Genomic DNA, 122,040 nt, shown 5'->3' with positions numbered 1-122,040 from the left:
TAACCTTCCCTACTCCTATCACATCTGTAAGAACCAAAAAAAAAGAAGGAAAAGCTAACAGGCCTCCTGGAGGGCCTGCTCTGTGCCATACAGTAGGTGGGTACTATCTTTTAATTTTTATGTATTTATTTGTTGGTTGGTTGGTTTATAGAGAGAGTGTGTGTACTAGTTGGGGGAAGGGGGGAAAGGGAGAAGGAGGGATAGAATCTCAAGCAGGCTCCACACTCGGCACAGAGTCCAATGCAGGGCTGGATCCTCAACCAACTGACCCACCTGGGCATCCCTGGGTGTGTAGTATCTTCTGTAATGTGGTACATCTCTAATGAAAACGAGAAAGCCCCAGTACAAAGTCCACCCTCCTCATGGCTTACCCCTGCAAACAACAGAATGAGTTCCCATCCTTTTTTCTTTGAGAAGTGGAAGTGGGTTTGGGAAAACAGTGAGGTTCTGAGCATTGAGATGGGACCATGTGTAGATGGCATGGTAGGCGTGCATGCATGAGTACATGTGGGCTTGGGTGAATGTTGTGTGGCTCACCAGAGAACCCAACATGGACACCTTGGTGTTGCGCATGGCAGAGTTTCCAAGTGCTGTCACCAGAGTACTACGGTTGCTCAACCAACTGGAGTCTGAGCTGATATTACCACCCCTCTTGCATCACTTGAGCTTGGTCTGGTTCTCTTAGATTGCTGGCTTTCCACATCAGTGATCCACATTTCCACCTGCCACCCTAGGAGTGAGCCTATGTGGGGTTTTCACAGCCATGGACCCCAACACAAGCCATCAGCTACCTTGGCCCAGTGTTTCTGTGGTTCCTGAGATCCTGTGAATTCCATGCAGTGGGCGTCACTTCCTCTATTCTACAGAGAAGACATCAAGTGACCCTCCCAAGGCCACACAGCTAAGAAGCGACTAAACCTGGATTTGACATTTGATCTTTGTGACTTAAAAGCCCTTCCATGAAAAGAGGGCCCCATTTTCCCTGGGATGAGGATGGAGGCTCTCAGGGCGCCTGAGGATAATAAGAGACAGCTGCTTTGCCCACATCTGTCTGGTACATTTTTGTAGCGTGAGGAGCTCTCTTCTTCCATAACAACCACTCGAGGTTTTGGCTGCTAACCCCATCCTGCAGGACAACAGCAGTCTAGGCCAGGCAGCACCACATCCCCACACTCCACTCCAGCCTCTTTGTGTTAGTAAACCCTGGATCCCACTTCTTTCCTACTGGCTTCTTGTTTATTTTTCCAAAGAGCACAACAAGCACAATTGATTTTAGAATAAAAACCTCTGGCTTATGCACAGAGGCATTATTCAAAAAGGTTAAAAATGATGAGGAGGCATTATTTCCCATTAACCTTACTTTGTAACCTTGCAACTGAAATGCCACAAGACCGGGGTGTCCTCCCTTGATGGTGTCCCATGTAGGCAGCTGTTTCAGGTGAGCACTAGGCATGGCGGTGTTGGGGTGCCCTTGGATCAGAGCGGATACCAACCACAAAGGACAAGGGCTGGTAAGTCAGCAGAGTTGGAAGAGGCCTTCTGCACTGTCTGGTACAACTCCTTCCTTTGCTAGCTGGGGAGAAAGGGAGAAGGGAGGGTGATTCCACCCATAAATGGACAGAAACCTCAGAGATGTATAAGTCAGCATGAGCAGAAAGCTACATGGAAGTCTACAGAACATTTGGTCCTAAAAGGAAACTTGGCCTTCTCCCTGGGATGAAGCAAATATTTTCTGTATTAAAATGTTTTCATCAAGGGAATGAAGCTTGTGTTTTTCTCTTTCTAGTGAATGAGGTGATAGAAAGGCTGCCTGGGAAGACTTGGAAAATCAGCCATGGAAGAGCCACTAACCCTTCAGTTACTAAAAGACAGAGAGAAATTACCTGGGATCAGATGGACAAAGAGAGACTTTTGTGTTTAGAGGGTCTGAAAAGCATCTAAGGGAAGGGGATGGATTAGGTTCTAAGTCCTGGGGTGGGGGGTGGGGGGCACATGTCTACCTAACCCAATCCTGACCCAGCACAGCTGTGCAAATGGAAGGACATGTCCAGAGATGCCATCCCAGGATACAACTTACTCAGGCCTAGAATGTATATGAATGAGGGCCCATGGAGTCCCCAGAGATGAGATGCGGGGCTGGGAAGAATGACACCCAGTCATGTTTCAGGCAGTAATTATCCGCCCTAGCACAGCCTGTCTACCCTTGGTGAGCTCCAATGCTTGGTGAGCATTCTGTTGGTACTTATGGTGGCACACACTGATGTCTTTCTTGTATTAGCTCAAGCTGGTTTAGCACCTTCTTGTCTCTCCTTCTACAAGGCAGAGTTCATCTTATCGATACTCAGGGACCTACACACATACCATCTCCAGAGTCAGCAGGGAGCATCTGGAGCTTGCTCTAGTAGTTGGGCCATGGTCCTGCTTGGCCTAGACTTGTTGGGGGATGAAGGGGTAGGGAGGGCAGTTAAGAAGATCCAACAAATGTCTAGCAGGGAGGTTGGGATGATGCCAGGAAGGCTTAACTGGAAGCCAATGGATCTCCCAAGGTATCTTAGTAAATTTTACACCAGCAAACTCACCAAAGCATAAAGTGAGGAGTTCAGAAAATTAATTTGTTAACACACTAAGAATCAATCTGTCATTTGGCAACAACTGACATCAGCTGAGTTCTTCAAATGGATATACAAACTGGACTGTAATTTATTTTTTAAAAAATATTTATTTATTTATTTATTTATTTATTTATTTATTTATTTATGAGAGACAGAGAAAGACAGAGAGAGAGAGAGAGGCAGAGACATAGGCAGAGGGAGAAGCAGGCTCCCCACAAGGAGCCAGATGTGGGACTCAATCCTGGGACTCTGGGATCACTCCCTGAGCTGAAGGCAGACACTCAACCACTGAGCCACCCAGGCATACCTCGACTCTAATTTATTAATTCATGTTGAAAAACATGTCAACGTAATGGTCATGCAGAGTATGAATCTGGCTAACTAGGGTGATCGCTCCTGACTAAGCATTAGCCAGGATCGCTCCTTCCCCCTCAGCATTAAATAGGCTCAAGTCTCTCTCATCTGAAAAAGAACAACAGAAATTATCTAATACCCCCGCCCCAAACACTCCAGGCCTCACATCTTCACCAGCTTCTGCCTGTCTCTCTCCTCCTCTTCAGAAGCAAAGTTCCATAAAGAATTGTGCATTGTTATTACAGCAGTTTTCACTTCCCACTCACTTCTCAATCCACAGCAGTGATATTCAGGATACTTAATTACCAATATGGCCTGGAAAACTACCAACTAGCCTTTAGGGTTCTGGCAGGGTCCTTGAGACCCCCCTGTTGGTTGGGAGGGTTATTTTGTTACTAGACTGTGTGGAGGAGGCCAGGGAAAGAGCCAGTGGCCTGGGGTGGTGGGGGAGCATTTAAGGGGCTTGGGTAGTAGCTATTTACCAATCAATACATACATATTTCAATATTCTAGCAACCAGCATGACTGCATTATTGGGTATGGTGTGAATACCAGCCCTGCTCTGTCATTCCACACCATAGCTTCTGCTAAGGTCATCAATGACTTTCATGTTGCTCAATCTCTCCTCCCCTTACTTGGTCTCCCAACTATGTCTGTCACTCTCATCCATGTCCTTCTTCTAGAAACACTCCTTTCTCTTGTCTTGCATCCTGTCACACTTTCCTGGGTTTCTCTTACCGTTTTGGCAGCTCTTTCTCAAGCTCCTATTCTAGATCATCCCATGTCTCCTGGCTATTAAATGTGGTAAATCCTAAAGTCTCCATCATCAGCTCTATCCTCCTTCAAGGCTCTTCTTTCTCCCTCAGCAACTGTACCCATGCCCGTGTTTTTTATTTCAATTTATAAAATAATTAAGCCATGTTTTATATCACCTGCTAAGGACCTTCCTCACTTTAGTGTCTCAAAAGTACTTCAGGTCAAGATGTTAATGAAACAGATATCTGATAAAGCACTTGCATTTTAAATATGTATTTTAAAACTCTCAAAAGTTGATAGTAGAAAAACAAACCCCAGGCCCCTGGCTGGCTCAGTTGGTAGAACATTTAGCACTTGATCTGGGGTTGTGAGTTCAAGCCCCACACTGGACATAGAGATTACTTAAAAAAAATTTTTTTAATAGGCCAAAGATATGGAGAGACACTTTAAGAAGACATACTATAGTAAGGATTCTGGGTGGCTCAGTTGGTTAAGTGTCTGACTCTTGATTTCAGCTCAGGTCATGATCTCAGGGTGGTTAGATCGAGCCCCACATTGGGCTCCACACTCAACACAGAGTCTGCTTAAGATTCTCTCTCTCCCTCTTCCTCTGCTCCTCCCTCCTCACCGCCCCCCATGCATGCTCTCTCTCTCTCTCTCTCTCTCTCAAATAAATAAATAACTAAATAAATAAATAATTTTTAAAAACCTAGATAAACAGGTGGTGAATAAGCACATGAAAGGATGCTCACCATCATTAGTCATTAGGGAAATGCAACATTAAATCACTGCATACCTACTGAAATGGTTAAAACAAAAACAGTGCTGGCAACCATGCAGAGCAGCTGGAACTTTCATGAATTGCTAGTGGGAATGCAAAAGGGCATAGCCACTTTGGAAAACGGTTTTGCAGTTTCTTATAAAGTTAAACATATACTTACCATTGGACCCAGCAGCTCCCTTCTCTTTATTATCACTCTTTATTCAGGAGAAATAAAAACATATGTTTACACTGAAACCTATATGTGAACACTTATTGGGACTTTCAACATAATTGCCAAATATGGGAAACAACTCAAATGCCCTTCGACTGAATGTCATAAGCAAACATTCGTATCACAGAACAATACTTAGCTATAAAAAGGAGCACACAATTGCTACATGGAACAACAGGGATGCATTTCAAATGCATCATGCTAAGTGAAAGAAGCCAGACTCAAAAGGCTACATATTGTATGATTCCGTTTAAATGACATCTGGAAAAGACAAGCTATGGGAACAGAAAACAGGTCAGTGTTGTTGCCAAGAGGGAAAGGGGCTGGGGGAAGCTTTTTGGAATGATGGGAAACAGGACCAGCTACATAATTTGCAGGGCCCAGTGCAAAATGAAAATGCAGAGCCCTTGTTCAGAAATGATTAAGAAATTCAAGACAGTGAGAAGAAAGCATTAAGCCAAGCACAGCACCCTTCTAAACCCAGATCACATGCCCGTGAAGCCAGCCCTGGATGGAAATGTTCTACTTATCTATTGTGGTGGCTACACAGTGCTATGCATGTGTCAAAACTCACAGAACCATGACTTGAAAGGATGAATGTTACTGTATGTAAATTAAGCCTCAATAAACCTGAGTTAAAAAAAAAAAACCCAAACTGAATTTTGTCATGAGAAAGCCTCATGCTAATGTAGGCTGAGGTTCATCCTACTGAAGGACTGGTCTGTAATCTCCAAAATGCACCTGAGTGTTAGGGAAATACTGAGAGAATATTCCAGAGGGGAGAATGAAGCAGTATGGCATCCAAAGGCAATGTGTATTCATGGGTGGGATGTTGGGCCAAAAAGAGGAAAGACCTGGATGAGACAACTGGTGTAATGTGAACGGAGCTTTGGTTTCTTTCCTGGTGGTGGGAGTGAAGAGTGTCTTGACGGGGGGTGGATTTCAAGACAGTGGAACAGATGTGGTCAAGGCTGACTACTGGGGAGTCTGGGAGAAGGAGACGCAGGAGTTCTATGTCCTGTTCTTACAACTCTTCAAGTTTGATATTATTTCAAAATAATTTTTTTAAGTGCCTCAGAATCAATAGGTCCAACACCAGGCTCATGATCTCTCCCAAACCGCCACCCCTGAATTTTGTTCCTTCCAGTGTCCTTCTCACTTAAGAAATGGCCCTACCTACAGCGAGGGAAGTGAGCTGGAGTCTGGAAGGCTCCCCTGGGGCTCTTCTTCTCCTGTGGCTCCTGCTCACCTTCCAGCTTCTTCCCTCCTCTTCAGACCTTACCTGTAGCCAGACCGTCCTCTCCCTGCCCCAGCAGCAAATGCCACTTCCTTGGGAAAGACCCATAACTCTTGTGTTAGGCCAGGTCCTGTGCCATACCACCCCATGACACCCTGCCCTCTCTTTCCTTGCCGGGGGGCGGGGGGGAGGGATGGTGTTCACAAGCATGCAGGATCGACATTTATGTGCTAGGTTCTTCCATCAATGCTTGCCTCCATCAAGAGGCTGGGTCTGGTCCTGCCCATCACTGTTCCAGGCAGTGCTTCACACACGGAAGGAGCTCCATAAATATTTGCTGATGAATGTATGAGGGAGTGAATGAATCTTGGCATGCCTCTTTGGAGGGCCGAATTCTTTTTATTTATTTATTTATTTATTTATTTATTTTTAATTTTTATTTATTTATTTTTTTTGGAGGGCCGAATTCTCATCAGAGAACTACTCTGGTGGGCTTCAAGGCAGGGCCAAAGAGAGTGAGCTGGTTGTGAGATCAGAGAGCAGGATAGACTTCTGTAGGTTTGGTTTCCCAACCTTTGCCTCCTAAACTCTAGTTTTCTCTCTTTTAGGTGATCCTAACCCCCTCCTGAGGGATTCCCTTTGTAAGTGTGTTAATTTACCCAGCCCCTCTAATAGTTAACCTTGCCTTGTCCTGGGACCTCTCTTTTTCTTTCTTTCTTTTTTTTTTTTTTGCCTGTCATTCACATGTATATGTGTCTTTTGTAGGAGTTTAAGTCTTCCCAGCCAACTACATTTCCCTTCACTTATATATTATTTTAAGATTTTTATTTATTTATTCATGAGAGACACACACACAGAGAGGAAGAAACATAGGCAGAGGAAAAGGCGGGCTCCCTGGGAGGAGCCTAATGCAGGACTCAATCCCAGGACCCCAGGATCACAACCTGAGCAAAAAGCAGTTGCTCAACCTCTGAGCCACCCAGGCTTGCCTACATTTTCCTTTATCAACAAGTTCTCAGTGCCATGTCACAGGGTAAGACTTCAGATGGGAGCCCTTGCTCCAGCTCCCCCTTCCCTTCCGACACCCCCTCATTCTTATACCACAAGGGGCCTGGGGCCCTCCTGCCTCTGGGATCCAAGTCCTGCAAAGCCAGGCTCTATCCACAGCCCCATCACATGTCACTTCCCCAGGATACTCTCTGGGGTTGGAGGTATACACACCAGGGAATTCATCCTGGGGAAGTGGCCCAGGAGGTGAAGCCTGCACCAGCCCTGGAAGTAGACTCAGAGCATCCAGGCAGCGAGGTCAAGAAGAGAGTATGGGTTCCCCTTAGCACTCTGGGGAAGGGCATAACCACAAGAGGACCAGAGGGGGTCAGGGTTGGGACAGGAGCCTGGGCTGCCAGGTCTAAGGGCAGTCCTGCCATTGGCCACCCCTATCCACTCCCTACTGTGGCAGGTTGTGTTCTGGTCTATTTATTGAGAGGGCTGCCAGGGCATCCATTACTGAAGGTAAGAGGCACAGTGCTGAAACATACGTATCTCACTAATTGGTACTGAATGCCGAGGCTTGTTGGAATGAGCAATGAAATCTGGATACAAAGCATTTTTCTTTTTCCTTTTCTTTTTCTTTCTTTCTTTCTTTTTTTTTTTTAGATTTTATTTATTTATTTGTTTGAGAGAGAGAAAGAGCATGTGAGTGAGCAAGCAGGGGGGCAGGGAGGGGTGAAGGGGAAGAGGGAGGGGGACAAGCAGACTCCATGCTGAGCATGGAGCTGATGACAGGCTCAATCCTACAGCCCTGAGATCATGACCTGAGCCAAAATCAAGAGTTAGACACTTAACCGACTGAGCCACCCAGGTGTCCCTAAGAGCACTTTCAAAGGAAGATGCAAACGAATGTTAAAATCACAGGGGCCCAGTCTAACTCCCTTACTTTAAAGAAGAGTAAATTGAGATGCCTATGTGGCTCCATGAGTTGGAGGTCTGACTCTTGATTTCAGCTCAGGTCTTGATCTTAGAGCCCTGCATTTGGCTCCACATGCTGGGTGTGGAGCCTACTTAAAAAAGAAAGAGAGAGAGAGAATGAAAGAAGGAAAAAAAGAGAGAACCGTAAACTGAGCCCTACAAAGGCTCAGCAACTCTCCAAAGTTGAGCGTCTAAATGGCAACGCTAAGATTGGAACCCAAGGCCCAGAACATCCTTTGCCAGGCACCAAAGCACCTAATATCTTCCAATTTGTTCACTCAGGGGCAGCGTCATGCAAGGGTGAAATGTGGGGGCACCAGGTGCCAGGCTGCCTCTGGAGAGAGGGAGGACCTGCAGACGAATGACTGGATTGTGCTAAATTTGATGTTCTCATCTGTAAAATGGATGTGGTGTGAGTCCCGGATCCATCTGGTTGAAATGCTGGAAGGATTAAAATAAAACCCAGGCAAAGTAGGCAGCACTGTGTCTGGCATACAGAAAGCAGCTAGATAAATGTGAGTCACTGTTGTTTTTTATGTTGGTAAGGAGAATGATATTCACCAAATATTGCTGTATCCACAGGCTTTTGGGAATGAAGGGCTGAATGAGGATTGGGGTTGCTGTCACCACTCTTGGTGTGGGAAGAGTTCTGGAGGCTTCTGAATCTGCACTTCCAATTTCCTCCCGACCATCCTGCTCTGGCAGTTAATTTATACCATCTCTGATTTCTCTCCCATTAATCTCTCTCCCTCCCCTAATCAGGCTCTCAAACTAGATTCATCTGTTTTACCAGTCTTTTCAAAGAACAAGATTTGCTTTTATTTATACTTTCTAATATGCTTTCATTTTTATTTCATTAATCTCTGCTTTTATCTTTATTAAAATCACTTTCCTTTTTTTTTCTTTTTCTTTTTCTTTTTTTTTTTTTTTTTAGTTTATTCAATGCTCCTTCTCTAATTTCTTAAGATGATTACGGAGTACCACCCCCTTTGTCAGCAGAACCGGCCAGTGGGTCTTTCTTCATTACTAATGAAGGCATTTAAGGCTATAAATTTCCCTCTGAAAACAGCTTTCACTGTGTTTGTTAGATCCGGGGGCTTATACCCTTTGTAAAAAAAAAAAAAAAAAAAAGATGTCTGAACATAAGTAAACTTCAGTCCAGGACTACTAAAAGAGTAATCACAAATTCAAAGTTAATGAGATGTATGGCTCATGGGTTAATGCTTGACCGCCTGTCCTCAGAGCTAGTCTTCCTCTCCCTGCCAACCCCAGCCCGGCCCATGGGAGCCCAGACCTGTACCTTCCCCCCTTGAACATCCACCCAACCCCCTAACAACCTCCCTGCCTCCAGCTCCTTCTCCACAGGGTGGCTTCTGTGACCTTTCCGGTTCAAAAATGCCACCTCATTGTTCCTCTGCCTAAACCCCTTCAGTAATTTTCTCACTGCAGGATAGTTTTCGGCATGGCAGATGCAACCCCTTGTGTGAACCCCTGCCCATCTCTAGCCTTAACCAGGCTCGCTGTCAGCTCCATCCGCCCTTAGCCTCCATCTTCTGGCAGAATCACATGCCCACCTCACTTCAGAACTTCATCCTTGGGACATCTGGGTGGCTCAGTGGTTGAGCGTCTGCCTTTGGCTCAGGGTGCCTTTGGCTCCTGGGATCTGGGATCGAGTCCCACATCGGGCTCCTTGGAGGAAGCCTACTTCTCCCTCTGCCTGTGTCTCTGCCTCCCCACCCCCCCATACACCGTGTGTCTCATGAATAAATAAAATCTTAAAAAAAAAAAAAAGAACTTCATCCTTTTGCTCTGCAGTCTCCCTCAGCCTGCTGTGCCCACCACATCTCTCCTGCCAACCCTGTTCTGCAACCATGTCATCTGGAAGAAGCGCCAGTGGTCCAGGAAGTCTTTCCTGGCTCTCTCTCTGAGGCCTGGCAAAGCGCCACTGGGCTCACACAGCCACCTGGAATTTGCTCTCCCCTGTGTCTTACCACACTGCATTAAAATAATGTTTGCTTGTTTATCCATCACTTTACAGTGAGCCAAAGACAACACTCTCTGTAACCTGGGTCCCCAGCCCCTTGCTCAGTGCCAAATTTGACTGTGTCTGATCAGCATCCCTTGAGCCATTGGCCTTAGGGTTTCCCAGCTGGGTCTCTGGGAAACAAATATGGGCAGTTTGGAGAGTAGATGCTGTTCCCCTTCCTAACCTCAGGCGCTGTCTTTTCAACAGTGAAGGACAGCAGTGGTCCCCTCCAGACTCCACAAATCCCCAGGTTCTGGGCTCAATGACAAGCAGACTTGCTGGCCTTTCCATTGGGGCAGATGACATTGGTAAAGGGGTCTGGCAGCTATGCGGCATTTTCCATTTGGCAAGGACATTATATGATGCACCTCATTTAATCCCACAAGGTATTATTCCCCTTTTCCATGACAGGAAACTGAGGCTTACAGCAGTAGTTCTCAAAAACTGTAATAGGCACAAACCACCTGGGAATCTTGTTAAGATGCAAACTCTGGCTCAGTCAGTCTGAGCTTTGGCCTGAGAGTCTGAATTTCTAATAAGTTTCCAGGTGAGCTGACGGTGGGATCTATGGACCTCATTTTGAGTAGCTAGGGCTTAAAGAACTGAGTGGAGGCGACTCCCTTCCTGTCATCCAGCTTCTAGACCAACACTTTTCTTCAGAGATAGAAATGTTCTGTGATCTGCACTAATACAATGGCCACATATGACTCAGGTGACTGAGGACTTAATTTTTTTTATTTCATTTTAATTCATTTAAATGTAAGTAGCTGTGGCTAACTAGTGGTGGCTACCATACTGGGTCGGTGTAGTTCTAGACAAAGCTGAGGAGACAAAGGAGCTGGACAGCCCAGCCTTCCCCAACATAGTCTGGCGGGGGGGGGGGGGGGGACCATCAGTAGCTCACCTCTGGGAAGGCTCATGTCAGCTGGATTTCAGCCCAGATGCAGGAGCCACCCTGAGCTTCCAGTTGGCAGCTGGGGACATGGCAGGGGCTGAAACTGCCCTCTTGGATACTGGGAAGGGAAGAAATATACATTATAGCATGCTGTACCTACCTTCATAAAATAAGTTCCCTAGGTGGTACCTGGAGGAAGGGCGAGGAATGCAGTGGAGGTTATTGGCCACCGTGCCAGGCCAAGGCTAGGGGCAAGACTGGTACCAAACACTTGACTCTGTGCCAGGCACTCTTGCAAGCACAGCGCATATTGGTTCATTTTAATCTCCACAGCAACAAATTTCCCTCTATACAGATAAGGCACAGAGAGGTTAAGACACTTGTTTAAGCTCACATAGCTTGTGAGTGGCAGAGCTGGGGTTCAGAGTTCCGAAGTCTGGTTCCAGAGCCTTTGCTCTTGACTAGATGCTAAGACTGATTAGGAGGTGGTCAGTCTGGCTTGGGAATGATTGCATTAAGGAATGTCTATGACCTCTAGCATCCCAATGTAGAACCTTCGTCAGGGCTCCCGGACCCTTACACCATCTGCTCCAGTGAGAAGGCAGGTCCTGGTGAAGATCAGCTGCCAGAATTGAGACCATTATCAGCATCATCAGGGTAGGGAGCCCAAGAGCCCAAGCCAGGGGTCCTGGACAGGTCCTCTTCTCCCTCTCTTCCACTGCGCTGGCCCCAGCCCTTTTTCTGTCAGACAAGAGAGCACTCCAGCCACATCTGACTACCTAGAAGTTGCACAAAAGGTCCCAGGGGAGAAAGGCAGATGACTCGGTAAGGCAGTACCCATGGGGTAGAAGATTCCATTTCATACCCATAGGGCACCACAGGACAGAGGTCAGAGAGAGGCTTCCCCCCTGGCCTGACTTGGTTGTGAAGTTCTCAAAAGAACTCAGGCAGCTGCTGGCCCTTTAAATGGAGCCAGCTCCCACTGGGCACTCTTAAAGCTCACTTCATTCATGAATTAAGTCCCTGACATCCCATATCTGTATGATCAATATGTTTGTTTATTAGCAGCAGCTGCTGTGTTTTAGTGAAGGCGGTGGACCCCAGTGAGAGGGCTGCTTGGTAACCACAGATCAGGGCCTGGGACAGGGAGCAGGAAGGCCTCCCGCTGGCCGATGGGAGCTGGGGCTGGATAGGATTTCATGATAATGGTCCTTTAATTGAAATCACTGGTTCAGTAGGACCGTTGGGTAGGGAGCTGTGCTGATGCTCCTGGCTGAGGACCTCTTCAAGAGGTCCATTAACTGGTGGATGTGCTCCCAGCTGCTGGGCTAGAGGAGCAGCAGCAACATGGGGGTGTGGAGGGGTGGGGGGCGAGTCTGCACAGGCAGCCAGTCAGTATCAGCTGCTTTGGTCTTACAGAGGGGGTGGGACCCAGGGTAAGACCTGCCTACTTTGCCTCCCTGGCCTGGTCCCAAACCCGAGCTCAGCCTCATTATCCACCCCCTCCACTCAGAGTTCATTTCACCTCAGTGACTCAGGAACCTCACTCTCAGGCTGACTTATGCTTTTCCAGAAGAGGACTCATCATTTTCCACTTCTGATATCTGTTCTGTTGATGATTCAGGATCCCTGCTTCTTGTGCAATTGTGGTGATGGAGGTTCAGGGAACAATTTCCAAATCACTCCTTCATTGCTTCATTTATGTGCTTGGAAAATATTTAATGAGCAACTTCTATATGTCAAGAACAATGATAAGTTCTGGAAAGACAAAGATAAAAGAATACACTCTTGCCCTAGAGGGATTTAAAGTCTTGCATGGTAAAATCATGCAAATAATGGCAATATAAGAAATATACGTATATAAGTATATAAGTAGCTTTATTGGGAGAATGTGTGATGTACAGTGTGAGCACAGGAGATGGAACCTCTAAGTCAGGAAGATGGAAACCAGAAAGGTGGCAATTGATCTGAGGGAACCTTCCTAAGCTTTTAAGTCAGCAAATTTACAGGCCTAGAAGGCTCTTCCTTTTCTTCCAGATCCCCCATTCCAGTCTGGACTAGCAGGTCTCCTCTACACCCCATAATATGCACTGTGAACCACAGCTTGGCAGGCTATGCAGTGCTTCTCAACTGGGGGCAATTTGCCCTCAAGAGGCATTCAGCAATGTCTGGAAGCATGTGTGGTTTCACAACTAGGAGGGTGGGAAGGGGGTAAGTACCCCCAGCATCTAGTGGGTAGGTACTATAGTACACAGGATAGTATCCCACAACAAAGAATTACCTGGTCCAATATGTCAACAATGCCAAGGTTGAGAAACCCTGAGCTATGAAGATGTATTTATATTTGAGTCTGCGTGAGACATAAACACAAGCACTTTTATAATTTCTGCTTTCTCCATCCATCCATCCATCCATCCATCCATTTCCATACCTACTTCCAACATGCAAACAACCCTTCCAAAGGCTAGTCTTGCTGCCTATTGCACCATTGACATTGCTATCTTGATCTTTGGGATCTGATGTTGGTTACCATCTTCTATGACAAGACCCTGACTATTTCCGCTTCAACCCCCAAATCCTCTAAACTTGGGACTGCCCTCCTGAAAGTTGTTCCCACTAGGGAACATTTCACATTTCCCTAGCCATGCATTACCTCTGCTCCCACCCTTGCTCTCCTTCCTCCCCCTCATATTCAGCATGAAGTGTGGACATGTGGCTAAGAACACCACTCCCATGTCTGTCACCAGAATCCCATTCTTTCAAAGATCTTGCTTCAGCCCTATAATTTGTTTGGGTATGGACACAGGTGATCTTAGCACATAGAAAAATGTCAGGTGAATAGGTGTCCCCAAATTATCACATTTATCAGCACCTGACTTATCAGCACTTGACCCAATGATACGCCTACACCCCAAAATTTTGAGTCGCCTCTTATATCTATCTCATTAAAATGCCATGATGTCAAAGAGGCTGAGAGATCCCATCTTCCTGATTTTTTTTTTTCTGTACAGGATGCTCAACCGAGAATCCCAGGTAACCAACTCACTGTCCACTGACCAAATTCTAGGAGGTTATAGGAAAGGTCAACTGTTACCCTTAAACTTTCTAAACCAAAGATGACGAAGAGCCACCTGCAATAAATTGATGGTAGCTGCCTAGAACAATGTGTTGGGAAGGATTCTGGGGCAGTGGGAGGCCAAAGTGAGTCCTTTTGGAGGGGGTATTTGGAGTTCTCAGTCATTTCTTCCTCCACTCTTTAACGTAATTCAGCTTTGATCCCACAATTCACCTCTATTCAATGAGACAGCTGGCTCTAAGTCTCTGCTATTATAAAAATTCTAGAACCTTAACTATTTGAGGCCAAGTTTCAAGGAGAGTCAAAATTAATTAGCAATATTTTGTGTGCACAGAAGTGGGAGGAATAGAGGCCCCTGTATTAAATGTTTGCCATTCTGATACATTCTTCATGCTATTTTATTAGTGGGAGGGACTACAGTTTATGGTCAGTGTTTGGGTCTTCATGAGAGACCCAAACCAGTAGTGAGATTGATTATGTCTTAAATGAAGTTGACAATGCATTTCATTGATTTTCACCCATGAGCATGTACACAGGATCTGTTTGGTGATATAATTAGAAAATAAAACTGTGTTCAGTCTGCACATTTCAATGACCCACTCATTGGAGAGGCACCAAATCTATGACTTTGTTTCCCTGAATGTCAATATGTACATACTTTAGAATATCCCAATAATCAGGGATTTTGAAAGTCCCAGAGGATTAAATCACTTATCCAATGTTTGAATATACTTTCCAATAGTTCTGCCAAGTTGCCCTAGCTTTCATTTGATGAAATTCACAGATGAGGACTCACAGCCTTCTGCCCAGTACAGCCCATTTGGACTGGGCTCAACCAGAAACTCTGGCTGGTTAAACATCTTCCTTAAAAGGAACAAAATCTATAGACCTATACTTTCTATCATTTAGCCCACTTCTCCACCCTTGAGGACCCTCAGAATAATCCAGTCTTCTCAAACATTCCTTCCGCCATCTTATGATGAGATAGATCCTAGAGACTAGGGATCACCAACCTATAAGCCCAAGGGCCAAATCTGGCCCTCCATCTGTTTTTATAAAGTTTTGTTGAAACATGGCCACACCCTTTCATTTACGCATCATCTACAGATGCTTTCACACATCAACAGCAGAATCAAGTAGCTGTGACCCAGACCAGAAGACATGCAAAACCTAAAATATTTACTATCTGGCCCTTACAGAAATATTTGCCAACCCCGGATGTAGACTATAACTTCTTTAGCATGTGTGGAACAAACCAGCTCTTGCTAGAGATCATCATCCTAGGCAAGACTGTAAGTCTTTTCAATTTTACCCTCCTGATTATCCTCCTCTTAACAGCTTCCTTTAATTTATGTGCATTTTTAAAAAGAGCAGTCCCAGAACCATGCTCCTGCAGGGGCTGACCAAGGCTGGTATCCTTGATTTTTCTTAATAGCAAGCCTTCTTTCTGGAAGATTACATTTGCTTCTTCATGGTCAACAGTCACTGCTGCTTTACGAGCTGTCCCCTGTTGACAACAAAATCACACCACCATTACTAGCTAACATGTACTGAGCACTTGCTATAAACCAGGCCAGTGATAAGTATTTATTTTATATCATTGCTTTGATTGTTTCCATCCAGCTACCTTACAAGGGAGACTCTATCATTATCCCCATTTTATAAATGAAGAAATTGAGGTCTCGACAAAATTAAGTAAATAGCCAAGGTCACACATTCTCAAATGACAAAGCTAGACTTCAAACTCAGGTTCCACTGACTACCAAGCTCCTCTTATAAGAATGGCTCTCCCCTTCCCAGGGGCTGGGACTTTGTTGGGTGGCATTTGGCTGTGGTGCCCAGGAAAGTAAACCTTGACTTTAATTTGACAATTTAGCTCACTTGCATTCATTCATGCATTCAATCATTTATTCAAGGAATGGCCCATTGAGCAACTACACATGCCAGGCTTGTTTAAGGTGCTGGGAATGATAAAAACATATATCATAAGATGGTAAGTGCTATTAAAAAAATCAAGCAAGGAAGGACTAGTTTGCTGTAGTGAGCAGGATTACAAGGCTAAGGAGGGTGGTCAGAACAGCCTTGGTGTGCAGGGAACCTCTAGGTGGTGAAGGGTTGAACTGTGTGGGCATGTGAAGGAAGAGACTTCCAAACAGAGAAAGAGCAGTTGCAAAGACCCTGAGGCAGGAATGTAGCTAGCATAGTCCAGAAGTGGCAAAGAGACCAGGTGGCAGAAGCAGGGCCATGGGGATGGTAGTAAGAGGTAAAGTACAACAAGCTCAATGTTTAACTAACCCTCCCCCAATTGCATGTATTAAATCCTAATCCCCAATGTGATGGTACTTGCCTTCAGAAGGTGATTAGGTTATGAGGGGGAGCCCTTGTGAATGGGATGAGCGTCCTGATAAAAAAGACCCCAGAGTGGTACTTCATCCATTCCACTCCGTGAACACACAGACAGAGGACAGCCATCTATGAACCAGGAAATGAGTCCTCTCCAGACACCCAACCTGCCAATACCTCCACCTTGGGTTTTCCAAGCCCCCAGAATTGTGAGAAATAAATGTCTGTTGTTTTTATGACCCACGTAGACTATGATATTTTATTCTCACAGTGAGAGTGGACTGAGATAGTGAGAGAGGTAGGAAGGGACCAGAGCCCATGGAGCTTGAGGCTGCTGCAAAGCTTAAGGGCTGCATTTTGCAAGTTGAGAAGATAAGCCCCTGAAGGGATCTGAGCAGAGGCGGGACATCAGCTGGCTTATTGCTTTAAATGGCTCCCTCCTGCTGCTGGTTTACAATGGACTTTGGCAACAAGAGTGGAAGCAGACAGAGCCATCAGGAACCTACTGAAACACTCCAGAAAGCAGGTGGTCGTGGTGTGGCCTGGGCAGTGGAGGGGCATGGATGGGGGTCATCTCTGTAGATGTGGGGAGAGGCAGTGCCAATAGGAATTCCTCATGGATAAAGGATGTGGCATGTGAGAGGAAGAGGGGAATCAAGGATGCCATCCAAATGTCTGGCCTGAGCAGCTGGAAGGAAGGAGTTGCCTTTAACGGAAATGGGAGAAAGCTGCATGGGGGCATTTCTGGAGGGGGCAATCAGGAGTCAAGTCTGGAGACATTCAGTGTGGGATGCCCATTACACATCCAAGTGGGGGCGCTGAGTAACTCCCAGAAGTTCAGGGAGGATCTTCTGGTTCATTCAGCCCTTCATTTATTCACAGCTGTTCATTGAGTGTCTACTTCAGTTCAGCTAGTTGCAAAGGCATCAAAACGTTTCTGGAGGAAAAATACATTTGTACTTGTATTTAAATCAATACTAAATGGCACGTCCTACTATCCTAGACTGTTAACAGCTAATGCTCCTCCATTGGCAGCCCCAGCACACTCTCTACACACACATACACACACACACACGTGTGCACGCGCGTGCGAGCTGGTACACACACATACATACACAGGTGCACAGACCATAAAAGGATGGAGCCTCTGCATAGGAAATTTGGGGTGCAGGGTGGGGGGAAAGATGAGGTAGACACATCCTGGATGGAGGCAGAGAGAGCTCTCTTAGAGCTCACCGCTTCTGCCCTGCTGTGCTGGACACTCAGCTCCTGCAACTGAGAAGTGTCCTCACCCGCCTCCAGGTCCTTCTGCTCACTCATCTGGCCTGGCCACCTTCTCTAAGGGGAGTGGCTTATCTGGCACTGCTGTCCAAGGAAGCTGTGTGGCCTCCTTCCAGCACGGCAGGCAGGGAAGTTCCCTGTGGTCTCACATGATATCTTTCTTTTTTCTTTTCTTTTCTTTTCTTTTCCTTTTTTTTTTTTTTTTTTCCTTTACCCAGCTTAATTATGGCTTCTGGCAGAGAGGGCTCAGCTGGTGCAGAAATCGTACTCCAAACTCACTGGCACAAAGGTTCCAGCCAGACAGACCTGAGGAGGCTTTTCTCTTGGACTTAGGCTGGGAGATGGAGACTTTTTAATTAGAAGTTGTTATTAATGGAAAATGCTGCAAATTAAAACTAGGCCTCCTCCCTCTCCCTCCTTCCTTCCCCACTATATTTATCTCTGATCTCAATTAGAAAGTTCAGGGACTCTGCCGAATAGAATTTGTGGAGATGAAAGCTGCTGGAGACACCATGGGGAGGGGAAGACGTGGGAGCTGAACGTGGGAGTGGGAACTGAAGGGGAAGGGGTTAGCTGAGACTGGATGGGGTGAGGGGAAGGGGAGCATGAAGGTGAGAATTGGAGGGGAAGGGGTTAGCTGAGACTGGGTGGAAGGTAAGGGGTGAGGGGTGTGAAGGAGGAGCTCAGAGGTAGGAATTGGAGGGGAAAGGAGTTAGCTAAGACATGGTGGGTGGTAAAGAGTAGGGGTTGGGGGTGGGGGAGCATGGAGGTGGGAACAAGAGCCCTAGGGGGTTAGCTGGGATAGGGTGTGGGTGGGAGGGGGCAGCATAGGCGTGGGAATCAGAGAGGGGGTGGTTAGCTGGTTAGCTGAGTCAGGGCGGGGCCCTGGATTCCCCCCCACCCCACAGAAAGCTCCTCCCGCCCTCCAGAGTAGATCCTGGAACTGCCCCAGAAAAGGCCTCCTCAGCTTTTTCTGTCCCTAGCGCTGCTGACAAATATCTCCTCCACTTCTTGGCGAGGGAGTAACGAGTCACCAACACACCCATGAGACATCAGGGTGGCTTTGCTCTGGAGGGCTGTGTTCAGCAACAGTTGGTGACACCTTCAATTGGGGCTGGTTTATACATTTTCCAAAACTTTCAAATAGAAAATGGCCTGATTTTTTCCAAGTGCAAAGATAGCACATGATTGTTACTTTTAAAAATTCCAATATTACAGATAAGGTTAAAGTGGAAAAAACAAAATTATTTGAAATCTTGCCACCTAAAAGGATCTATACTGCTCATAGTTTTGGTGAACCTGCTTACTATCCATCTCTCTCTCATAATTCTGTATCTTGAGGAGAATGCTATGTAGTCCAAATGTCCTGAGGCAAGCATTTCCCTCCACAAAATATATTGTGAGATATCTCTCTATATCAATCAACATAAATCTATGTCATAATTTTTAATAGCTACCTGGCATTCCATTATGTGGGTGTACCATAATTTAATTAGGCCTGTCTTGGTGGCCATTTGGGTTGTTCTAGGGCCCATTCATACAAACAGCACTGTGCCTCCCCTGCTTCCACCACCACCTCCTTGCTTTTTTACACCATTTTCATAAACATGTTTTTTTTTTTTTTTATTGAGGTATAACTGACATAACATTAGTTTCAGGTGTGCAATATAATGATTTGGTATTTCTATACACTGCAAAATGATCATCAAAGTAAGTTCAGTTACTATCTGTCATCATACAAACAACAATTTTTGTTTGTTTGTTTTGGGATAAGAACTTCTAAGATTTACTCTGTTGATGACATTCAAAATATGCACTACAATATTGTTGGCTATAGGCACCATACTACTTCCCCATGACTTGGAATCTTGTCATTTTCAACAACAATGGACCTAGATGGTATGGTGATAAGTGAAATAAGTCAATCGCAGAAAGATAAATACCCTATGATATCACTTACAGCTGGTATTTTTAAGACAAAACAAACAAGCAAAACAAAAGGCATAGATACAGAGAACAGAATAGTGGTTTCTGGGGGGTGAGGAAAGAAGAGTGGGACTGAAATGGATGAAGGGAGTCAGGGAAGGGAAATTTGTAATTTCCAGTTAAAAATAAGAGCTGATCTGAGTCTGGCCCACACAGCTCCATCTTTCCATCCACAATGTCCACAACAGCCACAACTCGGGACTTCCCAGGGTCCAACAGCTCCACCTATGGGCTGGAAGACCCCAGAGCAATAGCATTTTCTCAGCTACCTCTCCTCAAAGTAGGAAACTCTAAGGGCAGGACCTCCAACCCCTAACATTCTGTCTAGTGGCCCAGAGCTGTAAAAAGTTGCATGATGAGAGGATTTAGAACAACAGGCAAACCTCCTCTCCTGGGTCAAACCCTTAGATGAACCTTCAAATGGGTAACAGCCCAAGCTCCACACATTCCATATGGCTGGCTATGATTATTCTACCCAACCATGAGATGCTATTTGGAAGCATGACCATGATAATCCAGTTTTACCAAAGGGGTGGGGGTGGGGTCTCAGAGCTGGCCAGCCCAGGATCAAATCCCCATCCTAGATGCAGAATAGAGGTCAACTGACTTGGCCTGAGTATCATTTTCTCCATCTCAAGATGATAGTAATGATCCCAACCTTGCAGGTAAGTTTGAGAATTAGAAGTAATGCGTTGAGATGCTCACCCCATGATCAGTGCAGTAGTAGCTTTAATTACTATTATTATTAGTGTTGGTTATAATAGCAAAATAACAAAGCATTAATAAAAAATTTCTCTCTAGCATGCCTTCTGCTTGGCTTACAGGCAATATGTACAAGACATGGGCCCTGACCTCAAAGCAGACACAGATCTATCTACAGGCAACTCTCTCACGAAGCAGGTCATTAGAGAGTCATATGGTAGCTGTGGAGAACAAGGGAAGTCTTTCTGGAGGAGGCAGCACAGAGGATAGAATGAAAGGAATATGCAGCACAGCACAATAAGGGAAATGTAGGAGTCAGGAAAGGAACCTAAAGGTCATGAGGTCCAGCCCTCTGTTCCCACATTTCAATTAGGACTTCTGTTTGCCCAACTGCAAGGATGAGACACAACCACACCTGGGATCTGCACTTGCCCTCTGCCAAAAGCTCAGCTTTGGAAAATGCTCATGCTCGAAGTTGAGAAAGCTCTAGCATAGGCTTTCTGAACTGTCAGGATGATTAAATGCAGACCTCTGTGGGGAAGAGAGATTGTGGAGTTATAAACACACTAAGCAACCGTGGTCTTGGGTGGTTTTGGTTGTTGTCTGCCAAAAGCAAGGGCCGGTACGGATGACCAGATGACCTCCTGCCTACGCCAGCCTTGTGCTCCACATTTTATGCACATGTTGTCCACCATCTGTGTTTCCAATCCAGGCTGAGGACCTCAGAGCACAACTATGACAGCCAGTATCGTGGTGCTGAGGGCAGAGAATGGGTGAGGTGGGGGTGTCCTCCCCATCCCACACCCCTGCCCCATTTCAGACTCCTACTGCCTCTTCTATAGGCTACTATAACAATCTCTGACTGGCTCCAACAGTCTTTGTCTTTCCACTTCAAATCTTTCCCCACACTACTGCCAGATTATCCTATTGCTGCTGCTCCGCAGCAGCAGCAAACCATCAGGGCTCCCCACCACCTGCACAATGAGGTTCACATTCATCAACCTGCAGGCAACACTCTCCATTATCTGACTCCAACTCTTCCCCCAGCTCGATCTCCTCTCCAGACACACAGAAAGGCCCCATGTCTCCCATACATGTCCATGGTTTCCCATCTTCCTGTCTTTGCTCAGATAGTACCCTCTCTTGGCCATTTCTCCCTCCAGATCTCTACATGTCCCAGTACTCCAAGGTGACACCTTTGCCAGTCAGCCATTTAGAAGTGATGCCTCTCTTCTCTGGCTTTTGTTTGTATCTTTCATATGGAAGTTAGCATAGCATTTTAAAGTTTCCATAATTATTAGTGACCCTAGAGTATGAACTTTGTAGACTCATCCTGGAAGTCAGCGACAATGGCATTCACATTTGTCTGAATACATAAATGACTACTAGCTGGTGGATGTTCAGGACACACTCCTGGGTCTTAGAAACCCTTTGACTCCCCAACTATGTGTCCTTACCTAAGTATCAATGCCTCAGTTTCCTCTTCTGTAGAATTGGACTTGTAAATACCTTCCCAAGGTGACTTATCCATCACAAAGCTAACAAATAGGATCCTACCCTCCATGACAAAATTGATGACTAAAGGTGCAACTACAAAGCAAACTCTAAGTAAGATGCATGGAATGGAAGAGGAAGAACTGAAATAGGGTTGTCTCTGTTCCTTTGCCAGGAATCTGAGCAAAGTTCACTGCCTTCCCAGAGTTGATGTTCTGGAAGGTGGGGCAGGGAACCACTGGAAGGCCAGAAGCTTCATTTTATCACCCTTCTGGAGATCCCTGTCTCCTTATACATCTCTCCAAAAGACACTGGACCTCCGCTCCACTACCAGAAGCCGCATCCTGGTGCCCTGGCTCTCCCTACACAGAGTCCTCCCCTTCCTCTCTCCCCAGGGTCCTGGGCCTCTCCTGCCCCCTGCTGGGGGACTGGGCTCTCCAGGCAACTACATCAAGGTGCTCACTCCCACGGAGCAGCCCAGACTCTCAAATTACCCCTGGTCTGTTAATTGCTCACTGCTATCTCTCCCTCTCTGTAGGAATATCATTGCCAGCAATTAGCACAAAGATCCTTTCTCACTCTAGTTAAGATCCCAAGCTGCAGTTAAATGCTCCCAGATCCCATTTAAATGATTTCAAATGCAATTCATTCTGGCTCATTAAATAATTCCAGGGCTGACTTTCGTTCTCTTACCACCTTAGAAATCTTTTTTCTAGAGAAGAAAAATAAATGGGGGGGTGGGGTTGATAACTGGGAGAACAGTCTGGTCTGGGAGAAGGAAGGAGAAGGTTTTCTGTTCTGGCCTCTCCAGAGGTTGTTTTGCATTTCACTCCCTCCCTCTGGCTCCCACCCCAGCTTCCCCTCCAGCTCTCTCCCTCCATCCCTTTCTCTAGGAAATGACTTCACCTGACAGCTATGGATTTAGAGCTTTTTTGCCAATTACTTATGCCCATTGAGAAAATAGGTTTTTAATGTCTGTCCTTGTTCCGCCCAGCCTGGCTACCTCACCGTGAAGTGAGCCCACAGCCCTCTCTCCCTGACCAGACTGCACTCACTGCCCAAGCTGTCCAGGCTATGGAGGATGGACTGGATGAGAGTGGCTGGAAGGAGTGGGGGGGGGGGGGTCACAGAAGCTCAGGTCATGAGAGGCAACACCCAAGCCGCCCAGGGTGGTCCAGCCCGCCCATGGGATCCACATCCCCGTGCAGCTTGACTTATCACTCATTCAATCATCATTCATTAATTCTTTATCAATTTCTAATATTTACTGAGCACTTACTATATGCCAGGTACCAGGAGGGCATTTTACATATGTTAATTTGCTAAATTGTCAAAACAACCCCCTAAAATAGATGCTTTTATTAAGGCAGTGTTATAAGTGTTATAGAGAGGGAAAATAAGGCTCCAGAGAAGTTGAATAAATCACCCAAAATCACACAGCTGGGAAATGCAAAAGTGAGGGATTGAATGCAGGCACTGTTGTTCCTAGCCAGGCCATGCCCTGTGCTTGAGTGACCTACCTGTGTGGGGAGCCAGCACACCTGGGGAGGCCCCTGCAGCCTGAGCTCCTTGCCCAGTCACAATTCACATAGTACTTGGGGAGATAAATCAACTCTTTCTCTGTAGCACAGGGCATGGTCTGGGGAGGGCTGTGATGAAGGTCTATGTGAAGTGCTGCGGGAACTTGGAGAACAGAGCCACCCATTCTGCCCATGGAGGTGGGCAGGCTGGGAAGGGACACTGGAAGAGGCAGCCTGTCATGCAGGTTTGAAGGCTGAGGAGGAAATCAGTGGAGAAAGGAGAAAGGGGAAAGGCATTCTCAGAGAGGAAAGAGTGTGAACAAAATGTTCGAGGCTCCGAAGGGCCTACAGTGATTCGGTAGCACCATCCCAGGCAAGCCACAAGCTGTGCATGGCTGGGAGTTTGTTGCATAAATGTTACTCTAGAGCAGTGGTCTCACCAACAGGTGATTCACTCTGCCGTCCCTCTCCAGTGGACTTTGGGCAATGTCTGGGGACATTTTTGATTGTCACAGCCAGATGGGGAAGCACTACTGGCCATTAGGTGTGTAAAAGCCAGGGATTCTGCTAACCTTTCTACAGTGTGCAGGAAGGCTTCCACAACAAGGAATCATTCGGCCCCCAAATCTTGACAGGACTGAGGCTGAGAAATCCATCCAGCAGGGTGAAAATGCTTCGGCACTCAGAACAAAGTAAAGTCAATCCTAGTTAAATAAATCAGAAAAGGGTTTGGGGAGATGGCTCCTTCTTAAAGATGGGCGGGATGGCCAGTGGGGATGCGGGTTAGGAGAACACACGAGCAGGACTTGGAAGGTGGAGAGCAAGGGGCACATTCAAGGAGCTGGCCAGCTTGGCTGGTACCAGGTTCACAATCAGCAGGCCAGACAAGAGGGCTAAGGGTTAGATCCTCAGGAGCCTGAAGGCAATTGCAAATGATTCAGTAAGGTGAGGGGGAGCCATGGAAGGGCTCTGAGCATCAGGAGACAGGATCGGAAATATGCTTTAATCCATCAGGCTCTAATTAATTAATCAGGCAGTGCAGGTAGAGGCTGGAGGTTGGGAGACCAGCTGGGAGCCGTTTCCATATCCCTGGCTGGAACTCTGCCAATCTGACCTTACAGAGTGACTGACCCACTGAAAAGAAAGGACTGTCCCATAAGACTCTGCAAGGAAGGAGAGGACTGGGCCTCCAGGGACCCAGAGACTGACCAGCTATATGGGAGGAGGAGAAAGGGGGAAGAGAGGAGGGTCTAGGGAGGAATCTCTACCTACAGTGCATGATGTAGGCCACAGAGCAGCAAGCATACTGAGGGAGCTTAGAGGAATGCCTCCCCCTGACCATCACCACCACCTCTGGGAGAAGGCTAGCAGGTGGACCACCACAGACAACTTGCTCAGCTGCAGACACAAGGGTGATACAAAGGGTGGACCCAGGAGGATGCAGCAGAGAGATCCACTTGGAAGGGTCTGAACAGCATCACCTTGGCAGAGAAAAACAAAGACCAAGCAACCAGTTCTACTTTTGACAGGGAAGGTAGCAGTGGCAACAGAGAACATTTATCAGGAGTTTACCCTGTGCCAGGCCTCAGCGCTAAACACAAAACACAAGACAGACAAGGCCGAGCCTCCTGTTACCCACCAAGCGATCCCTGGGAGATACAAGAACCAAGCTCCTATTAATTAATTTACAATTTAAATGTAATTTGATGTTTTAATTTGTTAAAACAAGCATGTATTACATTTGTAATTAAAAATATAAGGGCTTTGTTTAGAGGAAACCAAGATTTATGAACAAATATATTCATTACAGTATTTTCTAGAATGGCAGTGTATTTGCCACCAGTAATTCATCAAAGATACGTCAGGCATTGCGCTGGATGTTTTACATGAAAACAAACAACTGTTTTCTTTAAAAATAAATAAATAAATAAATAAAGGAGAGTTTACTTTTGCTGGACTAGCACACAGTAGCAGTTCAATAAAACATATTGAGTTAATTATTTTATCCACCCCAACTAGAATAGAAGGGCACCTGGCTGGGACTGGGCCTCAGGTATAAGGCAGAAACAGCAGATGTAATAAATCTGAGCACCATATCATGCTGGACTTGCTCCAAAGTGAGCAGGCCTGAGTGATGGGAAGTGGGAGGCAGAGTTGCCTCAGTCCATCCTGCCTCAGATCAAGTCCTGGAGCAAGGTGCTGAGTATGACAGGAGAGCAATGCTCTGGGGAGTCAGGGTGGTGAGGCAGAGACCCAGGAAAGACAGGACAGGTGAGAGCTTCTGTGAAGCCAGAAGAGCCTTCCTGAAGGAGCAACGTGGAACTCCTTGATTGCCATGAAACAAAGGACCTCTTGGTGTCGGTGGCATGCAATAACTAGCATAACTTTGTCACTCATGGGTCAGCGGGTCAGTTTAAGGGAGGTCTGCTCCACATGCCTCTCCTCTGCCTCTGGGGAGCAGAGAGCCAGCCAGACTTTTCTCAGGGCCATGCCTGAAGTGCAAGAGGGTGAGGCTGACTGCACAAGCTTTCCTAGCTCCTTCCCACCTCATGTCTGCTAGTATCCAACCAGTGAAGGCAAGCCAGATGGTTGAGTCCAAAGTCAAGGAGCATGGGAACTCTATTTGCCCTTTTTGGAAGAATTACAAGGCCTCATAGCAAAGGATATACTCGGTGACAGAGAAGTAAAGGCAACAATCAACCCCGTGGTCTTGGCCCAGAGCCCGTTTGCCATATACCACATTAGCTCAATATAGTGAACTAAGAGGAGCTCTTTGTGATGGATGAAGGCTCTCTGCCCTGAGATGCTGAATGGGAGTCACAGAAGAGAAGGGGTAGAAGGAGGACACTAGTCTATGATCTGGAAGCCTTGGGTCTTTTCGTTGTGCTTCGTGTTCAACCTCATTGAACACTGTACTCTGATTTTTCTTTTCCTTCAGGCTTTGGACATCATCCCTCCCCTAATGTCTCCTAGTCTTGATTCTACCCAAACGTCGCATCCACACCTGCCCACTTGGTCCCACAGGTCCCAAAACAAATCTGTGCCAGAGATCCAAGACAGAGCATATTGTCTCCTCTCATTGGTTCCCAAACTCACTGACATCATCATATTGCCCTATCTTCTACACACACTTCACAGAGCTGTGTCTGCCTTTCTTCTTGCTTTCCAATTATTTTTTTAAAGATTTTATTTATTTATTCATGAGAGACACAGATAGAGAGAGAATGGCAGAGACACAGACAGAGGAGAAGCAGGCTCCATGCAGGAAGCCTGATGTGGGACTCGATCCTGGGACTCCAGGATCATGCCCTGGGCCGAAGACAGGCGCCAAACCACTGAGCCACCCAGGGATCCCCGCTTTCCAATTATTTCTTAAATCCATACCATCCCCTCCATCCCAACTATCTTCAGTATGGTCCCCACCACCTCCTCCTTAAAATGCACCAAAAGTTCTCAATTGCTTTCAGGATAAAGACCAAAGTTCTTGGCCAGCTATAGAAGCTCATCCTGTGCTGATTCACACCCACAAATCCAGCCCCATCTCTCCCTAAAAGCACCATGGCCAATTACCTGCAGCTCCCAGAGCATATCACATACCCCCTCACCTCTTTTTTACATGGGCTGCTCCCTTAACTCTCCTTCCAAACCTTCTTTTTTCCTGGAAGACTGAGCTTTGCCATCACCTCCTCCAGTAAGCATTCCCAAATCCCATACTGGGTAAGGGTCACTTCTTCAAGCTCGCATAGAACCAAGGAGCTCTTCTGTCATAGTTCCAATGAGATTGTGTTGTCTACTGACTTATAAATATCACATGAACAGGGATATTGTATTTGCTTCCCAAAGGCCTTATAGCATATGATATAATGGCAGTTGCTCTATAAATGTTCGTTGAATGAATGAATGATTAAATAACAGATGAGTGGAGAAAATGTTGGTTGTGCCTCTTACCTAGCCTGTGATATTGGATAAATCTCGGATCTCCTATAGGTCTTAGTTTCTTCATGTGCAAAATGGAAACAGTAGTCTAAATATTAGTGGGTAGCAATGATTGGAAGTCCATTCACACAACTTGATAAAAAAAATGTTTATCAAGACTGCGTAATGACATGGAAAATGCATATTATGTGGGGGTTTTTTGAAAAATGCATATGACATTAAAGCAAAACGATCAGGATAGAAAAATAATTACTGTGATAACAACTGTATAAAAAGAACAACTGTGCACATGAACACGTTCTCACACACACAAAACTGAAAAGACATGTACCAACATTTGTCCTTGGGTAGTGTGCCTATGAGTGATTTCTCCTTCACTTTATATCCCCATGTTTTCCACATTTTCTTTAGAGAATGTGCATTATTTTTATGATGAAAATTAAACTTTATTACGAAAAGAAAAAAGAGAAGAGGTTTCTAAGAAAAGAACTCTGCATCCTCCTCACTTGGCAGTGTGTTGAATGCCTCCCGCACACTCAGGGATGAAACCTACATGTCCCTCCCAGGTCTTCTTACTCCTGTTCAGAATCATGTCCCCCCACTCCATCCTTCGCACTGTGCTCACAGGCAGTGCTGGGCACCCAGATGCATGCGTAAGGAAACCTATGAACACCATGCCTAGAATGAACTCTGTCCCTGGTCTTATGATGATGGGACAAAATGTAATGCAGTCTCAGTTACTTCCTCTGACCTGTGAATTCAGCACAGGGATGAACATATTTCTGAGCCTTGCTGTGTAAGAACACACTCCTGGAACCAGCTCTTGGGACTGTCCATATTCAAGGTCTCAACCTGTGCCCTTCCATCCCAGGAAGGGCAGTCTATTTCATCTTTTTTAGTGCCATAGAATTGCCAAGTCAGAGATATTGTCTAACCCACATTGGAGAGGCTTCTAGGAAACCCACATTCTCATCCACTGCTGTGGAAGCCAAAAATGGCACAATCTTCCTGTTGAGTCATTTGGCAAGATGTATTTGACCCTGATTTCTACTTCAGAGCATTCATTCAGGAATGAAGCAAGAGATAAAATTCAAAGGATGTTCATCAAACACTATTTATAATCTGGAAACACTGGAAACAATATAAATTCCAAAATAGGTATTGATTAGGTAAATTATGACAGAATCATTAAATGGGTTACCATGCAACCATATTAATATAACAAGGTAAGGAATTTACTAATTACATGGGAAATATTTGTGGAATACTGTTAAGAAGCAGATTATAGAATAGTCTATACATATAATCCCGTTTTGTGATATGTATAAATCTATCCTAAATGTATCTATAAGCATAGAGAAGAGACTGATAGGATAAACAAGAAACTGTTAGTGGTTATTTCTGAGTAGTAAAATTTCAAATGGCTTTTCTTCTTTTGGCTCATTTCTATTTTCTACATTTTCTGCAATTAGTTTGGATTCCTTTTGTAACATGGAAAAATATTTTAGAAGAGTTCTATTTTTAACAATCTTCCAATTCTCCTGAGCCATCTTATTTTCTAAGTCTTGGCTATGGATTTGGCCATCTTTCTTTAATTCTATTCAGTTCCACCTTCTTAAGGTCTCTGATTATGCCTAGCTTCATCCACTCTGAGATAGACTGGGAGCTTCCCAAAGATTCTAGTCATTTCTTCTTTTATCAACCAATTTCTGCCTATCAGTTCAAAGGCTCTAGTAGTAGGACCCGTGTGTGTTTCTCTCTGTCCACCAATAGATGAATTTAACAGTAAGGAAAGTCAAGAAAATGTCCGAGACTCAGCCTGTAGTTGAATGGAACTTCAAGTTGGATGGATTTCCCCATCCTGAGCTGCCATGTTGTCAGACAGTCTGTCCATTGTATGAGGCACCCACCCAAGGGGGCAAGTAGAAGCTGAAACTCAATCCTTGTTCTGCTCACTGAGCCACATACTCACCTGGCTTACTGTGTGCAAGGCTCTAAACGTAAGGAGAAGGGGGTCTTTTTAAAAAATTCAGAACGCAAATGCCATATGAGCTCACTCACATGTGGAATTTAAGAAACAAAACAAACAAGCAAAGAGAAAAAAAGAGAAAGACAAACCAATAACAGACCCTTAACTATAGAGAACTGACAGTCACCAGAGGGGAGGTGGTTTTGGAGAATAGGTCAAATAGGTGATAGGAATTAAGGAGTACACTTATCATGAGTAAAAAAGTAAAATAATAATAATAATAATAATAATAATAAATTTTTAAAGGAGAGAAAGCAAGTGCTCAAAATGGGAGGGGGACATATCAAAAAGATAGTCCTACTGGCTAGATCTGGCATAATGTAAGCATCAAATAATAATGGTAGTAACAGATTATCAGCCATTGACTAAAATAAGAATCCAAGTATAACTCCCAATATAAATGGGAACAAAATAATTAATTAATAAAAAAAATGTCAAAAAATTCTTGAGTGTAAGTGCAGGTCTCTCTAGGGGTCCATCTAGAAGTAATACTTGCATCTTGCCAGCAGTGCCTAAAAGTTTCCATTGCTTCACATCCTGTCAAAACTTATTTGTTGTGCTTTTAAAAGTTCTGCCAATTTGATGGGTGTGAAATCGTACCTTACATAAAGCATTTTCAAATGTTGTCTGGCACATAGGAAGGTCTCAATAAGGCTGAGTTTTAATTTTAATTAACATTTCCAAAATCAATATGGACATCAGTCACCTTTTCACTTGTTGATCGTTAAAGTTTCCTCTTTTGTGAAATTAAATTTTAAAACTCAAAAATTAAAAAAAAAAAAAAGAAATTCAGAAGGCTCCCATCTTCTTGCCAAGCATGACACCTGCAGGGCTGAGCCTCCTGGAGGGTATGCATTTCTCATTTGCACAAAAATACTGTGGGCTAGCAGTGGCTGTGTCCCCCAACACTGTCTGCATCAGGAAGCCAATGCTGACTTCCTCTGTCAGGCTTCTATCAAGATATTAGATCTCTTCCTCTCTCCTATCATCTGCTCAAATGCTTTCCAATTTATTTCTACCCTGAGTTCCTCTGTTCTCTCCTGGAGCAAGCAACAGCCTTGCATTTCACCCCATGGAGTGGCAGTGGGGTCCTGCCCCCCTGGGTTCTCAACCTTGGCTGCACTGTAGAATCCCTGAGGAAGATTTCTAAGTCCAGATACCTCAGCCCCATCTCAGCCCCATTAAATCAGAAGGCCTGGAGTGAGATCCAGCCAGAGTTGAGAAACACAGGAAGCAATGGAAACAACTTGATATTTAAAAAATAAATAAATAAAAATCCTGGATTTAGGGCTCAGTTCCTAGGCTTATCATCACAAGATCTTGGACAAGTTACTTTAATTTTTCTGGCTTTGTTCTCCAACTGTGGATCCACCAGATCAATGTTTTCCAGTCAAAATTATAAATGTGAACCGGTACACCCTATGAATGTCCTATCGCTGACCCCAGAATGAGAGAGCAAAAGAGAATCAGCCACTGTGACTAAGAAATAAGGATGTAGCTGGGGATGGAGAGAGGGTACAAGCATGAGGTGCTAAAACTCTGGCTCACCGGGCCATAAAATAGTGGCTGAGAATGATAAGCCTAGATGTCGCCTGAGATTCCTCTCATCCCTTACAATTGGTATTCTGTACATGTGTACGAAGCTGGCAGGAAGATAAAACTCTGCTTCCACATGGCTCAGGGGGGATTGTGAATTGCCTAAATATGACACCATTTATTTCTCCCAGATTCAGGTCATCAGGCTCAGAGAACTTGCTGTTACTGCCATTCCTTCCTTACGCCATCTCGAGTCCTCATTTCCCATGTACTGGGGAAAACCTTTTAGCTATTGCCAGTCAATTCCAACCAGCTGGTTCCACTGAGAGATCACCAAGAGAAATAAAGTCACCTGGCCAGAAAAGTTAAAAACCCTTCAAGGACTTGGTCAAATCTCTTCCCTTCCCCACTTCTTCAGTTCCTTCACAAAGACAAGCCACATGCAATTTTCCTCTACTCTGAGAAGCTATCCTGTATCAGGTGATATGATATTGTTGAAAGAATGCTGGCTGAAGCCCCAGAAGACTTGAAATCAAGACAGTGCACCACCACATCCTAATTGCCTGAAGAAGCATACCCTCCCTGAGCCTCAACTTCCTCATCTGTAAAATGGGGATGAAAATATCTATTATACTTTTCTCACAAGGTTTTGTGAGGATCGGGTGATAAATTACAATTGAAAGCAATTAATAAACTCCATTGTTTCAGCCAGGTTTCTTGTCAGGTCTGCCCAGCCTACATCCTCCCACCCTCAGATTCTGTACCTCACTGGTACCAACAGCATCCCCCCAACCATGCTCACTGGATGAGGGATGGCCACATGACCTAAGCTGGCCAGTGAGCCTTTTGTTGGTTCTACTGCAGAACAGTTCTCTGCTGGGAGCCATCTGGGAAGAGGCATTCCAAAGCACACAAGCAACACAGAGAGAAGGAGAACAAAAGATGTTTAAAGACAAATTTCCTATGATCTCACTGGAGCACCTGCATAAATGCATGTGTTATTTCATTCAACAACTTGTTATTATGTTCCTCCTGTATTCCATTTCTGGATGCTTGGCATTTGGTGGCGAACAAAAGAACGACCTTACCCTCCTGGAACTTGAATGCCAATGGGAACCCCAGGTAATAAACAAATACCAAGTAGATACATAGTCTAATGCCAAGTAATGATAAGTTATGAAGGAAAATTAAAGCAAGTTAAGTGGATGAACACTGAAGGGGAGATGATGTTGAGACAGAGTGACTGAATCCAGCTCTACTGATGGACATTCAAGCTCCATGAGTCAATAAAGCCTCATTGTGCTAAGCCAGCTTGAACTGGGTTGCCACGAAGTGTCCTCATGAATACAGCTTTACAAATTTAAGGATCAGTAATGATGCTGCTCATGATTATTACAATAGCAACACAAAAGCCTCTTGAGAGGGAACTTGATCACACCCTTGGAAATTCCTGTCTACCTGCACCCCGATGTTTCTAGCAGCCATGTCCACAATAGCCAAACTGTGGAAGGAGCCTCGGTGTCCATCGAAAGATGAATGGATAAAGAAGATGTGGTTTATGTGTACAATGTAATATTACTCAGCCATTAGAAACGACAAATACCCACCATTTGCTTCAACGTGGATGGAACTGGAGGGTATTATGCTGAGTGAAGTAAGTCAATCGGAGAAGGACAAACAGTGTATGTTCTCATTCATTTGGGGACTATGAATAATAGTGAAAGGGAATATAAGGGAAGGGAGAAGAAATGTGTGGGAAATATCAGAAAGGGAGACAGAACATAAAGACTCCTAACTCTGGGAAACGAACTAGGGGTGGTGGAAGGGGAGGAGGGCGGGGGGTGGGGGTGAATGGGTGATGGGCACTGAGGGGGACACTTGACAGGATGAGCACTGGGTGTTATTCTGTATGTTGGTAAATTGAACACCAATAAAAATTAATTTATTGAAAAAAAAAAGGAAATTCCTGTCTAAGATATTTTTGCCAATGGAACAACCCAAGGACAGGAAGTTATCAATAGATTTCCGAAAGTATTGTCTATGGAATTAAACACATACAAGGGTCATTCCCCTGGATTTACCCACTGCACCAGTTTACTTAAAAATCAGAAATTTAAACTTAAAAAATGTGTGTAGGTCAACTCTACTGTGATTTAAAGAACAATTTTAAAAACATATTTAGGAAATTGGAGACACTGATCATTGCAAACAAACTATGAGGTTGGTCACACCATGGCCAGTTGGCTATCAAAACATTTCCAGGACTCACATCTACCACTTACATGGATTTAAGGGAGATTCTAAGAGCATTAGGAATAATTCAGTTAAAGAGCATCCCCCCCAAAAAAAAATAAAAATAAAAAATAAATAAAAGAGCATCCCCAGCCAGTAACCTCAGTGAGGTGACTTCCTGCAGTTCTCATGGAGTAGAGGTTGATAGTTGCAAACCCTGACCTGGCACTACCAGTTGTCAAAGCAAGAATGCAAATACCCAATAATATCATCATTCCCACAAATGGTTTCTGACTTTGGGTCCTTCAATCTTAAATTCCTAACACTCAGGATGTTTTTAATGCTTTACGACACACCCCACACCCACTCAAACACACAGACACATACACACACAATCTTGGAATTCTGGTGTGATGATTAGTATTTAAGGGAAGCCCGAACATAAGGTCTCTGAGGTTGAACTCTTAGAAGGGCATTGGAGCATCCTTTATCACTTTAATGCAGAGGATGTATGACCAAATAAAGAAAAAATGTGAAACTGGAACTTCTATCATTGTCCTCCGAGGCTACCACACCCACACTGTGAATAATAATTTGCTTTACTCAGATTAAGACATGTGCAAGCCAAGATGAGCCTACTCAAAAACACAAAGCAAGTGCTTCAAGCCTTCCTGCAGCTGCTGGACTTTCCTCTGGTTTCTCTTCCACAAATTGCAACAATTGCTGAGATACCACATTACCTGCTGGGGAAAGGGGTTCAGTACCACTGAACTAGACAGCATGAAGACCCTTTCTAGAATGTCAAGCAGGTACAGCCTTCTGTGACTGGGCTGGTTTAAAGTGTTGCACACCAGGACTGAAATGAGCTTTGCAAAGGCAGTGTTCTGTCAAAAGCACTGTGACTATGGTTTTGGCTTCTTTTTGTACCAGAATCTTGACTCCAACAAATGTTTGTGATCTACCAGATAAATATATATCTTAACATGTCCCTAAAAATGTTGCAACACAGGCTGCTACATGAGAAAAGAGTTTCTATGGTCAAGCAAGTTTGAAAAACACTAGTTTTGGGTTGTTTTTTTAAAGACTTCTTAAGTAGTAGAACACATTGGTTACCCAGACGGAGCCTTTTAAACGATGATACACATTGTAAATATCCCAGAGCAAGGTATGCCAGGGCTTCCAATTTTTCATCACAGGTATTTTTTAGGTAGGAACACCTAATAACACTCCAAGGAGCACAATCTGGGACAAACTGAACTGTGACAATATTCGGTAGAATTCTTTATCCTCAGATGTTGGGGATTCGACACAAAGGAATAAATGAGACTGAATTTCCACACCATGGAAAGAGATTAAAAGAGATTATACTCTGGTTTTAAGTATAATTAGATCCAACAAATTACAGATTAAAAATTTTAAAAACTTCTCTACTTATGAATTTCCAGTTAACAAACTTCCATGGAGATAGAACTGCAACACAAGATCACATCAACTCAGCCTCCTACCAGCAGATAGCAGCTGTTGTAGTACAAGGTGCTTCCAGTCTGGACCATAGAGTCCTTTGCTAGCAAGTGGCAATCTCCCCAGTGTTCTACATAGTTGGAGGTATTTTGTAAACATGATTAATCTTATTGTGTCCAATGAGTACAAAAGCAGCAAATGTTTTCAAATGCACAAAATAAAGGTGTTCAATTGTGATGGAACTGAAAGCATGCACCTTGCTCCATATAGGCCATCTATGACAATCAGCAAGAGAGGAGAGGGGGATTGAGAGCAGGGGCCTGCAGGATGAGCACCCACATGGGCTTCCTGTAAACCAGATATTAATTCAGAAGAAAGCTGGGACTTGGCTCAAGAACCTAATGGCACAGCCGGTGAATGGGCTGTTGTTGAAAGTGTGTGTTCATTCATTCAGCACCTATTTTATCAAATACCACACATACTGGCTAGTGGAAACACATTAATGACTAAAACAGGCATGTCCTTACCCTTGAGAAACTTACAGACTGTTGGAAGATGGAGGCATGGAGGAGAAATGGGCAACAAACAAACAAAAACATTAAAGTGTGAATGTTGGTAAGAACTATAAAAGAAGCAAAATAGGGAATGATGGTAGAAGGCAAGGGAAGTGAAGGTGGGGTGGGTGGCGGTATAGACGTGGTCCTTGGTGGATAACTGGAGGAGAATCCTAAGTGTCGGACCCACCAACTCTGCACAGCTGGGGAGGTGGGAACTGCAGCTACCACGAAGCTGAGGTTCTCCACAGGATGCAGGTGGAGGAGAGAGAGTCACTCAGCTCCGCAGACTTCCTAGTACACTGTGCTGATCTACTTTGGAAAAAACATGGCCCACAAAATACTTACCAGCACAAAGAAGAAACATCTATTGACTTTCAAGTTTCAAAAGGCTCAGACTCTGATTAAATGGAAATGCTCCTAGTTCCTTGGTCCCCCTGGATTCAGACAAACAGGCCTACAAAGAACGTAACCTGTTCTTAAGTAGAGAAACTTATTTGCTACCTAGCAAGGCTGTGGTGTTAATTTCTGACTTCTTATCACTAAAACACTGACGGCATGTTTCACTGGATTGAACTAAGAGAACCACCTAACCTAATCTGGATTTTTTTCTTATCTTGTGCACCAAGGAGTCTGCCAAGCCTCTTCTATTCTCCCTACACTGATCTTGACCTTCACTGGTCTGTACTTCCTATGTCACAGCCTTCTATTTGTAAAAACAAAAAAACAAAACAAAACAAAACAAACAGTTTTCATTTATTTATTTTTTAATTGTTTAAAGATTTATTTCTTTATTTCAGGGAAGGAGCACACATGTGGGGGGAGGGGCAGAGGGAGAGAGAATCTCAAGCAGATTCCATGCTGAGTTTGGAGCCTGACATGGGCTTAGTTTCACAACACAGAAATCATGACCTGAGCAGAAACTAAGAGTTGAATGCTTAACCGACTGAAATACCCAGGCACCCTGACAGCCCCCAGCTCTTACTTAATAGGTCAAAATTATGTTCAGTATTTATCCATTATGGTGCTGTGTTTACTAAGATTAGGTTTGGCTATGAATAGTAGACAATTTAAAATAACAATAGTTTAAAGATAGAAGGTTATAGTTCTCAAATAAAAATTGGAAGATGAATAGTCCAAGGATAACTGCAGCCCTGCTCCAAAAAATCCTCATGAAGCCAGGTTCCTTCTCACTTGTAACTCCAGCAAGCATGGCCTCTGTTTATTCATAAGCCAATATGGTGGCTCCAGCTCCAGCCATCATATCTGGATTCTCATATAGCATGAAAAAGGAAGAAAGGTCCCCTCAAATGTATGTGTGGAACCATAAGAAAGTGGTATATACTTAACTCAGGGAGACAACATTGTGTAGAAAGCATCTTTCTTTCATTTTAAAAATTCTTTATTTAATTTCAATGTAGTTAACATATACTGTACTATTGGTTTCAGAGGTAGAATTTAGTGATTTACCAGTTGCATATAACACCCAGTGCTCATTACATGAAGTGTCCTCCTTAATGCCCATCACCAAGTTACCCCAACCACCCACCCACCAACCCTCCAGCCACCCTCAGTTTAGTTCCTAGAGTTCAGTGTCTCTTATGGTTTACCTCCCTCTCTGATTTAATCTTATTTTATTTTTCCCTTCCTTCCTCTAGGATCCTGTTTTGTTTCTTAAATTCCACATGAGTGAAATCATATGATAATTATCTTTCCCTAATTGACTTATTTCACTTAACATAATACTCTCTAGCTCCATCCCATCACTGCAAATAGCAAGATTTCATTCTTTTTTATGGCTGAGTAATACTCCATCATATATATAAATATATAAATATATTTATATAAATATATAATATATTTATGCCATTTCTTCTTTATCCATTTATCTATGGACACTTGGGCTGCTTCCACTGTTTGGCTATTGTAGATAATGCTGCTATAAACATAGGGTTGCATGTACCCCCTTTGAATTAGTGTTTTGAATTTTTGGGGTAAATATATAATAGCTTCTTTTGGTTCACAGTTGTGGTAGGCAGATTTCTAAGATGACTGCCCAGTGATTCACCTTCTTATAGAATCTGAGGGCGAATAGAACCTGTGATTTACTTCTAGCCAGTAGATTATGAAATAGTCACTCTCTTGAGTAGGTGACATCCTAATGACAAAGGTGATGGGATAATCACTCATGTGACTATATTGTAAAGACTCTGTCTTAGACTGGAATGAGAGATTTTTCTGTAGGCTCTGAAGAAGTTGCCATTTTGTGAGAGGGCCTGGGAAAGGGCAGTGTGGTAATGAACTGAGGGATTTCTAAGAGCTGAGGGTGACCCCTAGCTGACAGCCAGCAGGGAAGTGGGGACCTCAGTTCTACAATCATAAGGAACTGGCTTCTATCAACAATCAAATAAGCTTGGAAGAGGACTCCAAGCTCCAGACTCAAATGTGGCATAGACTGCAGGCATGGGACACCCTGAGCGGAGGACTCATCTAATATGTGTACTGACCCTTGGAGACTGATAAAATAAGTGTATGTTGATTTGGGCTACTTAAGTACATGCTAATTAACTATGGTGCAATAGAAAACTAATATAGGGGCGCTCTAAAATTTCATGATAAAAAGCTTTTAGTGTTGGTTTGTTTTCATGTTAACTAATGAGAAATTTTCTTGAATTATGTCATCAATTATTTTCTCTTGTCCATTTTCTTTGTTTCATCCTTCTGCTCCTATCATTCAGATGTTGAATATCCTAGGTTGATTTACATGTAGATTTATATACTTTTTCTTTTCTACTTTGCATTTTTATGCCTTTTTTGTTATACTAAGAGATTTGCTCAGCTTTCTAACCCTTCCGTTAAGTTTTTCATTTCTGCTACTACTATGATTTTTCATTTCTAAGACCACACTTTGCTCTCTGAATATTCTTCTTTTGGAGCGCATTATATTCTTGTTTCATAGATGCAGTGTCATCTCTTGTATCTCTAATTTATGATAGCCTTTTTCATTGACATTTTCTTCTGTCTTCAAAATTTGTTTTCTCTGTTGCCTTTTTCTGCCTCCTATAAGCTTATTTGAGTTTCACTCTTTCACAGTAAAATCTTTTCTCTTTTCTCAGATCTCTGGTGTCATATTTAAAAATAAGGGCCTCAAACACCTATTGGAAGCTTTGAGCCCATTGGTGGGACTTGCTGGTTGCAAACAGCACTGTTAAGGGCTATGGCTGAGCCATTTGCTAGGAGACTTCAAAGTCAGTCTCTTCATTGTCAGTTTCTTCTTGAGTTACTCAAACTTCACAGAGAAGAGTTTTTATATCTCCTGCTAGGAAGTTGAAGGCCTGTGTTTGGGGATTCAAAAAGTAGGGGAGAAGGCTAGGAGTCTCAGCATTTGGTTTACATTCAGTCATTTTTGTCTCCCTATTTTCAGTATGTACCACTGACTTCCACTGTGTCTGGACTGTCTCTTTTATCTGTGTAGAAAATAAACCACTTGTATATTGTCCAAGGTGGGAGAGCTTCTTACCCAGCAGCAAGAAGAGAGGGAGGGGACACAAGTCTGATTGCTTCTTTTTTTATTGTGGTAAAACATATATAACATATAATTTGCCATTTTAACCATTTTTTGAGTCTACAATTCAGTGGCATTGATTATATTTACAATGTTGTGCAACCATCACCAATACCTATTTCCAATATTTTTCACCACACCAATAGAAACTCTGCACATTAAGCAAAAACTCCCATTCCAGCTTTTTTTTAAAAAAAGATTTTATTTGTTTATTCATGAGAGACACAGAGAGAAAGAGAGGCAGAGACACAGACAGAGGGAGAAGCAGGCTCCATGCAGGGAGCCCAATGTGGGACTCGATCCTGGGTCTCCAGGATCACGCCCTGGGCTGAAGGCAGCGCTAAACCATTGAGCCCTTCGGGCTGCTCCCAGCTGTTTTTTATACAGTTTTCTGCCAACTCTCTTTATTCTCTCTTCTACCTCCAGTTTCAAAGTTTCTGGTTCCACCAATCCCTAAGACTGAGGATTCTGCAGTGGAAATCTGGTTGGTTCTTAGCACTTTTCTTTATCATGTTAGTTACACAAGCTACCATTTGTCCTGCTTTCTAACTTCCAAAGTGATGTTGTTTCCACTCTCATTGTCCCCATCCTTGTGGATTTAAGGCAAAAAAAAAAAAAAAAAGAATTCTTTACTGGTAGTTTTAGTGGCATTTCAGGACAGTATGAATTAGATGAGTTGCTTAAACCACCATTTTCACCAAAAAGTTCATTGGATATGTAGATCTTCTATCTGACCAACTTGCCAAATGCTCTGATTTCCAACTGCTTTCCAGTCTATTTCTTGAGTAAAGCATTTGATCATATTGTGTACAAATAATGAGAGCTTTAAGACTTCTTGCAACATGGTCTGTTAAGTTAATGCAATTCCCCCTTCAAACTACAAATAATATAGAAAATTCAAGAGCTATACTTGGAAGAATGGAGAAATGCCATGGTGTCAGAAATCAAGAGAGAAGTCAGAGCTAAAAAGGTACAGGAAAGGTAATGACTACCCACAGAGGGTTTGGGGTCAAGGACCAGGGTTCCAACACTCACATAAAAGACAAAAGATGCTGCCCTAGCTCTGGAAGTGAGGAAACTGGAACTGAGCTGTAAGAGGTGCTTTTTGTGTCCTGTGTCATATGCTTTTAGCCAGCGCCTGATTTCCTTGTGGCAAGATGACAATGTCCCATGTCCAGTGTGGGCTTAAGAACAGACGCCAGGTCACATGGGGTCTAATAGACCAAGATAAGAAGTTTGGAAGGTTTTTACATGGCAGAATAATATTATCTTACCTATGTTTCTAAAACATTCCTGTGGCTGCTGTGTGGAGAAATGGATAATAGTGGAAGCAGGAAAAGAATTTGGGAGGCCATTGCAGTTGTCAGGGAGAGTGTTCTGATGATCTACTGCTAGATAACAAGCCAAATTTGTAGCATTAAAACAATAACCATTTTACTAAGCTCATGGATTCTGTAGGTCAAGAATTCATAAAGGGCACAGTAAAGATAGCTTACTTCTGTTCTGTGATATCTGGATCCTCAGCAGGAAAATCTCAAATGAGTGTGGATGATTTCAGAGGCTAGGAACTATAAAATCTGGGCTTAGCCAGAATTGTCAATGAGGACACCGACATTACATGTGCCTTTCTTGGGCTTCCTCACAGCATGGCAGCTCAATCAAGAGGGAACACCTGAAAAGAGTATCCCAAACAGAACCAAATGGAAGCCTCTCATGATCTATCCTGAGAAGTCATGTGGCCTCACCTCCGCCATACTCTATGGATCAAAGTAGTACCAGGCCCATCTACATTCAAGGGGAGGAAATATCACCCCCACCTCTCAACAAGAGGAATGTCAAAAAATTTGGAGGCTATGTTTTTCAAGTGCTAAGGGAGAGATGATTGTGGCTACAGCTAATACAATAGCAGTGGAGATGGTCAAGAGACATTCAGGAGTCAAGCCAAGGAACTTGCTATTGAATTTTGTGCTAGAAAAAGGCAAAGTGCTATTTAAAAAAAAAAAATGAATCAAGGGTGCCTCCTAGGATTTTAACCTGAGCATTTGGGTAAATAGTAGTGCCATTTATGAGATGGGGGTGGAGTTATCCCAGAAGGTTTTATTTCATTCAAAAGGAAAGGTTAAAGGAAAATTACATTTTGACCACCTAATATGCACAGATTTTGTGCTTGACATGTGTCTTTTCATTTAATCTTTAAAATAGCTCTGTGAAGTAGGACTCTTTACTTCCCTTTTTCAGATGTAGTAACCAAAATCCCAAGGATAAGCTACTTGCATAAGGTTACACAGCAAGTGTCAGAGCCAGGCAAATTTTAGACTCTACTCTTTCTACTCAGAGTTCTCCCCTAGCCAAGAGCACATAGCTAGGAAATGGCAGAACTAGACTTTAAAATAAATTCAAGCCATAAAGCCTCTGCTCTTAATAGTGCAAGTGGTGACTGAAAGCAACATGGCAGGTTTACTACCAAGGCCCAGTCCATTCAATTAGAAGAATATTAACTCCCTGAATAAGAATGCCAAGGCCCCACATGATGCCCAGTGCTCCCTAGATAGTCCCATGCACATCAAGAGGCTCTGTAAATGGAAGATGATTCTCAATTTTAAAAAAAGAGAAAGGAAATGGAAAGAAAGAAAAAGACCTGCTATTAAATATCTTGACCAAGAAATCACTGCCTAAAACTTGTCCACAGATCATCCATCCATCCAGGACATGGTGTCATGGTATTCCTTGAAGACACAGAGCTATATGGGTATTAACCCAAAGGGAATAGCAGTATCATCAACTTTTGAAATACAAGAGAAGAGCTGTTTGTTTTCCTTAAATCCCAAATCTTTGATCATCTGCATCACACATCTTTGATGCTTTGGCAATCTGCAATTGGAGAAAATTAACACTCAGGTAGAAAACAGGTTAAGGAGGCAGTAAGAAGTGAGATTTAGGTCTTAGATCTGAACAGCAGCACCCTTTTTCTCTACCCCCTCTCCACTCAGAAGACAAGGCTTATTTATGTCTCTCTCTTCCACTGGAATGAAGTTTCTTGAAATCATGGATTTATCTACCATGTTCATTCTATCTCCAAAGTGTAAAAAAGAATCTAGTATGGAATATGTCCTCAATAAGTACTTTTTGAGTAAATGAATTGATAATTTACTTTTTTCTCCTTCTACACTACTAGAGAGGAGCATCTCTTTTCTATTGGTGAAACCTCAGGATATCCAATCAGTGCCAGACTTTCCAGCCCAACTGCCCGCCACCTGAACCATGATAACTTCAATAAATGAATTTTTATTGGTGTTCAATTTACCAACATACAGAATAACACCCAGTGCTCATCCCGTCAAGTGTCCCCCTCAGTGCCCGTCACCCATTCACTCCCACCCCCCGCCCTCCTTCCCCTCCACCACCCCTAGTTCGTTTCCCAGAGTTAGGAGTCTTTATGTTCTGTCTCCCTTTCTGATATTTCCCACACATTTCTTCTCCCTTCCCTTATATTCCCTTTCACTATTATTCATAGTCCCCAAATGAATGAGAACATACACTGTTTGTCTTTCTTCGATTGACTTACTTCACTCAGCATAATACCCTCCAGTTCCATCCACGTTGAAGCAAATGGTGGGTATTTGTCGTTTCTAATGGCTGAGGAATATTCCATTGTATACATTAACCACATCTTCTTTATCCATTCATCTTTCGATGGCCACCGAGGCTCCTTCCACAGTTTGGCTATTGTGGACATGGCTGCTAGAAACATCGGGGTGCAGGTGTCCCGGCGTTTCATTGCATCTGAATCTTTGGGGTAAATCCCTAACGGTGTAATTGCTGGGTCATAGGGCAGGTCTATTTTTAACTCTTTGAGGAACCTCCACACAGTTTTCCAGAGTGGCTGCACCAGTTCACATTCCCACCAACAGTGTAAGAGTGTTCCCTTTTCTCTGCATCCTCTCCAACATTTGTTGTTTCCTGCCTTGTTAATTTTCCCCATTCTCACTGGTGTGAGGTGGTATCTCATTGTGGTTTTGATTTGTATTTCCCTGATGGCAAGTGATGCAGAGCATTTTCTCATGTGTATGTTGGCCATGTCTGTGTCTTCCTCTGTGAGATTTCTCTTCATGTCCTTTGCCCATTTCATGATTGGATTGTTTGTTTCTTTGCTGTTGAGTTTAATAAGTTCTTTATAGATTTTGGAAACTAGCCCTTTATCTGATATGTTGTTTGCAAATATCTTCTCCCATTCTGTAGGTTGTCTTTTAGTTCTGTTGACTGTATCCTTTGCTGTGCAAAAGCTTCTTATCTTGATGAAGTCCCAATAGTTCATTTTTGCTTCTGTTTCTTTTGCTTTCGTGGATGTATCTTGCAAGAAGTTACTGTGGCCAAGTTCAAAAAGGGTGTTTCCTGTGTTCTCCTCTAGGATTTTGATGGAATCTTGTCACACATTTAGATCTTTCATCCATTTTGAGTTTATCTTTGTGTATGGTGCAAGAGAGTGGTCTAGTTTCATTCTTCTGCGTGTGGATGTCCAATTTTCCCAGCACCATTTATTGAAGAGACTGTCCTTCTTCCAATGGATAGTCTTTCCTCCTTTATCGAATATTAGTTGACCATAAAGTTCAGGGTCCACTTCTGGGTTCTCTATTCTGTTCCATTGATCTATGTGTCTGTTTTTGTGCCAGTACCACACTGTCTTGATGACCACAGCTTTGTAGTACAACCTGAAATCTGGCATTGTGATGCCCCCAGATATGGTTTTCTTTTTTAAAATTAACCTGGCTATTCGGGGTCTTTTCTGATTCCACACAAATCTTAAAATAATTTGTTCTAACTCTCTGAAGAAAGTCCATGGTATTTTGATAGGGATTGCATTAAACGTGTAGATTGCCCTGGGTAACATTGACATTTTCACAATATTAATTTTGCCAATCCATGAGCATGGAATATTTTTCCATCTCTTTGTGTCTTCCTCAATTTCTTTCAGAAGTGTTCCATAGTTTTTAGGGTATAGATCCTTTACCTCTTTGGTTAGGTTTATTCCTAGGTATCTTATGCTTTTGGGTGCAATTGTAAATGGGATTGACTCCTTAATTTCTCTTTCTTCAGTCTCATTGTTAGTGTATAGAAATGCCATTGATTTCTGGGCATTGATTTTGTATTCTGCCACGCTACCAAATTGCTGTATGAGTTCTAGCAATCTTGGGGTGGAGGCTTTTGGGTTTTCTATGTACAGTATCATGTCATCGGTGAAGAGGGAGAGTTTGACTTCTTCTTTGTCAATTTGAATGCCTTTAATGTCTTTTTGTTGTCTGATTGCTGAGGCTAGGACTTCCAATACTATGTTGAATAGCAGTGGCGAGAGTGGACATCCCTATCTTGTTCCTGATCTTAGGGGAAAGGCTCCCAGTGCTTCCCCATTGAGAATGATATTTTATTTACTGTGGGTTTTTCGTAGATGGCTTTTAAGATGTCGAGGAAAGTTCCCTCTATCCCTACACTCTGAAGAGTTTTGATCAGGAATGGATGCTGTATTTTGTCAAATGCTTTCTCTGCATCTAATGAGAGGATCATATGGTTCTTGGTTTTTCTCTTGCTGATATGATGAATCACATTGATTGTTTTACGAGTGTTGAAGCAGCCTTGTGTCCCAGGGATAAATCCTACTTGGTAATGGTGAATAATTTTCTTAATGTGTTGTTGATCCTATTGGCTAGTATCTTGTTGAGAATTTTTGCATCCATGTTCATCAGGGATATTGGTCTGTAATTCTCCTTTTTGGTGGGGTCTTTGTCTGGTTTTGGAATTAAGGTGATGCTGGCCTCATATAATGAATTTGGAAGTACTCCATCTTTTTCTATCTTTCCAAACAGCTTTAGTAGAATAGGTATGATTTCTTCTTTAAACGTTTGATAGAATTCCCCTGGGAAGCCATCTGGCCCTGGACTCTTGTGTCTTAGGAGGTTTTTGATGACTTCTTCAATTTCCTCCCTGTGAACCAGGATAACTTCAGCCCAAGAACATCACAGGGCTTTCTGATGGCTGGCATGCTACTAGGTGGGCATCCTTCCATTCACAATCCTGTTGGTGCCTCATGTAACTGGTAATCTCAGGTAAGGGAGTGCCAGAGGAACCAGGCAACTAGAGAGGGATATCCCACCCTTGTCTCTCCAGGATGCCAGTCCTGCAGCCAGAAGCAGAAGGGACACATCCTCTACTATGTCCCCAGCCTATCCCCATCCTGCCCACCTCAATCAACCAGCCTTGGCTTCATGTCCACAGCTGACACCAGACTCTCACGCTGGAAAAAATGCCATTGGATTCAGCAAGATACTCAACTCAGAATATTTGATAACCTTAGACAACCATAAATGTGAAAAGAGAAAGCAAGAGGCTAGAGGGAGAGAAGGGAGAAATGAAAAATGGACATTTGCTTCCAAGGGAATGGCTGTCTGAAGGAGGAGAGGAAAACACAAAGTGATAAACTCTTCTTTCTTATAATGGCTTCTTCCCAAACATGTCAAATTCTTCCCTAGAAACTTAAATAAAAGTTGTGATCACAAGGTACTCATGAACTTTGGAGGCAGACGGATCTGGTTTTGAGTCCTGGCTGTGGCATCTGCTTGCTCTGTGGCTTCCATGGTCCCTAAGCCATGGAAGTGGCTTCTTCCCTGTCGAAGTGGGAAAATGGCTTGTAGGGGGGCCACGAAGATTCAGTGAGGGATTGGAGGTGAACTCACCTTGCGTACTTCATAGCCACTCAAAAAGGATTTTAAATTTTTCCTTCCCTTGCTCCCCCTGCTATGTCAAAACTCTGCCTTTGGTGGGCCTCCATTTTTGGTTGTGGGTTTGTCTGTTCCATGGCCTCTCACAAGCATCTGACCCTGGATTAGGAGCTCAGGGAAGAAATCCATCTATGAAGAAGACTTGTGATAAATAAGTTGCCACACCCCAAGCCAACAGTCAACAGAAGATGTTCCTGGGAACATATCTGCCTTTGGTGGGAGCAGTTCAAGACACATCTCATGGTGAGGTAAATCAGGGGGCAATAGGGGACAGTGAGGTATTGGGGTGGGGAGAAACAGTGGATGACAAGGAAGCTGAGGCCCAGGGATATTAACAAGCTCATCCATGTGAGTTAGTAGGTGGCAGTTGAAATCCAAGTTTGACCTGAAAGTGTCTAAGCTGGAGGCCTCAGCCACTGTGTGATCCAGAAAGAGGGTTCCACAAAGACACTGACAGACAGCAGACATTGCCAGGCAGGTGGGAGAACCTTTGGGGCTTTGGGGAGAAGTGGCAGGGTAGGCCGAGTCCCAGACCATAGTCCCAGGGGACCCTGGGAACTCTTTGGAAGGAATTTGTGTGGGGGGGGATGGTGGTCAGAGTATAAATGTCCCTGAAATTCTACAGAAGGGAGCTTCAGGTCCTTTGATGCAGATAATAAAAGCCAGCTCTAATTAGTGTATCTTTTACAGGAAAGGATTGTGCTGGAGGAGAACAGAAGAACTAATGTGAATACTAGAGAACTTGGCACAAATAAGTAGAGGCCTGGCAGCCATGAGTTCCTGAAAGTTCACCCAAGTGAAAAGCTAGATTGAGACCGTGTGGATGGAACACCATCCATCACTCCCACACCCACACCTGCTGGGCTCTCCTCAGCTGCCTGGCCCCAGTGACTAACTCCAATATTCCTGTGTCATCACTCCATCCGTGTTCACAACTCCAGCAGCAACCCCCAGGAGCCTACAATAGGAGGTGTGTGTGTGTGTGTGTGTGTGTGTGTGTGTGTGTGTGTGTACACACATGCACATGCACGATGAGGGTGAATTTCAGGAGAGGAAGTGGTTGGTACCCTCTGCCTCCCATGATGGGAGGTAGGTTCCTGCAATTTCAACAAGATTCTCTCAGTGCATGGATTTTCCAAATAAAAAGCATGTCTGGATGTTTGGTAGCCAAACTAGGACAATGTCCACCTGGGGTGCTGACTCACCTGTCCATCCTAAGCTGTGACTGCCACAGAGCTCACAGAAGGTTTTCTCAGACAGTCACTTCTGGGAGGTAGATAGAGCAGATATTAGGATGTCTAGCTCTGGATTGAGGTTCCCCCAGAAACTCCCTGATGGCACCACAGGATGCCTCCAAGGGAACCTGCCCATTCTTCCCTGGAAGGCAGGCAAGCCAGCACACAGCAGATGTCAGAAAAGACCTTCTGGCTCCTCTCTTTAAAAAAAAAAAAAAAAAAAAAAAAAAGATGTTATTTATTTATTTGAGAGAGAGAGAGACAGAGCACACATGCGAGAGAGAGAAAGAGAAAGAGCGCACACACGAGTGGGGGGGGGGCAGAGGGAGAAGCAAACTCCCCATTGAGCAGGAAGTCTGACACAGAGCTCTATCCCAGGACCCCAGGATCATGTCCTGAGCCGAAGGAAGATGCTTAACCCACTGAGCCACCCTGACTCCTCTCTTACTTCTGACAAGCTCAGCATACTTCCAGGAGACCCTCTCCTTCATCCTCTCTGAATGCTGGGAGATGACAAAGAAAGGAGGCCATGGAGGTTAGATAAGGGAAGTCAGCTGCCCTGTGATGTTGTGGGCTTACCCCATCGAATATATCTGTGGCTCATGGTGGGATTTGGTGCCAGACCCAAAGAGCAAATATCAGCTCCTCACCAGCTGTGGAACCTTGGCATGTCACATAAGGCTCAGTCTGTTGTGTCAAATGTGAAACAGTAAAACAGCCATCCCCCTCACGATGTTGTGGTGAGAATTTAATGAGAGAAAGATGCACCCCTGAGTATGACCATGATGGGCACGATTATTATAACCAGCTCCTCGGAGGAGTCTCACTTGGTGGTTTACAGACACAGCTTTGTTTGCTGTTTTTGTCTCCACGCTGTCTATTCTCCTTTCTCTGACCATGACGTATTGAGCAGATCATATATAGTTTCTGGGTTTTTTTTCAGGTTGTGACAGTTTTTACATGTAGTAAAAGTGTGGAAGCATCTAATAGAAAATCTTCATTCCCAACTGATCTAAATAACTCCCTTCCCTGTGGCTGGAGGTCACAGTGGGGGAGAAGACATCATGGGTTTCTCCATTCTTCTTATTCAGTCTCTACCTTGTTCACTCATCTGTTTCTACCATGGGGAGGAATGGGGTAGAACTTTGAGGAATGGAGGCAAATAAAGGTCACAGAAGCCCTCATTTTACTTGTATATTGTGGTCTATCTTGGATGCCCTTCTAGGATTTCTTTTTTTTTTCTTTTTTAGTTATTGCAGTAAGAACATTTAATTGTCGTGGTATGAGATCTACCCTTGACAAAATTTTAAACGCACAATATGGTATTGTTAAATATAGGCACGATGCTGTACAGCAAAACTCCAGAACTTATTTGTCTTCTTTCACTCATATCCATTGAATAGAGACTTGTCACTTCCCCCTCCCCTCAGCCCCAGCAACCACCCTTCTATTCTTGGTTTCCATGAGCTGGACTGGTTTAGATTCCTCACATAAGTAGATCATGCAGTACTTGCCCTTCTGTGTCCAGCTTATTTCACTTAGCATAATATCCTCCAGGTACACCCATGGTGTCACATATGGCAAGATCTCCTTTTTTTTTTAAGATTTTATTTATTTATTCATGAGAGACACTTAAACTTTTATTTAAGTTTCTAGGGAAGAATTTGACATGTTTGGGAAGAAGCCATTATAAGAAAGAAGAGTTTATCACTTTGTGTTTTCCTCTCCTCCTTCAGACAGCCATTCCCTTGGAAGCAAATGTCCATTTTTCATTTCTCCCTTCTCTCCCTCTAGCCCCTTGCTTTCTCTTTTCACATTTATGGTTGTCTAAGGTTATCAAATATTCTGAGTTGAGTATCTTGCTGAATCCAATGGCATTTTTTCCAGAGAGAGAGAGAGAGGCAGAGACACAGGCAGAGGGAGAAGCAGGCTCCATGCAGGGAGCCCCATGTGGGACTCGATCCCAGGACTCCAGGATCACTCCAAAGGTGGCGCTAAACCACTGAGCCACCCAGGCATCCTCATCTCCTTCTTTTTTTAAAGCTTAATAATATTCCATTAAGAATGAGTGCACATTCTTTAGCCATTCATCTGTCAACATTTAGATTCTTTCCACAACTTAGCTGTTGTGAATAATGCTGCAATGAACATGGGAGTGCAGCTATCCTCTGAGATCTTGATTTCAATTCTTTTGGATATATATACTCAGAAGTGGGATTGCCAGGTCAAATGGTATTTCTATTTTTAATTTTCTTAGGAACTTCCATACTGTTTCCCATATAGCTGCACCATTTCACACTCCCATCCACAATGTGCAAGGGTTCCAACTTCTCCACATCCTCGCCAACACTTATCCTTTGAGTTTGTTGCTGTTGTTTTGATAACAGCCACCCTAACAGGTATGAGGCACTATCTCATTCTGGTTTTATTTTGTGATTAGTTATATTAAGCATATTTTCATGCACCCATTGGCCATATGTATGCCTTTATTTGGAGAAATATCTAATTCATTTCCTTTGCCCCCTTTTTAATCAGGTTATCTGGGGATTTTGCTGCCAACCTGTAGGAGTTTATAGAGATTTGGGGAACCCTGTCCTCCCCCTTTTTGAACCTCTCTGTCTATGGCATCTTTGTGCAAGGGAAGTGCTCTCAGTGACTGCCTTGCCACTCCATCCAGTAGCACGATGGACATAACTTATTTTGGTTGGGGGAGTCATCTTGCATGAGGTCTTTTCCAAATAGCTCCAATGCTATCCACCTCTTAAACACTCAGAAACACTCAACTCAAGTAGGGAAGAGCAAGCCCCTCCTACTTCACCCTCTCCCTATGTTCTGGCCAAATGGGCAGTTTTAGCCAGTTCCAGCCCTTGGGTGCATTTAGGCAAGAGTCAGACTCAATCTCTACAATCTCTATGCCCTGCAAACTCAAAGACACAAACCATATTCTCTCAACAAAACCTTTTCATTTCAGTATTCTGGGGTCCACAGGGTTCCTTCACTCCACAGGAGGAAAAAGAGCACCCCTCTCTTCCCCTAGCTAATATCCTGTTCCATTATCAGAAAAATTACATAAGAGGCCATTTTATTAACTCATTTTTAACTGGAGTTGGGGTTTTGTGCATAGCTCCATATATTCAAGAAGAGCCCAAGGAAGGTACAAGCTTCCCAGAGACACATGTCCTCCAAGCTGCTCTGCACATCCAGGAGCAGCTCTCCAACCAGCACTCATGGACAGAGTTTGGCAGGGCTCCGGTGACAGACAGAGTTGGCCTCCCCCTCCTCTCAGATGTGCTCAGTGTCTAGAAGCAGAGATGGTTCCCAGGCTCCTGCACATAAGGACCTGAGGACCAGGGCAGCTCCTATGGCAAAGAGGGGAGCTGGAGGCTGGGTGAGCCAGGAAGCTAAAGACAACACATGCAGGAGCCCATGAAGCTTCATCTGCCCCAGCACACCTGCTGGTCCTCATGGAGGGGCAGGCTCAAGTCCCCACTGTTTTCCTTTTGCAGAGCAAAGAAGAGAATGAGGACAAAAGTGACAATATAGGGCAGCCCCGGTGGCACAGCGGTTTAGCGCTGCCTGCAGCCCAGGGTGTGATCCTGGAGACCCTGGATCGAATCCCATGTCAGGGTCTCTGAATAGAGCCTGCTTCTCCCTCTGCCTGTGTCTCTGCCTCTCTCCCTCTCTGTGTCTCTATGAATAAATAAACAAAATCTTAAAAAAAAGCCTTTCCCGGAGAGAAGCTGTGGATATAAGTGGGTTTGAATCACATCTTTGTGGAAGGCCAGGGAGTCCAGTCCTGACCTGTGTTCTCTCCAGGGTGGAGATGGTTCTTTACTAAAAAAAAAAAAAAAAGAGAGAGAGAGAGAATGAGGACAAAAGTGACAATATAATAATAACAATAATAGTGATGAAGCAGCTGCAGTTTGCTTAACTCTTATCACAAGTCAGCACAGGTCTGGGTTATATGTATTGTCCCATTTAATCTTCATGACACTCTGAGGTGGTGAGCAAGCAGAATGATGGCCCCCAAAGATATTCTTCATAGCCAGACCCTGAATATGCTATGTTACGTGCAAGGAGGATTTAAGGTTACAGATGGAATTAAGGTTACTAATTAACTGACCTTAAAATAAAGAAATTCTCTGGATTATCTGGGTGCCCCCAATGTAATCATGAGGGTCCTTCAATGAGGCAGAGAGAGAAGAATGAGTGTCAGAGTGATACATGTGAGAGACACTCTACCAGCCGTCACTGACCTTGAGGACAGGGCCTCAAAGGGGCCATGAGCTAAGGAGTGCGGGTCAGGTAAAAGCAAGGAAACAGATTCTCCTCTGAGGCCTCCAGATAGGAATCCAGCCTGGCAGACTCCTGGATTTTATTTTATTTTATTATTTTATTTTATTAAGATTTTATTTATTTATTTATTCATGAGAGACACAGAGAGAGAGGCAGAGACATAGGCAGAGGGAGAAGCAGGCTCCCTGTGGTAAGCCTGATACAGGACTTGATCACAGAACCCTGGGATCACAACCTGAGCCAAAGGCAGATGCTCAACCACTGAGCCACCAAGCTGTCCCAGACTCCTGATTTTAATCTAGTGAGAACTGTTTTGGACTTCTGACCTCTAAAAATGTAGGATCATAAACTTGTATTGGTTTCAGCCATTCAGTTTGGGATGATTTGTTGCAGCAGCGACAGAAAATGAACACAAATGGGTACTTTTATCAAATGGAAAAGCTGAGGGTTGGTTTCTTCCAACTATGGGCCCTGGGCAAAGATATCCCCTATTTAAACTCCCACAAACCCTGTACCTAACCCTTCTCTCTCCCTTAGAGACTCCAGGCTCCTCTCCCTAATTCTAGACCTAACTACGATGGTGCTGGCAAAGGGGGAAGATGCCATCTCGTGGGAGAGAAAGAGGAGAAGCAAGGGGGGCACTGGCCAGCACAGGTGGATGAAAGGAAAAAAGTAATGTCTCCCCAGGACTCTGGAGGCTGTCTCTGAGCAGATGATGCAGAGTGTGTGAGGGAGGCTGCTGCCGCCCCCCAGCCCATCACCATTCTCCCTTCTGCCTCCCTGCCCCCTCCCTGCCTCCTACTCAGAACCAGTGACTAATTGCATTGCATTTCTCTTTGACTTGCGTCACCCAGCAGAGAGTGTGTGGTTGTTTTTACAGCTTATTCTTTCAGGGATTCTAAGTGACATTTTTAAGTGCCCTTCCCCTGTCTTGGAGCAGCACACCCTCCTCTGCGCTCTTCTCCTTGTTCCTTACCTCTTCCGGGGGCTGCAGGTGAGAATAGGAATAGCTCAGAAGGCTGGGGGCAGGCCCCACAAAAGCAGCAGAGACTTTCCTGCTCCCTGATCCTTGGGAGATTCTGACAAGGGTGAGCCTCTCAGGAGGTACACCCCACCCTTCAAGAGGGAGCCCACACTGCACAGCTGCCTGAAAGCCACACCTGGGCTCCTTCCATCCTTCCTCCCCTCTTTCCTCCCTTTTTCCCTCCCACCCAACATTTTCTGAGCACCAGCTAAGTGCCAGCCCCAAGTATAGAGTGGGAAACAAAACAAACACAATTTCTGTCCTTGAGGTGATGGGTGGAGGGGGAGGTCCACTGTTAATACATCAGTAAACTAGCTATTATAACACAATGTATATATGCTACAATCTGGAAGGCTATAGTGGCTATTATGTTGCATTGAGTAGGAACCAAACCAAACCTGGGGGCGGAAAGATGACCAGGGGAGGCTTCTAGGAGGTGGTGTTACAAAATGAGGATGAGATGTTGTAAGAAAAGGGGAGGGGATGGACAGAAATAAAACCCACCAAAAAAACTATCATTATACTTAGAATACAATAGAAACAGCAAAGGAGTGAGATAAAGAGCTCCATGTGAGCCATCGGGCAACCATCTGTGTTCAACTTTCCTCCTCCATAAAATAAGGAAGTTAGGCCAGATGACCTCTAAAATCCCCTCTAGCACTAAAACTCTGGTAGTCAGGATGTTCCATCATTTTTTTTAAAAAGCAAATATGGTCACATGAAGGAGAGCTATAGAGGGAAAGGCAATGCCTTGGAATCTGAGGACCGGTATTTAAAATTTTTAAAATTTATCTATTTATCTATTTATTTATTTATGAGACAGCAGGTGGTGCAGAGGGAGAGGGAGAGAGACTCTCAAGCAGGCTCCCCACTGAGCATAGAGTCTGACACTGGGCTCCATCTTACGACTCTGAGATCACAACCTAAGCCGAAATCAAGAGTTGGATGCTTAACCAACAGAGCCACCCAGGTGCCCCTGAGAGCCTGTATTTAAATCCAGAGCATGTACCTCTTGTAGAAACTTGGGCAAGGCAAATAAGCTACTTAAGCCTCAGTTTCCTCATCTGTAAAATGAGATGAGAACGTTACCTATTTCACAGGATTATCAGTAGACTCATCTTGTGATAACGAAAGACTGTACCTGCAAGTGTGTATTGAGCACCCAGAGGCTAAGTTCTGAGCTACTATTGCCATGGGTCTGACTACTGGCCCACACAGAATCTTAGGGACACAGAGATCTGTTTTTTTGTTTGGGTTTCAAGCAGAGACTCTTTCCATAAAAAAGAAGGGCAGTACTTGAAAATCCCTATTTCCAATGGGCAGAGAGCACAGGGATATAGCCAACAAAACATTGCTGATGCCAAAGGTATTTTAATTTCTTCCAGGGAAGCCACAGATAGGGGTAGGAAACTTAAATATCGCAGGACCCTCCACAGACTGTATCACCAAAGACTTCTCACTCCAAGGCCTCACAGTAAGGAGCAGGCATCTCAGCACAAGGACAAGAACACGGAGGGGCAATCAGACCAAAATCCATAGCCAGTCTTGAATCTGCTAAGCCTTACCTGCTCCTCAGTGAGGAAGATGCAGAGACCAACATCAGGATCACCCATGTTATCTCTGCTTATGGGGATCACTGGTCAACTGTCACAAGAGTAAGCCTTCCCCGAGAAATAGTTGGGACAGCATTCGAAAGTCTCCAGTTGAGGAAGAAAGAGCTCTTGCTCTTGTGCATACCTGAACTACTGGACCATGTCTGACAATTGCAGTCAAGATTCCAGTGCCAAGAGGGAGCAAAATCAGGCAAGCCACTCCCTTCTAGAATACTGTCTGGGGGTGTGCTGCTCTTACAAAATATCCAGCAGAGCATGTGGCACACAACAGCACACAAATGTTACCTGAACATCTTACTTGTGTCTATAATTTGTAAAGTGATTTTTTTCATCCTTTAACCCTTACAATAACCCTATTGAGAAGTTGATATTACAATACCCACTGTTGGAGTCAGTAGTGCTGTCCACCAAACATTTCCATATCTCCTCCTTTCTGGGCATTTGGTGAGACTGTGCTTCTCTGTATCCTTGGAGTTAGAGGTGGCCATGTGACTTGCTCTGATCAATGAAATGTGAGCATAATGACTTGTATTACTTCCAGATGGAAGCTGAATGGTGCCATAATTTGCCCCCACTCTCCTTATCCAAATCTCACAAAAATTGGCAATATTTCTAATGGTAACTATTTTCTCAATCTGAATCTTAGAATGAAGATAACATGTAGCAAATCCCTCCAAAGACCCAAGATGGACATGAAAAGTGAACAAAAAATAAATCTTTGTTGTGTTAGCAAGTGAGATTGGGGGGTATTTGTTATCCAGAATGAGCCTATACTGATGGATACACCCATGTCACAGATTAAAAAAAAAAAAAAAGCCAAGGCTGTTAGGTTAAGTGAATTAACTTGCCTGAAGTAACACAGCAATATATTAGCAAAACCAAGATTTAGAAGATGTTCTCCCTGATTCGAAGTTCAATATTGCAAAACTATTTTGAATCTTGAACTTTGCTGCTTCGAAATTAGAACTACAGGACTTTATCTTTGCCATCAGTCCCTAGGATCTTGGCTTCTAGCAGAAAAGATCACATGAGACAAGTCAGTTCATGACTATCTTCTCTTGATTGAAACTTCCTAGAGGTTTGGAACCTCCAATTATAGTCAAAGCTTATGCCATCAGTAAGCTGACAAGGTCCTATACTATGCCTCAGTTTCTCTACTAATGAAAGACAGAGAATATGACTTAGGTCACCAGCCCTTTCCTATTTAGGGCTATGAGAGGAGACAAGTATAGGCATCTGAGAAGAATCAAGTGATGGCTTAAGCAAAGAGCCAAAAATCTCATCCACAATGAATCACATTCAACTTAGCCCCAGGCCAGACCACCAAATAGCTCTGGAGAAGCCTATGAGGTCCGGGAAGGCTGAGGATAACTGTCAATGGAGCTCAGTCACTGGTGACAAGAAGGGACTGGGGCTTTAGATACACAGCTGTGTCCAGCATGGATTGTTCTTCTAAGAAGAGAAATAGATACAGCTCTCTGTATTTGGAGGTAAAAATAGCCCAGAGTCACTGCTCTTGCCCTAGGCTGTTGGTCTAAGACTTTTAATGGAGGACCTAGGTACACCACATAGCCAGCCTCACCCCAGCCCAGGCCGGCATAATGGCCTCCTGGGAAGCCCATCAGACCTGTGGTCACTTATAAATGTCCTTTATAGGTGCCTCTGGGTTCACTCAGCCTTATTCAGGAGTTCCAACATGTTTGGGTAGCAGAATTGGTGTGGTTTCCTGCTTCATCATATCTCAGCTCCCCAAAAGGAGCACAGGGATGGCCAAACATGAAGGGTCTGTAAATCAAGCATCTACTAGGTGTCAGGCACTGCCCCAGACATTTCACATACTTAAATCATCTAGATGTCACAGTCTCTCTCTTGGACTGATGCTGTTTTGTTCACTTTGTGATGAGCAAACTGAGGCTCAGGAAATAAGCACCTTAGCACAGTGGCCTCTGAGGATGAAGTACTCACATAAACACTAATTCTTACTATTGTCACTGTCATCATCATCTTCTTCATCATTCAGAAGATCCAGACTTTAAAGAATTCCATGGTGTCTCCAAATCCCTTCTTTCAGACATCAGTAAACTCTTTAGATAAAAGTTTTGCAAACTTTGATGCAAATCAGAACTACTTAAGAAGTTCTAAAATATTGCATATTCATGGATTCTACCTCAGTTCAGCTGAATAAGAATCTACAGGTTTGGGCACAGGCTGTGGCACATTATCTTACTTTTCAGATAATTATAATATCCCTCCTTGGTTGGAGAACCACTGACCTGGTTGAAGAAGTTTTACAGCCTCCTATCTACTCACCCACACCTCTAACTATCCCTCTCTTCTATGCATTGGAATGCGGTCTCTAATGTCTCATAATCATCTAGATGTCACAATTTTAGAGGCCTAATCTCTGATCATTAAAGATTAGTCCTTCCATGAGGAAGTGGTATGTGTGACTGCTGAAGCAAGCAGCTTCTACAATGGCTCCCAAATTTGATTATCACCCCTCTTCCTGATATTCATACCCTGTGAAATCTCCTCTCTATCAGTGTAGGCTGGATTTATTGGTTTATTTCTAATAAAGAGAACACAGCAGAAGTGATGGGATGTCACTTCCAGGATTAGGTTATAAAAAGATGGGGATCCCTGGGTGGCACAGCGGTTTAGCGCCTGCCTTTGGCCCAGGGCGCAATCCTGGAGGCCCGGGATCGAATCCCACGTCGGGCTCCCGGTGCATGGAGCCTGCTTCTCCCTCTGCCTGTGTCTCTGCCTCTCTCTCTCTCTCTCTCTCTCTCTCTCTCTCTCTGTGTGTGTGTGTGTGTGACTATCATAAATAAATAAATAAATAAATAAATAAATAAATAAATAAATAAATATAAAAAGTTGGTGGCTTTCATTTTGGGGACCCTCTTTTGTTCTCACACTGACTCACTATGATGGAATTCGGCTGCCATATTGTGAGCACCCTATGAAGAGGTCTATGTGGTCAGGAACTGAGGTCTGTAGCCAACAGCCCACAATAACCTGAGAGCTGCCAACAGCCATGTGAGTGACCTTAGATCCCCCACTTCCCACATCCAGCCTTTAGATGACTACAGCTCCAGCTGACCGTAATTACAGCCCTGTAAGAGACCTCGAGCCAGGAAGTAACTGTATTTCTTACCAATAGAAATTGTGAGACAGTAAATCTTTGTTGTTTGAACCACAAAACAGAGATAATTTGAAGCAATACATAACTAATATAACTACCCTTAGGGCAACAGTATTATGGTAGGCAGAATAATAGCCCCCCAAAAGACACCCACACCCTACTCCCTGGAACCTGTGAATATGTTCCTTTACATAGCAAAATGGATTTTGTAGATGTGACTGAGTTAAGGATCTTGAGATGAGGAGATTTCCCTGGAATATCCTGGTAAGCTAAGTGTAATCACAAGTGTCCGTAAATGGAAAAGAGAGGGACAGAAGAGTCAGAATCAGAGATACAGGTGGCCTAGTACGAAAGACTCGACTGGCATTGCTGGCTTTGAAAATGGAAGAAGACACCACAAGCTAAAGAATGCAGGTGCCTCCAGAAGCTGGAAGAGGCAAGGAAACATTCTCACCAGGGCCTTCAGAAGGAATGTGATTTTGCCAATACTTTAATTTTAATCCAATGAGATCCATTTCAGACTTGTGACCTCCAGAACTATAAGATAATATATTTTAAAAAAAAGATAATATATTTATTTTTTTAAGCCACTATATGTGGTAATATATTACAGCAGCTGGAGGAAACTAATACAGGCATGAAGCAGACAGCACTAGGAAGTTTTTCTACATGAATATATGTCTTAGCATCCCTGTAGGAAGCTAGGTTTTGGCTAGCAAGGTTACTGGGATGAAGCTATGGGAAGATAAGGAACTAGTCTGCCCCCTTAGGAGAAACCCACTGGAGTAGCTTGGTTTCCCAGCCTCATAGCACTCGCCCAACACCCACCAGCTTTCACACAAAAACATGCCACAGATGAACCCTTTTAGAGACTAAGAGTGTAGGACTAATTCAGGCATGGCCATGCCTTTCGAGATATCTACAGCACCATCTTCAGGTACCAACAAGGCAGAGAGCTGCCCATGCAATTCCCAACGAGCTGCCCTAGTGGTACTACCCACTCCATCTCAACTTCCTGGAAATAGAGGTTGTATAATGGGGCAGTTTGGGAGATCCCCTAGATCTCAAGGCCACTGAGATTTTCATATCTGACTTTTCTTTACTCAAACAAGTAATCTCTCCACTCCTACCCCAGATGGCCCAGGAGTCTGCCCACTGGATTGCTGTTATTGTAATATATTCCACTGACCTATCTGCTCCATTTTGTCCATAGTCAATCAATGAAGTAAGTGGGAAAGCTAAAGCTTAGAGAAGTTAATAGATTTCAAAGCCCAGACTAGAATCCAAATTTCTTGATTCCAGCCCTACATTCTGTCCATCAGACCACACCCTTTCCCACTTGCAGCAAAAGAACTCAAATTAAAATACGATTGCTAGAGCCATGAGATAGATTAGAGTTCCAAGCCTGGTTCTGTCAGAGAATTGCTGTCACTCCCCTGTGCCTCAACTTCCCTATATATAAAATGAAGATCTCATAGGAAATGCGAGACAGAGTTTGTGATAGTGTCAAGGCACTGAGGAGGAATACAGAAATACCCAAAAAGTCAGTAGTCACCCCTCACTCCGTTTTCCAGACCCAAAGCTAAAAATCAAGAGAAAAAAAAAATTCTCCAAAGTTGTGTTGTTTTTTTTTTTTTATAACAAACTTTGAAAACTAGAATGTGGGTGTGAGCACTACTTTAAGGGTTTATGAAGTGACACGTGGATCACCTGTCAGGGAGCCAGGATTGGAATGCTGGTTTTAATTACATCGAATATTTCACTTTCTTATGCAGAGGCATAATCAATTATCTTATTTAAAGGCATTACGATAATGTGTGTGTAAAATGGAGCCATTCCCTGTATTGCATTAGATTCTACTAATTATAGGAGAATGTTTGGAGCTAAAATGTCAGCTTGTCATCCGGATAGCTTGTAATTCAGGATTTGCATTCACAGACGAGAAGGGAACTCTGACAAAAATTGCATTCAGCTCAAGCTTGTCTGCCCACCCCCCCTTACCAGCTCCAACAGCATGGAGAGCACTGGTCTTTGCTCTGCCCCCACACCTATCTGCCAGGCAGGGGCCTCCATCTTCCTCCTTTCCCCAAGAGGGAAAGATAGTAAAGAAGGGGTAAAGGCAGGATCAGAGGGCAGCAAACCACATCAGCTGCAAAAATGGAAGAGCAAAATCTCCCTTGAAGACCCATCTTGCCTCCTATTTTGTTGTCTTCCTAGTAACTGAAATTCTAAAAGTGGTGTTTAAAGAGATTCAGGTTCCAAAGAATTTACAGTCTTTGGCTTTCTTGGGACTAGCCATCTGATTCAATTTAATTCAATGCAACAAATATTTTGTGAGTGCCTACTATGTGCAGCAAGCTGGGGACCTGGCTCTGGGGGCACTGGCTAATGGTGCAGGCTCTGGAGCAGACTACCTCCAGAACTTCCTAGGTGTGAAGTGTGAGCCAAGTTAGCTCTCACTCATTTGATTCCCTGTCTGTAAGATGGGGATAGTAGGGTCATTATTAAAGTGGAGATAGATGATCTCTATGGAGTGCTTAGTAGGAGGCTGACAGCAAAGGTTAGCTTTTGCTGCAGCCGTGGATGTAACATGTGAATGTGACATTCCAGAAGGACAAATAGGCATTCAAAACGAGGGAGGGCTCCCTGCCCTTGGAGGGATAATCACACTAACACCCACTTTCTCATCACCATTTGCTTTATAGCAAATTATTTCAACTCCTATTTCTCACTTTATCTTCCCAAAGCTCATATGATTATTCCCCCTCCTGAAAAAATAAAACAGACCTTTCTGAGCAATCAAATGAGTGGATTTGCCTCTTTCAAGATAACCCCTCTGCCAAGGGGGAGCAGGATAACAGCCCCTCTGGACAGAAGAGGGTTTCAAAGTCTCCTTCCCCTGGTTGAGTTTTCCTTTCAACAGTCCATCTGTCCAAATCTACCCAGACACCAGATATGTAGCCCTGACCTATTGGGAGGGTGGAGAACCAGGGTTTGGACATGACAGGAGCCCTTCCTCCAACAGCAACTAGTGGATGGAAACAGACTGCCCAAGCTGGCTGATATTGGGAGGCCAGGGTGAGCCAGGGCCAGGGTGCCCTCAAGAGGGGATGTTAAGCTTCAGTGTCCCTGTCCACTGGGGGCACCATTCCCAGGCCCATTCTAGGTCAGCTGGCTATGGAGACAGATTCCCACTCATCAGGCCCTTCTCCCCTCCACACTCCTGCCATCTCAGGACCTGCTGAACAAAGCTCTGGACTTTTATCTTACTGCTACATGAGACTTCATGCCTCCATGCCTGCCCATAGGACTCAGTAACTTGGATGATTCCATTCTCCTTGGTTGAAGAGCCAACCCCATGGCCTGGCCTACCTGGACATGCTCTGTTGCTACCCAAGAGCTCCCAGCAGGGTCAAGCTAACTATAACCACCTCAAAGCTAGGTACGTAACACACTAGCTTTCCCAAAACCCTGATCAAGATGAGGTTACTTCACCCTCTCTTTCCTGGCTACTCTAACTGCTGTTCTTCAGGTGCTCCTAGACTTCAGGACACCTATAATGGTGGATGAGTCTCTGCAGCTCCAAGGAGAGTAACCACGCCTCCCCATTTTACCTTTCCTGGGCTTCATTCTTCTGTGGGGTCCTGGTGTTTGAGAGCAGAACCATATCTGGGGCATCCCTTCTCCTAGAAATGAAGCTCTTAATCTCTAGCCATAAAGCTTCTTCTCTTGATTTTTTTTATAATTATTTTTTGTCCTTTAAAAGCTATGGCATGCCAATAAAAAGTATTAAATGCTTGCTGTAGAAAATTTGAAATGTCCAAAAAGGTAGAAAAAAGAGGAGGAAAAAATCACCCACCCATTTTTGGCCAGGAGGCTGCTATAGTTAGTATCTCATTGTTGAGTTTTATGATGGGCTTTTTATTTTTATTTTATTTTTTATTTTTATTTTTTGATGTGATGGGCTTTTTAAAGCTAAATCAGATCACAGACTGAGATTGGAATTTAGCTGCCCTCAGCGTTATCATGGAAATGTGGAATCCACTCATCTGTGAGGACTTGGTAGTTGGCATTTCCTCCCAAAACCAAGAATTTCCTGAGGTCGGAGCCCCTGTAGACTCAATCTTTAGGAGGCTATGTCAGTATGGATACCCAGGCTGCTACTTCAGTGATCCTTTACATTAATCCTTGGAGAAACCTGGCACATCTACAGCCCTGTTCCCCTAACTTGGCCCTCTTGAGTTATTGCTACAGTCCAATGTTTGTGACCTCCCCACTCCCTCAATTCATATGCTGAGAGGTGACAAATAGTATTAGAAGCTGGGACCTTTGGGAGGTCATCAGATAATGAGGGTAGAGATCTTGTGGATGTCCTCAGTGCCCTCAGAGAGATCCTTCACCCTTCTACTATGAGTAGACACAGTAAGAAGATGGCAGGTAATGACCCAGGAAGCAGGTTTCCCCCAGACATACCACCTGATTGTCTTGGCACCCTGATCGCTGACTTCCAGCCTCCAAAACTGTGAGAAATAAATTTCTGCTGTTCCTAAGCCAGCCAGGCTCTGGTGTGTTGTTATGGCCAGTAGAACAGATTAAGATGGCCACCTTCCAGGTTTTGGTGGGCTTTACTCTCCTTGAGTCCTATGCCTCCAGCCCTGGCCCAGTCCTCTCCCATGAGCCCAGATCCATGTATCCAAGTATCCCATGTATTCCAGTGTCTCCTTGTCACACCCCACTGTGCAAAGCCCAACCCTATTCATCTCACCCTGAGACCTCCCCCCACTACCACCATTCTTGGCAGCATTGTTTACTCACTTACCCCAGCTGGCAACCTCCAAGCCATCTCTGACTCATCCTTCTTGCTCATACCAGTCACGCATCAAGTCCTGGTGTTTTGTCTCAGAAATGCCTGCGTGTCTTTTCTCTTCCCTCTTCCTGCCACTACTGCTGTCACCTCTCCTCACCATGGCAGTCAGTCTCCCTTCTGAGCCTCGTTGATAGTACCCCTCTCCCCAGGCAGACTAACTACATCCCAGGCACAGTAGCGAGCACCTGTCATCAGTTACCCCTCTCCCCATGACAAGGTGCTCATCGTTGGCCCACGCTACATATGAGAACCCAAGGGTCAGAAGAGTCAAGCATTTCAGGTATCTATGAATCAGTAACAAAGCACCCTAAAACTCAGTCCCTTGAAACAATGATGATTTTTTTTATTTCTCACAATCTGGACTTACAACCTGGGTGGTCCTACTGTAGGTCTTACTTGGCATTACTCAGCTGATGGCGCCTCTGGAGCTGGAAGATTGCCTCACTCATGCATCTGGCAGCTGGTGCTGACTATGAGCAGGGCATTTGGCTTCTCCTCCACATGGGTTCTCACCCTCCACTAAGCTAAACAGGCTTCTTTTCATGGTGGTCTCAGGGCAGTATTCCAAGAGAGTGGAAAGCAAAAGCTCCAAGGTCTCCTAAGGCCCAGGCTCCAGAACTCAACTAATTCTTCCACCATATTCCATTGGTCAAAGTGAGCCATAGGCCAACTCAATGTGAAGGAGATGGAGTAATGGACTCTTCTCTTAGTGGGAGGAGTGGCAACATCCCATCACAAAAGGGACATAGGGAGGCTTGTTTCATTGAGAGTTGTTTTTAAAATGATGTACCATGCCAAAGAACTTGTCCATAGTTGCTCATTCAACCTAAAAACTCCAGCATATGAAACAGGGTCTTGTGGTGCCTGTGTGTTTTCATTTTCACATTTGCTGCCAGACCTGCTTCTTACCACAGGAAACCATCAGTGGAGGGGTCACCCAGAGTAGTCACAGTGGTAACACTGGCCTTGAGTACACAGTGACACTGACAGCTTGAGTTGTGCCACATTGGATGAAAGTGGCTGTCAATTGGGCCAGCACCACCTCATCTTCCAGTAGTTCTGGCTATGACAGCAGCTGCCCATCCTACCTTCCCACTCACTGCATCCAGCTTGGCTCCAGCAAGCAGCATAATGCAGGGCTTGAGAACTCCCCCAGTCCCCAGACTCCATTAAGGAGCTGATTAAAGTTTGATGCTCCCATTTAACACCTATTAGCAAACACAGTGCCCTCCTGCTTGGAGAGAGAACTTGGAAGAGGGGGCCTCCCCAACTCCCAGCAGCACCCTTCCTGCCAAGGTGGCAAACCATTAGATGGAGGAAAGCAGAAGCAGAGCTGGATGGGAGAGGGAGGACCAGCTCTTCCTGAGCCCCAAAGCAGGACTGAGATCTTAAGTTCTCAAGTGCAAGCATCCCACAGTTGATGGTAGGATGGGTCGGAGATGAGAAACTGGCATCCAAGGAAGCTTAAGGGATGGTGAGAGGCCCCCATCTTTCTCCCACCTCCCTACCAGGAAAAGATCTAAATTGTCCAAGATTATGAGAAGAGGCATCATGGGAATGGATGTAATCAGGATATAAATGCTCTGACAGAAAGAAGCGGATCTCTGTTCCGAAGGTCAGCTATGGGAACTCCCCACAAAAACTCCCAAAGGGAAGGGAATATGAGAGAAACTGACGGTGTTCCATCTCTTCTTCCTAAACAGAGTGACTTAGGGGTAAAGCATGTTGAATTGGGAGTAGGAAGGAAGGCATAATCAGCTGCCTATAGACTGAGCACTTACTGTGTGTTAGACCCTGGCATGAAGGGAAACTTACACAGAACAGGAACAGATTCTCTACCCTCAATGAGTATATAATTTCACAAGGCTACATGTGCACACACACCTGCAGTGAAGTACCAGTACAAGGGGGTAAAAGCATAGAACCAGGATTTGATTCCCAAGCTTTTCACATACCAGTTATGTGAGCAGCTTCTAAAAGCTAATTTGAGTGCTTCTGGTTAACACTTAGCAAACACAATTCTCTGCAGCTATGAAAGAGAACTCTAAAGGATGTTTCCCAGTGACTTTGAAGGTCATATGCGGCAGCCCTTAGGAGGAACCCAGCAAGTCATGGTTAATCTTAAACCTCAGCATCCTCATCAGTGAAATGGGGATGACAATACCCATTGAACTGGGTCATTATGAAGATGGGGTGATGTAATGCACATGAAAGCCCCTTGTGAATGTTCAAGAGCAACTCAAGGTCACAGCCTTATGATTATTGTGACAAGTGTTAGAAGAAGGACCTTCCTCCTCCAGTTGTGGACCTTCCTGGAGCCACTGTAGTAACATGGAAATTGAGATGTTTTAAGGTTTATCCAATTAAATTTTATTCCCTATGAGGCCCTCTCCCTGAGACACAAAACCCTCACAGTCCTACCCAATAACCACAGCCTTGGCTATATCCCATAATAGGTATTTTCCCAGCAGAGACCATGATAGTCCTATGGAGAACAGGGTGACTGAGGGAACCCTGTGATGACCCTTGCCTATAATTTAGATGTTCCCCTAATATACCCACCTCCCCCTCAGGATCCTGTGGTTGACTGATGGCTCCCATGATCTCTGCTTCCTCTTTAGGCCTTTTCCTCTATGCTCTGAGATTCAAGCCCTTGGCTTCCCTTTTACCTTGGCCAGCCCTCAGCATCACCTCCTGGGGGGCAACGTGGACATCACACTACCATGGCATCAGGGGAGGGCTGGCTGGCTAGGGAAGACGCAAAGAAAGTGGGGATCCAGCTGTACCTTGAGGAACACATCTCCCTGAATTTATAGGGACAGAGTAACCTCAGCAAAGGGCTACTGTACCTCTCTGGGGGCCAGGGCAGCAAAGGTTCTGTTGGGGATGGTATGAAGTGGACTTGAAAGAGAAGACTGGAGCCTTGTGGTGGTCAGGTCTTCCCTGTCAGGCTGGACAGCCACATGTGCTCTGTAGATAGTGACAACACACTAGAGTTGGGCACTTTTGATCAGTAGTGGGATGGAATGGAATTATAGTAGTCCCCCTTTTCTGCAGAGAATATGTTCCAAGAAGACCAGCAAAGCCTTCTCTGGTACTTCCAGGGGACTCTACTGTCTTTTTTTTTTCCCTCTATGCCAGGGGTTTGCAAAATCCTGTCAACCACATGTTTTTCCTATGGACCACGAGCTGACAATGGTTTTTTACATACTTAAGTGTTTGAAAAACATCAGAAGGATAATATTAGGGCACATGAGAATGATGCAAAAGTCAAATGTCAGTATCTGCAAACAGTTTCATCAGAATTCAGGCACACATGTTTGTTTACATATTCTCAGTCTGCTTTTGTGCAACCATGTCAGAGTTCAGTAGTGCCAAGAGACCATGTGGCCCACAAAGCCTGAAATGTCCACTCCCTGACCCTACCTTACAGAAAGGCTTACTGACTCCCACTCTTTGTTGTTATGGTTTTCATTTTAAACAGCTCCAGTCCTAGGACCACCAGTCTTGCCATGGACAAGGAGAGACCTGAGGTGAATTTTGTTCAGTTCTATCCCTTGGGCCAGTTCCAATCTCAGGCAATAGTAGATACTCAATTAATGTTCTGTTCCCAGTGAAAATACCTCTTCAACAGCTCCAGCTCCCATAGGCAAGTCTAGTGCCTGGGGTCTGGTACTGCCACTTCTCTTTGGTCCTCCAGCCCTGGCAGGAGTAGAGCCTACTAAAAATATTTCCTGAAGAAGAAAGCAGAAAGCATTACTCTCACCTATAGACATAGAGATCACAGTCTAACCAGGGGAGGGGATCTACCTAAAATCATAAGAGTAGAAGGGGCAGAGCAGAGATGCAAAGCAGGCCCTTCCCTGCAAAGCTGACACTACCCCTTCATCCTGTCCAAACACTACTAGCCACTGTCGTGCAGAGGGACCCAGAAAGCCCTTCCACCCGGGGGAGCTGGGATTCCTTCCGCAGCAGAGTCCCAGGACCAGAAGCAACTCCTCAGGAATGTTTGTTGCGTGGGGTTTATAAGCAGCATTTGTCTAATAAAGTAATTTCTGAACATCTCACATCCCCTAATTACTTGTCACAATAATGTGAGGCATCTCCCAGCATGCTTGTTTTTCCCATTGCTGGCACAGAGCAGGAGCTCCTGGGCCTGGGAGGCGGAGATAAATATAGCCACTCATTTACTCACCAGTTGGGTTGCCTGAATGCACAACAATACACGTCGCCACCCCAACACATGCCAAGCCCATGCATACACGCACAGGGAGTGATGCTACTGGCACTGTGTGACGTCACTGACACTTCCTGGACCAGCTCTAGCTTGGAAAGGAGCACAGCTGTGTCCAGTGCACAGCCAACTGGCCACAATTGGGACTATTATCTGGGAGTTACTGAGAGGCAGATTTGGGTGTGATATAAGAAGGAGTTTCTCTAATGATGAGACATCTAATGATGCCCAACCAAAGTCATTTTTCACTAGGCAAGGATGAGTTAGCTTCTGAGGCTCCCAAGACATTAGGTACATTCTGTACCTAGAAATACTCCAGCCACTTTGTTTCAGCCTCCGGAAGCTCCAGAAGCACAGAAGAGCTGGGTGGGGCTGGGGATATGGAGATAAGGCAAAGCTCTCACACAACATTTCTGCAACCCATGGCTATCTCTGTGATCTGCTGCTGGCTCCTGTCACCAGCTCTGCCTCTTGGGAGAATCAGGAGCAGAACCATGAGGTGGTAACATATGTGGTCTCAATTCTTTCCTTTATGAGTCCACACTCCCATCTTCCCTAAGCTACTCCTTCTGGTGTGCCCTGCGTCCCCCTACAGCTCCCAGACTCCCAGAGCCTCTTCCCCAGAGCCTTGATCGGAGGCTTTATTTATCCACATCATGGTTTAGAGGCCCCAGATAGAGTGCTCCAGAAAGAATGTGTGTATTTCCCCTTCTTTCCATACGTGTACATGAACAGAGCTGGCCCCACATTTTCTAGAAAATAGCCCCAGCCTAGAAAGAACTGCTTCCTCTGGGCAAATTCTCCGATCTCTCTTGGTCTTGCTCAAAGAGCCCTTCTCCCTTTCAAGGTTCCAAATGGATACAGAACTGAAATATCTGGTTGGGCAGTATTTGTCCTGCTCCTCCCAATGTAGGGATTCATTCCTGGGGGTCAGAGGACTCCTCAACTCTCTGATGTCACTCTGTGAAACACCAGGGTTTGAGTATGTTCCTAGCACTGCTTTCTGAGCCCAGTCATGTTAGATAAAGTACAAGGGCTTTTACCAAACGTTACGTTACGACTGGCTGGAAAAGGCTTTGGGTAAGACAGGTAGCATCACTTGGAGCAGATTAGAGAGGCCTGGTCTCTCCAGTGTAGATAGGTCCCTTTACAACCCTGATTCCCAACACTTCTGCCCAGCAACCTGGATGCATCTGAGGTTTACCCAGCCAGAGGCTCTTTTCTCACTAGTTATTCCAGAAGACCATATATTTTTTAAAGATTTTATTTATTTATTCATGAGAAAGAGAGAGAGAGAGAGGCACAGAGGGAGAAGCAGGCTCCATGCAGGGAGCCCGACATGGGACTCGATCCCAGGACTCCAGGATCACGCCCTGGGCCGAAGGCAGGTGCCAAACCACTGAGCCATCCAGGAATCCCCTAGATTTTTTTTTTCTTATCATTTCATTCCCTGTTCCCTGCTACTCTCTGGCCAAACTGAAGTTTCCTGTAATCCCCTGTCAAGCTTGGGAATCAAAGTATAACAAAGAGTGACCCCCAATGTGGGTCAAAATTGCATCTTCATTGAGTTTTTGCTGTTAACCTTCTCCAAGCCACTTAACCTCTCTTAGGCTCATTTTTTTTTACCTGTAATATGGGGGTTGTAATATCTACCTCTAATGGGCAACTGCCATTTTTCCCAATCCAATAACCATTCTCCCATCTTCTGGTGTCAACCTCATTATTTTCATCTGAGGAAACCACATCTTTCTCATTCTTAATCCATGTAGTTTAGATGGGGCTACTGCCACATCACCACAAGTGAGCAGGTTGCCCTGGTTTGCCAGTGAGAGCCCAGAGGAGACCTGCAACAGCCTGGCCACAGTGATTGGCCCAGGAAAGGCCATGTGACCCAGGCCAAACCAATGAGAATCAGCCCTGGATTTTTGCTGAGGCTCTCCCACCTTGGAAATTTCCACAAAGGCAGAGAAACAGTCTAGAGCTGCTGGTAGTCACCTTTGCCCCCATGTGAGGCACACCTGTCTGAGGATGAGACCAACACAAAAGAAAACAGCTGAGAAATACAGAAAGAAATTCCTTAGGATATTATTTAAAGAGCTGGACCTAGCCATGTCTGAGGATCACCCCTAAGCCTCCCAATGATGTGAACCAATCAATTCCCTCCAAACTAGTTTGAGTTTGGTTTCTTTCACTGGCAACTAAAAGTCCTAACTAATATACTACCTCCAGGCTTTTGTCAGAATCAAATGAAACAGCATATACAATCACCTCACAGACTGCTGGCACATAATAAGAACTCATTAAATATTAGTCACCTTCCCAAGAAGAGGAGGAAGGGAAAAGTGCCAGTGGACACAAGATTGAGAATGCAAGAGAGATGTATAATCAACAGAACAAGAGCCCAGAGGAACCCAGGAGGGATGAGATCAATGCATGGGTGGAAGGCTTAGCCCAAGCAGGGATAGAGCAAGGAAAGGGACACCCTGTTTTACGAGTGGTGAGAAGAAACTCTGGGGAATTCAGAAAGGCTGAGGTGGGGAGCAAGAACAGCAGCCTAGTTTCCTCAAGCTCAGGGTTGGTGTCTTCTGCTGCATGGCCACATGGGTGGTCTCAGACGCTTGAGGACAGTGGGGACAAGCTGCCATAATTGTCAGCAAGAGAAAAATGGCAGATTGCTGCAGAGCAAAGAGCCCGCTGCCCATGGCTGGCCACTGCAGCCTGATCCACACAGTCTAGTGCCTTCTTTCCTGTAATGTTTCTTTGTTTTTCATTTTATCTCCCTTTTGGTTCTGAAAAGAAGAAACTGAATCTTACTTCCCAAGGGACAAGCTCAAGGGCCCAAGGCCAGAGACTCCCCACCCCCTCAAAACACAAAGCCCTTGTGGGGAGGGTCCTCCCTCTTATTCTGCTCCTGCTGGAAAGAAAGCAATTGGTTCATGATGGAAGTCAGTCTTCCACTCAAGCTCTATCTCTGCTTGTGCTCTTTCATTTGCCTTCAGTAACTCTCCACTCCCATCCAACACACCCAAGACCTATGGCCTCCTTATCCCCAATGCCTCACCCAGGGTCAACCCATAGAAATCCCACCCAGCACTCAAGACCAGACCCATGGTAAACCTTTCTGAGTGTCCAGTTCAACTTCCCTTCCTCTAAATCAGAAGTTGGCAAACTTTTCTATAAAGGTCCACATAGTAAATATTTTAGGCTTTCTAGGCCATATGGTCTCTGTCACAAGCAACTACTCAGCTCTGCAGTTGTGGAGAAAAGGCAGCAGAGACAACACATAGACAAATGAGCATGGCAAAGTTCCAATAAAACTTTATTTATGGATACTGAAATTTGAATCTCACATAATTTTCACATGTCATGAAATATTACTCTTATTTTGATTTTTTTCAACCATTTAAAAATGTAAAAAATCATTCTTAGCTGAGTCAGTAGTCTGGGTTCAAGCACATGGGTCACAATTTGTCCACCCTTGCTCTCAAAAATGAACATCAGTGTCTTCCATTCATTAAATTCCTGCTTCACACAACATCTTCCACTTACATTTCCTTATTTAATCACTGCACCAGCCTCATTAGATCAATAGGATGATCCCTATTTGATAGTTTAGAATGAGTTTCAGAGAGATTTTGTCACTTGCCTTACAGTATCAGCTCATAGGTGGTACATCCAGCTTTGCCATTCCCAAATTCTTTTTTCGAGCTCTTTCCAAAGTCCCTCACACTTTTCAGAACCCTCCTCCCTGCACCATGTCATGTGGGTCTGATTTATAGTTGTTTGTTTCTTGATATAATCCCCCTGTAGAGCTAGATACCACCTGAGGGCAGGAATGTGGCTAACACGCGCCTGTGTGTGCATGCACACACACACACACACACACACACACACACACACAGACCCAAGCATTACTGCTGAGCCCTTGGCGCGCATCTTAGCCACTCAACAGAGCAAACCACACAGTGAGGATGGTGTTCCTCTAAATTCAAGACCACAACCACAAAGCACCCTCAGCACTGCCCAGCAATCATAGCATGTTTTTCTAGAAATTTCTTTCTCACTCTGAACAGAGCATTGAATACCTCCTCTTCTCTCCATGTCCCTCCCCCATGCCCCTGCTCCCCAAGTCTCCCTCATTCTCGAAGCTGATCTCACCTCATGCTTGGAGCTTAGTTTCAGAACAGAAGCCATGCTCAGGTGCCTCCTTAACTGCCATCACCAAATCCACAAATATCCCTATATCTGAAGGCAGAATCTTTTCAGGAGTCCCTTTAGAATCTGGCATTGACTCCCTTGCCAACCCCATTTCCCACCTCTCCCCACACTGATGCTGTTCCTTGAACAGACAGTGCACATTCCCAACTTGGGGGTGACTATGCCCCTCCCCCCTCCCCTGCTCACTTGTGAATTTCATTTCTTCACTCCCTCCAGTCTTGGGGCAAAGACTGCTTCCTCAGAAGTCTTCTTGGGCCTAAAACCATCCTTCTTCATCTTTCTATCTCTCATTTGGCTTTATTTTCCTTCTTCCAGGTCTCATTGCCTGACTGCATTCCACGTATGTATTTGTACACATGCGTCTTTTGTGTCCCCTGGGCAGAGCCTGAGCTCTACAAGGGCAGGGAAGGCCATGCTCCATTTTGCTCAGTGGTGGATCCCTACCATCTACAACAAGCACCCAGAGCAAGTTCTCAATAAATATTTCTGAAAGCACTAAGAAAACCCAGAGCCCTAGAAAAACTTTTGTCAAATTCTCTTCCCTAAAATTTGCCATCCCTTGAATTCCCTGTGTCTCAGAGGCTTCCCTTCCTGGCCCCAAGGGCTAACAGGGCTAGGAGGCTCCCCGGGATCCTTTGGGAAACACACTCCTCCCTCTGCTGCCCTAGCCCACATCTCCCTCCGGAGCCTGATGGCATCAGAGCTATTTCCGGGACCTTGTAAACTGTCTTTAACTTGGGAAGCCCAGAGTGGTGCTAGAAACCAACAGTGCAATTATAGGGCTTTTAAACTGCAGGGCTCCTTTGTGTTCATCTCCCCCAGGGGCCTCTCTGAGGCCAGGACCGGGTTGGGCCAAGACGGAGGAAGAGAGTATGCTCATCTTGGCCAGAACAGCAGAACTTTTCAGCTAATGCAGCTGCGTGCTCAGGGCCTGAGAGGATGGGCAGCCAGGAGGACAGCTTGGGCCTGATAGTGTTCCCAGGCTCCCACACCCCACATCATGACCTAGAACTGACTGGGGTTGGAGGGTCTCCACCAGACCAGGGGCAGTTGGGGGTGTCGGGCAGGCACTGACCTCAAAGTTATGCCCATGTCTTGGGCAGAAAAGCTAGAACTGGCCCTGCCTACCTCTCCTGCTGCGCCTCCAGGGGGCACCATCTGGAACCCCAGGGCACATGTCTGTCCACCATCAGCCTACGATACTGCAAAGCTCTTGCTGGCTTACGCGTCTGTCTTCTTCCTCTGCTGCCTTCTTGACACTCAATGGCTATGACTTTTGTGTCCCCAGAGTGGGTGCTTAGTCAATGATAGCTGAATAAAGAAATGGCCTGGGAGGGCAGCCCCTGTGGCGCAGTGGTTTAGCGTCGCTTTTGGCCTGGGGTGTGATCCTGGAGGCCCCGGATGGAGTCCCACGTCGGGCTCCCTGCATGGAGCCTGCTTCTCCCTCTGCCTGTGTCTCTGCCTCTCTCTCTCTCTCTGTGTCTACCATGAATAAATAAATAAAACCTTAAAAAAGAAAGAAAGAAAGAAAGAAAGAAAGAAAGGAAAGAAAGAAAGAAAGAAAGAAAGAAAGAAAGAAAGAAAGAAAGAAAGAAAGAAAGAAAAAGAAATGGCCTGGGAGAAGCAGTGGGGTAGGAAAGGGGTCACCAACAAGTCCACGTCATACATGGCCTGGTATATTATAGGCTACTAGCTAGCCACTCTGCAGCTCACCACCATCTTCAAGTGGGGTGAGGAAGGTGGGGAATTTGGCCAGGAGCTGCCTAGAACCCACTCTTGGCTCAAGGTCACCAGGTGCCTCCCAGAATACAAGGCCAGATGTGGTCCCAGGAACAACAGCACTGCAGTTCTGGCCTGCCCTCCAGGACAGGCTTATCTGTGCCACTAAGCACTCAGCCACCCTAGGACCCACTGCTGTTCCTCTTGTCTCTGGAGCACCTCTCCTGAAAGCACAGAGTGTCAGAGCTGGAAGGGGCTTCTGGATTCTTCCAGGCCAACCTAAGTCAGACATGCTGGAAGTGAATACCCAGAGTTCCTGGTATCCTACGGGACCACTGAGAATGGGGTGCTAAGGTTTCACAAGTCTGTGACACTGAACAAAAAGGCTCTTCATCCTTCAGGGTTTCTCCCTCCTCATCCACAGTGAGCAGTTCTGACCCCAGGGGTCGGGAGTGAGCTCCTAGAATCTGTATTTTTAACAAGCCGCTCAGAAGATGCTGAGGCAGCCTTTCTACCTCTGTTTGGGAGTGGGTGGCCTCAACTGATGACTGATTAGCAGCCTAGAAATGCCATGCGATGTAATGCTAGGGGGCTTCCCCTTCCTCAGCCCCTGTCCTGGTTACAGTGTGGATGGCTCCTGAGGGATGATGGGGAATACAGAGGTCCTTCATCAAGCTCTTCCTGGCTGGGAAGACAGTGTCCTTTGGAGAGATGGGGCAAGAGCCTCTCTGAAGCTGCCACCCTCTGGGGTGACTGGCTGGATGATATGTCCCACAGCTATTCATACCCCCGCACACAGAGGAGGGCCTAATCCAACATGAGGCCCTATAGTCACACCACTCTGTGGGGAGGCTGTCACTGTCCCTATTTTACAGATGAGGAAACTGCACAGAGTCCATAGCTTCTGACCCAAGGCTTGTATGCTCAGCTTTGCCCACAGGCCTGATGCAGTGATCACCATCCTGACTGCAGATGAGGCTACTTCCCTCCAGAGGGCTGACAGCCAAGAGAGGGAAAAGGCCATGGGTTCTGATCCCAGTGGACCCTGTAGGACAGTATCTACATCACCTCCCTCTGCCAAACCCCCACCACCAAGTGAGGAGGAAGATTTTGTATCTCCCCACATCCGGCTGTGAACCAGGGGAACAGAGAGAGCTTGCAAACTTAAAGTGCTAGATAAAAGCCCATTAATAAACCTCCTGGCAAGGCCTGACCTAGGCTGCACAGGGGAGCGCCATTCATAAATCTCTGCCATGGGCTCTAGCTTCTGCACCACAGCCTGCGGGAAAGGGATGACTTAGCTTGAGCAGCCTACAGAAGAGGCTGGGGGTATGCTGAGCCCTTGGAGGGGGACCCGAGAGCCTCTCCTGCCCTAAGCCCTTTTCTCTGGACTCTGCAGCAGTGAGAACCATGAGGAACACCTGACTGTTCTTATCCAGGCTGTCCAGGGAAGTGACACACTTCATGGTTGAGGACAATCCCTGACCTGGGGCTCTGGGGCCTCAGGCAGATGCTAAGCTGATCTTCTCATCCAGAACCTGGTGACAGCTAAGACCCTTCCAACTCCACCATTCTGAAGGGCCTCATGTCCCCATTGGTGCTTATGCAAGCCTAGCTGTGAAACTTGGTTTCCCTCTTGGAGGGCAAGAAACTAGCATTTCTAGAATAACCACCAAAATCCAGGTACCCTGCATGCTCTACTCCAGGGAGTCTCCTGAATAACCTGACAAGGCAAGTTCTAAAGTGATCCCCATTTTGCAGAGGTAAAAACCAAGGCTCACAAAGTAAAATAAATGCCCGAGAATCACAGATCTATTAAAGGACAGATTCAGACACTCAGATCTTCTTGGAATATGTCAGAATGCACGTAAGTTGAAATAACACAGAGATAGAATTCAGAGCCAGGCTGCTAGACCCTGTGCAGTTCCACAGTTTCTTCCTCTGCACCAGTGGTTCTCACTGGGGACATCTGGCAATGTCTGGAGACATTTTCAGTTGTGACAGCTGGGGGGGACGTGGTGTATAACTGGCACCTAGTGAGTAGAGGCTGGGGGTGCCACTACACATCCTATGGTAAACAGCTCCTGCAAAAAAGGACTCCCTGAACCAGGAAGTACATAACACCACAGAGGAGAAACCCTGACCTAGAGCCACTGAAGACAGGACAGAGCTGTGCTCTGGGCTTTCATGGCACAGCTCCTCTGAGGTAGGGACAGAGAGTTTGGACCAATGATCTCCAGAATATCCTGCAGGGTACACTGGGAATAAATGGCTTTTGTGGAGAACTGGGGGGTAAGCATGGTTCTTGTTCTTGTAATTTTAGGAACCAGAGAGGTCATCACAACTAAGGTGTCTTTGGTGCAGGACTTCTCAGTGTGTTTATTGGTGTGGTCAGTTTTTAATAAGTCAACCTGCCTGAATTAAGGCACAAGTTACTCAAACAAGCATGAATCTAAGTGTCACTGTGTAGGTATTTTATAGATCTGATTAAAATCCACAATCAGATGCCTTCAAGTAAGAGAGATTGTGCTAGGTCATTTGATTCAATCAGTCCAAAGGCCTTAGGGGCAGAGCTGAGGCTTCCGAGAAGAACAAAGTCTGCCTGTGGACTGATGCTTCACCCAAAGCCCAAGGGCTCCAGCCTGCCCTTCCTGACAGTCGGCTTGCCCTGCAGCCTGTGGACTTGCCTAGGCACCCTTAAACTGTACAAACAAATTTCTTGCAATAATCTTTGTCTATCTACATATCTGTCTATCCATCCTATTGGTCCTATTTCTCTGGTTGAACTCTGTTTGATACAATTTTTATTATGATTCATGATCTCCAAGAGGAGAATATAGTTTTATGACAATTCCAAAACAGATTTAGCCAGTGCAGCTCTAAAGTTGAGGAGCATCTCATGGGATTCATGTTGGGCAGATATGTACGTGTATGTGTGTGTGTGTGTGTGCATGTGTGTGTGTCTCTCTTTTTGTCTCTCTCTCTCTCTGGCAAACTCTGGTTTAGGCAAGCTGGAAGAGCAGAGAAGAGAATGTTGGCTCCCCATGACAGCTGGCATGACTGTGTGCTCCCACTGTGGGCGGGGTGTCCTCACCACTATCATGTCAGCCACCAGGTCAGGTGGGACTCACTGGGACACCACTGGGGCCCAGATGTTTGCTCAGTCAACAACCTAGTCTATAAAGCAGAGCTAGCAGGCCCCAGCTCTTCGCAGAGGGAATAAAGACAAAATGAAACAGTGCATGCAAAGTACCTGGCACACAGACGGTGGTGGGTGCCAATCCCTCCTCTCTCCTCCCCCTGACGACAAGCTGCGCTAAAACAGGCCTCCTACTATATAAGGTATGAGCAATGTTTTAAAACCACTCAAAATGTTCAGCAGTTGCCAAAAGATGCTACGGAGCTCTCCTAGGCCCGTGGCCCACCCTAAATTTAACAGGCCCATGTTTACAAACCCAAATCCATGCATCTCCGAGGCTCCCACACACAACCCAGCTGTAGTTCTCAAGAACTCCATTTGGAGAGTCTGTGGCAGCGTCACCGCCAGCTGGTGCCTCTCAGCCTGGGCTCCAGGCAGCCACTCACGGGTGGGAAAGAATGGGAACCAGGAGACACTTCTGCTATCCAAGGACCACTGAGACCCAAGGCTGGAGAGCTTGGGCCAGAGCTCGGAAACCAGGACACAGGGGAAACTCCAGCTGCTAAGTGCAGGGAGCAGAACATAAGATATGTCTCTCTCTGGTCCCTGGCTTTTACTCTTTCTACCCTCCTTCCTCCCTCTGCATGCACACAGGCACACACACTCCTTCCTAGGACTCCGCCATCCTGCAATAATCCAAGCACACTGCACAACGGCTGAGACCCAGGAAGAAACCTAAGCCCCTTGCTGGACAGAATACTGATTAAAGCACACGCAACCTGCCCCTGGGCCCTCACTGGGCCCTATTTATCCTTCCTCACAGCATTGGTCCTCAAATGATGGGGACAGCTGAATCACCAGGACAGCTTGTTAAATACAGATCCCGGCCCCACCCCCAGAGTTTCAGATTCAGCAAGTTTGGGAAAGAGCCCAAGAATTTGCATTTCTAACAAGTTCCTAGGTGAAGCGATGCTGCTGGACAGGGGCCTCTCTCCAAGGATCATCCCTTTCCACTTTAGATAAAACAAGTCAACTGACTCCCAAGTGTTACCTGATCAGAATCAAGTCAGTGAGTGTGAGTGTTGGGGGCGGGGCAGATGCTGACGGTGGTTAGCCCTGCCAAAGCCCAGATTTCTGACAGCTGCAGGAAGTGACAGTTGACAGCCAATAGCAAAGAAAGAGACAGCAAACTATAAAAAGCAGACAGAAGAACTCAAACAGCAAAGCAGTCTGAGGCCATCTCAGGGGGATAAAGTCATTATACACCCCTAAATAAATCCTGAGAAAGCACTCTCTCCAAGTATCAGTTAGTCACAAAAGTCATGATATTCACAGTGGAGTCCCTGAAATATGATGAAAGCCATATTTAGGCTGTCTAAGAGGGCAGGAAAACAAAAAATTAATTTTGTAAAAAAAAAAAATCTACATCTAATTTGTCAGCAATAAAATCACCTAGGTACTCAATGAATTATAAACTTGGCAATCTGGAAAATTTTTCTCTGTGTGCTAATTCATTTACCTCATTAACCAGGGTTTTGCATGTGCACCTGGGTGTGTGCACTCCCACATGCATGCACAGGTACATATGTCTTATAAATGCATTCCCTAACACAAATTGCTACTCATTTCCAGATCTCCTCTTAAACATCTTTTCTTTGACCTTGCTCATCCAGCAAGGTCAGGCCTCAGGTTAAAGCTCTCATGGATCCATCTTTAATTGTTCAAATTCTTGTCTTCCTTGCTGGAATGTGAATATTATGGGGGACTGTCTTTTTTCTAGGTGTTTCCATGACCCAAGATAGTAAAACATAGTAGGTGCTCAGCAAATGGATATTGACTGCATGAATATCCACAGGCTTGCCACTTTTCCTTCTCTCACCCCCCACCTCCCACCACCTCCTTTACAAAGAAAATATAGGTCAAGGAGCACAGAGCATGTGCCTTTAGGCAGTCGCAAATTCTGATAGCTGGCGTCAGGTGTGCTTCCTCCCACTAGCAAGGGAGCATATTAGTCCTCCAAAGAGAGAGAACACTGTCTCCCCAGCTCTTCCTTTGAATCATAATTTGCATATTCTGGGTGAGGTGGAGAAAGGGAGGAGGATGCAAACTCAATTCAATCATTCCTCTCTGAGTCTCCACCCTGACTGCTCCTACTGAAGCAATCTTCTGTCCCTTATCTCCCACTCCCCTGAGAGATACACACATGCCCCCTCCTCTTCTCAATCCAATCCAGCCACTCAGAAGGACAGGGCTTGGCACTCCAGACCCAGAACACTAGCAGATAGAAAACGAAGCACAAAACTAGGAAGAGAACACCGTTCTTTCCATAATCAACTCATTTACCTATAAATAAAGGGCATTAATGGGAATCAACCTGAGCTAACAATTAGCAGGAACCCCCTCTGGGCTGGTGGGGGAAGCAGAGAACAGCTCCCTCCTTGAAGAACTGACTGTATTAGCCAAGCACATCCAGAGACACTCCACCCCTAGGCTCCCCAGCCTGAGGACACATCTTCCTCTCCCTAGCTCCATTGCAACCAGTGTGCACAGGAATCCATTTCTTGAAAACTGTGCAGAACTCCCAAGCTTGAGAAGAAGCCCACTAATATAGCCATGCAAGTGTGACATCACCTGGCAGCTGCCTCACCCACAAAAAAAGTTTTCCTCATTTCTCCTTTGGCCAGATTCAAATGGGTTATGAGTCTCCCAAAACTTCTGTCAAGAAAGTTGATCCATGGGAGAATAAAACTTTTTAAGACAGGGTTTTTTCCTATTTACCACTAGTTCTAAAGGCACATAGTCCCAAAAGTCTGTTTCTGAGACTTCCTTTCTTTCATATAGTCAGGGTGCACTAGATTATGTGCTGGTAACAAACTCCTTAAAATCTCCTTGACTCTTGATTATAAGATGATTTACCACTCATGCTACATTTCTGTCACAGGTCAGTTATGGCTCTGCCCCAAGAACCAAAGGAGCAGCTACTACTGGAGATTGACAATCACCACGGCAAAAGGAAAGTGAACTTGTCAGAAGTACATGTTGGCTTCTAGAGCTTCTTGATTGGCTAGAGCAAGTCCCATGGCCATGATTAGGTTCAAAAGGATAGGGATATATAATCCTTCCCCAGGGAGGAGTACTAGAGAGAGGATATCAAATAGGAGTTGACTAGTTATACAATCCACCATACCCTTGACTTGCCAGGCTTCCATCATCCTTATAATTTAATCACCATTACAAGCACTACCACCATCATCATTACCCACAGCACCATCACTGTCCATCACCACCACCACTACCCCCAACCTCATCAGAATCACATCAGCATCCTCATCAACAACATGCTATTGTCTTAACCCAGGGTCCCTGGAAAAGACATCCTGCCTGGGAGAGAAGCTTACACACTAATATTCTGTTGGAGAAAAAAAAGAAAAAAAGGGGACAGACACAGGGAAAGAGGGAGAGCAAATAAAAAGAGGATATTTAAGAAGCATGCCACATTTCACAGCAAATACAACTGATTGCTCAATCTGGCAGGTCATCTTTAGATCTTAACAGTTCATCTGCCACACCTCTTCCTCATTCATTTGTGCAGAGGAATGAAACAGAACTTAGCTAATGATGCTTCCTGGCCCTTATATCCCACTGGTCAAATTCAGCTCTTCTGAGATGTGTGACATGGTCTCCCCAGGCAACCTCTAGAGGAGCCAGAGCTTCTGGGGGTCTGGGGCACAGCAGTCAATCTCATTATGCAGTAGTGTCTTCTAGGATCTTCCTTCCATCTGTAGTGGGAGTGATTACAGAGCCAGAGTTGTGGGAATAATATGCTGGGCTCTTACTGACTCTGCTCAGCTGCAAGACAAGGCAAGTAAGAGGGAAGGTGTGGCCACATGGACCTAGAGTGGCATACAAATGGAGTCCAGTATAGTCCACCCCTTGTGCCTTTAAGATCCACTCCTTCCTATTTATAACATATGTATCCCCCAAATCAGAACAGGACACTTTCAACTCTTCCACAAGAAGTGAGATGAAAATCCAGTTCTTCAAGGTGATGGCATGTGAAAAGACTTACAGGCGGTTAGCAGGCCAAACTTGCTACAGCTGTATGATGGCAGCTGGTCCTGGGATCATTATAACTGATAATCATCACTGCTTCATTCAGCATCCATTTTGACTGACCTGGACTGTTCCCTGGTACAGTGACCTAGAACTTCTACTTCAATAGGTCTGAATCCTTAGTTGCCCCAACCTTGTAGAACCATTGTTGCTAGAGTTGCCCACAGGCACACAGTGAGTGGCACCAAAATATGGCCCTAGTGAATCCTCTATCTTCATGACATACTCTTTCCTGTCCCCATTATGTAACAGCAAACTTGGATCCTCATGGTAATCAGAGTCAATTACTGCCCCTGCCCTATGACTTCTTTCTTTTCCTATTGGTTTCACTGGCATAAGGACCTAGGATCTATTTGTTTAAAAAAATGCTAACCACTAACTGAGCTTTCAGGAAGTAGCAATCACTGATCACAGATCACCATAACAAATGTAATAAAAGGAAAGTTCAAAATATTTCAAGAATAATGAAAATGTGAAAGAGACAAAAAGTGAGATGTTGGTGGGGAAATGACACCAATAGAAGCTCAATGCAGGGTGACCACTAACCTGCAACTTGAAAAATCAAACAAACAACCCACAATGTCTGTGAAGCACAATAAAATGAAGTGTGCTTGTATTTATCCTTGGGATTCATCGAGCGTCTTGATTGTGTCCCTTTAAGTCTTCACTAAATGGAGAATTTCAGTCATTGCTTCTTCAAACATTTTGGGTTCTGCCTCACTTTCTCTTTCTGGGACACCAATTCTACAGATATTAGACAATTGGACGTTGTCCCAAGGGTATCTGATGCTCTAGTCTCTCTCTCTTTCTCTCTCTCTTTTTTAAGTAGGCTCCATGCCCAGCTTGGAGTCCAACCCAGGACTCAAACTCACAACTCTGAGATCAAGATCTGAGCTGAAGTCAAGAGTCAGATGCTTAACTGACTGAGCTACTCAGGTGCCCCTCTAGTCTCTGTTTTATTCAGTCATTTGTCTCTCTCTGCTTCATATTATACAATTTCCACTCATCATCTTCAAGCTCACTAACTCTTTCATTATCTCCATTTTCTTTGACTCCTTTTTAGTTCATTGATTTCTAGAATTATCTATATTATTTCCTTTACACTATTAACTTTAGGTTTAATTTGCTTTTCTTCTTCTAGCTTCTAAAAGGTGGAAGTCAGATCATTGATTTTAAACTTTTTCTTAATATGAGAATTTCAAGCTATCATGCTTTATTTTTATCCCACAGATTTTTACATGCTGTATTTTCATTATCATTCAGTTCAAAGTACTTTCTAATTTCCTGTATGATGACTTCCATGACCTATGGCTTTCTTAGAAGTACACTGTTTAATTTTTAAATATTTGGGGATTTTCCAAATGTTTTTTTGTTACACATTCTGTATTATTTCAGTCTTTTGAAGTTCATTAAGACTAGTTTATGGCCCAGTATATGATCTGCATAGTACACATCCCATATGCACTGGAAAAGAATGATTGTACATTCTACAGATGTTGGATGTGCTGCTCTATAATTGTCACTTAGATCACATTAGTTCATAGTGTTCAAATTTTCTATAAACTTGTTTTGGTTACTGGTTCTATGAATTACACTGAGATGATATTAAAATATCCAACTGTGATTGTAGAATTCTTTTTCTCCTTTTATTCCCACCAATATTTGACTCATGTATTTTTGCAGCTTGTCATTCGGGGGGTATGCATTTAGGATTACTATATCTTCCTAATGAATTGGTCCTTTTATTATGAAATGATCCTTTTATATCTGTAATACTCTTTACTTTTCTGATATTGACATATTAATATAGTATCTTCTTCTGCTAAGTGTTTACAAGTTATATATTTTTCCATCCTTTACTTTCAACCTCTCTATGTCCCTAGATTGAAAGTGGTTTTCTAGGGTGCCTGGGTGGCCCACTTGGTTGAACTGCTGATTCTTGATCTCAGCCTACGTCTTAATTTTAAGGTTGTGAGTTCAAGCCCTGTGTTGGGCTCTCCATGCTGGGCATGGAGACTACTTAAAAAAAAAAAAAAAAAGAAAGAGAAAAAGAAGAAGCAAGTGGATTTCTCATAAAAAGCATATAATTGGGTCTTACTTTTATAACCCTCTAATATCTTCTGTAGTTGGAGTATTTAGTATTAGTCAATGTACATTTGACAAATGCGTTGATATGGTGGATTTAGTTCTATCATCTTACTATTTTTTGCTATTTTCCCTGTGTTTTTTTGTTTCTCTGTTTTTCTTTTCCTATTATCATTTGGGTAAATAATTTTTTTTAGTATTCCATTCTATCTCTTCCATTGGCTTTTAAAAAAAGATTTATTTATTTATTTTAGAAAGAGAAAGCATGAGTGAGAGGGGAAGAGGAAGAGGAAGAGAGATTCTCAAGCAGACTCCATGCTGAGCTGACATGGGGTTGGATCTTACGACCCTGAGATCACAACCTGAGCTGAAACCAAGAGTCAGACATTTAACCAACTATTCCACCGAGGTGCCCCCTTCCATTGGCTTTTAAGCCATACTTCTTTGCATTACTTCTTGGTGGGTCTCATAGAATTATAATATACATACTTGATTTATCACAGTGTACCTTGAATTAATGTTACACAACTTCACATATAAAACTTATAATAGTAAAATTCCATTTACTCTTCCCCCTTTTATGCAATTGTTGTCATATATTTACCTTTTACATAATACATTGTTATTGTCTTTATGCTAAAGAATTATATTTTAAGAAAATAATCTTTCTTTTTTCCCATATATTTACCATTTAATCACTCTTTATTTCCTCTTACAGATTCAAATTTCCATGCAATACCATTTATCTGATAATACCTTTATTTTTTGCCTTCATTTTTTCTTATTTATTTCACTTTCATTTTTGGAAGATTTTTATACTAGATATGGAATCCTAAGTTGATGGATTTTAATATGTCATGCCATTCTCTTCTTGACTATTTTTTATGAGAAGTCAGCTGTTATTCTTATCATTTCCCTTTATGCTGCCTCTCTAGAGTTTTTATCTAGCTGTCTTTAAGACTTTTTACTTATTTATTGCTTTCATCATTTTGATCATGTGTGATTTTCTTTGTATTTATCTCCCTTGGGGTTTGCTCTCCTTTTTGGATCTGTAAATTGCTGTCTTTGATCAAATTGGGAGATTTTGATCAATATTTGTTCAAATATTTTTCGTGCCCTATCTATACTCTTAGGCTCTTGGTTTTATTATCTCCCCTCAAGCCCCTATCTTGCCATCCCAGGACTCCAAGTACATGTATTCTAAACTCCTTCAAAAACCTCTCAAAGGTTATTGAGATCTTATTCTTTTATTTTCATTTTTCCTCTCTTTCTGTTTCAGTTCAGATAATTTCCATTGGCCTGTCTTGAAGCTCACTCATCCTTTTTTCTATTCTGTCTAACCTGTTCTTAATCTCATCTGATAGGCGGACCTGGTACCTCTTTTGTGAAGCAGCAGCTGAGGAGACTCTGGCACTCACCATCACCGACAAAAAGCCCAAGGAAGGAGTGAAGACTGAGAACAACGATCATATTAATTTGAAGGTGGCGGGGCAGGATGGTTCTGTGGTGCAGTTTAAGATTAAGAGGCATACACCACTTAGTAAACTAATGAAAGCCTATTGTGAACGACAGGGTTTGTCAATGAGGCAGATCAGATTCCGATTTGATGGGCAGCCAATCAATGAAACAGACACACCTGCACAGTTGGAAATGGAGGATGAAGATACAATTGATGTGTTCCAGCAGCAGACAGGAGGTGTCTACTAAAAAGGGAACCTGCTACTTTACTCCAGAACTCTGTTCCTCCAGACCAAGAAGACATTCTCAAATAGAAAGCCGTAATTTGGTTCCACCACATCCTGACTACTACAGTATAGTTTTCTCTATTCTTTCATTTTCCCCTTCCCCATTCCTTTATTGTACATAAAGTAACTGTGTATGTGCACAAGCATATTGCATTTTTTTAACTAAATGGCCAATGGTATGTTTTGATCGATATCAAATGGAGATGGGATGGGGGAAAATACTGCTTCTGTGAAAATACTCCCTCTCTCCATTAGTGGCATGTTCAGTCAGCTCTTATCTTTATACTCCAGTAAGTTATTTTGCTCTCACTGTTTAACAAAAAAAAAAAAGAACAACATAAAAATCCTTGCATACCTTGTTCGATTGGAGAATTTTAATGTTTTTCATTTATGATTGTAAAACCAAGGACAATTTTATAACTTTTTTGTACATAGCTGTTACATGTAGGGCAATCTGTCTTTAAGTAGGGATAAATTACTCTAAAAGAAATGAATCCCAGATAGTTTTCCCTTCAAGTCAAGCGTCTTGTTGTTTAAACTTCTTGTTTAAAAAAAAAAAATCTCATCTGATTCTTAGATATTTTAATTTTTAGTGTTAACATTTCCATTTAGTTCTGTTTTATTGTTTTATATTTCAAATATCTTTTGAAATTCCCCTTCTCATCACCATTATATCATCTTTTACTGTAGACTCTAACATACTCATCACAATTATTTTGAGATTTTATTTGCTAAAGCTAACACTTAGAGCAATGCAAGGTCTGCTTCTATTGACTGGTTTTTCTTTCAACTATGTGCCCCATTTTCCTGTTTTTTCTCATGTCTAATAAATATTTTATTATATCCTGGACCTTATGGATGATGTGCTATGGAGACTCTGGATACTGTTACCTTCCTTAGACAAATATTGGTTTTTGTTCCAGCAAGCATTTAAACTACTGGCAGATAACCTTGATTTTTTGGAGGCTTTATTTTAAGCCTTATTAGGGTAGGTCTTTTCAGTTTTTCCTTTTTCCTCAGGGGCATCCCTTACTCATTTTGTACATGGTTCTTACACCTAGAGTTTGACCCTTCTGACATTTTATTTTATTTATTTTTAAAAGATTTTATTTATTTATTCATGAGAGACACACAGAGGCAGAGACATAGGGAGAGGGAGAAGCAGGCTCCTTGAGGGGAGCCTGATGTATAACTCAATTCCGGGACTCTAGGGTCACGCCCTGAGCTGAAGGCAGACATTCAACTGCTGAGCCACACAGGCACCCCTCTTCTGACATTTTAATAGAAAAGTTGAAGTGTACAGCAAGCTCTATTAACTGTCAGAACTTGTACTCTACATTGTATATTCATAACCCTGGGGAGTTGGTATAATATCTGCTTAATAAGATCCCTAGAACTTTCTTCTGGGTACCTTGGAGTCTTGCTCTGTGTCTTCATAGTGCAGGGGTCAGCCAAGGATTGAGAGCCAACTGAATGCAGATTTAGAGGTTTGTTCTCACATGACTCCCTCTTTTTCTGGATATACTCCTTCAACTTTCAGCCATTCTAGCATCCCTGAGCTCCAATCTCTGCTTGGCCCATTTGGAATTCTATGTGAAATCGTATACATTAAGTAGACTGGGGAGTGCTCTCAAGGGAAAAAAAAAAAAACATAAATAGGGATCTCACCTAGGATGTTTCCCCTTTTTTATGGGTAGTAGTCCCTCTGGATTCTGCCTGCTTTTGGTCACTCTACAGTGCCTTCAATCATTTTTTATGTCTTCCAAGAATTTTTAATTGTTGTCTCTGGGAAAATTAGTCTGATATAAGGTTCTCTGCCATTATTTGAGGCCATAATCTCTTGATATATTTTTAGTGTTCAAATTGATCAACATCTTAGTCAGTGTCCATATATCTCACCATTTGAAACCGAGATTTCCAGATATCTGTCACTTATTTGGTAAGCATCCTAATATCCTTCTAGGTATAACCATTTTGGTTTGAATTAGCCTAAATAAGTTCTGTTGTTTACAATCGAGGGCTGGAACCAATTCCTAGAGTTTACACTGACTGCACATTGCTCAAATCTTGCTTATATGAGTTGCTTCAAAGACCTCTACACAACCACTGAGTATTCATGGCTCTCTGAAAATGACCTCCTAGATCACTGCCAACTTTAATTTTTATCAATTTTTCACTTTTTTAGTTAATAGTTTGACTTAAAATATTTTATTTTTATAATAATTATATTTCTGAATATTACTAAATTTACTTTTTCCCAATACCATGAAATCATTCTATACTATGATTTGGACACTGCTTCACTAGCCCCTTCAACCTGCACCCTATTGGTTGGAATTCCTCTCCTTTACATGAGTTATAAGAGTCTATAACATCCTCACCAAACCATCTGCTTTGCTCTCCACTCATGAATACACATGCACACGTGCCCACACAGAGACACATACGTCAGATGTGTATGTTAAGGCAGATGTTCCAAACTCTTATACCCTTTACTCCCAGTGACAGGCAGAGAATAATTCCAGACAATTAGTAGAAGAGAAAAAGATGTATATTTGGAACATGGTGTATGACACCAAAGGCAGAAGTCAGGGAGAGAGAACATTGTGAGTGCACAGAAACTGATCTAGGGAATTTCAAGAAGTTCTCATGAGCTCATTTGGTTGTGCACTGTCCACTCATTTTCAGAACTCCGAAGTGCTGTACTCGTTAATGAGTATGTTAATGACCCTTCAGTTTACTCAGTAAAGGCCAATTTATGGAACATTCATGCTCTATTATGCAGGATTTCCTCTGTATCTCTGAAGTGAATCTCTCCTGATAGAGACCCAGAATGAGAATGGGCAGTCTTTTAAAAATTGGGTTCCTGGATCACTCTTCCTGCTGAAGTCAAGAGATGAAGAAAAGAATAGATTTTGGTAGTAACTTATTTTTTTGTGGCCTTGGGCAAGTCCATTATGAATAATAATAACTAGACATATACAGAACATTAAGAGCTATGTGTTATTCAAATACTTTAAAAGCCTTATTTCACTTAATCCTTATAACTAATGAGGTAGTTATCATTACTAGTCCGATTTCACAGATGAAAAAACAATACCATAATAACATGTTGTCTGAGCCCTGCCATAGTGGACAGTTTTTCTTCATGGTGTTTGATCCCTGGTTTCATAAATGCTGTGCATCAGATGAAAGAAGCAGCAGGACTGCAGCTATGACAGTTTCATCATATGGTTGGACATACCTCATGGTTGTGCTGATAGAATTAGCTTTGTGGCTTTCAAGCTTGGGTCCTGGACCTTGAAAAATTCTGTAAGTCCATTAGTATACTTCATTTGTTTTTCACTGCTATATAATACATTGCCACAAACTTAGTGGCTTAAAATAGCCATTAATATTAAAACATTAATTATCTCATAATTTCCATAAATCAAGAGTCCTCCACATTTTACCTAGGTCCTCCGCTCAGGACTTAATGGAGATCAAGGTGCCAGTCAACTGTGTCCTCTTCAGGAGGCTTGACTTTGGAAGATTAACTTCCAAGCTCTCTCAGGTTATTGGCAGAATTAATTTCCTCATGGCCATGTGATAAGGTTTCTGTTTTTTTAACTGTCAGCTGGGGACACAACTGGCTCCTAGAGGCTGTGTCTGGGTCCTTGCCATGTGGCCTTCTCTATAATAGGCAGTTTGCTTCTTCAAGGCTGACAGGAGGGCATCTGCTAACTTTTCTCATATCTTTTAAGAGGTTGAAGAATTGAGTGAACTATTTTGGTTTTGTTTTGGTTGAAATAAAATTTTTTAAAAACTCAATGGATGGCCTACAGAAGAATTGGAAGACAGTAATATAAGATTCAATTCTCATCAAGTTGATCTATAGTTAATACAATTCCTTTCAAAATCCTAGCAGGAATTTTTATAGATATATAGATGACTTAATTCTAAGGTTTATATGGGAGGCAAAGGAATTAGAAGAGCCAAAACAATTTTGGAAAAGAAGAATAAAGTTGTAGGAATCACACTATCCAATTTCAAGGTCTAATGTAAAGCTTTGGTAATCAAGGCAGTGTAGTAATGGTAAAAGGCAGAGAGGTCAGTAGAACAGAACAGGGAGATGAGAAATCAGCACACACATAGGGACAACTGATTTTAACAAGGGTGCAAAACCAATTCAATAAAGAATCTCATTCAATAAATTTTGTTAGAACAATTGGACATTCATGCTAACCTCATTCTAAACTTCACAACATAAGAAAAAAAAATTTTAATGGATCAGAGATCTCAATGTAAAACTTAATACTATAAAGCTTTTAGAGGAAAATGTCAGAGAAAACCCGAGTTAGAAAAAGCTTTCTTAGATCTGACACCAAAAGCATGATCCATAAAGAGCAATTTACTTCATCTAAATTACAAACTTTTGCTCTGTGAAAGGTATTGTTGGGAGAGTGAAAATACAAGCTACAGACTGGGAAAAAAATATGTGAAATCATATATCTGACAAAAATATGTGAAATCATATATTCTTTCCAGAATATAGATATCTTTAAAAAATCAACAGTAAGAAACTAGACAACTCAGTTTTAAAATGGACAAAACAAAAATAAATAAGTAAAAAATAAAATGGACAAAACACCTGGACAAAGAAAATATACAGATGGCAGATAAGCACACGAAAAGATGTATCTCATTGGCCATTAAGGAAACACAAATTAAAACACACCTATTAGAAAGGCTATTGTAAAATTTTTAAAAATCTGACAGTATCAAGCATTTTCAAGAGTGGGGAGAAAGTGAAATTTTCATACGTTGTGGGCAGAAATGCAAAATAATGTATTCACTCCAGAAAACACTTTGGCCGTTTCTTACAACCTACACCTACCATGTGACCCAACAATCCCACTTCTCAGGCATTTACCCTAAAGAAATGAAAATGTACATTCACACAGAAACCCTCATGTGAATGATTAGAGGAGCTCTAGTCATAATTGCTAAAATCTAGAAAGAACCAGAATGTCCTTCAGAGGTAAGTGGGTGAACAAACTGTGGTACATCCCCACAATGGAAAATTCATCTTTAAAAAGGAATGGACTATTGATACATACCAACAATGTGGGTAAATCTCAAGAACATTAAGATAAAGAGGCCAGTCTCCAAAAACTACATACTATATGATTCCACTTATATGACATCACCAAATGACAAAACTACTATGATGGAGAGCCGATCGATGGTTTCCAAGAGTTGGGCATGGGGGAAGGGTAAGACTATACAGATTACTACAAAGATTTTGGGAGTGATGGAATTATTCTGTAACTTGATTGTGGTGGTATTTACCTGAATCTATATGCATGTTAAAACTCACAGAATTATTTGCCCCAAAAAGTCAATTTTTACTATACGTTAATTTTAAAATTAAAAAATATATATTTATGAGGAACATGTGTGAGAATGGAATTTCATGGACGTGGAACAGAGAAAGAGAAACGTAATTTTAGATTAGGTTAAATTTCCAATGTGTGAACACCTACCAGAGATTCTGGATGCAAAATATTGACTCAAGCAACTGGGAAAGATTCCATTTATTTGCTTGGTTGATGGACTAAAACTAGAGTCAACAGTAGCCTATATGAATTTGAAATGCCAGGAAGAACTTGATATAATATAGAGGAAAGAACCAAAAAAAACTAAGCAGATAAGAATATAAGAGCAGATTTATCATACGTTCACAATTTCTATCCCAAAAATAATCTACAAGAGGGTTCAGAAAGCAATCTCTTCACCATGATATTGAAACATACATTGTATCAAAAAAAAAAAAAAAAGAAACATACATTGTTGATGAAGAGCACCAACATCCTTTAAAATCCCATTAGTTAGTAGCTATCCACTGTAGGTAAAATATAAAAGTAGGAAATGCTGCCATTATAATGAGTTCCTTGATTTAAGTAACAGGGTGGACACTTAGAATGACAAATATCTAGCAGATGTACTCAACTACCAGAGAAAAAACATAGATGTAGTTACCAAAACAGGCAGCAGAGCCAAAATAATAAACAGAATGGTGTTACCTATAGGGATGTTTGGAGGTAATCAGGTTTCAAAGGCTGAAATAAATGGGCTATTCCTATTTAATATGCATGACAAAAAAAAAAAAAACCAACCCCCCCCCCCCAAAAAAAAACAACAAAAGCCCTAGGCTTAGTCAGCAGCAAAGATTGATCTGATTTGAGCCACAGTTACTGGGACTCACTACCTCAGTACTATAGAGACACCCAATTCCCAGGCCCAAGTCCATTCAAGGAGCCAGAGCTTCCTGATTGAAAAGGAGATTGGGTATCCTTAAAAAAAGAGTTATGTAGTAACATCTCAAGCGTGTACCATCAAACTTTCACCAGACTGTTACCAAAGGGACATAAAATACATTTCAGGGTAACTGTACACTGGAGAGAAAAAAGAAACTCCTTGGACTTTGGAGGATTATTTGATATACCTCTGAGCCAATACTGATCTCCAGCAACACAAAATATCGCATGGACCACTGCTAAGGTAGAGGCTTGTGGAAGTAAGGGTGACTGGATTTGGAAGTGAGTCCTACCTCAGCTACTTCACCAGTTCATGACCATGTAGATGAAACAGATAATATTTACCCAGAAGGCTGCCTGATATGTGTGGGATACAAAGCAAGGGAAGGCTTTTTATGAAGCACAAAATTGCCACTAGGCCTGCATGACTTGGCAGATCTGTGGCCGCCTGAGAGCCATGTGGAGCCTGTGGCCAGCCCCAAGAAGAGAACCACAGTTGAGGCATCTGGAGTCTTGAAACAAAGCCATTCCCTTTCAGTGGGCAAATTAACAGATCACGGCTTGGGCTACACAGCTTCCATGTGTTCTTGCCAGCCTTTCTGTTCAGATAGGCGAGTTATAGGTGTCTGCTCAGATGGCACTATTGACTTGGTTCTATAGATGAACAAAGTGCTGGTCGAGACACTGCTTGGGCTCTTCAGGGAGGAGCCTAGTCTGCTTAGATCCCAGTGCAAGTTGTTGTCAGCATGCCCCCCCTCACCCCCGACTTCTCCAGCACAGTCAGATTCCCAAAGGGAGCCCCAAGGTTCCCCTGCCATTTCTGTGGGGCATTCCTGGAGCAGAGACTTCCAACAAGCAACCCACTATGCTGGAGAAGCTGGGTGTCCCCCCAGGGGCTCTCTTTTCCCACTGGAAGGACCCTGGACTCCAGGGAACCTCTGTGGGGTACTGAGCTGGTCCCTGCAACTGCTCCTCTTCCCCTCCTGCAATCTGGCTTGGTCTCTGTGATGCAGAGATCCGTGTTCTAGGATTCTCTCAGGGGCATCTTGCCCACAAAGAGTTGTTAGTTCTTCTTGTGAAGAAAAGGAAGTCAAGACCTGATACCATCTTGTTGACATCACCTCAATAGTCCACAGCTTTCTGTTGGCAGAGGCAGAATGTCCAACCATGAGAAAATTGGAGGCCTTGCAATTAAGCTGCCCATTGTGAACCAGAGATTGCCAACCAGCAATGGGGTGTATCCAAAAATGCTTCATGATCAGGTGGAAGTGGTATGCAATGTATAAACCCAGATGATTCAAAAGATACAAGAAATTTGCACAATTCCCAGGGTGCCTACCCTCTCCACATTTCCATCCTTTATTCAACGCATGTGATAGCCTTAACAGGTGTTCCAAATGACCAGTTGAATGGAAAAGTAAAAACTAAAGCCTGATATTAGGTAGCTCTGTACACTATGTGGGCATCAGATGAAAATGGACTATAACCACAATAGAAAGAGTCCTATAGAACAGTGAGGAAAAGAAATCTCTCCTAGTGGACAGACTTTTAAGGGCACATCTCAGGCTCTGCTGTATAAGTGAAGATGCCCTAGGGTCTTCAAGGTTTCATAGGCAGCAGCAAATGGTTTGAACAGACTTGGAGATAACAATTATTGAGGGGTTGGTGACAATGAGTACTGGAGAAGAGGCATGTGGATGGACCTCTCAGAAGAGACAAAGTGTTAGTATTATTTTGTGGTTCCTACTGAGGAGGAAGTTCACAGTATAAGGATGGATAAGACAAGCTGTTCTATGAATGTCAAGGCCTCTTTCTTCAGCCACTCTTTTTTTTTTTTTAAATTTTTATTTATTTATTTATGATAGTCACAGAGAGAGAGAGAGAGGCAGAGACACAGGCAGAGGGAGAAGCAGGCTCCATGCACCGGGAGCCCGACGTGGGATTCGATCCTGGGTCTCCAGGATCGCGCCCTGGGCCAAAGGCAGGCGCCAAACCACTGCGCCACCCAGGGATCCCCTTCAGCCACTCTTGATTGCCCAACAGCTCATAGAAAACATGGCCATGATGACAGAGATGGATATTATGCATGAGCTCAATGACAAAGACTTCCACTGATGGGGAAAGTGACACTGGTAAGAAGCACACAACTTGCCAGTGGTAATAACTACCTAGGGTCTCAGGACAAGTCACACACCTTGGCAAACAGTCAGCCACCTTTGGGCAGACTGATTGCATTGCAATCCCTTCTCCACAGAGGAGGCAGTAATATATTCTTACTGGAACAGACACTTATTCTAGGTATGGATCTGTTTGGGCAGAATTTTATCTCTCCAAAATTCCTATATTGAAGCTGTAACACTCAGTACCTCAGATTGCAACTCTGTTTGGAGCTTGGTCTTTTTAAAGGTGATGAAATTAAAACCAGGCTGTGAGAGTGGTCCTCAATGTGATCTAACTGCTATCCTTATAAGAAGAGGGAATTTGAACACATGAGGAGACCCCAGAGATACATGAGCATAGAGAAAAGACCATGTGAGGACACATCAAGAAGATGGCCATTTGCAAGCCATGGAGAGAGGCGTCAGGAGAAACTGAACTGGCTGACACTTTGATCTTGGACAACCAGCCTCTAGAACTGTGAGAAAATACATTTCCATTGTTTAAGCCACCCAGTCTGTGGTATGTTCTTATGGCAGCCCTAGCAGACTAATACATCTTCCTTGCCTACCATGCTTCTGAAAATCACATAATTTATGGAATTACTGGACACCATATTCAAAATCTGGACATCTTTTAAACACTGGTCCCCACCAGGGAATTCACGTACAGCGAGTTAATTGCAATGATAGGGCTCATGTGTATAACATTCACTGCTTCATCCATGTATTCCATCATCTAAAAGCAACTGGCCTTATAGAGCGGAGAACTACCTGTTGAAGTGATGGCACCAGCAGACATCTGGTAAGGCTCAGGTGCTGCCCTACAAAATGTAGTCTACTCTTTAAGTTAATGAGCACTATCTCTCCCCAAGAAACAAAAAGTAAAAGGAGGAGTAGCTCCCTTCAATATGATGCCTGATGAACCATTCACTAAATTTTTGCTTTCTGTGACTTTAGGCTCTGTTGACTTAAAGGTCTTTGAACCAATGGGAGGGATATTTTGACCAGGAGACACAATAATAGATCCACTGAATTAGAACCAGAGACTTCTACCCAGGCATTTGAGACTTATCATGCCCTGTTGGACAAAATGACTGATCCAGATTATCAAAGTAGATTGCTGCCATGCATGTAGACAGAAAGGACTATTTCTGTAAACCATAGGGAATCCCTGGGGATTGCCATGTCCAGTGATAAAAGTTAATAGAAGGTAAATTCTAACCCCACATAGGCAGAGCCGGTAAGCATTCAGATTCCCCAAGAATGAAGACTGACTCACCACACCAGATAAAGAATCATAGCCAATGGACTCTTTTGCTGAGGACAAAGTGAACATGAATGGGTAGCAGAGAAAGGACATAATGAAGACCAGCTGCTGCCTTGTAGCCAGTTGCATAAATAAGTTCTGCAGTAGCACCACATTTGCTTCTCTGTCCCGTGTCGTGTACATATCTATGCATATTCAATAAATTTCCTTTTTCTTCCTTCTCCCTTTGCTCTACCATTTATCATAGTCCATGTGTGTTTACAGTTTAGTCCATAGGCTAAACTGTGGACTGAAAACAGATTATCAATATGGTATTATGGCAGGCAGAACTATAGGAGAAATGGCTATGATCCAGGAAACCAGAACTTACAACTCATGAAATTTTGAGTCCTTCCTTTGGGCAAGTATATTATCATTGTACAAGCGATAGTTATTTGATATTAGGCAAGCACAGGTTACTGTTACTATTATGATTGGAAATATAAGTATGGAAACGGGGCCTATATTGATGCTAGGTGGTGAAGGAGTAGATTGTAGCAAAATCTGTTAACTTTTAAACATTTCCACATTGCAAATCCTGCCTTTCTAAAATATAGTAAAAAACAAACAAACAAACAAACAAACAAAAAACCTGCATGTCCCAGCCTCCCTTTTAAGTATGGCGTAGACAAGAGACTAGCTTCCTGCCAAAGTTCCCTCGGAAAGCAGAGGGACAATAGTGAAGTTATAGCAAGTACGAGGTCTTGGGCAGATTTGCAGGAGCTGTAACAGAAAAAGGTGCAGTGGAGGTTCAATCTGTGCTTTTGTAGGGGTTGAGCAAAATAAAATAATGTCATCAAGATTTCACTATACCCATCTCCATGTGCCAGCACTGGTTTCCTCTACACTAGACTTCCTTGGATTGGGTATTCTCATGCAGGTTCTTCCCAGCCCCCATTCTCCGTCCCCTCAAAGTGGCTTCTGGCTCTTCCACTCCAGTAGGAAGACAGTTTCTCTTTCCAAAAAAAAGAGTCCCTGGGTTGAATCTCATTGATCCAATTTGGGTTACATCGACGAACCAACTGCAACAGCCAAGGGGATAGACTATGCCAGGGCTGGGTAATGTGCCTACTCTGAACAGTGAGAACAGGATGAAGTCTGAAGGGGAGAATAAATTTCTCCCATATATTTCCTCCCTTGTATTTTATCACCCAAAAGCAACTGGCTATAGGACAAAGCAACTGCCTATTGAAGTTGTGTCACCAGCAGTGAGATTGAGGTATTGTCCCACAAAATGTGGCATATGCTTTAAGTTCACAATGACTAACCTGAGAGAAGCTCTCAAACACAAATCAGGATGTAACTAAAAGAAAAGATAATGGGTAGTGGGCAGCAGATACAATAGCTATCCACCAGACTGGAAGTTCTGGCTCTTCCCTTCAGTTACAAATGGGACAGAGACTGGCACAGCCTGCAAGCAAAGACCCCGACTCTTCTTGCCGTATGATCCCAGCAGCACTTTTGGTTTACTGTATTAAAAGTCAGAGGGCCTGGTTTCCAGTTATGATGTCTATGAACTTGAGAATCTCCTTTAACTTTTCTAGGCCTCCATCCCCTTCTCTGCCAGGTGAAGAACTAATAAAGCCTGCCTTGTGAAGATTCAACAAGATAAAACTCATAAAACTGATCAAAATCTGTAAATCACTCCATAAATGTAATGGATCATCTTTATGCCTCCAAGGAAACCAAGGATGACTTGAGCCTAGCTCATCCTGTTTGAAAAAAAAATAATAACGGGGAAACATAGGTAGATGGAAGAGGTTAAGACAAATAGAGGAGTTTAGATTGGAACCACTATCACTTGCCCTTCACCACACAGACAGAACCGATCCAGTCTTTCTAGGCTATGGATCACATTTTTCTGAGTTCTTCCCCTTTCCTGGATAAGAGTGAAAATACCGCGTGAGCCGTAACCAAAGGCTTACTCCGCAAATATGTTTGACACAGAATTCCTCAATGTAAACATTTCTTCTAGGAAAGTGATTGGATAAAGAAGCAAGGATTCCTACAGAAGGAAATTTATTGTGGTAATTATTAGGATAACAAAAATTTGAATGTAAATGCCCTGCGATAAAGGATTGATTATATCATTATGCAAATGGTGGTATTATCTCTGTCTTTTACATCATTCCACAAATGATGGAGGTCAAGTAAAATATAGATATTATATAGAAGGATAGCCAGGTTTAATAGCTGAAAAGAGCATACAGCATGATCCTGTTTTTGTCAAGCAATCCGTCATAAAGATGTATTAATATGCATAGACAAGGATTCAAAAGATATATAGTGGAGTCACATCATACATGCACTCAGTTTCTCTGAATTCACTGTTGTGCCTCCATGAGGTAGGGGAGGGGCGGGGAGAAAAGGACAGAACAAACTCAGTGTGTAGCTGTGATCTACCACCCTTCCTCCTTGAAGAACATAAGTCAGATGTGGACACGAGGCTGCAGAAATTTCAGTCCCTCTCAGTTCCTGTTTGCCTTCCAGAATGTGAGCATCCTCCCATGCTGATTGTGACTCTAATGTTTCAAGACATTTATTTTTCATATGACCTGTCCCCTAAATGCAAGCCAACTACTTTTTCTGGGGCTCAACCAACAAAACATCTTGTCCCATCCCAGAAGAAAATGGTTGGGTTGCGTGGATGGAGAGATGGTATGTCCACTCCTAATGTGACACACTCCTAAGGAATTGTCCAGGGTGATATTCCTCCTTGTAGACCACCCCACTCACCCACCCGGCCACGTCCTGTGCAACAAAGTGTAGACAGTGTGGATACTCTGGGTAAGACTGGGTTTTTTTTTTCTTTATGATAATCTAGATCTCTCAGTTTCCTAAAATAAACATGTATTTATGTGACATATTTTTAATTTTTTTTTAATTTTTTTATTTAGTTATGATAGTCACAGAGAGAGAGAGAGGCAGAGACACAGGCAGAGGGAGAAGCAGGCTCCATGCACCGGAAGCCCAACGTGGGATTTGATCCCGGGTCTCCAGGATCGCGCCCTGGGCCAAAGGCAGGCGCCAAACCACTGCACCACCCAGGGATCCCGATGTGACATATTTTTAAAGAATAGGTAAAGTCCCTCGTCCTTGTACTTGGTCAAGTACCCTTCAGAAAGTTTCATCTAGGGATCTCAGCTTTGCCAGCCCAGAATAGCAGTTTCCTGTTAGGTCTCCGTAGGCTGTCCTGCTGTGGCTTGCAAAGCTGCTCTTCCTTTCCCTTGGCCCTTATCAGTGAGGATCTCTGTGGGTGATAGCATTACGCCAGGCTGGGCAGCACTGAATGGCTGCAGGGCCCAGGGTGCCAGGCGGCTCGAGGCCATCTCAGCCCATAGCTCCCAGGCTCCATCAACTCTTGTTAGTCCTCATTACCAGCCCAAGCCCAGACAGGCTGCCTCCACGCTGGGTCCTTGATTTTTCTATTTTGAGAGGGTTACTCGGGCCAAATCATCAAATCAAGTTATGTCCCTGACGTCTTAGGTTTGCAGTGATCTGAGAGCACCCCTCCCCCTGTCCCCATAGACTAAGGGTGGCCCTACCCTGGTCCCTAGCACCATAGGAAACACATTCTCTCATGACACATCCCCACATGCTCATCTATACACACACACACCCTCACAGCCTCACAGTCTCATAAACATGTACTGTCACTAGCACCACACAAATAATCATAACAACATGAACATCCACACTCGGGGGTCCTCAGAGGTCATGAGAGACCCAGGCCACTTGCAGTTTTGAGGCTTCCAGAATATTACAGAATGAGAAATTGCTGCAACCAAGTCCCCATATCCTAAATGTTAACATTTAACAAATTATCATCATAGGCTTTAAATGCAATATAATTGTGTTATCCACAAAATAATCACAGGATTTATGAACTATTAATTCTTAGGGCACTGCAGGCAGCGCACTTGGGCAATGCAATGCGCTTAGAGCTGTGTGATAAATGTCTTCTCCTCTCCATCTTGTCAGCGTATCTTGGACTGCATGTGTAACCTCATTTGGGGATAATATCAAGAGCCCACATCTGAAGCCCTTTGTGAGCATGAGGCCCAGCCAAATGGTTCTTGTCAACTCCTGTACACATACACCAGAGAGGCCGTGTGCCTGTACACACTACCTTCAACCAGTAGCCACCCACACCTGCCAGGAGAAAACCCAGAGTCCTGTGACTCACCAGACATCCCAGTTACCTTGTGACAATCATGGGAATGTCTCAGAGCTGGGAGGGACTCTTTGTGCCATCTACTCCAGTTCCTCTCAGGACAGAGACTTCCCTGGTCACCTCCTGGATGGCGGGTCACTTGGCCCTTTCAGATCATTCCTGACACCCAGCCTGAACCAGCTCTAATGGGAAGGCCATCCTAGGACTTCCATAAATCAGCTTCCATAAATCTTTCTCATCTACATTAAGTGGCCCTGGAGCAGACATTAACCATCCTCACTCCATCCAGGGTTTCTGTTCTATCCACCTGCATCTGGGCAAGTGTTGCACACACATGCTTGCTCACACACGTACATATGTTCACACCCTTACCTGTATGCACACACTTTAAAGGACAGTGTGACATTAGGGGAAGACCCTGGCCATTAGAAACAAACAAGCCACTATGCACAGCTCTCTTCCATTCCTTATGAGTGGTCACTTACAGACTCATTTGTCCTCTCTAAGCCTCAGTTTTCCATATCTTTAAAGTGGACCCAGAAAAAACCCGCCTCATACATCCCTGGTAGGATCTCCCTGAAATCAATCTTTCTTTCTTTTTTTTTTTTAAGATTTTATTTATTTATTCATTAGAGACAGAGAGAGAGAGAGAGAGAGAGAGAGAGAGGCAGAGACACAGGCAGAGGGAGAAGCAGGCTCCATGCAGGGAGCCTGATGTGGGACTCGATCCTGGGTCTCCAGGATCAGGCCCTGGGCCGCAGGCAGGCGCTAAACTGCTGAGCCACCCAGGCCTCCCTTCCTGAGATATTTCTAAGAGCACCTAGCAGTGTCTGACACATCAGTTCTTCACCATATGCGATGCCCTTTTGCATTAGTTCCTCTGTTTGGGGCTGACTTCAAGAAATGACTATCCCTCTTAGAGAAAAAAAGTCTTAAATTCAAAGAAAAATGTGTTTACCTATGCAATATGGTGCCAAGAACATCAAAATGAGAATCTGATACCTAAATGCTGACTAACTCTGCCAACAATGAGTTACGTGCATCAAATACACTCAACCTCAGTCTTCTCATCAATGAAAGGGGTACACTGCTATAAATCCCTTAGGTTCTTTTTCAGATTCAGTGTTTTAGAAATCTTCTCAAAGGCAACTAACACTCTTATCCAAAGTGCACACCAACTTCCCCAAACTGGACTGGTGAAACTCACAAACTAGACCCGAGAGCAGGCATGTCTTGTCCTGTCCACTCTTGCAGCCCCTCAGCAAGACCATGCCTCTGTCTTGGTACAGGAGGCCTTAACTCTTCCATGCCCCACCCACTGAACCACAATGAATCTACTGTACTGAGCTGGACAGTCCAGAGAGCTGGGTGGGATGGGCATCCAGGGGCAGAATTGGTTGAGGAAGTCTCCAAAATGGAGTTGAGGGAAGAAGGAAGGCTGAACTTGCCAAGTCAGAAATGGGAATATCAGGAGCTAGGACAATCTGGACAGGCTGGCATGTGGCATATGAGATGGCAAGGGGAAATGGCTCCAGACCAGTTTCAGGTGGTGCCAGCTTATGGCACAGGGCAAGCCCCAAATCACAGAGGGGCCGGCAAACCCGGCCATAGCTCTGGAAATCTTGAGGGCCAATATTTACAGAGCAAGGCTGGAAGAGCAAGGCAGAGATGAGGAAATGCCAGTGCCCAAAACGCCAGTCCACTTCTCAGCCTTTCATAAGACATTCCCAAGAAGTATTGATACTGGACTTCACCCAGGAGAAACTCTGTCCTCATGTGGGGAACGAGGTAACAAACACAGAAGACAATGAAAAGCTTGCCATTCTTTCAAATACTTTCTGGAGGTTCTTTGCACTATATCCTCTAACTAGATGCTTTTTTGCACTGGCGCAGGGAAAAGGCACCCATCATGATCCATCACAGGATGCAGTTGCAGGACCCGAAGAAAGGAAAGTTTCAAGACTTTGCGCAGCATCCTCCAGCCGATGAGCAGTGGAACCAGGACGAGTCTCAAGTCTGCACACAGTCCGGCTCTTAAATCACAGAGGGGCCATTTAGAATCAATTTTTCTACACAACCACACCTGCAGTAGCACAGGTAAGTACCCCCTTTGAAACCAGGGGAACTTGGGTTCAAATCCCAGCTTCACCTTTACTAGTTGTGTGACCTTGGGAAATTTTCCTAACCTCTTCATTCTCTCCTTTATCATCTACAGAATAGGTATAAACAATGCCTACCATTCAGTGTTTCTGTGAGGTTTTTATGAGAACCTAGCTTATGTCTGTCACATAGTAAGGACTCAATAAATTCTGATCTTTCCCTCTCTTCTTCTGCCGCCATCTTCCCCCATCACAAGTTTTTTTAATGTGGCTGCTTCCCACATGTCAAAGAGAAGCCAACTGGGTTGTCCCTGAGTCTACCTGTCTCAGGTGAGCACACTGGAGTATTCACAGTCTGTTGGTCTTTGGGTTTAGAGTGATACAGCAGAGAGTATCCTGGGGGTGTCAGGCTCCCTCCAATCCCAGATCAACTGGGCCTCCACCTCCTTGCCCATCTGAGGGCAGGGAGTCACTGGCTGTCCTGGGAAGCCCTCAACAATGGAGTTCATGGTTGTGTCCAAGCACACAGCCAGAAGCCACCCTTTAAGGCCATTAATTAAGCCCTGTCATTCAGGATGACTTCTTTGTTTCTGGCATGGTTTGCTAATAAGAGTTTCACAACTAGGTTCCTTTCTATCCCCTTGCCTTAGCTGTTTGCCCCCTACATGTATATTCAGTGGCATATTGTCCCATCAAGAAACATCTCCCGGGCTCATTGGCCAAGCCCGTGGGTCAGAGCCAAAAGGACCCCCTGCCCTTTCCTCCTGGTAAGAAGTCTTCCGGACCAAGGGTCCCCTCAGGGTCTTCCTGAGCTTTTGGGAAATCCATGGGCTGAGCACAGTCTGGTCCACTCCCATCTTGGATGAAGACCAATTCAAACATCCAAGCAGAAGATGTGGTCCATACCCCCTGGGTGGCTCCTTACCATCCCTGCTCTGACCAGATATTAGAGAAAACATCATGTACTGGGCTAACCGGGGTCCTGGATTCTGCCTACCTCAACCATCTTCCATTTACTTGCACTCATTCTTTTTTTAAAGATTTTATTTATTGATTTGAGAGAGAAAGAGAGAGCAAGAGAGCACAAGCAGGGGGAGGGGAGCAGGAGAAGCAGACTCCCCTGAGCAAGGAGACCCAGGGCTCCATCCCAGGACTCCGAGATCACAACCTGAACCAAAAGCAGATGCTTAACTGACTGAGCCAACCCAGACGCCCCTTACCCCCACTTGTTCTTATGACCTAAGGTCAGAGCTTGTGGAAACACTGGCAGCTCCCAGCCCTGTGGTGTCTCCCTAGGCTTTCTGTACTACTTTCTCTGTCTGGAAAGTCTTCCCTGTCATCCTCCAGCTCCACCAGATCAGGGTGGCTTCCCGGAGGCAGTGAGTCCTGAATCAGTCTGGAGGGACGAGCTGTATCACCATACACCTGGCTAACTCTTATTCACTCTCCCAAATCAGCACACATAGCTTCTTCCCCAGAAACCCTTCCCTGACTACCCTCCCAGCCAGTGAGGCTGGATGCTGCATCAAGCAGCGCTCTTCAGTGAGTGCTTTGGCTTTGGGGTTGAGACATGTATCAGGAAACAGATGGCAAACTCAAACTAGCTAACTGAGAAGAGTTTAATAAAGGGATTGTTGACAAAGGTGTAGGCAGGGCTTGAAGAGAATAAAGAGAGACAGCACCGGCTAGCACCCGGGGGAATCCTGAAACACACAAACACACACACACACACACACACACACACACACACACAGAGGCTACATAAGACCAGCAGAGAATGCTCATCAGGACCAGGAGAGAAGGGAGAAGCAGCAGCAGGGCTTGGGGGGGGGGGGGGAGTTAATATCACATATCAGAATGATAGTAGAATAATAATGTTTGTTTTGTATTCATACCTTAATTAATACTTTCAGTTGATGTCTTGTAATATGTTTATATATAGTTTATATTTGAAAGGGATTAAGGTTTTAGTGTCACTGATTATTCAAAAAATGAATTTTAAATACTTGATTTTAAAGTACCAGTATTAACAGTAATATTTCGGCTTCACGTGAAATAAATGCTAAACCACAGTAGTATCGTTTTGTCCCAATATCAACAATTGGTATTCTGTTAGTTTCAAGCAGTAAGAACCCAGCCCAAATTGACTTCACAAGTTTCACGGCTCCAGGGGATGGGCTCCCTTCAGGCCCAGCTTGGTTGCAAGGGCCTGAATACTGTCACCAGAACTTGGAGGACTCCATCACTTTGCTTGGCTCTCTCTGTTCTCATGCATAGTTGTCTTGATTCTCAGCAGGCTCCCCCTCAGGGTGGCCAGGGGCTGTAGCAGCTCTAGATGTCAGACCCACTCACTTTCACATCCAGCATAGAAAAGCCTCTCTCCCAGAAATTCACTGAGGGGCTTGCTGCCCCTCATGGCTCTGGAGCAGGGCTGTGTCCATTGCCACAGCAATCCTGTGACCTGTCTTGTGAGCTTCAGCCACCCTGCGGGCCCAGCATGGACTTAGCTTTTTCTGAAAAAATTTGATATTGAGGATGGGAAGGAGGTGGTTCCCCCAAAGTATAAGAAGTTATCCCCAAAAAATGAGAGTGCACATATGATCAGAAGTACTTAGCAAGAATGCCTTGCATCTGGCCATCTCCCCAACAGGCCGATGGGACAGTACTTCTTAGTTGCCTTCTGAGCTCTGAATACAGACTTGAGTGTACTTAGGAATTGCCTTCCAGGCCCCAACCCCAGATTCTGATTCAGGAGGCCTGGGGTGAGTTTGAGATTCCGTATCTTCCAGTCAACAAAACTAAAAGACAACCTACAGAATGGGAGAAGATATTTGCAAATGACGTATCAGATAAAGGGCTAGTTTCCAAGATCTATAAAGAACTTATTAAACTCAATAGCAAAGAAACAAACAATCCAATCATGAAATGGGCAAGAGACATGAACAGAAATCTCACAGAGGAAGACATAGACATGGCCAACAAGCACATGAGAAAATGCTCCGCATCACTTGCCATCAGGGAAATACAAATCAAAACCACAATGAGATACCACCTCACACCAGTGAGAATGGGGAAAATTAACAAGGCAGAAAACCACAAATGTTGGAAAGGATGTGGAGAAAAGGGAACCCTCTTACACTGTTGGTGGGAATGTGAACTGGTGCAGCCACCCTGGAAAACTGTGTGGAGGTTCCTCAAAGAGTTAAAAATAGACCTGCCCTATGACCCAGCAATTGCACTGTTGGGGATTTACCCCAAAGATTCAGATGCAATGAAACGCCGGGACACCTGCACCCCGATGTTTCTAGCAGCCATGTCCACAATAGCCAAACTGTGGAAGGAGCCTCGGTGTCCATCGAAAGATGAATGGATAAAGAAGATGTGGTCTTTGTATACAATGGAATATTCCTCAGCCATTAGAAACGACAAATACCCACCATTTGCTTCAACGTGGATGGAACTGGAGGGTATTATGCTGAGTGAAATAAGTCAATCAGAGAAGGACAAACATTATATGGTCTCATTCATTTGGGGAATATAAATAATAGTGAAAGGGAATAAAGGGGAAAGGAGGAAAAATAAGTGGGAAATATCAGAAAGGGAGACAGAACATAGAAGACTCCTAACTCTGGGAAACGAACTAGGGGTGGTGGAAGGGGAGGTGGGCGGGGGGTGGGGGTGACTGGGTGACGGGCACTGAGGTGGGCACCTGACGGGATGAGCACTGGGTGTTATTCTGCATGTTGGCAAATTGAACACCAATAAAAAATAAATTTATTATTTAAAAAAAAAGAGAGAGAGATTCTGTCTTCAGCAAGCTCCCAGGTGCTGCTGTTGCTGCTGCTGGCCCCAGGATGAGACTTTGAGGGGCACTGCCCAGACCTGCAAGGGAGCCCTGGAGCATCAGGGAGAGAGCATTGTTCTGGCAGTGTGGGATTACCCTTTGTGCTAAATACAAGATATTCAAGATGGTGCTCCAGTGACTGCTATATTAACCAGGCAATTTCAAATGGTTTTGCTCGATGGGACTTCTAATGAAAGGACTGGAATTTTCAAAACTATCTGGTAAAAGATTTATTCAATTAAAGTGATTGAATTTTTAAAGGTATTTGTCCCTTTGCGGAGGCAAAGCTATGCTTTTCTAATTAAAAGCTAATTACTGGCTAATTTGCCAGTCTCCCTGCTTTCAGCACAATGAAGCAGAGGGAGCAGGAGAGCCTGGAGGCTATGCTAGAAACCCCAAGAGTAAAGAACGATGGCCACTTCTCCCCTATCCCTCAGAAGCCCTGCATAATGAGTTTTACACCCAGTGTCTTCATTCATTCAACAAACATCTTAAGCCTTTTTCTTTTACAGAGAAATTTTAAGTGCCTCCATAATCCAGATCATGTCACTCCCCTGCTTAAGACCTTTCAAAGCCTCTGGACTGCATACAAGGGGTACAAAAAGTTTCCCAGCCCAGGAGGACAAATGGAGCCCCTCCCCATCTCTCTAGGCTCATCTTGAACCATTTGCTTCTTGTCTTGAGAACCAGCCTCGCCAGGCAGAAGCCAAATAGAAGTCTTCTGGTTCCTCCAGTGCACCAGGTCTTTTCCTGCCTAAGAGCCATTCCACATGCTGCTTCCTCCACCTGCCAGCTTTTGCTAAACTGTCACATTCTCGCATAGGCCTTACCTGATCTTTCATCCCTCAGTCTATTCTTTTTAGAGAATCCATCAATGAAACAGATATCAGATTCCAGAAACATATGCAAATCCAGGTGAAAATATGGCCCAAGGTCAACATGACATTTTGAATCAGTAGAATGAAGGATCTGGTTTTAATAAGTGATGTTGGGATAAACTGCATCTCTAGCTGGAGAAGAAAAGTTTGATCTTAACCTAATTTCTTATACCAAAATAAATTCCTGATGGAAGAAAAGTTCAAATGTGTAAAATAAAATCATGAAAGTACCAGAAGAACTTTTACACTCTTGGAGTGAGAAAGGGTTTTTTCAAAGTATGATACAGATGCAGAAACTATGATAGAAAAGATGATTACACTAACTTCGTAAAAATGAAAATTTTCTTTATGAGAAAAAGAGTCATAAGAAAAGTAAACTGAGGGAAATACTTGCAATGTGTATCATAGACAAAAGGCCAATTCCCTTAATATATAAAGAGCTTCTACAAATCAATAAAATCAACACTCCAATAAGAAAATGTGGACAAGATAAAACAATTAACAGTAGCTGAAATAGGATGGATTTTAAACATAGAGAAATACATGAAAATTTAAATGAGATACCATGTTTACCTATCAGGTTGCAAGTTGACAAAGCTTAATAGCAGATTGTTGGCAAGGGTATGAAGAAACTAACACTCTCATTCTATGCATGTGATCTTTCTGGAGGCAGTAACCATAATATTTGAAATGTGCAGAGTCATTAATTCAGCAATTGCAATTCTAGAAAATTATCGTAGGATATGCTTGCATGTGTGTGAAATGACATATGTATCAAGTATTTGTTGCAACAGTGTTAAAATTTCAAAACACTGTAAACAAGCTATATATCCTTCAATATCAGACTAGTTAAATAAATCACGAAACAATCCATATAATGAATATTATACAGCCTTTAAAATGAATGAGGCAGCTCCCATGAACTGATGTGGAGCCTTCCCTAAGATACATTATTATGTGGAAGAGCAAGCGATTTAGGAGGGTGTGTACCATGCGAGAATGTGTTTTAAAAATAAAATACTATGCATGCATATACTTATATTTACATTGATTAACTTTGGAAGGAAACGCAGGGACTGGTAACTGAGGCTGCCTTCCAGGAAGGGAACTGGGCTGGTAGGGGCTGGGGCACTTCTTTTTCACTGCATACACTCTGTAACTTTTGAATTTTGTATATACTATGTATCAAAATGAATTTTTGATTAAGAACAAATGAATTAAAAGCCATTTCACTGTAGGAAAATACCAAAAGGGGAAAATGCCCAAACAAAATGTTACCAATGGTTGTGCGATGATACCAGGAGTGCCTTTTACTTGTGCTTTGTATTTTTCTATATTTAACCCTATTTCTTTAATGAGCATGTACTGATTTAAAATGGGAAAAAGAATCATTTTTAAAAAGCATTGGCAGAGTCACTAATCACCATCTTTCCTGTTGAGCTGCATGTGTTCCCAGCTGGATATGGCATGAAATCCCCCAGCCACATCTGTTAATCCTGAGCCATCCTTGTAAAGACCCTCTGAGCCTCTGCATGTGGCTTTGGGGAAACAGGTCATCCCAGCTGCTTCTCTGGTCCCACTCCAAGCAAGTTGGGGATGGGCCCTGTGGGTAAATGACAGCATAGCTCCACCTCCAAGAGCTAGGCCCCCAAACTAGGAAAGACCACAAAAAAAACACCAGTTACAATTAACATTTGAACAGTGCCCTGGAGTTTGCCAAAAGCATCTTAAAAAAAAAATTTTTTTTTTATTTACTTATTTGACAGACTGAGAGAGAGAGAGAGCACAAGCAGGGTGAGTGGCAGAAGGAGAGGCAAAAGCAGGCTCCCCAGGGAGCAAGGAGCCCCACATGGGGCTCAATCCCAGGACCTTGAAGTCATAACCTGAGCTGAAGGCAAATGCTTAACTGACTGAGGCACCCAGGCACCCCTACCAAAAGCATCTTATATGACATCTAATTTGATTCTCACAACTGCAATGAAATGCGGCTCTAATTATTTTCCCCTTTTGAAAGTTGGTAGAACCAGTGTTCTTAGAGAGAAAGTAACTGGTCCAGGCTCACATAGCTCCGTGTCTTAAGACTAGGAGTTCAATCCATGTCTTCTATTCCAAACCAGAAGCTCTTTCCACTTAATTAGGTTGCCGTGGTAAACACTAAATGTGCTACCAAAACTGATCTCTTTTCCCTGGACAAACAGCTAGATTATATTTCCGTACCTTTCTTACAATTAACTGTGCATTGAATTAACCATCTCTTCTTATTCTGGTCTTTCCACATCTGGAGCCTTAATTGACCTGGAGAAACTGCCCTCCCAAAGTTTGCAGGTTTCTAGAGATCCTCAACTCTCCCAAGAGCATATTTGCCATCTGAAAACCAATCCAAACCCAAACCCCTGTTTTCTTGGCTCTTACACTGGGGGGCACTATTTCTCTGCTCCAAGAAGCTGTAAGCTGTGGGGCGCCAGGGTAGCTCAGCTGGTTAAGCATCTGCCTTTGGCTCAGGTCATGATCCCACTATTGTGTTAAGACATTGCAATCTTGAGCTTCTTTGCTGCAGCAGTTGGACTATCCTAACGAATTTGGTTGCCAAAACAAGTCTTTGGTTGCTTCCCCCTCCTATCACATCCCTGCCTCCCAGACTTCTGCCTCTTCATCTCCAATCCCCCAAAGACTTAGAGTTCTTCAGCTCCCCTCAAATTACCTAAATCTCCCTAGAAGAGCATCCAATTATATCAAGTATATCCCCTCAGATTTAATTCCACAAATGTTGCCCAAGCACCTATCATGTGTTGGGCACAGAACAGGACGTGAGACCTACGAGAGGGCTCGGGACCACTGCTGGAAATCAGGAGGAAGGCTGTGTCCCAAGGACATGGGGCTGAGAGCAAGGGGTATCTTCCACCTTGTATTACAGGCCCTTTGATTGCTAGGTGTACAGGTTTCAGCATCAAAAGAAAAAGAGAAGGAGGAGAAGAAGGAAGAAGAAGAGGAAGAGAGAGAGTGACACTGCAATTGATTGAGACTCAACAGAGAAAAAACCAAGTAGGAAACAAGGGGAGCTGGGGAGCAACTTGAGAAACTCAGGTCACAGGAAAGGAGAGACGTCTGGGCTCTAAATGCATAGGTAAGAACACTGCAGACCAGTAACACCCTGGTCCCATGTGGACCTGGAGAGGATGCTTGAGTTGTTTGCTTTCTGTCCCTGAAACCAAGCCCTTAGGAAAATCCTGGAAACATCCAGCACCTCAGCCCTCCCCAGCATCCCTTGTCCAGTTAAGAAGCATTTGTGTATTCCTCCAGTCTCTGCCTTAGGCCCACCAGGCTGCTGATGTGGCTTCACTGCGGCCACACAGCCCTCAGAGGCACACGTTTGCATTCAGCAAACAGGCAGGGTTTGTTGTGAGGAGCTGGGGATGCAGGAGGCGTGAGACACTGTCCTAATAGGGAGTGTTTGGCTGCAAGGAAATGAAATGCCTCAAATGAGCTCAACTACTAGAGGGTTTTATTGAAGGATTATCAAGAAAACTCAAGGAAGTATTGAGCAGGAAGTGAAAGTCATGCTCACAGGAGCTGGAAAATCATTCCCCCCACTCCCAAGCAGAGTTTCTCTCTCCCTCTCTCTCCTGTTTCTGGTATCATGACTATGTGTCCAGTTCTCTGTATAGAATGGTTTTGTCTAGCTACCAGGGTTCCGGCTCACCCATAATGCAGGCTTTCCATTGGTATCTGCATTCCAGAACACTTGAGCTCCACAGGACTCCCAGATCAGTGCCCCATGCTTATCAACTCAGCCCCTTGGAGTCTTGATTTCAAATTTTTGAGAGAAGATCTGATCATATTAGGTCATACGTTCACCTCTGGTCTACTCAGCTAAGGTCCAGAGAAAGAGATGACATGGAACAAAGAGCTGTTCCTTCCAGTGGCTAGGACCCTATGAGATGAATAAGTAGATTATAGAGGTAGAGACACAAACTCACTCACATGTGCCCTGCAGACTGGCTCTGGCTCTCAAGAACCTCACTATCTCCTGGGAAAGCTTGACCTCAAGTAGACTTTCCTTGAAGGAAATGAGAGTGAGGCATTAGTCCCATTTCCCAGAGAGGAACAAATCCAAAGCCTAAGGTCCCTATGGCAGGTAAGGAATTCAGCTGGAGCCCTATGGGAGCAATCTCCCACATTTCACACAGACCCAATCCTTGTCCCCCAGGAACCAGCCTGACATTTAGTCCACCTAGGTCTGTAGCCCAACATAACCCTTCCATCCTCAGCCTACGATCAGAAATTCCTGCTATACTCTTATGTGAGCAGAATGCCAAATTAGAGGTGGCTTTATGACCCTACCAAACAATACCACCCCTGCTCCCTAGGAGCATAAATGTCAATACACACCACACTGATCTAAAAGCAGCTAAGATGTCATGATGCAAAAATACAGAATGTAAAGGGGGAAAAAAAAAAGCTAGTACAGTGCTGGCAGGAGGGCTGAACTAGAAATGCAGAGATCTGGTTGCTTGTCCTGACCCCGAAACTAGCTCACGAAGTGAGAATGGACAAGACACTTCCTTGCTTTATACCTAGATGATCTCTATGGTCTGCCTCTCCAGATTGTTTGGTTGAGGGTCATCTTGGACAGGGTTAGTGGGGTGGTATGTAAAATGGAAGATGGTTCATATCTTCCCCTACTTAGAAAAGATTACCTGCATGACGTCAGGTCCCAGAATTGGTTAAAAGAGGGAGGGAAGAGGGCAGTAAATTGGAAAGAATTTTCAGGCCAGGTGCCACCTGGGAGAAGAGGCTAGATTGTTCCCATTGGACAGGTACATGTGGTTATACAATAGACTGGTCTCCTGCTGTTGAAAGATATGTTCAGCCATGAAAAAGAAGGAAATCCTGCCATTTGCAACAACAGGGATGGATCCTGAGGGCATTCTGATAAGTGAAATAAGTTCAGAGAGAGAAAGACATATACTGCATAATCTCACTTACATGTGGAATCTTAAAAAGCCGAACCCATAGAAACAAAGAGTAGAGTGGTGGTTGCCAGGGGCTACAGAGTGGAGGAAGTGGGGAGATATTGGTCAAAGGGTACATATTTCCCAAGATGAGATGAATAAGTTCTGGGATCTAACATACAGCACGGTGACATAGTCAACAATTCTGTGTTGCATGCTTGAAAGTTGAAAGATTAGATCTTAAGTGTTCTCACCACCACAACAAAAAGATGTTAAGTATGTGAGGTGAAGGATGAGTTAACTAACCTTATTGTGGTGATCAAATTATCACATTGTACATGTTGAACCAACACAGTGTTTTATATCGATTATATCTCAATAAAGCTAGAAAATAAAAGGTCCTGATGTTGCCTCAAGTCTTCAGTAGGTGTGGGTACATATAGGGAGGAGCCATAGTAGTAGAGGGCAGACAGGAAGTGAAACATTTGGTTTGCATGGTCTTCTCTACAAGGTTTCCAGGAAGTCTACTGGGGAGTCTTCATGGTATCCTGGTGTGAGTTAGAGGTATTTCTGTCACGAGGCACAGAAATCCCACCCAAACTGTCTTAAGCCAAAAGAGAATTTAGCAATATATGCAACTGAAAAGTTCAGAGGTAATGCTAGCTTCAGGTATAGCTGGGTATAGGTGTTCAAAGTGTATCACCAAAACTTGGTTCTTTGTCTCTAAAGTCTACTTTCTTTGGATAGGGTCTATTCTCAGCAGGGCTCTTCTGACAATACCACAGATGACTACAATGGCTCCAGCACCATGTACTTCTAGGTTCAAGGCCTACAGGAAAGTGTGAGTCTGCTTCCCTAGAAATAAATAAAAATCCTAGAGTTCGATCTCAATGGTTCTGACTGGCCTGCCTTGAGTTATGCGCTGGTTTCCTGAAGCAGTCACTGTCAGCAGGGGAATGAAATGCACCCATTATATAAGCCTGAACCTTATGCTCCACCCCTGGGACTGGGGATGGAGTCTACTTAAAGCAGAAGGAAAGGGAGAGATAGACCCTCAGATGAAAATGGGAAAGTACTATTACAAGAAAAATGAGGAATGGATGGTTGAGAAGCAAATAACTTGTGGCCACTACAGCAAATTATCCTAAACTGGACATACTGCCAACAGTGCATTTACACTGCAGATGTAAATCCACATGGAAAAGATTCCATCACAGCTACTTTGGGGAGACATACTGGATCCACCCCCCAAGGGGGTGATTCTTATTCAGCTGAAGTGCATAATACAGGACCCAGCGAGTAAACAGTTAATGATTAATACCCACTTCTTGAATTGAATTGAGTATCTGCAGTGGACCTCATCATAATTAGCACTATGTGCAGCCTTTATATAATTTACCAAGCTCTCTCATATCCAATGATCTAATTTAATTCTCCCCAAAACCCAGTAAAAATAGGCATTATTGTCCTCATTTTATAGATGAGAAAACTGAAGATCAGTGAAGCTAAGTAACTTGTCAACTCTAAGTGACTTGCCCAACTAGTGAGTATTGGGGCAGAATCTCAACCCAGGATTCTCATCTTAAAGAAAGTATGAGCTCTTTTCTCTCCATGGTGTGGTCACCCAGAGGGGCAAAGAAAGGATATGAGCACCAGAGTTTGGGTTCCTGCTGCCCCACCCCAGACAGATTCAGATGCAATAATCGACTCTCCCCCACCGCCCGCTCCCACCAAGCTGGTCAGCAGGGTTTCCTTCCGTGTAGATCTGGAGAAGGGCCTGCTGCCGTGTCATGTGGCCTGGGGACAGCAATAAATAGCCGAACTGTGTGATGCTAGGCGACCTGACTGATTCTCTTAGTGCCTCCCTCCTGCCACCACCCTTCAAGCCTCTACTGAGGCTGGGGCCAGGGCAAGGCTGAGTTATAGACCTTATTTATTGACATATAAAATCCAAAAGTTTGTTTCCTAAGATTCCACTGAAAACACATTTTTAAAATAATGAGTCCAGTCACTAGAAAACACGCCTCTCCGTTTGGTGACTGCCTTTGAAAGAACTCGTACGCTTCTGAGCATTTGTTTGCTCAATATTTACAAATTAGATTTAGAATTTTTACAGCAATGATATTAAATAGTGTCACCTATTTTGAACTGTATATAAAAGCATTTATAAGAACTGTATGCATTTCCAAGTATTTACTTAATCTCCTAAATTAACCTTTGAATTTCTGCAAAGTGCCTCACTAAGCATGTCACTTCTTTTCCTCTCAATGTAGTACATAAAAATGTGCACGAGAATTGCATTGTTTTTGAGCATTTATCTGCTTAATCAAAATTTGTGTGTTTGTGCATTCATTTAATTAATTGACGGTTTTTAATTTTCAAGAAGGGTAAAGATGGCTAGCCAAATGTAGGAACTCTGAGCAACCACAAAATAACTGCTCATGCAGCTTTGAAGAAGCAGTGAAATAAAGGCTAATGCTGAGGAAGGGGAGCAGAGGCCTGAGAGTGGAGAGAAAAAAACACTAGAAACAGAAGAGAAAATGCTGCAGAATTGTGAGACATTGATATGTTCCAGATATAAGTAATCAATCAGTGTCGTGGGCTGAACAAAGAGTGTTTGTGTTCTCCCAAATCCACATGTTGAATGCCCAATGTGATGGTATTAGGAGGTGAGGCCTTGGGAGATAATTAGGCTGAGATGAGATCATGAGCATGGAGCCACCATGATGGCACTGGTGCCCTTAAAGAGGAAAGACATCAGAGCTTCTTCTCCACCCTATAAGGACACAGCAAGAAGGCAGCTGTCTACAAACCAGGAAGAGGTCCCTCACCTGGAACCAAATCTGCCAGCACCTTGATCTTGAACTTCCCAGCATCCAGAACTGTGAGGAATAAATGTCTATTGTTCAAGCTACCTGGTCTGTGGTATTTTGTTACAGCAGCCCAAGCTATAGTAAGCATGGTTGGGCCCATGATAAGAAGTATGTAACAAATAATGAGTATCACAGTGAACTCAGACACTATTTACCTCTGACTCCCCCTGTTGCCCTACATATTCAAAAGGATAGGTTCCTGGTTTTCTTAATGATCACAAGCCCAAAAGAAAAAATTTGGCAGAACTTCAAATCATGGAAATAATATGCTCTTTCAAGGCCTTGGTCATTGAGCTCATTAGAGTTATATTTGAAAAGAATAAGAATAACTTTTCACAATGAGAAAGATTTTTTAAATGATTTTATTACTAGCAGGTGAGATCTGCTAAAATGAAGTATGTTTATTACCCTGGGTATGGCTCACTTCCCATCAGCCCCTGCCCCTGGAAACATTCTCTACCTTTTAAGTCCTTCTGATAGACTTCCTAATCCAAGACTTTGGCCTTTACTGGACTTGTAGAAAGAATAGCCTTGCATTATGTCATTATGTTCAGGTGGGATTATATACCATGTTGGACTTGGTAATTTGGATGGACCTACCCAGCTAATCAGTTTCTCTAATTGCTCCCTACCAACACATGCACACATGCACACATATACACACACACAAACAGACACACAAACACACACACAGAGACAACCTCAGTTCCTTCTCTTCTCCACTCCAGGAGATCCCATCCTGTTTGCACTCAAGGTAGGGCTTATTGTGATCCAAGGATATAAATAAATGAAGGACTATCAACCATGAGCACCAATAGCAAAAGTAGATTTATCAAGTAAATTCTTAACATTTTCCACCATTATAACACTTGTGAAAGATATGAAGAACTTAAGCATGATAGATTTTAACAAAACCTCAAACTGTTTTTCAGGAAACTAAGTAGGATATTATAGTAATTTACAATTATTCCATCAATAATGATTTATTAATCAATAAATAATTTTAGATTGGAGCTATAAACATGGGCTAAATACAGTCTGACTCACAGAATTATTTCCTTCAGCCTTCATAACATTTTTTAAATACTGAGACTTTTTTTGCTACCTTGAAAATGAGATGATTTCACAATAAAGGAACAATCATCTGGGATTCCAGTTAAGATGGAGGAGGTCATGAGAGAGAGTCACTCTTACCATAAAAATGAGAAAACATCAGGTAAACCATAAAATCATATTTTGTAATCCCAACAAAGAGCTACAGATGCCAAGAAATCTAAATGAACTAAATTCTGAAGAGAGACAAGCCTTTAATAAGTGAATAGAGACTAGTTGCTGCTTTTATTCTTGGGGACATGGGCAGGCAGAGAAGCAAATCTGCAATAGATAGGGGTACTTTGCTGAATTAAGAGGAAATCAGATTAACTAATAATGACCATAAGGGCTGACATGATGGATTGGATTCTGATTGAGCCCTCATATAGAGACGGTACTCTCTGCTCACCAATTCTCCCTCAAAGGATGTTTATCAAGCACACAGCAGCATGTGGACCTGGACTGGAGAGTAGAACAAGAATCTCCCATAGAATGAAAATGTGAAAAGAGGAAAGGAAATTAGAGAGAGATCTTATAATCATTTAACATTTATATCCCAAGGAGAAGCCACATCCCATCCATAAGGCATTCGAGTTCAATGGTGATAAAACCATTATTGTATTGCTGAAAGAAGAAAGGACATCACATTTCAGGAGGATAAATATTACCTACTTCAGCTTCTATTGTCTTTTTACACAGAACATCTAGTTTGTGATCCAAAATTACAATGAATGCAAAAAAATGACAACTCTAATCAAGAGGAAAATGGTCAATAGAAGCAGACCAATAGATGACCTAGATAATGAAATTAACAGACAAGAAATCTGAAATAACAATTATAAATATTTTAAGAAATAAGTGGAAAGTATAAACATAATGGGTAAGAAGATGGAGAATTTCACTGGAGAAACAGAAACTCTAAATAAGAATCAATGGAAATTTCAGACCTAAAAAATATATGTATCTGAAATGGAGAAATCACTTCATAATGGACTGGATAAAGCAAAGGAAAGGATCAGCAAACTCAAAAACAGGTCAATGAGAAAATTACAAAACTGAAGTCCAAAGGAAAAAAACAATTTTAAACAGAATACAGCATCAGAGTGCTGTGGGGAAAAAACAAACAAACAGTGTATATAAATACAATTATCCAAAAAGAAGAGGAAAGAGAGAATTGGAGCAAAAAGAAGTATTTGAAGAAATAATGACCAGAATTTTCTAAATTTTGTGATACATACCAACCCATAGATCCAAGAAGCTCAATGAATCCCAAAGAGAATAAATACAAATAGTACAACTAAGCAAGTTATGGTAAAACCACTGAAAAACAAAGATGAGAGAAAATTTTAAAGCTGCCATAGAAAAGAGGAACATTAAATTTAAAGGAATAACCATAAGATTTACAGCAAACATCTCAACAATGTAAACATTGTTTATAGCAAACAATGGATTTCAGAAAACAATGGGATGATATTGTTTAGATGCTACAAGAAAAAAAATGGTCAATCTATAATTCTATATGCTATGAAAACATTATTCAAAAATGAAAGCAAAATAAAGACATTTTCAGAAAAACAAAAGAGAATATTCATCACCAGCAGACTGCACTAAAAAAAAATACTAAAGGAAGCTCTTCAGGCTGAGGAACAGATGGAAGCCCAGATCTTTAGGAAGGAATAAAGAGTACAAAAAAGGGTAAATATTGGCAATCATACATATATATATATTTATATATTATATTATAATATATAATATATATTTATATATATTATAATATATACTATATATTTATATATATATATATATATAAAATACTGAAAGCAAACAAATAATAGCATTGAACTGTAGGATTTATATCATATCCAGATATGAAATCCAAGAAAAATAGCAGAAATAGTGGGAGAGGAAGTAAAGGGAATCATAGTTTCTAAGATTCTAACATTGTTAAATGTAATAATACTGATTAATATTAATTATATGATTTATTAAATGCAAAAAAAATATTTCATTGTAATTTCTACACTAGACATTTAAAAATTACATAAGAAGGTACAGTTTATAAAAGTCAACAAAAGAATAAAATGGAATGGTTAAAAATGCTTGATTAATTCAAAAGGAAACTGGAAATGAGGAACAAATATATGAGAAAGAAATCAGACACATAGTAAAAGGGCAAACATAAAGCCCGACATATCCTTAATTATACTAAATGTAAATACATGAAACACTTCAATTAAAAAAATTGTCCAGATAAAGAATCAAGTTCAAATTATGCTTTTTTCAAAAGACAAACTTTAAATATAAGGACACAGTTTGAAAGTAAAAGGATGAAAAAAGGCATATCATATAAATGTTTATCAGAAAAAAGTTGGTGTAACTGTATTCATATCAGACCAATAGACTTTGAGACAAAGAATATTACTAGGAATAAATGGAATATGCTATAATGATAATAGTGTCCATTTATCAGGAAGACTCAACAATCATAAATGCATATGCATCTAATAATAGAGCATATCCACCTAATAACAGAGCTTCAAAATACATGAAGCAAAAACTCACATAAATAAAGGAAATAAATCGACAATCACAGATGTATACTTTAAGAAATATGTAGATTTGAAATATTACCACTACCTTGACCTAATTAATATTTATAGAAAACAATAGTCAAGATGCCTGGCTGGCTCAGTCAGTAGGGCATGCAACTCTTGATCTTGGGGTCATGAAATCAAACCCCACACTGGGTGTAGAGATTACTTAAATAAATGAATACTTTTTTAAAAACCAAGATTCAACACTTACAGAATATAACTTTTGTTAAAGTCACATGGAACAATCACCAAAATAATCCTATGCTGGGACATAAATCAAGTCTTGATAAATCCCAAAGAGTTAAAATCATATAGTATCTGTTCTCTGACCACAGTGGATTAAAATAGAAATCATTAATAAAGCAAAACTTAAAAATCTCTAAAAATATAGGAATTAAGTAACTCTCTTTGTAACAACAAAAACAATAACTCCAAGTATCAAAGAAGAAATTTCAAGGAAATGAGAAAATATTTTGAACTGAAAAAACAGCACACTAAAACCTATGGGATGAACCTAAAGCAATGCTTAGAGGAAAATATATAGCTTTAAAGGCATGTAAAAAATAATGGCCAATGATTCTACCACAAAAAGCTAAAAAAAAGTATATGTAACCCAAAGTAGTAGAAAGAAAATGAAAGAGCAAAAAAAATCAATTAAATAGAAAAAAATAAAATTAACAGAGAAGTCCAACAAAACAGAAATTTGTTGTTATTTTAAAATTAATAAAATTGGCTACTCTCTAGTAAGAATTATCAAGGCAAAAGGAGATAGAACACAATACTAATATGTGGAATAATAAGGAGATGCTACAGATGTTGAAAAAATGCATTATTACAGATGCTACAGATATTGAAGAGATAATAGGGGGATAATAGTACAAAGAATTTGTTAATAGATTTGACAACTTAGAAGAAATTTAAAATATCCTTTGAAAAACACCACCTTATGAAACTCATACAGGAAGAAAGAGAAAAGTTCCATCTTTGCTAGTTGAATTTGTAGTTAAAAATTTATACAGATTAAACTTCAGACCCTGATGGCTTACTGATAGATTCTACCAAACATTTAAGGAACAAAATAATAGCACCACCAAGAATGTGAAAGGCAAGCCATATTCACAGCAAATGTATCTGGAAAAGCATCTGTATTCAGAATATATAAGGAATAGAGAACAAATATATATAACACATAATACATATTATACATATAAAATATAATATAGTAGTAATAAGTCACTTTTTAAAGAGGAAAAGGACTTGAAAAGGAACTTCACAAAAGAAAACACTGAATGGCCAATAGATATAGGTAAAGATGCTCAATATCATTATTCATCATGAAAATGCAAATTAAAACCATAATGAGGTACCACTCTACACCCACTTGGAACAGCCAAAAGTGCTGGTGAGGCTATGCAGCCACTAGGACCGATACACTGCTGATGAGATGTAAATTGACATAATCTCTACGGAAAAATGTCCATTTCTAATAAAGTTTCATGAACTCAAAAACAAAACCCAACATATACCTCATTTATTTTGAAAGCATGAGAAAGTCTGGCAACATGGAACCCACATTGGCCACAATAGGCTGAGGGAGTACACATGCCACTTCACCACAGATCCCACCACTCTCTATTGCTCACCCCCAACCCATCACACTCATTTCTGCTTCCTGCCTGCCCAGATCCAACCACCTTAGCACACAGGTCAGGATGGGAGCACTGAATGAGGGCACCACAGCAACCACCCACCCAGATAGCCAGTTAGCAGGCTCATCAGACTCTTGTTTTTTTCCTGGCATTTGGAAGTAGGTCTCCTTCCTTCATACTGAGCCAACAATTCAATGAGGGCAGGAAGCCTCAAAAGAGAGATCCTGAACTTCTGAATAATAAAGACTGCTCAAGCAATTAATTGAAGAAATTAAAGAAATGTGACAGTATTTGCATTCCAACCTGGTGAAGCAGTTCATATTGATTACAATTTTTAATCATTTAAGCAAATCATGTGCAAACTCTGTTTTAACAGTAATGTGTACTCCCTGTTGCCCAGTTCCACCAGATACAGAGCTCTGTCTCTTAGCTGTTCTGGTGAACACAATGGTCAGGAAGCTGACAGTGGTGGACCTGGGAATCATGTCCACAAGCTGGGGTCATCAGCCTACTGGCCTGGCACCTTTTGGTTGCAGACTCGTGATATTCCAGTAATTTGCCTACTGGTCTGGCCCAGCCTTAACATGTTAGAACAGATATTGGCCAAATCAGGGGGACAGGGTTAACAGGCCTGTGGGACGTCTGGGAGGAGCATGATGGAAGGGGCCAGGGCTAACGGATTAGGAGTAGGACTCATGAGGCAGTACCTATTTACCAGCCAGCATGAAAATTTGTAGTATTTCTTAAGCAGCCTTATCATATCAGTGGTACCAGGCCAGAGCTCCTGCCAGCTCTTGAGAGCCAAATATGGGCACCTCTTCCTAATTCCTCAGTTAGTGACACCACCATGGTGGCTCAAAACTAGCCAGAGTGGGAGAGTTTACACCATGGAGATTGGCAGGTACTACAAAACAGCACTCCCTCCCCACTGCCGACCACCTCTAGACACCCATTCTTCCACACACTCCTGGGTCAGACTATCCCCACTAGTCCATCTTATTTATATTCCATTTTGCAGATGAGGAACTGAGGTGCAGAGAAGTCAAATGACTTGCCCAAGGCCACTTAGCTATTGGCTATTCAGCCTTTAAGTGGCAGAGCTGAGTTCAAACTTGATTGTTTAGGGGCGCCTGGGGGACTCAGTACGTTAAACGTCTGCCTCTTCATTTTGGCTCAGGTCGTGATCTCAGGGTCATGAGATTGAGCCCTGTGTCCAGCTCCATGTAGCAACCTAGGTGCCAGGGGTGCAGGGTGAGCCATTTTCTCTCCCCCACCCTCCCTCTCCAAAAACAAAAAAAAACAAACGTGATCGTTTAGAGCCAGAGTCCATATGCCTCACCTCTATATTACACTGTCCTGCTGCACTTCTTTCTCACTCAAAAGCTTCAGTGGGCTATGGGCTCTCTGTCACCCATGAAAGCAGAGCCCAAATGACTAGCTATAGAAAATCTGACTTCCATTCCTCACAGGCAGGGAAGACCCAGGCCTCCAGAAGTGTACTCCATTGTTCAGGTTGTACTCTTTTAGGAGGATGGAAGATGTTTGCATCTAAGAAAAGCCACCCTCACCTCCCCCAATCCCTAGAAATGTGCCTAATGATGCCTTCTAAAATGCAAGGTTGAGTTTTCATTACACTAACAGGTGGACCATCCATATGTGGTATTAGTGGTAATGAATGGGTATTCACATCCCTCCGGAAGCTATAGTGGACCCCTGTCCTGCCTTCCTCACTCAGGTACTGGGTGCAGAAACCCATCCAGACCCCTTGGAAAATCCTGGCCTGGCCCTGGGCACAATGATCTCATCCAGCCCCAGCCCCAGCCCTACATGTGGACCTGAGAAGGTTTCTGGGAGATTCTGGCTACTGGCACCAAGACCAGATGGCCAGAGAGATTACTACAATTTGATTTCCACAAAATCTGTAAACTTGGATGAGCTAATGTTCCTTCATATGCATTATCTGGTAATCCAAGGGAAAGCTGTGCAGAGCAAAGAGCCTAGCCCTCTCTACCTGTACAGGCCCCCATGTGCCGTACACTCCCTGGTCTCCCGGGAGGGGGTCATAAGGGCCAAGGAGCCTGTCACCATGGCCATGCGGGTTCCTCAGAGCCTGGAATTTGGAGACAAGAAGGTAGAATCCTAGGTTCTCAGAGCCTTCCAGAAGGGATCGGATCTCATGCTGAGGCCAGGCAGACTCCACATGGTATCTGAACAGAAGCCCCAGGCTGGGAGTCAGGCCTCCCTGGGGTCTCTCACCTTTGCCTCTGGCTCTGCATGAGATCCAAGACGAGAGACGCCTCATCACACTAAAATGTAAAGGATCTCACCTGCTCCATTCACTGACCTAGAGAATCCAGCCAGCATCACTTCTTGTCACATGTCAGGAGCTGTGCTCGCCAGATGGAATCACTCGAGGCCACCCTGAGGCAGGTGACCACCCTCTTGATTATGTCCAATACACTGGGGTGTCCTCCTGCCTCACAAGGACTTGAAGTCCCTGCTCTGCCACTCACTAGGTGTAGGACAAGGGCGATGCCACTTCACATCCCCAGCTCTTGGCTTCCCTTGTCTGCCAGGAATGCTGATACAGCCCTGCCTTCCTCAGGCCTGTTGCAAAGTCCACATAAGTGTGGGACACTGGACAACAGAGGACATGGCACACGGTCTGCTTGAAGTAAAAAGATGCAAAAATGAATCAAATACCTGTGAAAATATTTGGATGCTGGCGTTATTACTTATTTCCCCTGGCTGTGTCTTCCCTCTCAAATTTTACCTCCCCTGAGTTCCCACAACCTCCCCATAATTCTGCCTAACTCTTATGAGCTCATTTAATGCGTTAATGCTTTAGTTGATGACTTCGGCCTCACCATATCATTGCATTTTTGCATTGGCCTTCAATGCCTTAACTCCGTTTGCAACAAGTAAGTGGCCACTCAGAGGCATACGCGTGCAGGGAGACTGCGGAGGGGCCCCATGTGCCTTGTGAAGCGATGGGGCAGCACAACTTTTGGCCTGGAGAATCTGGGGCTGTGTATGCATTTGTGTGTGGAGCCTCCCTGTGGACAACACATGTACTGTCCGGGACCCACCCCTAATCACCAGCCCACCACAGCCCCTACCAGCATTGTAAATCCAGCCTCTTTATGTTGCAGATGAGAAAGCCAAGGTTCACATGGAGGCTTGTTCACATGGAGGCACTTGTTCAAGATCAGATGGCTTCTTAGACATTCTATAGACTGGAATAAGCAATGGGTAACAGTTGCTCATGATTCCCTAGGCAAGAATGCTGAAACAAAGAACAGCTTGCCCCAATCAGTTTCTGAAGCAGGGATTTAGATTTGGGGGCCCATGCTCAGAGCACAGGTGCACCCAAACCATTAGGGAAAGAGAGACATCTCCATTTTCTCTGATTTATCTCAGGCACTGAGAGTCTCTGTGTTTCTGAAATCATATCTAGCCTACTAATGCAAAATCTGGTTATACATTAGGCTCCAAGAAAGTTTCCATGACTCAGCCAAGGGCTGTTCATGCTCCACTCTCCACATGGGCTCTAGCTGGGATGACCTGGATCTCATGAGGCTGGGTTCACTGCTGTCATCTGCGACCCATCCAGGGAGGGCTGAAAATGCCCCCAAGCCACTCAGTCCAGGAATACAACAAGCTCTGTCCCCACTATATGCTGGAACAGGGAGGAGGGGTCGCTGTACTCATTCATTCAACAAATACCCAACACCTTCTCCATGCCAGCATTTGATCCAACCAAGATCTGAGCACAGTTGGAAGAAAGTCTGTTGGTTAGGGAAGAGACTATTCCCAAGTGTGGATGTCAGCGGAGCAGCAGTTGGGTCCAGTTAGGGAAAAGCCACCCATGCCAAATAGTTAGGAAGAGGGAATTTAATCCAGGGAACTACTTACACAGGCGTTTGAAAAGACTGAACAAAAACAGAGGATGGGGAAACAGTCCAGAGATGAGCAAGAGTAGAGGTTACCACCACCCCTGGAGTGGAAGGACAGGGGAAGGAAGTGGTGCTGCCAGGAGTCCTGATCAATCTGCAGGAATTGGAACCAAGAAGAAGGCTGCTAGTGGAAGGTGGGACTACAGAGAGCATGCTGGGAGTGCCACCTATGCAAAGAATGAGAAGAAACACTTGGTCCTCCCTCCACCTTCCCATCTCTCACCAGTACCTCATACTGGCCAAACCCAACTGGAACCCAGTGGCAAGGAAGCTTGGAAAACTCAATTTTCAGGGGTCAGCACCCACCTCAATGCATGCACATGCATGCATGCATGCACACACGGTATAGAGCACAGCGGGAAAGTATGAGGAGCGGATCTGAGAGCAACAGGCAAATGACTCAAGCAGCATGTGAGGTGAATATTCAAGTCTGTGTGTGATGTGAATGCTCAAGAATGCGCATGTGCATTATCTGTTTCAAAGGTCCATGTGTATAGTATGTGCATGTGCTTCTTTTGGGGTGACTGTTCAAGGGTGTGTGTGTGTGTGTATCAGATGGATTTCAAGGGTTTGTATAAATGTGTGATAGGAGCCAGCATCCAAGGGCTTGTGTGTGATGTGAGTGTTCAAGGGTATGTGTATGTGTGATGAGAATATTTAAAGCTCTTGGGGTATGTGTGTGTGCTGGGAATGTTCAAAGAGGTGTATGTGTGCTGGGAATGCTCAAAGCTGTGTGTACGTGTGATGTGAATGTTCAAAGCTGTGTGGCATGATGTTCAAGGGTGTGGGGGGTGGTGTGTGTGTGGCTGTGTGAGAGACTGATGAGAAATGGGGATGGCAGAAAGGAAGTATATTAAAATGTTCTTTATGGACATGGTAGAAAATGTGGCCGTGTGTCTCTGTCAGGGATGGATATGTATACAAAACATGTCATTGTCATGTATGCACACAAAATGGCTATGAGGATGGTGTTCAGAGAAGGATGTATATGAATAGGAATATAAGGAACATCATTTTTTTTAAACAAACATACTTTTCCATCCAAATGAGTGTCACCTGCTCCAAAGCAGTCACCTTCTAAAAAGTTAAATTCTTATTTTATTTTTTTTAAGATTTTATTTGTTTATTCATGAGAGACACAGAGAGAGAGAGAAAGAGAGAGAGAGGTAGAGACACAAGCAGGCGCCATGCAAGGAGCCCGATGTGGGACTCAATCCCGGACTCCAGGATCACGCTCTGGGCCGAAGGCAGGCACTAAACTGCTGAGCCACCCAGGGATCCCCCAAATTCTTATTTTATTGATGCAGCTACAGTTCAGTGAAGTTTTTGGAACTACTTTCAGACAGTTTGTGTGCCATACATAAAATCTACAATCATTGCTACAATCACTCCATATTCTTACTG

General features: G+C 43.6%; 1 protein-coding gene across 1 annotated transcript; it reads left to right on the top strand.

Annotated features, from left to right (window-relative positions):
• Positions 1 to 1,451: 1,451 nt before the first annotated feature.
• Positions 1,452 to 82,907, top strand: LOC129510201 (small ubiquitin-related modifier 2-like). Its single transcript, XM_055326183.1, has 3 exons — positions 1,452 to 1,511; positions 11,382 to 11,500; positions 82,381 to 82,907. The coding sequence occupies exons 1-3, from the start codon at positions 1,452 to 1,454 to the stop codon at positions 82,721 to 82,723; spliced, it is 522 nt and encodes a 173-aa protein (XP_055182158.1). The 3' UTR covers positions 82,724 to 82,907.
• The last annotated feature ends 39,133 nt before the right edge of the window (positions 82,908 to 122,040 follow it).

This window comes from Nyctereutes procyonoides, unplaced genomic scaffold (genome assembly GCF_905146905.1).
Source record: "Nyctereutes procyonoides isolate TBG_1078 unplaced genomic scaffold, NYPRO_anot_genome, whole genome shotgun sequence".
Lineage (NCBI taxonomy): Eukaryota > Metazoa > Chordata > Mammalia > Carnivora > Canidae > Nyctereutes > Nyctereutes procyonoides.
This window is presented reverse-complemented; position numbering and strand designations above follow the sequence as displayed.

Bases quoted from the DNA above. Each gene is read 5' to 3' on its own strand.
- LOC129510201 (XM_055326183.1), top strand. From the start codon at position 1,452: ATGGCGGTGTTGGGGTGCCCTTGGATCAGAGCGGATACCAACCACAAA. The intron at 1,512-11,381 runs GTAAGTCAGCAG...TATGACCTCTAG, and splicing joins ACCACAAAGGACAAGGGCTG to CATCCCAATGTAGAACCTTC. The intron at 11,501-82,380 runs GTAGGGAGCCCA...CTCATCTGATAG, and splicing joins CCATTATCAGCATCATCAGG to GCGGACCTGGTACCTCTTTT.